This window comes from Rhamphochromis sp. 'chilingali', assembly GCF_963969265.1.
Source record: "Rhamphochromis sp. 'chilingali' genome assembly, chromosome: 4".
NCBI classification, from domain to species: domain Eukaryota; kingdom Metazoa; phylum Chordata; class Actinopteri; order Cichliformes; family Cichlidae; genus Rhamphochromis; species Rhamphochromis sp. 'chilingali'.
Genome location: NC_137948.1, coordinates 44,722,527 through 44,866,705, shown reverse-complemented (window position 1 = coordinate 44,866,705; position 144,179 = coordinate 44,722,527). Strand labels below are relative to the sequence as shown.

Sequence of the window (144,179 nt, the reverse complement as noted above, 5' to 3'; positions counted from 1 at the left end):
AACGCTCTCACACGCACTACTGAAACGCTCTCACGCGCACTACTGTAACGCTCTCACGCGCACTACTGTAACGCTCTCACACGCACTACTGAAACGCTCTCACGCGCACTACTGTAACGCTCTCACGCGCACTACTGAAACGCTCTCACGCGCACTACTGAAACGCTCTCACTCGCACTACTGAAACGCTCTCACGCGCACTACTGTAACGCTCTGACACGCACTACTGTAACGCTCTCACGCACACTACTGAAACGCTCTCACGCGCACTACTGAAACGCTCTCACCCGCACTACTGAAAAGCTATCACGCGCACTACTGAAACGCTCTCACGCGCACTACTGAAACGCTCTCACACGCACTACTGTAACGCTCTCACGCGCACTACTGAAACGCTTTCACACGCACTACTGAAACGCTCTCACGCGCACTACTGAAACGCTCTCACGCGCACTACTGTAACGCTCTCACGCGCACTACTGAAACGCTTTCACACGGACTCCTGAAACGCTCTCACACACACAACTGAAACGCTCTCACACGCACTCCTGAAACGCTCTCACACGCACTACTGAAACGCTCTCACGCGCACTACTGAAACGCTCTCACCCGCACTACTGAAAAGCTCTCACCCGCACTACTGAAAAGCTCTCACGCGCACTACTGTAACGCTCTCACGCGCACTACTGAAACGCTCTCACGCGCACTACTGAAACGCTCTCACACGCACTACTGTAACGCTCTCACGCGCACTACTGAAACGCTTTCACACGCACTACTGAAACGCTCTCACGCGCACTACTGTAACGCTCTCACACGCACTACTGAAACGCTCTCACACGCACAACTGAAACGCTTTCACACGCACAACTGAAACGCTTTCACACACTACTGAAACGCTCTCACACGCACAACTGAAACGCTTTCACACGCACTACTGAAACGCTTTCACACACACTACTGAAACGCTCTCACACGCACAACTGAAACGCTTTCACACAGACTACTGAAACGCTTTCACACGCACTACTGAAACGCTCTGACACGCACTACTGTAACGCTCTCACACGCACAACTGAAACGCTCTCACACACACAACTGAAACGCTCTCACACACACTACTGAAACGCTCTGACATGCACTACTGAAACGCTCTCACACACACAACTGAAACGCTCTCACACGCACTCCTGAAACGCTCTCACACGCACAACTGAAACGCTTTCACACACACTACTGAAACGCTCTCACACACACAACTGAAACGCTCTCACACACACAACTGAAACGCTCTCACACAAACAACTGAAACGCTTTCACACGCACTACTGAAACGCTTTCACACGCACTACTGAAAAGCTTTCACACACACTACTGAAACGCTTTCACACACACAACTGAAACGCTCTCACACGCACTACTGAAACGCTCTCACACACACAACTGAAACGCTCTCACACAAACAACTGAAACGCTTTCACACTCACTACTGAAACGCTTTCACACGCACTACTGAAACGCTTTCACACGCACTACTGAAAAGCTTTCACACACACTACGCCCCAGAAAGGCAGCAGGCCCAGAAAAGGTGTGTCCTAGGATGCTAAAGGCGTGTGCTGCTGAACTTGGGGAGCCGCTACAACGAGTCTTCAACCTCAGTCTGCGACTGGGGAGAGTGCCCGCCCTATGGAAGACATCCTGCATCGTCCCGGTCCCCAAAAAGAACCGGCCCAATGAGCTGAATGACTTCCGACCGGTGGCACTGACGTCACATCTTATGAAGACTCTAGAGCGGCTCTTCCTCAACCTCCTCCGACCACAGGTACAACATGCCCAGGACCCACTACAGTTTGCATACAAGGCGGGTGTCGGAGTGGAGGATGCCATCCTGTACCTCCTACACAGAGCCCACTCACACCTGGATGGGGGAAAAGGCACGGTCAGGATCCTGTTTCTTGACTTTTCCAGTGCCTTTAATACCATCCGGCCCTGTATGCTTCAAGAAAAACTGAACAGGATGGAGGTGGACCCCTGCCTGGTGGCTTGGATCTCCGACTACCTCACCGACAGACCACAGTACGTCAGGCTGAAGGACATCACGTCTGACACAGTGGTCAGCAGCACAGGAGCACCACAGGGAACTGTGCTGTCCCCTCTTCTCTTCACCCTGTACACCTCTGACTTCTGCTACAACTCTGAATTATGCCACATTCAGAAGTTTGCAGACGACACAGCCATCATGGGGTGTATCTGGGATGATCAGGAAGAGGAGTACAGAAGTCTGGTGAGGAACTTTGTCGCATGGAGTCACACAAACCACCTGCAACTCAACACCTCAAAGACTAAGGAACTGGTTGTGGACTTCGGGAGGTCTAGAGCAGGTCCACTGCCGGTTCAGATAGAGGGGGAGGAGGTGGAGGTGGTCAACAAGTACAAGTACCTCGGGCTGTGGGTGGACAATAAACTGGACTGGTCATGCAACACAGAGCACCTGTATAAAAAAGCCCAAAGCCGACTGTACTTCCTCAGGAGGCTGAGGTCTTTTAACATCTGCAGGAAGCTCCTGAGGATGTTTTACCAGTCGGTGGTTGCTGGAGTACTTTTCTATGCTGTGGTGTGCTGGGGGAGCAGCACAGCAAAGAAGGACTCATCCAGGCTGGAGAAACTGATCAGGAGGGCTAGCTCTGTGGTCGGCATGAAGCTGGACACTCTGGTGACAGTGGCAGAGAAAAGGACATTAAAGAAACTGATGGACATTATGGACAATGCCAGGCATCCTCTGCACACGGCCATTAACAACCAGAAGAGTCTGTTCAGTGACAGGTTGCTTCTCCCAAAGACAAGAACTAACAGACTTAAAAACTCCTTTGTCCCACACGCCATCAGACTGTTTAACTCCTCTCTGGAGGGGAGAGGGAGGGGAAACAGGAGGACAAAGGAGGGAACAACTAAGCTGTAGTGCCTCTTCACCTCACTGTGCAATACCTTTTGTGCAATACTTTTGTAAATAGTCAACGGTGCAATAGACTCAATACTTGAAATGTGCAATTCACTTGTATTTTTATTTTTATTCCTATTTATTCTATTTATCCCCTTCGTATATTTTATTTATATTGTCTCTGTATTTATATATATGTGTGTGTGTATAACTCTAACTTCTGTCGGTGCTGTGCTTTTTTGGAAATCGAATTTCCCAGAGGAACCCACCCGAGGGATTAATAAAGTTCTATCTTATCTTATCTTATCTTACTGAAATGCTTTCACACACACTACTGAAACGCTTTCACACATACTACTGAAACGCTTTCACACACACTACTGAAACGCTCTCACACGCACTACTGAAACGCTCTCACACGCACTACTGAAAAGCTTTCACACACACTACTGAAACGCTTTCACACGCACTACTGAAACGCTCTCACATGCACTACTGAAACGCTCTCACACGCACTACTGAAACGCTCTCACACACACTACTGAAACGCTTTCACACACACTACTGAAACGCTCTCACACACACTACTGAAACGCTCTCACACACACTACTGAAACGCTCTCACACACACTACTGAAACGCTTTCACACACACTACTGAAACGCTCTCACACACACTACTGAAACGCTTTCACACACACTACTGAAACGCTCTCACACACACTACTGAAACGCTTTCACACACACCGCTCTGACATGCACTACTGAAACGCTCTCACACGCACTACTGAAACGCTCTCACGCGCACTACTGAAACGCTCTCACGCGCACTACTGAAACGCTCTCACACGCACAACTGAAATGCTTTCACCGCACAACTGAAATGCTCTCACACGCACTACTGAAACGCTCTCACACGCACTACTGTAACGCTCTCACACGCACTACTGAAACGCTCTCACACGCACTACTGAAACGCTTTCACACGGACTCCTGAAACGCTCTCACACGCACTCCTGAAACGCTCTCAAACGCACTACTGAAACGCTCTGACACGCACTACTGAAACGCTCTCAAACACACAACTGAAACGCTTTCACACGCACAACTGAAACGCTCTCACACGCACTACTGAAACGCTCTCACACGCACAACTGAAACGCTCTCACATGCACTACTGAAACGCTCTGACACGCACTACTGTAACGCTCTCACGCGCACTACTGTAACGCTCTCACACGCGCTACTGAAACGCTCTCACGCGCACTACTGTAACGCTCTCACGCGCACTACTGAAACGCTCTCACGCGCACTACTGTAACGCTCTCACTCGCACTACTGAAACGCTCTCACGCGCACTACTGTAACGCTCTGATACGCACTACTGTAACGCTCTCACGCACACTACTGAAACGCTCTCACGCGCACTACTGAAACGCTCTCACCCGCACTACTGAAAAGCTATCACGCGCACTACTGAAACGCTCTCACGCGTACTACTGAAACGCTCTCACGCGCACTACTGAAACGCTCTCACGCGCACTACTGTAACGCTCTCACGCGCACTACTGAAACGCTTTCACACGCACTACTGAAACGCTCTCACGCGCACTACTGTAACGCTCTCACACGCACTACTGAAACGCTCTCACGCGCAATACTGTAACGCTCTCACGCGCACTACTGTAACGCTCTCACACGCACTACTGAAACGCTCTCACGCGCACTACTGTAACGCTCTCACGCGCACTACTGAAACGCTCTCACGCGCACTACTGAAACGCTCTCACTCGCACTACTGAAACGCTCTCACGCGCACTACTGTAACGCTCTGACACGCACTACTGTAACGCTCTCACGCACACTACTGAAACGCTCTCACGCGCACTACTGAAACGCTCTCACCCGCACTACTGAAAAGCTATCACGCGCACTACTGAAACGCTCTCACGCGCACTACTGAAACGCTCTCACACGCACTACTGTAACGCTCTCACGCGCACTACTGAAACGCTTTCACACGCACTACTGAAACGCTCTCACGCGCACTACTGAAACGCTCTCACGCGCACTACTGTAACGCTCTCACGCGCACTACTGTAACGCTCTCACGCGCACTACTGAAACGCTTTCACACGGACTCCTGAAACGCTCTCACACACACAACTGAAACGCTCTCACACGCACTCCTGAAACGCTCTCACACGCACTACTGAAACGCTCTCACGCGCACTACTGAAACGCTCTCACCCGCACTACTGAAAAGCTCTCACCCGCACTACTGAAAAGCTCTCACGCGCACTACTGTAACGCTCTCACGCGCACTACTGAAACGCTCTCACGCGCACTACTGAAACGCTCTCACACGCACTACTGTAACGCTCTCACGCGCACTACTGAAACGCTTTCACACGCACTACTGAAACGCTCTCACGCGCACTACTGTAACGCTCTCACACGCACTACTGAAACGCTCTCACACGCACAACTGAAACGCTTTCACACGCACAACTGAAACGCTTTCACACACTACTGAAACGCTTTCACACGCACAACTGAAACGCTTTCACACACTACTGAAACGCTCTCACACGCACAACTGAAACGCTTTCACACGCACTACTGAAACGCTTTCACACACACTACTGAAACGCTCTCACACGCACAACTGAAACGCTTTCACACAGACTACTGAAACGCTTTCACACGCACTACTGAAACGCTCTGACACGCACTACTGTAACGCTCTCACACGCACAACTGAAACGCTCTCACACACACAACTGAAACGCTCTCACACACACTACTGAAACGCTCTGACATGCACTACTGAAACGCTCTCACACACACAACTGAAACGCTCTCACACGCACTCCTGAAACGCTCTCACACGCACAACTGAAACGCTTTCACACAGACTACTGAAACGCTTTCACACGCACTACTGAAACGCTCTGACACGCACTACTGTAACGCTCTCACACGCACAACTGAAACGCTCTCACACACACAACTGAAACGCTCTCACACACACTACTGAAACGCTCTGACATGCACTACTGAAACGCTCTCACACACACAACTGAAACGCTCTCACACGCACTCCTGAAACGCTCTCACACGCACAACTGAAACGCTTTCACACACACTACTGAAACGCTCTCACACACACAACTGAAACGCTCTCACACACACAACTGAAACGCTCTCACACAAACAACTGAAACGCTTTCACACGCACTACTGAAACGCTTTCACACGCACTACTGAAACGCTTTCACACACACTACTGAAACGCTTTCACACGCACTACTGTAACGCTCTCACACGCACTACTGTAACGCTCTCACACGCACTACTGAAACGCTCTCACACGCACAACTGAAATGCTTTCACCGCACTACTGAAACGCTCTCACGCGCACTATGAAACGCTCTCACCCGCACTACTGAAAAGCTCTCACCCGCGCTACTGAAACGCTCTCACGCGCACTACTGTAACGCTCTCACGCGCACTACTGAAACGCTTTCACACGCACTACTGAAACGCTCTCACGCGCACTACTGTAACGCTCTCACACGCACTACTGAAACGCTCTCACACGCACAACTGAAACGCTTTCACACGCACAACTGAAACGCTTTCACACGCACTACTGAAACGCTCTCACACGCACTACTGAAACGCTCTCACACGCACAACTGAAATGCTTTCACCGCACTACTGAAACGCTCTCACACGCACAACTGAAATGCTTTCACCGCACTACTGAAACGCTCTCACGCGCACTACTGAAACGCTTTCACACGCACTACTGAAACGCTCTCACGCGCACTACTGTAACGCTCTCACACGCACTACTGAAACGCTCTCACACGCACAACTGAAACGCTTTCACACGCACAACTGAAACGCTTTCACACACGCACTACTGAAACGCTTTCACACACACTACTGAAACGCTCTGACACGCACTACTGTAACGCTCTCACACGCACAACTGAAACGCTCTCACACACACAACTGAAACGCTCTCACACACACTACTGAAACGCTCTGACATGCACTACTGAAACGCTCTCACACACACAACTGAAACGCTCTCACACGCACTCCTGAAACGCTCTCACACGCACAACTGAAACGCTTTCACACACACTACTGAAACGCTTTCACACACACAACTGAAACGCTCTCACACGCACTACTGAAACGCTCTCACACACACAACTGAAACGCTCTCACACGCACTACTGAAACGCTCTCACACGCACAACTGAAACGCTCTCACATGCACTACTGAAACGCTCTCACACGCAGTCCTGAAACGCTCTGACACGCACTACTGTAACGCTCTCACGCGCACTACTGTAACGCTCTCACACGCGCTACTGAAACGCTTTCACACGCACTACTGTAACGCTCTCACACGCACTACTGAAACGCTCTCACACGCACAACTGAAACGCTCTCACACGCACTCCTGAAACGCTCTCACACGCACTACTGAAACGCTCTGACACGCACTACTGTAACGCTCTCACACGCACAACTGAAACGCTCTCACACAAACAACTGAAACGCTTTCACACGCACTACTGAAACGCTTTCACACGCACTACTGAAAAGCTTTCACACACACTACTGAAACGCTTTCACACGCACAACTGAAACGCTCTCACACACACAACTGAAACGCTCTCACACACACAACTGAAACGCTCTCACACAAACAACTGAAACGCTTTCACACGCACTACTGAAACGCTTTCACACGCACTACTGAAAAGCTTTCACACACACTACTGAAACGCTTTCAAACACACTACTGAAACGCTCTCACACGCACTACTGAAACGCTCTCACACACACTACTGAAACGCTTTCACACACACTACTGAAACGCGCTGACACGTACTACTGAAACGCTCTCACAAGCACTACTGAAACGCTTTCACACACACTACTGAAACGCTCTCACAAACACTACTGAAACGCTTTCACACACACTACTGAAACGCTTTCACACACACTACTGAAACGCTTTCACACACACTACTGAAACGCTTTCACACACACCGCTCTGACATGCACTACTGAAACGCTCTGACACGCACTACTGAAACGCTCTGACACGCACTACTGAAACGCTCTGACACGCACTACTGAAACGCTCTGACACGGACTACTGAAACGCTTTCACACGCACTACTGAAACGCTCTCAGACACACTACTGAAACGCTCTCACACGCACAACTGAAACGCTCTCACACGCACAACTGAAACGCTTTCACACGCACTACTGAAACGCTTTCACACACACTACTGAAACGCTCTCACACGCACAACTGAAACGCTTTCACACACACTACTGAAACGCTTTCACACGCACTACTGTAACGCTCTCACACGCACTACTGTAACGCTCTCACACGCACTACTGAAACGCTTTCACACACACTACTGAAACGCTTTCACACGCACTACTGTAACGCTCTCACACGCACTACTGTAACGCTCTCACACGCACTACTGAAACGCTCTCACACGCACAACTGAAATGCTTTCACCGCACTACTGAAACGCTCTCACGCGCACTATGAAACGCTCTCACCCGCACTACTGAAAAGCTCTCACCCGCGCTACTGAAACGCTCTCACGCGCACTACTGTAACGCTCTCACGCGCACTACTGAAACGCTTTCACACGCACTACTGAAACGCTCTCACGCGCACTACTGTAACGCTCTCACACGCACTACTGAAACGCTCTCACACGCACAACTGAAACGCTTTCACACGCACAACTGAAACGCTTTCACACGCACTACTGAAACGCTCTCACACGCACTACTGAAACGCTCTCACACGCACAACTGAAATGCTTTCACCGCACTACTGAAACGCTCTCACACGCACAACTGAAATGCTTTCACCGCACTACTGAAACGCTCTCACGCGCACTACTGAAACGCTTTCACACGCACTACTGAAACGCTCTCACGCGCACTACTGTAACGCTCTCACACGCACTACTGAAACGCTCTCACACGCACAACTGAAACGCTTTCACACGCACAACTGAAACGCTTTCACACACTACTGAAACGCTCTCACACGCACAACTGAAACGCTTTCACACGCACTACTGAAACGCTTTCACACACACTACTGAAACGCTCTCACACGCACAACTGAAACGCTTTCACACAGACTACTGAAACGCTTTCACACGCACTACTGAAACGCTCTGACACGCACTACTGTAACGCTCTCACACGCACAACTGAAACGCTCTCACACACACAACTGAAACGCTCTCACACACACTACTGAAACGCTCTGACATGCACTACTGAAACGCTCTCACACACACAACTGAAACGCTCTCACACGCACTCCTGAAACGCTCTCACACGCACAACTGAAACGCTTTCACACACACTACTGAAACGCTCTCACACACACAACTGAAACGCTCTCACACACACAACTGAAACGCTCTCACACAAACAACTGAAACGCTTTCACACGCACTACTGAAACGCTTTCACACGCACTACTGAAAAGCTTTCACACACACTACTGAAACGCTTTCACACACACAACTGAAACGCTCTCACACGCACTACTGAAACGCTCTCACACACACAACTGAAACGCTCTCACACAAACAACTGAAACGCTTTCACACTCACTACTGAAACGCTTTCACACGCACTACTGAAACGCTTTCACACGCACTACTGAAAAGCTTTCACACACACTACGCCCCAGAAAGGCAGCAGGCCCAGAAAAGGTGTGTCCTAGGATGCTAAAGGCGTGTGCTGCTGAACTTGGGGAGCCGCTACAACGAGTCTTCAACCTCAGTCTGCGACTGGGGAGAGTGCCCGCCCTATGGAAGACATCCTGCATCGTCCCGGTCCCCAAAAAGAACCGGCCCAATGAGCTGAATGACTTCCGACCGGTGGCACTGACGTCACATCTTATGAAGACTCTAGAGCGGCTCTTCCTCAACCTCCTCCGACCACAGGTACAACATGCCCAGGACCCACTACAGTTTGCATACAAGGCGGGTGTCGGAGTGGAGGATGCCATCCTGTACCTCCTACACAGAGCCCACTCACACCTGGATGGGGGAAAAGGCACGGTCAGGATCCTGTTTCTTGACTTTTCCAGTGCCTTTAATACCATCCGGCCCTGTATGCTTCAAGAAAAACTGAACAGGATGGAGGTGGACCCCTGCCTGGTGGCTTGGATCTCCGACTACCTCACCGACAGACCACAGTACGTCAGGCTGAAGGACATCACGTCTGACACAGTGGTCAGCAGCACAGGAGCACCACAGGGAACTGTGCTGTCCCCTCTTCTCTTCACCCTGTACACCTCTGACTTCTGCTACAACTCTGAATTATGCCACATTCAGAAGTTTGCAGACGACACAGCCATCATGGGGTGTATCTGGGATGATCAGGAAGAGGAGTACAGAAGTCTGGTGAGGAACTTTGTCGCATGGAGTCACACAAACCACCTGCAACTCAACACCTCAAAGACTAAGGAACTGGTTGTGGACTTCGGGAGGTCTAGAGCAGGTCCACTGCCGGTTCAGATAGAGGGGGAGGAGGTGGAGGTGGTCAACAAGTACAAGTACCTCGGGCTGTGGGTGGACAATAAACTGGACTGGTCATGCAACACAGAGCACCTGTATAAAAAAGCCCAAAGCCGACTGTACTTCCTCAGGAGGCTGAGGTCTTTTAACATCTGCAGGAAGCTCCTGAGGATGTTTTACCAGTCGGTGGTTGCTGGAGTACTTTTCTATGCTGTGGTGTGCTGGGGGAGCAGCACAGCAAAGAAGGACTCATCCAGGCTGGAGAAACTGATCAGGAGGGCTAGCTCTGTGGTCGGCATGAAGCTGGACACTCTGGTGACAGTGGCAGAGAAAAGGACATTAAAGAAACTGATGGACATTATGGACAATGCCAGGCATCCTCTGCACACGGCCATTAACAACCAGAAGAGTCTGTTCAGTGACAGGTTGCTTCTCCCAAAGACAAGAACTAACAGACTTAAAAACTCCTTTGTCCCACACGCCATCAGACTGTTTAACTCCTCTCTGGAGGGGAGAGGGAGGGGAAACAGGAGGACAAAGGAGGGAACAACTAAGCTGTAGTGCCTCTTCACCTCACTGTGCAATACCTTTTGTGCAATACTTTTGTAAATAGTCAACGGTGCAATAGACTCAATACTTGAAATGTGCAATTCACTTGTATTTTTATTTTTATTCCTATTTATTCTATTTATCCCCTTCGTATATTTTATTTATATTGTCTCTGTATTTATATATATGTGTGTGTGTATAACTCTAACTTCTGTCGGTGCTGTGCTTTTTTGGAAATCGAATTTCCCAGAGGAACCCACCCGAGGGATTAATAAAGTTCTATCTTATCTTATCTTATCTTACTGAAATGCTTTCACACACACTACTGAAACGCTTTCACACATACTACTGAAACGCTTTCACACACACTACTGAAACGCTCTCACACGCACTACTGAAACGCTCTCACACGCACTACTGAAAAGCTTTCACACACACTACTGAAACGCTTTCACACGCACTACTGAAACGCTCTCACATGCACTACTGAAACGCTCTCACACGCACTACTGAAACGCTCTCACACACACTACTGAAACGCTTTCACACACACTACTGAAACGCTCTCACACACACTACTGAAACGCTCTCACACACACTACTGAAACGCTCTCACACACACTACTGAAACGCTTTCACACACACTACTGAAACGCTCTCACACACACTACTGAAACGCTTTCACACACACTACTGAAACGCTCTCACACACACTACTGAAACGCTTTCACACACACCGCTCTGACATGCACTACTGAAACGCTCTCACACGCACTACTGAAACGCTCTCACGCGCACTACTGAAACGCTCTCACGCGCACTACTGAAACGCTCTCACACGCACAACTGAAATGCTTTCACCGCACAACTGAAATGCTCTCACACGCACTACTGAAACGCTCTCACACGCACTACTGTAACGCTCTCACACGCACTACTGAAACGCTCTCACACGCACTACTGAAACGCTTTCACACGGACTCCTGAAACGCTCTCACACGCACTCCTGAAACGCTCTCAAACGCACTACTGAAACGCTCTGACACGCACTACTGAAACGCTCTCAAACACACAACTGAAACGCTTTCACACGCACAACTGAAACGCTCTCACACGCACTACTGAAACGCTCTCACACGCACAACTGAAACGCTCTCACATGCACTACTGAAACGCTCTGACACGCACTACTGTAACGCTCTCACGCGCACTACTGTAACGCTCTCACACGCGCTACTGAAACGCTCTCACGCGCACTACTGTAACGCTCTCACGCGCACTACTGAAACGCTCTCACGCGCACTACTGTAACGCTCTCACTCGCACTACTGAAACGCTCTCACGCGCACTACTGTAACGCTCTGATACGCACTACTGTAACGCTCTCACGCACACTACTGAAACGCTCTCACGCGCACTACTGAAACGCTCTCACCCGCACTACTGAAAAGCTATCACGCGCACTACTGAAACGCTCTCACGCGTACTACTGAAACGCTCTCACGCGCACTACTGAAACGCTCTCACGCGCACTACTGTAACGCTCTCACGCGCACTACTGAAACGCTTTCACACGCACTACTGAAACGCTCTCACGCGCACTACTGTAACGCTCTCACACGCACTACTGAAACGCTCTCACGCGCACTACTGTAACGCTCTCACGCGCACTACTGTAACGCTCTCACACGCACTACTGAAACGCTCTCACGCGCACTACTGTAACGCTCTCACGCGCACTACTGAAACGCTCTCACGCGCACTACTGAAACGCTTTCACACGCACTACTGAAACGCTTTCACACACACTACTGAAACGCTCTCACACGCACAACTGAAACGCTTTCACACACACTACTGAAACGCTCTCACACGCACTACTGTAACGCTCTCACACGCACTACTGAAACGCTCTCACACGCACTACTGAAACGCTTTCACACGGACTCCTGAAACGCTCTCACACGCACTCCTGAAACGCTCTCAAACGCACTACTGAAACGCTCTGACACGCACTACTGAAACGCTCTCAAACACACAACTGAAACGCTTTCACACGCACAACTGAAACGCTCTCACACGCACTACTGAAACGCTCTCACACGCACAACTGAAACGCTCTCACATGCACTACTGAAACGCTCTGACACGCACTACTGTAACGCTCTCACGCGCACTACTGTAACGCTCTCACACGCGCTACTGAAACGCTCTCACGCGCACTACTGTAACGCTCTCACGCGCACTACTGAAACGCTCTCACGCGCACTACTGTAACGCTCTCACTCGCACTACTGAAACGCTCTCACGCGCACTACTGTAACGCTCTGATACGCACTACTGTAACGCTCTCACGCACACTACTGAAACGCTCTCACGCGCACTACTGAAACGCTCTCACCCGCACTACTGAAAAGCTATCACGCGCACTACTGAAACGCTCTCACGCGTACTACTGAAACGCTCTCACGCGCACTACTGAAACGCTCTCACGCGCACTACTGTAACGCTCTCACGCGCACTACTGAAACGCTTTCACACGCACTACTGAAACGCTCTCACGCGCACTACTGTAACGCTCTCACACGCACTACTGAAACGCTCTCACGCGCACTACTGTAACGCTCTCACGCGCACTACTGTAACGCTCTCACACGCACTACTGAAACGCTCTCACGCGCACTACTGTAACGCTCTCACGCGCACTACTGAAACGCTCTCACGCGCACTACTGAAACGCTCTCACTCGCACTACTGAAACGCTCTCACGCGCACTACTGTAACGCTCTGACACGCACTACTGTAACGCTCTCACGCACACTACTGAAACGCTCTCACGCGCACTACTGAAACGCTCTCACCCGCACTACTGAAAAGCTATCACGCGCACTACTGAAACGCTCTCACGCGCACTACTGAAACGCTCTCACACGCACTACTGTAACGCTCTCACGCGCACTACTGAAACGCTTTCACACGCACTACTGAAACGCTCTCACGCGCACTACTGAAACGCTCTCACGCGCACTACTGTAACGCTCTCACGCGCACTACTGTAACGCTCTCACGCGCACTACTGTAACGCTCTCACGCGCACTACTGAAACGCTTTCACACGGACTCCTGAAACGCTCTCACACACACAACTGAAACGCTCTCACACGCACTCCTGAAACGCTCTCACACGCACTACTGAAACGCTCTCACGCGCACTACTGAAACGCTCTCACCCGCACTACTGAAAAGCTCTCACCCGCACTACTGAAAAGCTCTCACGCGCACTACTGTAACGCTCTCACGCGCACTACTGAAACGCTCTCACGCGCACTACTGAAACGCTCTCACACGCACTACTGTAACGCTCTCACGCGCACTACTGAAACGCTTTCACACGCACTACTGAAACGCTCTCACGCGCACTACTGTAACGCTCTCACACGCACTACTGAAACGCTCTCACACGCACAACTGAAACGCTTTCACACGCACAACTGAAACGCTTTCACACACTACTGAAACGCTCTCACACGCACAACTGAAACGCTTTCACACGCACTACTGAAACGCTTTCACACACACTACTGAAACACTCTCACACGCACAACTGAAACGCTTTCACACAGACTACTGAAACGCTTTCACACGCACTACTGAAACGCTCTGACACGCACTACTGTAACGCTCTCACACGCACAACTGAAACGCTCTCACACACACAACTGAAACGCTCTCACACACACTACTGAAACGCTCTGACATGCACTACTGAAACGCTCTCACACACACAACTGAAACGCTCTCACACGCACTCCTGAAACGCTCTCACACGCACAACTGAAACGCTTTCACACACACTACTGAAACGCTCTCACACGCACAACTGAAACGCTCTCACACACACAACTGAAACGCTCTCACACAAACAACTGAAACGCTTTCACACGCACTACTGAAACGCTTTCACACGCACTACTGAAAATCTTTCACACACACTACTGAAACGCTTTCACACACACAACTGAAACGCTCTCACACGCACTACTGAAACGCTCTCACACACACAACTGAAACGCTCTCACACAAACAACTGAAACGCTTTCACACTCACTACTGAAACGCTTTCACACGCACTACTGAAACGCTTTCACACGCACTACTGAAAAGCTTTCACACACACTACGCCCCAGAAAGGCAGCAGGCCCAGACAAGGTGTGTCCTAGGATGCTAAAGGCGTGTGCTGCTGAACTTGGGGAGCCGCTACAACGAGTCTTCAACCTCAGTCTGCGATTGGGGAGAGTGCCCGCCCTATGGAAGACATCCTGCATCGTCCCGGTCCCCAAAAAGAACCGGCCCAATGAGCTGAATGACTTCCGACCGGTGGCACTGACGTCACATCTTATGAAGACTCTAGAGCGGCTCTTCCTCAACCTCCTCCGACCACAGGTACAACATGCCCAGGACCCACTACAGTTTGCATACAAGGCGGGTGTCGGAGTGGAGGATGCCATCCTGTACCTCCTACACAGAGCCCACTCACACCTGGATGGGGGAAAAGGCACGGTCAGGATCCTGTTTCTTGACTTTTCCAGTGCCTTTAATACCATCCGGCCCTGTATGCTTCAAGAAAAACTGAACAGGATGGAGGTGGACCCCTGCCTGGTGGCTTGGATCTCCGACTACCTCACCGACAGACCACAGTACGTCAGGCTGAAGGACATCACGTCTGACACAGTGGTCAGCAGCACAGGAGCACCACAGGGAACTGTGCTGTCCCCTCTTCTCTTCACCCTGTACACCTCTGACTTCTGCTACAACTCTGAATTATGCCACATTCAGAAGTTTGCAGACGACACAGCCATCATGGGGTGTATCTGGGATGATCAGGAAGAGGAGTACAGAAGTCTGGTGAGGAACTTTGTCGCATGGAGTCACACAAACCACCTGCAACTCAACACCTCAAAGACTAAGGAACTGGTTGTGGACTTCGGGAGGTCTAGAGCAGGTCCACTGCCGGTTCAGATAGAGGGGGAGGAGGTGGAGGTGGTCAACAAGTACAAGTACCTCGGGCTGTGGGTGGACAATAAACTGGACTGGTCATGCAACACAGAGCACCTGTATAAAAAAGCCCAAAGCCGACTGTACTTCCTCAGGAGGCTGAGGTCTTTTAACATCTGCAGGAAGCTCCTGAGGATGTTTTACCAGTCGGTGGTTGCTGGAGTACTTTTCTATGCTGTGGTGTGCTGGGGGAGCAGCACAGCAAAGAAGGACTCATCCAGGCTGGAGAAACTGATCAGGAGGGCTAGCTCTGTGGTCGGCATGAAGCTGGACACTCTGGTGACAGTGGCAGAGAAAAGGACATTAAAGAAACTGATGGACATTATGGACAATGCCAGGCATCCTCTGCACACGGCCATTAACAACCAGAAGAGTCTGTTCAGTGACAGGTTGCTTCTCCCAAAGACAAGAACTAACAGACTTAAAAACTCCTTTGTCCCACACGCCATCAGACTGTTTAACTCCTCTCTGGAGGGGAGAGGGAGGGGAAACAGGAGGACAAAGGAGGGAACAACTAAGCTGTAGTGCCTCTTCACCTCACTGTGCAATACCTTTTGTGCAATACTTTTGTAAATAGTCAACGGTGCAATAGACTCAATACTTGAAATGTGCAATTCACTTGTATTTTTATTTTTATTCCTATTTATTCTATTTATCCCCTTCGTATATTTTATTTATATTGTCTCTGTATTTATATATATGTGTGTGTGTATAACTCTAACTTCTGTCGGTGCTGTGCTTTTTTGGAAATCGAATTTCCCAGAGGAACCCACCCGAGGGATTAATAAAGTTCTATCTTATCTTATCTTATCTTACTGAAATGCTTTCACACACACTACTGAAACGCTTTCACACATACTACTGAAACGCTTTCACACACACTACTGAAACGCTCTCACACGCACTACTGAAACGCTCTCACACGCACTACTGAAAAGCTTTCACACACACTACTGAAACGCTTTCACACACACTACTGAAACGCTCTCACATGCACTACTGAAACGCTCTCACACGCACTACTGAAACGCTCTCACACACACTACTGAAACGCTTTCACACACACTACTGAAACGCTCTCACACACACTACTGAAACGCTCTCACACACACTACTGAAACGCTTTCACACACACTACTGAAACGCTCTCACACACACTACTGAAACGCTTTCACACACACTACTGAAACGCTCTCACACACACTACTGAAACGCTTTCACACACACCGCTCTGACATGCACTACTGAAACGCTCTCACACGCACTACTGAAACGCTGTGACACACACAACTGAAACGCTCTGACACGGACTACTGAAACGCTCTCACACGCACAACTGAAACGCTCTCACACGCACTACTGAAACGCTCTCAGACACACTACTGAAACGCTCTCACACGCACAACTGAAACGCTTTCACTAACACTACTGAAACGCTTTCACACACACTACTGAAACGCTTTCACACACACTACTGAAACGCTCTCACACGCACAACTGAAACGCTTTCACACGCACAACTGAAACGCTTTCACACACACTACTGAAACGCTTTCACACACACTACTGAAACGCTCTCACACGCACAACTGAAACGCTTTCACACGCACTACTGAAACGCTCTCACACGCACTACTGAAACGCTTTCACACACAGTACTGAAACGCTTTCACACGCACTACTGAAACGCTTTCACACACACTACTGAAACGCTCTCACACGCACAACTGAAACGCTTTCACACGCACTACTGAAACGCTCTCACACACACAACTGAAACGCTTTCACACGCACTACTGAAACGCTTTCACACGTACTACTGAAACGCTCTCACACGCACAACTGAAACGCTCTCACACGCACTACTGAAACGCTTTCACACACACTACTGAAACGCTCTCACACGCACAACTGAAACGCTTTCACACACACACTACTGAAACGCTCTCACACAAACAACTGAAACGCTTTCACACGCACTACTGAAACGCTTTCACACGTACTACTGAAATGCTCTCACACGCACAACTGAAACGCTCTCACACGCACTACTGAAACGCTCTCACACACACTACTGAAACGCTCTCACACGCACTACTGAAACGCTCTCACACGCACTACTGAAACGCTTTCACACACACTACTGAAATTTTAGCACTCACATACACAACTGAAACGCTCTCACACACACTACTGAAACGCTCTCACACGTACTACTGAAACGCTCTCACACGCACTACTGAAACGCTTTCACACACACTACTGAAACGCTCTCACACGCACAACTGAAACGCTCTCACACACACTACTGAAACGCTCTCACACACACTACTGAAACGCTCTCACACGCACAACTGAAACGCTCTCACACGCACAATTGAAACGCTTTCACACACACTACTGAAACGCTCTCACACAAACAACTGAAACGCTTTCACACGCACTACTGAAACGCTTTCACACGTACTACTGAAATGCTCTCACACGCACAATTGAAACGCTTTCACACACACTACTGAAACGCTCTCACACAAACAACTGAAACGCTTTCACATGCACTACTGAAACGCTTTCACACGTACTACTGAAATGCTCTCACACGCACAATTGAAACGCTTTCACACACACTACTGAAACGCTCTCACACAAACAACTGAAACGCTCTCACACGCACAACTGAAACGCTTTCACACGCACTACTGAAAGGCTTTCACAAGTACTACTGAAACGCTCTGACACGCACAACTGAAACGCTCTCACACGCACTACTGAAACGCTTTCACACACACTACTGAAACGCTCTCACACGCACAATTGAAACGCTTTCACACACACTACTGAAACGCTCTCACACAAACAACTGAAACGCTTTCACACGCACTACTGAAATGCTCTCACACGCACAATTGAAACGCTTTCACACACACTACTGAAACGCTCTCACACAAACAACTGAAACGCTTTCACACGCACTACTGAAACGCTTTCACACGCACTACTGAAACGCTCTCACACACACTACTGAAACGCTCTCACACACACTACTGAAACGCTCTCACACGCACAACTGAAACGCTCTCACACGCACTACTGAAACGCTTTCACACACACTACTGAAATTTTAGCACTCACATACACAACTGAAACGCTCTCACACACACTACTGAAACGCTCTCACACGTACTACTGAAACGCTCTCACACGCACTACTGAAATGCTTTCACACACACTACTGAAACGCTCTCACACACACTACTGAAATTTTAGCTCTCACACACACTACTGAAACGCTCTCACACACACTACTGAAACGCTCTCACACACACTACTGAAATTTTAGCTCTCACACACACTACTGAAACGCTCTCACACACACAACTGAAACACTCTCACACACACTACTGAAACGCTTTCACACACACTACTGAAACGCTTTCACACACACTACTGAAACGCTCTCACACACACTACTGAAATTTTAGCTCTCACACACACTACTGAAACGCTTTCACACACACTACTGAAACGCTCTCACACACACAGCTGAAACACTCTCACACACACTACTGAAACGCTTTCACACACACTACTGAAACGCTCTCACACACACTACTGAAATTTTAGCTCTCACACACACTACTGAAACGCTCTCACACACACTACTGAAACGATCTCACACACACTACTGAAATTTTAGCTCTCACACACACTACTGAAACGCTCTCACACACACACAACTGAAACGCTCTCACACGCACAACTGAAACGCTTTCACACACACTACTGAAACGCTCTCACACGCACTACTGAAACGCTTTCACACACACTACTGAAACGCTTTCACACGCACTACTGAAACGCTTTCACATGCACTACTGAAACGCTCTCACACGCACTACTGAAACGCTTTCACACACACTACTGAAACGCTCTCACACGCACTACTGAAACGCTTTCACATGCACTACTGAAACGCTTTCACACACACTACTGAAACGCTCTCACACGCACTACTGAAACGCTTTCACACACACTACTGAAACGCTTTCACACGCACTACTGAAACGCTTTCACACACACTACTGAAACGCTCTCACACGCACAACTGAAACGCTTTCACACGCACTACTGAAACGCTCTCACACACACAACTGAAACGCTTTCACACGCACTACTGAAACGCTTTCACACGTACTACTGAAAAGCTCTCACACGCACAACTGAAACGCTCTCACACGCACTACTGAAACGCTTTCACACACACTACTGAAACGCTCTCACACGCACAATTGAAACGCTTTCACACACACTACTGAAACGCTCTCACACAAACAACTGAAACGCTTTCACACGCACTACTGAAACGCTTTCACACGTACTACTGAAATGCTCTCACACGCACAACTGAAACGCTCTCACACGCACTACTGAAACGCTCTCACACACACTACTGAAACGTTCTCACACACACTACTGAAACGCTCTCACACGCACAACTGAAACGCTCTCACACGCACTACTGAAACGCTTTCACACACACTACTGAAATTTTAGCACTCACATACACAACTGAAACGCTCTCACACACACTACTGAAACGCTCTCACACGTACTACTGAAACGCTCTCACACGCACTACTGAAACGCTTTCACACACACTACTGAAACGCTCTCACACACACTACTGAAATTTTAGCTCTCACACACACTACTGAAACGCTCTCACACACACAACTGAAACACTCTCACACACACTACTGAAACGCTTTCACACATACTACTGAAACGCTTTCACAAACACTACTGAAACGCTCTCACACGTACTACTGAAACGCTCTCACACACACTACTGAAATTTTAGCTCTCACACACACTACTGAAACGCTTTCACACACACTACTGAAACGCTCTCACACACACAGCTGAAACACTCTCACACACACTACTGAAACGCTTTCACACACACTACTGAAACGCTCTCACACACACTACTGAAATTTTAGCTCTCACACACACTACTGAAACGCTCTCACACACACTACTGAAACGCTCTCACACACACTACTGAAATTTTAGCTCTCACACACACAACTGAAACGCTCTCACACGCACAACTGAAACGCTTTCACACACACTACTGAAACGCTCTCACACGCACTACTGAAACGCTTTCACACACACTACTGAAACGCTTTCACATGCACTACTGAAACGCTTTCACACACACTACTGAAACGCTCTCACACGCACAACTGAAACGCTTTCACACGCACTACTGAAACGCTCTCACACACACAACTGAAACGCTTTCACACGCACTACTGAAACGCTTTCACACGTACTACTGAAACACTCTCACACGCACAACTGAAACGCTCTCACACGCACTACTGAAACGCTTTCACACACACTACTGAAACGCTCTCACACGCACAATTGAAACGCTTTCACACGCACTACTGAAACGCTTTCACACGTACTACTGAAATGCTCTCACACGCACAACTGAAACGCTCTCACACGCACTACTGAAACGCTCTCACACACACTACTGAAACGCTCTCACATGCACAACTGAAACGCTCTCACACGCACTACTGAAACGCTTTCACACACACTACTGAAATTTTAGCACTCACATACACAACTGAAACGCTCTCACACACACTACTGAAACGCTCTCACACGTACTACTGAAACGCTCTCACACGCACTACTGAAACGCTTTCACACACACTACTGAAACGCTCTCACACGCACTACTGAAATTTTAGCTCTCACACACACTACTGAAACGCTCTCACACACACTACTGAAACGCTCTCACACACACTACTGAAATTTTAGCGCTCACACACACTACTGAAACGCTCTCACACACACAACTGAAACACTCTCACACACACTACTGAAACGCTTTCACACACACTACTGAAACGCTTTCACACACACTACTGAAACGCTCTCACACACACTACTGAAATGTTAGCTCTCACACACACTACTGAAACGCTTTCACAAACACTACTGAAACGCTCTCACACACACAGCTGAAACGCTCTCACACACACTACTGAAACGCTTTCACACACACTACTGAAACGCTCTCACACACACTACTGAAATTTTAGCTCTCACACACACTACTGAAACGCTCTCACACACACTACTGAAACGCTCTCACACACACTACTGAAATTTTAGCTCTCACACACACTACTGAAACGCTCTCACACACACACAACTGAAACGCTCTCACACGCACAACTGAAACGCTTTCACACACACTACTGAAACGCTCTCACACGCACTACTGAAACGCTTTCACACACACTACTGAAACGCTTTCACACATGCACTACTGAAACGCTTTCACACACACTACTGAAACGCTCTCACACGCACAACTGAAACGCTTTCACACACACTACTGAAACGCTCTCACACGCACTACTGAAACGCTTTCACACACACTACTGAAACGCTTTCACACGCACTACTGAAACGCTTTCACACACACTACTGAAACGCTCTCACACGCACAACTGAAACGCTTTCACACGCACTACTGAAACGCTCTCACACACACAACTGAAACGCTTTCACACGCACTACTGAAACGCTTTCACACGTACTACTGAAAAGCTCTCACACGCACAACTGAAACGCTCTCACACGCACTACTGAAACGCTTTCACACACACTACTGAAACGCTCTCACACGCACAATTGAAACGCTTTCACACACACTACTGAAACGCTCTCACACAAACAACTGAAACGCTTTCACACGCACTACTGAAACGCTTTCACACGTACTACTGAAATGCTCTCACACGCACAACTGAAACGCTCTCACACGCACTACTGAAACGCTCTCACACACACTACTGAAACGTTCTCACACACACTACTGAAACGCTCTCACACGCACAACTGAAACGCTCTCACACACACTACTGAAACGCTCTCACACACACTACTGAAATTTTAGCTCTCACACACACTACTGAAACGCTCTCACACACACTACTGAAACGCTCTCACACACACTACTGAAATTTTAGCTCTCACACACACTACTGAAACGCTCTCACACACACACAACTGAAACGCTCTCACACGCACAACTGAAACGCTTTCACACACACTACTGAAACGCTCTCACACGCACAACTGAAACGCTTTCACACGTACTACTGAAAAGCTCTCACACGCACAACTGAAACGCTCTCACACGCACTACTGAAACGCTTTCACACACACTACTGAAACGCTCTCACACGCACAATTGAAACGCTTTCACACACACTACTGAAACGCTCTCACACAAACAACTGAAACGCTTTCACACGCACTACTGAAACGCTTTCACACGTACTACTGAAATGCTCTCACACGCACAACTGAAACGCTCTCACACGCACTACTGAAACGCTCTCACACACACTACTGAAACGTTCTCACACACACTACTGAAACGCTCTCACACGCACAACTGAAACGCTCTCACACGCACTACTGAAACGCTTTCACACACACTACTGAAATTTTAGCACTCACATACACAACTGAAACGCTCTCACACACACTACTGAAACGCTCTCACACGTACTACTGAAACGCTCTCACACGCACTACTGAAACGCTTTCACACACACTACTGAAACGCTCTCACACACACTACTGAAATTTTAGCTCTCACACACACTACTGAAACGCTCTCACACACACTACTGAAATTTTAGCTCTCACACACACTACTGAAACGCTCTCACACACACAACTGAAACACTCTCACACACACTACTGAAACGCTTTCACACACACTACTGAAACGCTTTCACACACACTACTGAAACGCTCTCACACGTACTACTGAAACGCTCTCACACACACTACTGAAATTTTAGCTCTCACACACACTACTGAAACGCTCTCACACGCACAAGTGAAACGCTCTCACACGCACTACTGAAACGCTTTCACACACACTACTGAAATTTTAGCACTCACATACACAACTGAAACGCTCTCACACACACTACTGAAACGCTCTCACACGTACTACTGAAACGCTCTCACACGCACTACTGAAACGCTTTCACACACACTACTGAAACGCTCTCACACACACTACTGAAATTTTAGCTCTCACACACACTACTGAAACGCTCTCACACACACTACTGAAACGCTCTCACACACACTACTGAAATTTTAGCTCTCACACACACTACTGAAACGCTCTCACACACACAACTGAAACACTCTCACACACACTACTGAAACGCTTTCACACACACTACTGAAACGCTCTCACACACACACTACTGAAACGCTCTCACACACACTACTGAAATTTTAGCTCTCACACACACTACTGAAACGCTTTCACACACACTACTGAAACGCTCTCACACACACAGCTGAAACACTCTCACACACTCTACTGAAACGCTTTCACACACACTACTGAAACGCTCTCACACACACTACTGAAATTTTAGCTCTCACACACACTACTGAAACGCTCTCACACACACTACTGAAACGCTCTCACACACACTACTGAAATTTTAGCTCTCACACACACTACTGAAACGCTCTCACACACACACAACTGAAACGCTCTCACACGCACAACTGAAACGCTTTCACACACACTACTGAAACGCTCTCACACGCACTACTGAAACGCTTTCACACACACTACTGAAACGCTTTCACATGCACTACTGAAACGCTTTCACACACACTACTGAAACGCTCTCACACGCACAACTGAAACGCTTTCACACACACTACTGAAACGCTTTCACACACACTACTGAAACGCTCTCACACGCACAACTGAAACGCTTTCACACGCACTACTGAAACGCTCTCACACACACAACTGAAACGCTTTCACACGCACTACTGAAACGCTTTCACACGTACTACTGAAAAGCTCTCACACGCACAACTGAAACGCTCTCACACGCACTACTGAAACGCTTTCACACACACTACTGAAACGCTCTCACACGCACAATTGAAACGCTTTCACACACACTACTGAAACGCTCTCACACAAACAACTGAAACGCTTTCACACGCACTACTGAAACGCTTTCACACGTACTACTGAAATGCTCTCACACGCACAACTGAAACGCTCTCACACGCACTACTGAAACGCTCTCACACACACTACTGAAACGTTCTCACACACACTACTGAAACGCTCTCACACGCACAACTGAAACGCTCTCACACGCACTACTGAAACGCTTTCACACACACTACTGAAATTTTAGCACTCACACACACTACTGAAACGCTCTCACACAAACAACTGAAACGCTTTCACATGCACTACTGAAACGCTTTCACACGTACTACTGAAATGCTCTCACACGCACAATTGAAACGCTTTCACACACACTACTGAAACGCTCTCACACAAACAACTGAAACGCTCTCACACGCACAACTGAAACGCTTTCACACGCACTACTGAAAGGCTTTCACAAGTACTACTGAAACGCTCTCACACGCACTACTGAAACGCTCTCACACACACTACTGAAACGTTCTCACACACACTACTGAAACGCTCTGACACACTACTGAAACGCTCTCACACGCACAACTGAAACGCTCTGACACACTCCACTGAAACCAGAGGCATTTCCGCTGAACAGGAAGTTATTTCCTGACAAGGAAACTGATGGAAAAAGTGGTATATTTCAAAACACTACAAGGATGTCTACTCAGCAACCTGCCAGTACAGCGGTCCCCAACCTTTTTTTCGCCACGTAAACGACATAAAAATAAAAAAACGATAAATACCCTGAAAACCATACATTTCAAACTCAAGCCTCAACTCTTGCGACCTGGTACCAAACGACTCACAGACCAGTACTGGTCCAGGACCTGGGGGCTGGGGACTGCTGTACTTGTAGCCTAAGTGAAGCAGCCGCATTACTTAACAATATTTAACTTCTTTGAATCAAGGAATGGATTCAAGGTGAAACAGGGAATTCGGCAAGTATGTCCTGTTTCCCCTAAGCTTTTTATATTGGCAACTCAGTTGTTAACACATCAAAAATTCTAACGACATACAAGGAATATCAATTTTTAAGAAAGACTTCAAAATAAGTCAATGTCTAAACTGTTCTCAAAGAGAATATAACATATTTTGTGAACTGGTCCCACTGCCTCTGCTTCATTTGATTAATATTTTTATGATATACAATAATTTCTCATCAGTGCTCCCAAATTTATTGCTAGGGCAATGTCAGCTTTTTACTTTTGAGTAAATATCATATCCATTGTGCTAAATGGAGGAACGCTAAGCCTTCTCTCCCTGGTTTTATTGATGATTTTAAGATATTTTTTTCTTTGCTAAAAAAGACAAAAAGCACATATGCCAAAAAAATAACCATAGAAACCATATTCTAAATTTTGACTTATGCTGAGGCTAACATATTGTTAAGTAATGCAGCTGTCTCACTAAGGTCCAGAATCGATTCGATTCAATTTGATTTGATTCAATTCGATTTGATTCTGGGAAATTTTGACAGTCAGAAATATTATAATTCAGATCAGTACATTTACATATTTTTGTATCTATAAAAAGGAAGCTGACACACGCAAGACTTTATCAAAGGTGTGAGCATCACAGCAGAGGCCTTTGTGTCAAAGTAGCTGAAGATAAAACAGAAAAACATGAAGGAGATTTTCCTGTTCTGGGATTTTATAAAAATATTCTGCAGTACATCACAAATGAAAGAAAACCATTAATCAACATATGAACATTACCTCTGAAGTTACAGAGGTTTTAGAGACACAGCGTTTTGCAATTTTGCATAATTTTAAAAAGTTTAAATTTGTTCAGTATTGAATGGCAGAAATTAGGTTTTCTTTTCGGAAGTAAGTAAAAGGAAAAAAACAGCGTCCGACAGGCTGTAAACAACGGTAGACTTGTGCGTAACAAGCAAGCGAATAATGCAGAAAACAGATTTTTAGACGGGAAACTGTTGTTGGAGAGAGAGAGAGAGAGAGAGAGCTGTGCATCGTGGTGGAAGCAAAACAGCAAAAGTCAGAGTGAATTCATGACGATGTTTATGTGAAGCGCAGTTTGGATCTTCTTTTGCTGCTGGTTCGGTCAATAATGTTTGGAGAGAGATCAAACTAACAGCTTCAGAATCAGCGCAAAAAGGGCGTGAACACAAAGCTCGACCCACCGACGGATCAGAATCAGCGAGCTGTCGGCTTTCAGCCCCGACCGTGTCCGTGCCGTCGGTGAGAAAGGCGACATCTCACTGATCCTGATCCGTCGGCGGGTCGAGCTTTGTGTTTACGTCTTTGTGCACAATCTCCTGCTCTCATTTACTGTCTTAGCTGTTTGGTGGTTGTTGAAATTTTGTGAGGTTTAACCAGAGATTTTGGCATTTCGGGCAAAATAAATTTAAATAAAAAAATTGATTCAGGATTTTAATGAATCAATTTCACGTTATCCAAGCCAGAATCGATTTTAATTGATAAATCGATTATAAAAACCCACCCCTAACTAGCAGGTTGCTGAGTAGACATCTGTGTAGTGGTTTGTTTGAAATCTACCACTTTTTCCTTCAGTTTCCTTGTCAAGAATTAACTTCCTGTTCAACTGAAACGCCTTGGTTTTTCAGTAGTGTGTGTGAGAGCATTTCAGTAGTAATGTCCCTTACGGCACCTCATACAAATAACACTACTTGCTGAGTGCTGCAGTCTGTCCACAAAGCTTAAAATCCTTCTACCTACATGGTTTGTAAAAAAACATACCGGTGCTGTGGAGAGCATCCTCACACAGAACATGACATCGTGGTTTGGGAACAGCTGTGTGAAGGACCAAAAAGCTCTCCAGAGAGTGATCCGTACAGCAGAACGCTGCTGCAGGATTGCTCTCCCCCCGCTTCAGGACACCTACACCAGGAGATGCCGGACTAGAGCTGCGCAGATACTGAAGGACCCGTCCCATCCTGGCAACAAACTGTTCCAACTTCTGCAATCTGGTAGAAGGTTCCGCATCTTCCGGGCAAGGACAGAGAGACTCAAGAGGAGCTTCTATCCCCAAGCCATCCGTGCCCTAAACACACACACCCGCCCTCTCACATCATCTATAATTGACTGAGACAGGACTCTTCCAGACACTAAACCAAGGCACAATGTACATTTCAATTCCTTTTATTTCAAATATGTTTATATTGTCTATCCTGTAAAATAGTCAGATGTCTATTCATATTAATGTACAGAATTCACCTGCTTGCTGCTACTACTGCACATTCACCCAGTGTATATACTATATGTGTATATATATATATATAATGTTCTTCCTCTACCCCCCCCCCATTTTTGTACATGTCGAGGAGCGTGTCAGGTTACATTTCACTGTGTGTTATACTTGTATAACTATGCATGTGACAAATAAAATTTGAATTTGAATTTGCAGGATTGCTCTCCCCCCGCTTCAGGACACCTACACCAGGAGATGCCGGACTAGAGCAGCGCAGATACTGAAGGACCCGTCCCATCCTGGCAACAAACTGTTCCAACTTCTGCAATCTGGTAGAAGGTTCCGCATCTTCCGGGCAAGGACAGAGAGACTCAAGAGGAGCTTCTATCCCCAAGCCATCCGTGCCCTAAACACACACACCCGCCCTCTCACATCATCTATAATTGACTGAGACAGGACTCTTCCAGACACTAAACCAAGGCACAATGTACATTTCAATTCCTTTAACTTTAAATATGTTTATATTGTCTATCCTGTAAAATAGTCAGATGTCTATTCATATTAATGTACAGAATTCACCTGCTTGCTGCTACTACTGCACATTCACCCAGTGTATATACTACATATATATATATATATATATAATGTTCTTCCTCTACCCCCCCCCCCCCCCCCCCCCCCCCCCCCATTTTTGCACATGTCGAGGAGCGTGTCAGGTTACATTTCACTGTGTGTTATACTTGTATAACTATGCATGTGACAAATAAAGAACCTTGAAACCTTGAACCTTGAAAACAGAAATGAGTCCAGAAAACAATAAGCAACAGCTGTTACTTCCACCCTTTATATACAGGCTTTGTAAGGAAAATTAATCTGTTGAAGGATTAAAAAATATTTTGCAGCTGATTGGATGTTGCCTGCATCACACCTCACACCAGATTCAAATCTGTGACCTTTTTCAAAAAAGGTTCCTGTGACGATGCTCCTGTGTAAACTGGCCTTTTCATGGGGTCCAACAACTCAGACCAAATGTCTTCATTTATATCAGTCAGAGACCCTATGCCAGTGATGAAAGCAGCACGCTGTAGTGACGTCATCACAAGCTTCATTCCCTCACAGGCCCCGGAACACCTCAGGTAGCTGCACACCTGACCCCCCGCTGACCCCAGCAGCACAAATCAGCTCATCATCTTCTCGGGTTTCCGAACAAGTCCGATTGTGGTTGTATGAAGTTACAGACTGCGCTCGGTAGATGGCAGTGATGCATGGGACCAACGGAGCACTGTGTGACAAACTTATATTTTACAGACACAAGTTCAACTTAGACAACACGTCACGTGTAAAGGCTAAAAGCAAAAAAGGATGGCGCGCATTTCTAAAGCTGTCCCTCACTCAGTTTTTTATCTTTTAAAAAGTTCTAACTTCTAGCTTTACTTCACGTTATTTTGAAAAAGTCTCCGGAAGTTGTGCGGTCGTCACTCCCATCGCTCTCCATCCATCCATCCGTGCGCCCGTCCTCCCGCCGGTGTCACTCCGCCGCTGCGCTCAGCTCGTAGGTCGGTGGGAATCCTCAGGTGAAGATGGAGATGAAGGCCGTGTCCCGACTCTGCTGGTGGCTCTGCTGGTACTTGGCGGGTCTGGGTGCTGTGACTCGGGCTCTGAAGCTGGAGGAGCTGTTTGAGTTTGGAGAAGCAGCCGGAGACCTGCAGCTGCCACCCGGCTCCGACTCCACGGCAAAGCTGCCTCTGAAAGGGTCACTGGTGTACTTGGAGGAAGAATACGACACAGTTTATGTGAGTGTCATATCTAGAGGATGATGATGATGTGTTAAAGTTTCTTCGTAAAAAGAGGAGTACGCAGAAAAAAAAAATCCAGAATCAGCTTTTTGTCACCTTTCAAAGCATCAAAAACCAAAGTGAAGTGAAGCTGGTAAAGACTGAGAGTCTCAGTGGGAGAAATCATTTCTGATTTATTAGAATTTCTAAGGACAAAGCTGAGGGCTGTGCGGTTTTGTGTCCTGTAGGATCTGCTCATGGTCAGGTTCAGTGCGCTGCGTGCGCATGTTGAACGCTGAAGTTTAGCGCAACATTTCTGGGAACTGCTTTCAGAGGTGTGTGGTCAGAGAGGTGAGGATGTCCTCCATCTTTCTTGGCGCTGATCACATGTTTAAGTGACTTTTTCAGTAAAGTCTCACAGCTCCTCATCCTTTCGTTCAGCTCCAGGACACTCAGCTCTGTCTTTCGCTCACTCTTCATGATTCAAACTTAGTTCACTTTGCAAATGCAGCTCTGCCTTCGTTTCAGGCTCCTCGCACCTACCTGAGGAGTGAATTCCTTTCTCAGTGCAGTCGTTGTCTGTTTGTCACCTGATGAGCTTTTTTATTGGCGCTATACCTTTGTCCATCCTCCTGCTGCTTTCTGACTTTCGTTGTTTGATTTGTGGGTTTGTGTGACATGTGTGAACAGACAGGTGTGCGATTGGATTGGCTCAGTCTGACACAGGTGCTCGACTCTTTGTGAATATGTGAATTTAAATGTGAGCTGTTACTGACACAGTTAAAGTCCGGAGCAAAGCCAGGCTGCTCCCAGCTCGCTCGTGTCCAAAGCTCCACATTATTTCACTCTATAACAGGTAAAATGAACTGTGACAGAAACTATAGTATTATAGTAACAAAGTAAGTATTAAATATTTAATACCAATTATTATCATTAGCTCAGTGCAGAGTACATACACGTCATAGACTGTGTCAGCCTCAATATCGTTTGTGGCTTTTTTGGGGGGCGGGGCAAAATAGCTCAGAAAGCGGGATGGTCAGAGTTGCTGACTGTAGCTTACTGTAAACATGTTACTGCAGTCGTCTCCACAGAGAGACGTCCAGTGTGGATGACACACAGAGCTCGGTCACACACTTTTAGACTGATGTGCTCAGATTTGCACACCTGCTGAACACTCTCCTCACGCATCCATGTCCACTGCTCTTCTGTCCCACAACTGTTTGCTTTCCATCCCCCAAAACAAAAACAAAAAGACCACACACATCTCCCTGGCTCAACAGGAAGTTGATGAGACACAGTCAAGGTCCAGCTCCAGTAAACTCCTGTCTTTTCACATTATTTCAGACACAGAGCTGTTACTGGGGGTAGAACGAGTTATTTGCATATAGGACAGGAAATCTATGAATGTTGGTTTCCTGTTGAACCCACAGGTAAAGCTAACAGTCAAAGAGCTTTAAGGAGCTGTGGTTTGAGCCCCGGCCACGCCGGTCTGCACATCAGTGTGTCACTGGGTGAGATAGTGAACCCTGATGTGTTCATCATTACGTCGAGTCCGAGTGGGTGGGTGGGTGGGTGACATGAGGCTCGAGTGGAAAAGCTTCAAGGTGCTGGTGGAGATTGAAAGTCGGGGTGTGCTTTCCAAACTATATTCCTTTTTTAAATGTGCTGTGTTAGGACGTGTTTTCTCACTTCCAGAGAAAAGTCTCTGATTTTGTGGTTGTTCCATTTTCATGCAGATGATAGAATATCAAGCAAAGGTTGTGTGTTGTGTGTCATTTAAACATTATGAATTTGTATTAACAGAGTTTCAGGGTGAAAGCATGAAACTAAAAGCTGCTCTCAGCCTCTGCTGCTGGGTTTCACTCAGTGTGAAGATCTAATAGTAAGTGTGTAGTCGGCCCCCACCAGCTCTTTTTCAAGCATCTCCATCTATCCATCACCAGTCCCACCCCGTAGCGCGTCAGAGCGAGTAATATCCTGCTGCTTTGTGCTTCACCAGTGTTTATGAGTCCTTTACATTTAATATGATGCCCGGGTTGAAAACCACAAGATGCAGTCTCCTGGCTCAGCTCCAGGGTTTGCTGCTGAGGAGGTTATCTGGGTTGTAGTTTGATCCTTGACAGTAAATGGAGGCTCTTTGGAGAGCCGGCACATCTGGAACATGGAAGAATGACACATTTGTCCTCCCAAACCAGATGTCACGTCTCAGGGTGTTTCCTCCCTGTGTTGTTCTCACACTGATAATGATGATCTCAGGGGTCAGACATGTGTGATGTCAGCAACGTCCTGGCAAGTTTGCCCGGGGTACTGCTACAGCTCCTTAAACAGTACATGCAGTACTGCATGTTGAGCCAGGCTTTTAACAGCTCCACACAGTGTCATCCAACATATCGTGTTTTTCAGACCATAAGGCACACTGTTGATGAACGGGTCTGTTTTCATACATAAGGCACACCGGATTATAAGGCGCATTAAGCGAAACAAAATTGGATAAAACTTTACTCAACTCATTCTTCTTGCTTCCTCCACTTCTGTACCATTGATTCATTAATGCTGAATCCTCTCACAGCTGCTCTATTCCCATGTTGTTGCAGTACATTAATGACTAACCTCGTATTGTAAATGGACTGGTTCTTATATAGCGCTTTTTTACACAACTTGTGCATTCACCCATTCTGTCACGGTGCGGCATGGCACACCGTGGAAGGAGTGGGGAAGGAGGACCCAGGCGCGGTACTCTGTGTATAAACAGTGCGTTTATTTACAGTGATGGAAACAATAACAGTAAATCCCCGTGCTCTCCCGTGACTCCCGTGTCGTGTCTTCCCAAAAAGTCCGTGCTCCGTGTTCTCCACTCTCGTGTGTCCACACACACCCCGTGCCTGCTGCCCTCCGATGTTCCACGCTCCTCCTGAGGGGAAAATGACAGAGGCAGCCGTCAAGACACTTAATTCCAGTAGGCATACACTCAGACTTTAACTAAGCAGAAGACTAACGTGGAGTCTCATGGAATGATCCCGCGTCGGTGGGAGCTCCAAGACTCTCTTAAGTAGCTCCCCCGACGAGGCCTGATCAGCAGCAGGTGTGTGGCTTCGGGTGTGGCCAGTCCCCTTGCAGGACCACACCCTCCAGGCCTGACGCCGCCTATAAACAGGTGCTCAGCCACACACACACATATATATATACACACACACAAGCACAGAGAAGGGAAGCAACACCAAAATACATATAATAATACAATTCATAACTGCGCAGGGATCCTGGGTCGCTCAGACCCAGGACCCTGACACATTCGCACATTTTTCTAAGTGCTTTATAGCTAACATTCACACACACATACTCCGATGGATGCATCGGAGAGCAATTTGGGGTTAGTATCTTGCCCAAGGATATTTGGCATGCAGACTAGGGGAAGCCAGGAATCGAACCACCAACCTTCCGATCAGTAGATGACCTGCTCTACCACCTGAGCTACAGCCACCGTATTGTGGCTGAATAATCTCAGTTGTTCTCCTGACTGAAGTTTGGTCCGTTTACAGCATCCTGCCATGCGATTGCATTTGTCTCTAACCATCAGGAACCTTCACGTTAACTTTTATCGAGTGGAAGAAAGTTAGCGTTCATCCTCCAGCTTCACTGTGTTTACCTAACATAGCTGTGTCGCTAGCGATCACATAGCACATCATTATATACCAGCTAGCCCAACTTCAGTAACCCTACAAACGTCACTGCTGTTTAGTTTTCTGTCTTCATTTATGCTGGAAGTGATAACAGAGCTGTACGTTTGAATTTGTTCAGAAATCTCTCAGTCAGAACATGCTATATCATGCTTAGGTGGAAGCTAGCGAGAAGGAAAAACAATCCCAGCGTTTTATTTTTCCTCTTTGCTGGCACCACGTACGAAACCCCGGGAGACGACCACACATGAACACATCATTACACACAAGCATGGATGCTGACAGCGGCATTGGACAGTTAGCTAGGTTACATCGTAGGCTCTACAAAGGCTGCAGCAGCCGGGTCACGTGTTTTGGCCCAACATTGACCGCTTGTTACGATGATGAGACCCAGGCAGCTGCCGGTTTAATCCCTTGCTCGCCTTGTCTTTATGTAACAAATGGTTTATTAGTGAGATGCAAATTATAAATGCAGCATTTTATCAGTGACAGTTTGAAGAGCCATTTTCACCCTTGATTTTCCATCGCTGGGCTTTGCCTCAGTGTAACACACATTGAAAACAGTCTTGTCCTGTGGTTCGGGTGATGCAGATGTCTTGGTATAGCCTGGAAGAGGCGGTGTGCTCACTACAGGTAGCATTTTGTGTACACTGATACAATATGGCATATGATTTTAGCTAATACACTAATGATTACATACATACATACACTCATCATCTGCGTGATTGTCAGTTTCTTTGAACTGTTCATTTTCTACGGTGGAGTGATTGTACAGCATCATTAATTACTTTGAAATGCTTGAGTTGGATTAAAATTTGGAGTTTCGCTAATCCAAACCGGGTCAAAAGTGTATATACGGCTCAAATAGATGCATACACCCCCACTAATATTGGGTTAAACATCTCTTAGCACGTTGCACATGTAGCCATCAACAAGCTTCTGCATATTTCAGCCCAGATATGTGATGAGTCTTCTGGGCAGAAGACCCGAGTTTGGGGGCGTCCAGAGGGACATTCCAGAACCTTAATGCTAGCTTGCTTTATCCATTCCAAAAACAGTGTTGTGTGCTTGGGATCGTTGTTCTGTTGGAACTCCCGTCTGTGTCCAAGTTTCAGTCGTCTAACTGTTGATTTGAGGTGAAGTTGGTGAATTTGAAGATAGTGCTCCTTCATTATTCTGTTACTGCACAGTGTACCAGTGGCAGCAAACCAGTCCCAGAGCACAGTGCTACCACCAACATGCTTGACACTGGCAAGTCCATGACATGCTTTTAAATAGCATAGTGTTAAAGTCAGGAGAGGTGTCTTCTCAAAGTTCATTAGTAGATTCAGGAAATCACCACACATCAGGACGTTACTAGCTGTGAGGCTTTCTATTCTACCCGGGCTGTAGATCATCTGGGCACATGTCAGGCCCCATAAGTACTTTTGCACCAGCATCACCAGTGTCCAGTAAAAACACTACCTCCACCATCATCCTGTACACTACACGTAAGAAAGGGAAACTGCATAAAATATCTCAATTCTCAATGTTTTTGTGAGCAGAATTTTAATATTCTGATAAAGAGGCCTTACAAGTACCTATGAAGCGCCTTCAGGCGACTTTTGTTGTGATTTGGCGCTATATAAATAAAATTGAATTGAACATATGATAATCTTTAAATAAAAAATTACCAGTATTTTCCTTAATGCTCCACTAGTAGAAATGAAATCAGAATTATTAAGAGAGTTGCTGTCCAGGCGCTGTGCTTTTAAAAACATTAAATCGTGTACTGCTCATATTAAAGTGGGCATGAAAAAACTACATGTATGAAGCCCCCGCGGAAAAACTGATGCAGGTCTAACACCTAAAACATTGCTTTTAGTTACAGTGTTTACATCAGAATAAAGTCAGGAATATGACATCAGTGGGTTGGTTGATTGCTGCTAACACTAAGTCCTGTTAGCTAACCAGTGAGCATGAAGCACATTTCATTGAACTGGACACACAGCTGTTGGTAGAGTTTCTCATCAGCCGTGTTCCTTTGCAGTGTGTTGCTGTCTGCTCTGTGATGAAGGTGGAGCTTCTTCAGCTCTGCAGTGTCAGATACCGGCTGGGAGAGCAGCCATTCGAGCCGCTCGTGCATTTCTCTGAAGGAAGCCTGTCTCTGGGAGGAGGGTGTGATGGGGGAGGGTGGGGGAAAGCTCCCCTGAAGACATGACTTTGCTGAGACCCTCTTTACAGAGGCACTCGAGCAATGTGGCTTTCCTCTTTGTCTCATGTTTCCTCTCCTCTTCCTGTCTCATCTCAAGGTTGCAGATATGTTTTCAACATTTTTGATGCTGGCTGCTTGTAAAGATATCAGACGTGCCTGCTCAGTATGTGTTTTGTCTCTGCTGTGCTTTGATGATTATGTGACCTTCAAAGCTAAGAATGTCTTTGCTCACAAACACACGTTTAGGTTCGACTCAGCTCCAGTTATCTCAATCCCAGAGGTCACAAAGCAGTAGAGAAATGGATAGTTTCCATTCTTAGTTTTTGGATTGTTTCTGCATAAAGATGCAGAAAAACTACCTGCAGCCCAAAATGTTCCAGTTAAAATAAATCACTCTTTACTGGGAATGTGACAGTACGAGACCATGTCACTGCCATGAGTAAACTCCACACTGACAGGTCAGAGGGGGGAGTCGAACTTGGGACCTTTATCTGTGCAGATGATCAGTTAGCTGTTTGACAGCTACTCTTTTATGATTTATGGAAATATAAGGACGTTGGTGATGGGCCTATGATTAGCTAAGACGGCCGGGTGATGGCTTTTTAAGTAATCATTTAACTATTTAAGGGCCTGTGTTTCGGTAGCAATCATATTTAATATTGAAGCATTAATCAATGGTGTGTTACTTTCAGAGTAGGGCTGCTCAATTAATCGAATTTTAATCACGATTACGATCTGGGCTTTCAACGATCATTAAAAATGACTGAGCCGATTATTAGCCCCTCCCTCGTGCTTTACTCTCGCGCTGCTCCGTGTGGCAAATCGAGCGCACCTCTCTGCATTTCGAACATACGTCACAACAATTAAGAGGACCCGAGGGAAGTTCGGAAAGCTCGGAAAGCTAAGCAGAAGTTATTTGGAGAGGAGAGTGACTGCCGTTGGTTGAAAAGACAGGTAAAAAAAGAAAAAAAACTTCAGTGGTGTGGAAACATTGTGGGTTCAGTCAGACGTGGATCAAGTAGACACAGTGTGTAAACTTTGCTACGGTGTCGTAGCTGCACCACAGAGCAACACTGCAAAGCTCACTAAACATAGATGTTTACATTTTTCATTTATTTTTTATATTGCAAACATTTGCACTGTTATCAGTATTTGCACTATTTTATATTATTTTTTAAAGTCATTATTCAATACATTGTTATTGTTAACCCTTTAAATCCCTGTAGAACTGGAACCGTGTAAGCTAGCGCAATAATTTGTTTTGCATATGAAACCGGAGGAGTTGTACTTACATCTGATGCCATCAGCTTGTCACGGTTTCCTTCCACATAAAGCTTTCATTTCATTTCCTGTCCGAAACCGGAAGTGACGGCATTTTCGCGGAAAATGTAGTTTTTTACTTGTAGGCCTTAAAAGCCTATACTGGTGTTTTTATAAGTCATGTTTGACTTTTCTGAATAGTTGCTGGGATGCTTAGGACTCGAATTGCACTGCTGGAAATAGTTTATTTTGATGCACCTGCTGTTTTCTTTGCAAATTTGCATCATAGGATTGTTTTTTTGTTTTTCCTGCAGTATATAAAAATTGGTGTATCTCCAAAATAAAACTATGAAGACACTCAAAATAAATTTCCTGTTGCTGTAAACTATTTTTTTGCAACTTTTTTGTATTTAAAGTTTTGAGGGATAAACCTCTTAAATTTCTCCAAGTAGAAATATATGTAAAAAACAAAACAAAAACGATTTTCAATTTTTTTGTAGTTTATTGCACTTTTTTGCAATTAATGTAGTTACTATGGACTTAATGAATACATATTATTAAAATATGGGCTATAACAGTTGTATTGATATATAGCAACTTGAAATGCTCCCAAAAATGGCTCCACAGCATGTAAAAAAAAATAATATAAGCTCTGGCGGACTTGGTTCTATAGTAGGTCTTAAAGGGTTAAATAAATATCGTCAAATAATCGATCTCAATTTCAGTGAAAATAATCGTGATTATCATTTTTGCCATAATCGAGCAGCCCTATTTCAGAGTATAGAAAGCACAGGTAGGATTTATTATAGTTGGGGACATATTTGCTGTACACCTCTGAGATTTCTACAAATTTAGTGTCAGCTTTAGCTCAAATGTTAAAGATGAAAGCAGGACATGAAGATGACATTAGGAGTGTGAGTGTGTGTGTGTGTGTGGTACACATGGAGGTATGATGAGCGACTCGTACAGTTTATTTCTGGTGCAGTGAGTGTGTAAAAACAGACAAGATCAGTGTGTTTTTGAGGGATTTTTACTGTCAGCTTGTTGATTAAACATTAAAATAATCCATAACATCAGAAACAAGACTAATACCATGAATGAAAATCATCATGATTTAGTTTCATTTAATATAATTACCCAAATGTTCAGCAGTCTTTTCCCTCTCATGTCTGATAAAGTTCTGGATTGCTTAGTTTTGCTGCTGAGTGTTTCCCATGATGCACTCAGTGCTTCTTCTGTTCAGACGGCTCTCTGCACTAAGTGAGGCTCTTGTCTGGCTCTTCCACAGTCTGCCTTCGTCCTCCACTCATACCCAGCCAGTTATTGCCGCCCCTCCCTGAGCCTGGCTCTGCCGGAGGTTTCTTCCTCTCCACTGTCGCCATGTGTTTGCTCATAGGGAGTCATATGATTGTTGGGTTTTCTCTGTATTACTGTAGGGTCTTTACCTCACAGTATAAAGCGCCCTGAGGCGACTGTTGTTGTGATTTGGTGCTGTATAAATTAAACTGAATTGAACTGAATTAGTTTGCTTTTGGGTCGCACATCATCAGCTGTGAGCATCTCAGAATCAGAATACTTTATCAGTGCCAAGGCAATGATGTGGTCAAAGTTCCTCCCGGACAGTAAGAACAGTAACTAACACTGAAACAGGCTGCATGCTGGCTGACACATGAAAGATGCATGTTTGTAAAGCCTTTGATAAACAGCTGACAGATCTGGTTTGTCTCATTGTTGTATGCAACGGTGAATGTAAACCTGTGTCGTGGCACAGCTACGGTGAAATTCTGCTTTGCTTTGTTAAAAATGCTAAAGGTGACGGTGGTTTAGTGACTGATCATCAGGTTTGGGAAAGAATCTGAATCTGTGACACTAAACAGATGATGAACAGCCTGTGAGACACGAGGTTGGGAAGGTTTAACTGTGAGAATGAGATAAAATCACAGAGCAACAGGACAACTTTATATGAAGCGCGCAGTGTGTACTGGATGTTTGACAAGTGAATATTACCAAATAACTTAGAGCACAAACTGCTTTGCATACCTCTCTCTGTCTATGTTTTGTCATATAATATGCAGAAGGCATACGATGCGTATTAAAGCTCAGTCACAGCGGGGCATGTCTAGGTTTATCTCCTGTTGTAGAAATCCTGCGTCAGTCACCACCATTGCTCATATTTTGAAACCTAAACAAATGAATGATTGTCTCATTATCTGAACTGAAGAAGTTGATTATTATGACATATTTTTGCTATTTTGTCTGCATTTACTGCCTTGTCCTTGAAAGGAGACTGCACTCAGTTCATGGTGGTGTGGCTTCACACGGTCACGATTCGAATCAGGCTTAAGCTGGGCTAATGATGGGCTAAAGCTGGGCTAATGATGGGCTAATGCTGGGCTAATGATGGGCTAATGCTGGGCTAAAGCTGGGCTAATGCTGGGCTTAAACTGGGCTATTGCTGGGCTAATGCTGGGCTTAAGCTGGGCTAATGATGGGCTAATGCTGGGCTAAAGATGGGCTAATAATGGGCTAATGCTGGGCTAATGATGGGCTAATGCTGGGCTTAACCTGGGCTAATGCTGGGCTAATGCTGGGCTAATGCTGGGCTAATGCTGGACTAAATCTGGGCTAATGATGGGCTAATGCTGCGATAATGCTGCGATAATGCTGGGCTAATGCTGGGCTAAAGATGGGCTAATGATGGGCTAATGCTGGGCTTAAACTGGGCTAATGATGGGCTAATGCTGGGCTTAAACTGGGCTAATGATGGGCTAATGCTGGGCTTAAACTGGGCTAATGCTGGGCTAAAGCTGGGCTAATGATGGGCTAATGCTGGGCTTAACCTGGGCTAATTCTGGGCTAATGCTGGGCTAATGCTGGGCTTAAGCTGGGCTAATGCTGGGCTAAAGATGGGCTAATGATGGGCTAATGCTGGGCTAATGATGGGCTAATGCTGGGCTTAACCTGGGCTAATGCTGGGCTAATGCTGGGCTTAAGCTGGGCTAATGCTGGACTAAAGCTGGGCTAATGATGGGCTAATGCTGGGCTAATGCTGCGATAATGCTGGGCTAATGCTGGGCTAATGCTGGGCTTAAGCTGGGCTAATGCTGGGCTAAAGATGGGCTAATGATGGGCTAATGCTGGGCTTAACCTGGGCTAATGCTGGGCTAATGCTGGGCTTAAGCTGGGCTAATGCTGGACTAAAGCTGGGCTAATGATGGGCTAATGCTGGGCTTACACTCTGTGATTTTTGGCCCATTTTGAGCCGATTTTTCAGTCGTGCGACCGTTTTGGTGATCGGCCCGAATTTGGCCTTCATCGTGCGTCGTGCATCGTGTAGTATACGTGGGGTAACGAGAAGCGATTAACACCTCACGACCAGCTCCAGATCATCAATCGCTTGGTCGTGAGGACCGTCGTGAGGTTATCACCGCAGCTTCTCACACTGCACACGCGCAAACACATAAAGGTTGTTGAAAAAGACGGAGCAGCAGTGCAGCGTGTGATCCGGACACAAGCGATGGAGGCACAACTTGTAGAGAGCTCATCCGAGCCTTTTCGATGTGGCCTCACAAAATCATCACGACCACAACAACCGTGAATAGTTGGATCTACACTGCTGCTCAATCACAGCTGCCTGATCATGTTTTTCATTAGCAATTTAGCAAAGTTGATGGTGGTGGTGTGTCTGTGTGAGTGAGAGACAGAGAGGGAGAGAGCGACAGATTTTCTGTTATAACCTTCATGTTATGGACGCACAGTGTGACTCAGGTCGCATCAGAGCATCGGCCGTATAGTGTGTGACCTGCATCGTGACCTATGAACTTCTCACCCCTGCGAGTCAATCGTACAGTTTGAGCAGCAGCTGAATCGCACAACTGAAAAAATCGCCCAGTGTCTGCCCAGCTTAAAGAGATCTTTCTTTTCTGAGTGAATTATTTGTGTGGAATTCCTGGAGCTGACAGAGCACAGAATAGCAGCAAGAGAACTTTGTGCACTCTGCTTACACTTTGTGCTGAATAAGCAAATCATTTATTTAAATAATAAGTTATCATTCTGAGAATAACTGTAGTGCAGGGTTTGTTTGTCCTAGCTTTGAGAAACTTATGATAATGACGGAGCATCAACAGTCCTCACTTTATCTCACGTCAGTTACTGGCTCATGAAATTTAATCAGACAGTACTGGACCACATTTATAGTTCAGACCTCAGGATTGTGGGAAATGTCCAGATTGGTCATCAGTAAAAACATTTAACCTTAAAATAAAATGATACATTCTCACAATTACTAAAATCTGAGGTGCATAAATGCACTGTGTGATTTCACATGAAATATGAGGTGTCTGTTCATTAACCAAAGAACCTGATCCTCCTGTTTCAGATCAACACCAATGGGTTTGTGGCTGTTGCCGAGCCTCCCGCTGAGGAGAAATACCTGGGGAAGACGCCCAGTGAGTTTAAAATGATTGCAGTCCTTCTGGGAGACCTGGACAACAGTGACGGACAAGGCAAGGTGTACTTCAGGCACGACAGCACCCCCAATATCCTGGGTCGAGCCGCTGACCACATCAGGCAGGGTTTCCCAGATGGTAAGGTAGAGAAGCCCACCAACACCTTCATTGTTACCTGGGAGAACATGGCTGCCCAGGGGACATCTGGACGAGGAGACCAACTGGACACTAAGGTGAGGATTTCAATTTCTCTCAATTAGATAGTATGTATTTATTTTTTATATATATTATATACTTTTATTTACTAATTTATTCTGAGTGTATTTTCCTTAGTGCAGAAAAACGGATTATTTTTTAGTTCTACGGCATAAACACTCATTCTACCCTGTCTCCGTCTAAGTCAGTTTTATTAGCGCCAAATCACAACAACAGTCGCCTCAGGGCGCTTTATATTGTAAGGTAGACCCTACAGTAATACATACAGAGAAAACCCAACAATCATATGACCCCCTATGAGCAGCACTTTGGCCACAGTGGGAAGGAAAAACTCCCTTTTAACAGGAAGAAACCTCCATGCTCAGGGAGGGGCGGGGCCATGATGGGAGAGACAGGACATGGTGTGGAATATCAGTGATGATTAAATGTAGAGTGGTGTATAAACACACAGTGAGCAAAAACACACACAAACCCACCCAGAATGAAAAATAAGCAGTGGTGTGGATATAAACATGTTATCTTGCACTTTCAGAGAATCACCTTCCAGCTGGTTGTAGCCTACACAGCATCATCTGCCTGGGCCATCCTCTTGTACCCCAGGAACGGCCTGCAGTTTCTCTACACATCAATAGGAGGAGAAAGAAAGCTGCTCGAGTCAGGCTTCAACGAAGGCCTGGTGGGCTGGTTCTGGAAAAAACAGGGGCTGTACTTCAACATTACCTCTGATGACGAGGCCTCCATCAGCCAACTTACCAAGTATGACTGCTGCTGATGCTTTTGCTATAGTGGAACTGAAAATATGAAGTCTGTGTTTGTACGTGGTGCTGTGATAAAGTGCCCGCTCCCTTCCTGGTGTATTTGTCACTTTAATGTTTCAGAACAAACAAGTTTTAATGTTTGACACAGAAAACCTGAGTAAATCCGAAGTCCTGTTAAAGAAGCTGTCCAAACCTACTGTGTGTGAAAAAGGAGTCATGGCTGTGGCGCCTTAATCAAATGTCTGAAACATCGTTAGTCCCACTCTTTGCAGGATTGTTTGACTTGAGGCACAATGGAGGGTTTCTCAGCATGGTCTTAAGGTCATAGCACAGCAAGTCCAGACGTTCATCAGGCCTCTTCAAAACCTTCATTTTGAGGTTTTTTGTTTGGAGCCATTCACGGGTGGACTTGCTGCTGTGTTTTGCATCATTGTTGCGAAACCCAAATGTGCTCGAGCTTCGGTAAACGATGATCGGATGTTTTCCGTCAGGACTTTCTGGCAGAGAGCAGAATTCATCAATGACAGCAGGTCCTGAAGCAGCAGGCAGCCCCAGACCAACCATATAAACAGGACATCTGCACAATGACTGAAACCAGCACCACTGAAGGAACAATGTGCTGAGAGTGACGTGAACAGAATCCATTTGACTGATGACTGAGCGTGCATCCACACAAGACAGGAAACGCCTTTTCACAGAGCTGTAGACTTTATTTAAGCAAAATCAAAGTTCCAGTAGTCCTTGTAATTAAGTTCTGAAATACACTTACTTTACTTTATTGATTTGTATAGCACTCTTCACAGGATAAAGTGCTTCACAATAATATAAAACAGTACAGTCAAACATACAGCACAAATCGGATTAAAAGCCAGTCTCAATAAATGAGTCTTAAGATGATGTTTAAAAGAACAAATACAATCCAGGCAACGTCGAGATGGAGGGAGAGCGTTCCACAACCTGGGGCCGCCGCTCTGAAAGATCACCTCTGGTTTTAAAACGTGTTCGGGGAACTACCAGCAGCCTTAGATTAGACGATCTCAGGCTGCGAGAGGGAGCGTGGCGTTCTAAGAGCTCAGAAATATGGGCAGGAGCGTCATGATTCAGAGCTTTAAAAGTCAGTACCAAGATTTTAAAATGAATTCTGAGATGTACTGGAAGCCAGTGTAATGAGCTGGTGCTCTCTTTTCATGTCTTTGTTAAAAGCCTTGCTGCAGCATTCTGGACTGACTGGAGACGCTCACGATTCTTTTTGCTACAACACATCTTAGAAATGCTGTCTGTCATTTCTAGTTTCCACTTCATTAGTTTGATTTTCACTGTCGTCCACTTTGGAAACATTTCATGTTATTCTTTATCCAACCAGAAAGACCAACGCAGCACGCAGTGGAGTTTGGGTGTACAAGATTGGATCCTCCCCGTTCTTCGTTGAGATCCAACCGGGGAAAGTGACTAGCTCTCCTGAGAATGAGGGTGTTACTGAGCCTCCTGTGACCATGTTACCAACACAGACTGCTGATCATGTGGGGGTGGACTTCTTGACCTATACAACCCAGGGGATAAAGACAGCTGGAACAGTACCGGAGGAAAAGCATGAGCAGCCATCTGAGACCCCCAGCAGCTTCCAAACCGGTTATCCAGAAACCGTCACACCAGGAAACGCAACGCTGAAAACTCAGGAGCCACACTTTGTGGAATCAGACACTATTGCACCAGCACCCACCAGCACTGGGACAATTCAACGAATACATCCAACCGAGCAACATGAGACTGAAACCAGATACACCACCTCTGAGACTTTGCAACCAAGACACACCACTCCCACGCCCAGTGAACCCAGATACACTTCAGAGAAGCCGGGGCTGCAACAGCGGCACGTACCAGCACCACCACGTTCAGCTCCACAGCATCCTCAGATCGTTGTGGTCGATGAAGATTTGGATGTGAACGGTAGATTTCAATAACAGGACGTTTGTGTTTTATTTTTCTTTGGGTGAGATTGTCATAGTTTCATTCTGAAGCTACCGGCCTGCCTTCTTTTGTTCCTTTCACAGTGTTTGCATACAACCTGGAGACGTGTGCCCACAACAGGCACAAATGCTCAGCTTTTGCTGACTGCCGAGATCACAGCAGGGGGTACTGCTGCCACTGCAGGCCTGGTTATTATGGGAATGGGAAGGACTGTGTTGCAGAAGGTAAGAAGAACTGAGTTCCTTATCAGTGAAGCTGTGGATTATTTTAATAACAGGAAAGCAGCTTTGGTCATTTCTTATTGTGTAAGACAGTGTAGTCAAAACTATCCAAACTTTTCTTCTATTAAAGCTTCTTTAAAAGCATTCAAACTTGGTAAATGTCATGTAAATATTATTCCCTTTGTCTATATTTATCAGGAGTTTTCGTAGGAAAAAAGATGACTGAAGATAAAAGAAACAATAAAATGATTTAATGGAGAAGTTGTTTTTCAGGCAAACCCCAGAGGATGAACGGAAAAGTGAACGGCCAAGTGTTTGTGGGAAACTTACCTTCACCGATAAGGCTCACTAACAATGATTTGCACTCGTACGTGGTAGCCAATGATGGACGGGCCTATGTGGCCATCAGCAACATCCCCGACAGCGTGGGGCCCTCCCTGCAGCTTCTGTCCTCACTGGGGGGCGTCATCGGCTGGGCCTTTGCCTTGGAACAGCCCGGCTACGAGAATGGATTCAGTCTCATTGGTAAGGCTGCAGGTTGATGATGATTGTTGTGTAAAGCTGCATCAATTTGTCCCTCGTGTGCTCACAAAACTGCTCAGAACTGCAAAGACTCTGGGCCTCTAGAGCCTGGGAACAGTTAAATACTGTAACTGTAATGTTTATCATGTTTGTATGCAGAAAGTCCAAAACAGATTCAGAAATGATTCCATTCATGCTGAGCTCACTGTGAGCTGGAAGCAGCAAACCTCAGTGATGGCTATGTGGGAAAATGCCTGCAGATCAGCAGCTTCCAAACACTCAGACCAGCCTGTCTGGCACCAACAACCACACATCAGACAGTCTTCTTCATTCTGACGCTCAGTTTGCACTTAATGCACATTGCACTCAGTAGGTTGTCTTTGCCTAAATGCATTGAAAACGTGTGTTTTCACATTCCTGTAGGCGGCGTGTTTTCCCGACAGGCCGAGGTGGTCTTCCAGCCGGGCAACGAGCATCTGACCATCAAGCAAGAGTTTAAAGGCATCGATGAACACGACCACCTGGTGATGAGCACAGACCTGGATGGACGTCTGCCGGCTGTCCCGTTAGGCTCCACTGTCCAGATCAAGCCATACAAGGAGATTCACCAGTACAGCAGAAACTGTAAGGCCAGCAGCTCTGACACTAAGCTCGTCACGCAGTCAGGGCCTAACAGTCCGTTTTTCTGTTTTCAATCTTTCTGTGTAAATATTTCAGCCAAATCAATGTTTTAGGACATTAAAAGATTCACTTCCCACTGAAGGTAGCTCAATGCTAACGTATTTCTCCTCCTCTTTCTAGTCATCATCTCCTCCTCCAGCTGCAACTACACCATCACCTCCCCTGATGGAGACGTCCAGACTAGAAGCTACCAGTGGCGTCAGTCCATCATCTTTCAGACCTGCCCGTATGATGAGGCTGGGTGGGCGGGGGCAACGCTGACCACCCAGCAGCTCAGTGTAGACCAAATCTTTGTGATGTTTGACGCTAACAACCACCTTATCCGCTACGCCATGAGCAACAAAATTGGTCCCATCCACAGTATGTTACACGTCCACATATGTATCCGTGTGTGTGTCTGTGAGTGTGTATGTTGGCGCGCCACCACTAATTGCATTGATTTTTGAGTCACTAGTGACTCTACTGGTGACCTGTCCATTGTGTACCCTGCCTCCACCAGAAGTGGGTGGATGGGTGGATTTGGTTAAGAAGTTACTCAGTAAGATGTACAGGTGCCATGAGTTAGTGCTACATAACAGACAAACAAAACTAGAATCTGACTGAGCGAAATGAAACAAACGTCTTCAAAGGCCTGTAGTGAGGTGAGGTGAGGTCCCATTAAAATACTGGAAATGAACCAAAAGCACAAACAGTAGAAAAAAGGTGGCCGTCGCACTGTTGTTGTATTTAACAAACCAGAATAAGTCTTTCATGTTTGAAAGTGTGTAATAGCAATCAGAGACACAGGTGACACGAATCTTTCCAGCTGAAATGGGCTGTAAAAATATCGCTGATGTAACCTGGAAGGACGAGGCCACAGTCTTTGTCAAATGTGTTAAACCTGCCACAGAGTTTGTTTTATTTTACAGCCGACCTGACGTCTCGTTTGTGGATGGACCCTACAGGAGGCTCCAAGTTTAGCCTCCACATATTTAACCGAACAGCATTTGGAGGCTGTGATTATTAGTACTTGAGTTCTTGGCACAAACAGCAGTGATGTAAAAATCTGCCTCTGTGAATGTGTGGTGTATTTATTTTAGTTCCACATGTGTCACAGATGCAGACGGCACAGGTCAGGGAGCAGACTCATGCTGAAGGTCACAGAAGGTTTCCCACATTGTCAGGGACAGTCACAGCGAAGCGGTGCGTGTTGTTACTCCGAGGAATGTTCGGAAACACATATCCAATAGTTTAAACCCTCAGCGGTGTTGCAGTGGGACATCGGAGGAAGGTAAACAGTAATCTGAGCCTGGCTCTGTTTCCTCAGCTGCAATCAGAGTGAGAGTGCTGCAGGCAGGGGGCGAAGATCAGCGGCTGATGTCAACAAGATACCAGCCCGGGCTGGGGGTGGGGGTTGGGGGAGGGGCAGGATTTGAGGTAAATATGCAGGTGAGGTTGGTTGGAGAAGCTCGGGGGGTTTAGAGTTATACAAGCAAACAACACTGAGCTGGGCTTTGTTGGCAAACAGCAGAGCATCTGGGACATGTTTCCTGCCAGGAGCTCCGCCCAGCTGCACGAGCAGAAAGCAGTCAGTGAGTGAACCACAGATTCGCTTTTATCCATTAATCCTTTTATCATGAAGAAGGAGCAGCAGTCGCCTACAACATGCATGTCTCGATATTCCACCAAAATATCCCCAAATATTTAAATTCTCATTTCTGCAAACTCGACAGACAAACGCAGATTTTCCTTAAATACTTGAATAACAGAGCAGCTCTGATGTTACACAGCAGCTGTACTTCGTGTATTCACATCAAATATCAAGAACCATGGTGGCTTTGGAAGAAGCACTCAGGAAGTCACTAATGAGTGGTGACGTCGCGGTGGTTAGGTCCATCTTTTCTATACAGTCTATAGATGTTTGTGTTGCTGACGATGGAAACTAAGCGTGTCTCCAGGCGAACAACAACTGTGACAAAGTGAAACTGTAACAGCTGAAGAGCTGGATGGGAGAGCTTTCTAACACCAACACATGTAACATATGTGTGCATATGTGTGTTTGCACATTTACATGATGCTTGTTGTTCTTCACGGTTAGATTTTATTGGTAAACAACGTGCAGGTGACACAGCTCACTGTTCTCTCTCGCTGCCTCGCTTCTTGCTGTGCTGGTGGTTTACCGTGAGCGCTACTTTCTGGAGACACTGGATCTATTTTCAGGGTTATCATTATCTGGTTGACCTTCAGGGTTTGTTGCCAAACTGCACAATCTTTTCTGCTCGGTGTGCGCGGTTCTGCCTTTGTGTGCTGTGAAGAGTCACATTGTTTCTGACTGGAGGTGTGTCTAATTTTCTGACAGGCAGTCTTCTGGAGCAGAATCCGTGCTTCAGCGGCCGACACGGCTGCGACATTAACGCTGTCTGTACACCTGGCGAGGGCGTCCGGTTCAGCTGTGAATGCACAGCTGGTTTCGCTGGAGATGGACGATATTGCCACGGTAACAAACCCACACTTGGTCACATGGGCAGTGCTGAAAATGGGAAAGAACAGATGAGAGAATAATTTCAAAAATGTGACAGTCACGTGGAAACGCTCCATAGTAGTAAAATGATGATCTGAACCTGGATTACATTTAATCTGAGCGTCTACAAGCAGCACATGGAGCAGAGATCATGTAATGTGCAGTAACATTACATGTATGTTGTTGGCAGATATTGACGAGTGCAGGGAGACTCCTTCAGTGTGTGGACCCAACGCCGTCTGCAGTAATCAGCCTGGAAGTTTGCGCTGCGAGTGCTCCGCCGGCTTTGTGTTCGCCAGTGATGGAAAGACGTGTGTCGGTGGGTTGTGTGTGTGTGTGTGTGTGTGTGTGTGTGTGTGTGTGTGTGTGTGTGTGTGTGTGTGTGTGTGTGTGTGTGTGTGTGTGTGTGTTGACAGCTGGGGGGTATCTGGTTCCTGTGGGTGAGTATGACTTTGTTGCACCTAAAGCTGACAGCGGACATAAACAATAACGATCTGTGCAGCACAGACGAGATGTTTCCTGCCTGGTCTGTAGTGACGAGATGTGACTGCTTCAACCTAAAATGAAGATGCTGTCGGGTTCGTTGGTTGGACCTCGTCCCTCTGATGGGATGTTGTAATGTAGGATGTGTTTAAATATAATAGTTTGGATGGTTAATGAGTACTGTGGAATTTTAGCTTCATAAGTCAAATACTCTTCAAGATTAATCTTTTTTTCAAAACGACCTGTCCACCCACCTACAGCAGGGCACTTTGAGGTGATCTCAAAAACTAAAGGCCTGGAAGTTTCACCGGGGCAGTACATTCCTGCCCCGAGTGGAGGATTTGAAATGTCTCTGGGTCTTGTTCACGAGTGACGGGAGATCGACAGACGGATCGGTGCTGCAGCTGCAGTAATGCGGACGCTGCGCCGGTCCGTCGTGGTGAAGAGGGAGCTGAGTGTAAAAGCAAAGCTCTCAATTTACCGGTCCATCTACGTCCCTACCCTCACCTGTGATCACGAGCTGTGGGTAGTGACCGAAAGAACGAGCTCGCGGATACAACCAGCAGAAATGGGCTTCCTCTGAAGGGTGGCTGGCCTCTCCCTTGGAGACTGGGTGAGGAGTTTGGCCATCCGGGAGGGGCTCAGAGTAGAGCCGCTGCTCCTCCACATTGAAAAGAGGTGAGGTGGGTCGGGCATCTGATAAGGATGCCTCCTGTTCGCCTCCTGGGTGAGACGTCCCACCGGGAGGAGGCCCCGGGGCAGACCCAGGACAGCGTGTCCTGGGAATGCCTTGGAGGAAATGGAGGTGGTGGTGGAGGAGGTGGCCAGAAAGAGGGAGGTCTGGGCTTCTCTGCGTAGGCTGCTGCCCCCACGACCGGCCCAGGATAAGGGGGAAGAAGATGGATGGCTAGATAGACACCACTGGTCTTTATTATCATACTAATGAATGGGGACGTGTAGTTTGGGACAGGTTCATCAAAACATGTTTCTCTCTGGTCCTGCAGAGGAGAACCGTCCAGTAGATCACTGCCAGAGAGGCTCTCATGACTGCGATGTTCCACAGAGAGCACTGTGCCGCTACACCGGAGGTTCAGCCTACACCTGCTCCTGTCTGCCGGGGTTTGAGGGTAACGGCCGGGGCTGTCGGGGTGAGTTCACGGTGCTCGCTGATGTCTCATCCTTAATAAACAGATGCATTGTAAATGTAAGAGACACTGCTGCATGAATACAACAAATGTTTGGGATCGTATGCCTGACAGGTATGTTCACCTGTCACAGAATGAAGAGTCACTCCACAGCTTTACAGGCTCGTATCAGTGTGTGCTGCACAGCAGTCAGTCCTTTACCACAGACCTCTGTCTGTCCACAGTCACAGCTACTGAGTGGTAACTGCAGGTCGAGCTTTTACAAGTGAGGCTCAGCACAGCCTCATGCAATCCACAGTTCTGCACCTCTCTCCAGCTACATGACAGAAACCTTTCAAAGGCTCTGTGTGTGAAATGTTCAACACAGCCAGGACCTGTGTGTCATCAGTTTACTCAGATTACAGGTGTTTGGGGGTGAAAGGTCACCACGGGGCTCAGGCCCATCTCAACGCTCTCTTACAGCCTGTTTGAAGAGCTGGATCTTTATGGGTTTGATGGATTAACACGCTGACACTCGTGGCTCGAGTAATAATGCGTTCTAGTTTGCTGTTAGGTTTCAGAGTCATTTTCAGCACATTGCTCTAAATATCTGTAAGCTGATTGGATGTCTGTCGTCCTCCATGTAAAACTGTGTGTCCTTGAGTCTGGAGATGTTTGTCGTGCTCGCAGACAGCATGTAACGTACACCATGCTCCAGTGCTAATGGTACAGACTGTAAAGTGCTTCAGAATCAGTGTACTTACAGTTACAAACATCACGATGTTCGGGTCTGACACCTTTAGCTCCTGTTATCTAACCGTTGATCGACGTGCTGAAACATGCAGCCACGCCTCACAGCGCTGTGGGCTGATAGTGCTCAGCCCTGTCTCAGACTGGCTGCTTCGATCAGGGCTCTGTGTGGCAGGACTCTTTGTTCTTGTGGCTGGAGATGGCTCGTGATGACCGGCTGGATGTTTGGGCTACAGAATGCAATGAAGATGCTTTCCTCTCATAGCGTTTATGCTACCTGTCACTAACTCAGCCGTCGAGCCACTAGACTTATGACCGCTGGCTGGATCTGAGCCTCTGTGGACAGAGGGCTGCAAGACAGGAGGACAAAACTATTGCTGCTATAAATACACCGTCTGGTTAAAGAGACGGGTCTGTCAGCATGCTTTGTCGATTCAACGTTGGCTGAAGAAGAGTCTACTCAGAGCCCGTAATTAGCAGCTGCAAAAAGGGACTATGTTAAAACCTGTACCTCACCCAGCCACCAGGGGGTCATTTGGGTGACTTGGTGTCGTTGATTTATCTTTAAATTCAGTCTGTGATGCACATAGTCATCTAAATTCTGCCCACAGACGTACGACTGTTCAGTGTCCATCGGCTGTTTGTGTTCGGGTCCATATTCGCAAGCAGTGATAACACAGCTGCTCTCAAAGACACGACCAAACAGGTTTAGGAGGATTTTGCTGCTGCGGGAGCCTGCCAGGCTGTCGCGCCCGGGAACTCTGGCGTTATGGCTTCATTACAATAGACCCTGTGCACGGGAAAATGCTAACTTCCTGTTTTAAGACTGGATGTAAAGTAGCTTTATTTTGCGGTCAATCGCTACTGCTGTGTCAAAAAAGTCAAATGATCAGTTTTGACGTTTGAAGCGTGCAGATCGATTGTTTGTTTACATCACTCAACACAAGCAGAACTGCATCACTGCAGCAGAAGACACATCTCTGTATAGTGACAGTTATTATGATTTAAACAGGCAAATGTTCAGCATTCAAGCCACAGGTGAACAGGGATAGCTCAGTAGGTAGAGTGGTGGCCCTGACACCCCATGACCGGAAGGTCGGGGGTTCGACTCCACTGAACGGCCACCCTGAGGTACCCCTGAGCAAGGTACCGTCCCTACACACTGCTCCCCGGGTGCTGCATTGGTGGCTGCCCACTGCTTGATTGCTGGTTAGGGTCTGTATACATGAGTATTTACAACGAGTATGTTGTGACGTACCTTCAAAATTACAGCGGTCCCTCTCTATGACGCGGCTCACTTTCCTGCGTCCTGGTTGCTGCAGACGATCTCCTCTGTGCCGTCTCTCCTGTGATCTACTGGACGGTTCTCCATCGATCACCGGCAGTATGACTCTGCAGTGCTGTACTGTATGTTCGTTTCCCCCAACAAACACAACGTCGACAAAACGTTCTGCACCGTCAAAGGCACCTGCGGTAGCACCCAGAAGGCAGAGGAAGATGCTGACCATCACACTAAAACTTGGACTTCTGATTCATTAATGTTGAATTCTCTTGCAGCTGAAAACAGGGTTTGATCTTTGGTTTATACTCGACTTATTCTTCTACAAAGGTTTGAACTTTGAGAGTTTAAACAAGAGAGAAAAGTGTGAAAATGTTCATGCCTGCCTGAGAAAAGAGTATAAAGTGTGCAGTGAGGGGTTTTACAGCCTTAAAACATGCAAAAAATAAAGGTGGCTACATTGTGGATTTCACTTATCGTGGGATATTTTTAGAACATAACACCCGCGATAAACGAGGGACCGCTGTATACAGATACTGAGAAATATAAAATTAGAATCCTTCCTCTCTTTTGCTCTGAGGCGCGGAGGAAGAAATATCGACAAGTTGACGAACATCTACAGATATATTCGGTAAATGCCCAAGACACCTTGAGAAATGTAAATCGTCAATTTGGTTGACTTGTTTTAGAAAACCCGAGCATAAACAAGGCACGAATATCACACCGGAAACTAAGCGCTCTGCAGGAGTGCCGGAAGTAGCACATGCTAAGGCGCACATAGTCTATTTGCAGCATTCAACTAAAGATCTACCTTCAAACTTTTCACCATCTGGTGGCCATTACTGGTACTGCAAGATCCAGAATGTGAGGAGCCTCTGTTTTTTCTGCCTGTTCAGATGTGGATGAGTGCCAGCAGCAGGATCGATGCCACGCCGAGGCCTCCTGCTCCAACACACAGGGCTCCTTTACCTGTCAGTGTCGTCCTGGTTTCCACGGAGATGGCTTCCACTGCAGTCCCACGTTCTCAGGTGGGTAACCAGCACATTCACAGGTTTACAGACAGAGGGTTGCTGGTTCCAGAGTGACTGCCCCCATTCATTGTTTTAATCGTGAAACAGGTCATCCTGGAGGAGTCTGTTTAAACACCCCAGCCATGCATGTATCACTGTAAACGGAGACACTGAGACCCATGAGAGTGTTTTGATTTGTGCGTTCCAGTAAGAGTGTCGTCCTGCAGCTCCAGCTGCATGGTTCTGATGCTGCTCGGAGCACAGCAGCACATTCTCTGTCTGATCTAACTCAACATGTGACGCATTCAAGTACAGTTAGTGTTGAGGAAACAGCAGCGTTTTTTGTTCCTGATTCATGTTTTCTTTCTTTTTCTGAAAGTGTGTGTGTTACTAAAAGAAGACAAACAGAAGCGCAGCCAGCAGTCAGAGTAATACTGATTCCAGCTGTCAGCAGCTGGAGGCGCACAGCTAATTACAGCTTTACTCCTCTGCACCACAGTTTTGTCATATTTCCATCCTTTATTATGACCTGTCTTGCCTCTGAAGGCATCATTTAGTGTCCCGTGTCAAAACATGTCCGTGACTCTTAATGTCAGCAGCATCTTTTAGATGCCTCTAGTGTCGACAGCGGGGCTTTGATCGTCTCCGCCGCCATCAGGGATCCTTTGTCCCGTTGGACTGTTGGGGGCAGATGTGGCGCTGTGAGGACAGCCTGCTGTCGTGTGCGATGACACTGTTGTGGCTGGCTTGTGGTTTGTCTTTGAGGACACTCGCTGTGGGACCACAGAGATGAAGAGCCTGCTGCTTTAATCACTCAGTCTTTGTATCTGCAGCTGCCACGTGCTGAAGTCTGCTCAGGAGCACGGACCTTTGAAATAAGCCACGTGTCACATGTGTTTTGTTTTTCCAAATGACCCAGTCATTAAAGTTTGATGCATTTGAAAATGACGAATCCTTTGTTTCTAATAGTGATTCATTCCAGACTCACAGTCCATACAAACAAATGCACCCTGATCAGGACACCATACGTCTTCCTCCTGATTCAATGCTAACACTGCAGCATCGTTTCAGTTCCTGATCACCTGCTGATCAGGTTTTTTAGCCTCCAGTTTCCTCAGACGTCCTACAGACACCGTGTCACGTCGTTGTCTTTGGGAATCATGCTGTTGGTGCAAAAATCATTTGTATGGAGTGTTTTTCGACATCAATCAATCACTCAAAGCTTTATTTGTCACAAGCAGGTTGCCCTGCAGTGCAACATGCTGCTTTTAACAAAGATACACTTGTATGTGTTCTTTGGTTGTCTGTTATGTGCTGACTGGTTCGTCCCTTTAGTAAACAGCTCCTTTGGGTCATTTGACCCGGCGTTCTTTGTTTCCTTGCGTTTCTGTATCATCTTACGTTCATTTGTTGTTCTTGGAGTTATTCTCAGTCCTAAGTTGTTCAGATTAGTTTACTGGGTTTCCCCCTCGTGTTTTATTCCATGTCTCTGCAGCTCGTCGTGTCTGTGCTCGCCCTCGTGCATTTCCTGTTTTATAGTGAAGGTCTGTGTCTCATGTCAGTGTATTGAGTTTTGCGTCCCCATGGTCTCGTCATGTCTTACTCCCAGCTGTGTCTCATTCCCTCGTTGTCCCTCTGTGTATTTAAGCCTTGTGTCTGCCTCTGTTAGTTGCTGGTTCGTCTGTGTATCGTCTCCTGTTGGACGTTTCAGGTTTCGCAGGTTTTTGTTCCTCTGTGTTATTGTTTTGTAGCTGCTTCCAGTTTAGCCTTTGTTTGGTTTAGTTCCCTGCGATGCTCTGCTTTTGTTTGTGCTTCACCTTTCCCTGAAAAGAAAACTCATTCATTTACTCAGTTGTCAGCGCTTGCACTTGGGTCCACACTTCTCATCTCCTGACGATCTGCCTCGCAGATCTTGACCCTTTTATGCTTTAGTGATTCAGAGGTCAAAGTGATGTGGTTTAAGTAACAAACACATAAAAAATTATCTGAAAGTCATCTGGTACATGGATAAAAGCAGCCAGCGTCCAAAGAAAGGCCTGGGGAGGTATTGCAGAAGTCTGACTGCTTCGATGCTAAATAGAAAGAAAGGGGCGGGGCTAGTGATGTCAATAACAGATCAAGAGCAGGTTTAACTTGACAGGTGTTGGAGCCTCATGTTTTCTTCCTGTTCCCTGTGACCCTGTGGATGCATTAATGCTAATGTCATCAGATGCTACTACTGTGTGACTGTGAACATGTGACTCTCTAAGGAGCGGGACACTGGTACGTCTCCGTAGGCGCGACCATCACTCTGTGAACGTGTTTCGTTCTCGTGTGTCCTCAGAGCGTGAGAAGACCCGGTGTGAGCAGCAGAGAGCGAGTGCCGTAGCCGACTCTGACGTTCCCTTCTCATTCCGTCCTCGTCCGACTGTCGGTCGGTACGTTCCCCGGTGTGACGAGCGCGGAGCTTACGAGCCCACGCAGTGCCACCAAAGCATTGGGCAGTGCTGGTGTGTGGACGCCAACGGGCAGGAGGTCCCCAACACCCGCACAGGACCTCACAGTAGCCCTCCTCTTTGTGAGTCTCTGTTTCTGCTTATTGATGTTGTGCTATCGGAAAACAAACATTTTATCGTGTCATTCTATCGATATATTAAACTTTTTACTCATATGAGGTTCATTTCAATTTAAATATGATTTCTTTTCTGCCTGAAGCTGCACATGATAAATGTACTGTCGAGCATTATATAACTGAAAACCCTCTCCTGTCTGATCATTTCCTGATAACATTTACATTTACAATAATTGATTACACAGCAGTGGAGAGTAGACTTTATCACAGATGTCTTTCTGAAAGCGCTGTAACTAAGTTTAAGAATATAATCCACCCACTGTTATCATCTTCAATGCCCTGTATCAACACAGAGCAGAGCAGCTATCTGAACGCTGCTCCAACAGAGGTCGATTATCTTGTTAATAATTTCACCTCCTCACTACGTACGACTCTGGATACTGTAGCTCCTGTGAAAACTAAGGTCTCTAATCAGAAGTATTTGACTCCGTGGTATAATTCTCAAACACGTACCCTAAAGCAGATGACTCGTAAGCTGGAGAGGAAATGGCGTGTCACAAATTTAGAGGATCATCATTTAGCCTGGAGAAATAGTTTGCTGCTTTATAAGAAAGCCCTCCACAAAGCCAGAACATCTTACTGTTCATCACTGATTGAAGGAAATAAGAACAACCCCAGGTTTCTCTTCAGCTCTGTAGCCAGGCTGCAATGTTCCCTCTAAGCTGCTGGCACGTCTCTGCACACAAAAAAAAACCTGAATTGAAATTAAAATTAATACTTTAACGATTCTGTTCTGCAGTGTGAGTCAGTGACTGGCTGCTCCCGTATGGGATCAGAACGATGCCACATTATCCCACAGTCCAGCCAATCACGCGATTCACATTCGTATATACGCAGCTAATCAACGTGGTTGACAGGCTATGACAGCGTCCTTATCTGCGACACCGGTGTTTTAGCAAAGCGGCTGATGTGGATGAAGCCACGTTAATGACAACGTGTACAACCATTGGAGATGTGAGCAGGACAGACGGAACAACTGACGGACAAAGTGTGGACTTTATACCAGTTTTTAAATTGTGTTGATCGGCCACGTAAAACCAGAGTTATGATAAAATATCTGCAGTGTTTGTTTTCTTCCTGAATACTGTCGTTGTTTATATTTACTGCAGGAAGAAACGGTAAAAAGTAAGAAATATACCCATACCACTGCTTGGTAATAATAAATTCATACATTAAACTCATAGCACAGCACTGCAAACAGCTGGGAGTCAGTGCTGTGTGTGACCTGTAATGGGTTTACAGGGGAAGTGGCACAAACAAACAGGTTGGTCCGTCTTTACAAGGCTCCTCCCAGTTGTTCATGGCGTACACAGCTGAGCAGAGTAACTAAAGCCCAACTACAAAAACATCAAAGGGAAAAGGGACGGCACAGCTGCACACCACACACAGGTAAAAGGTTACACACAATAAAAACATCCATTTGATTGAAGCACTGAAAATAATTATAGATAAGATAACCTTTATTAGGCGCACACGTGGGAAATTTGTTTTTGATACAGCAAAAGTGCAAAGTTATGTAGCAGAAATTAGAAGACACTGGAATAGAATAAAAATACTACATACAATCGAGTAAAATAGAATAATATATACAATAGAATACAAATAGATCTAGAAACACCCAATAAACCCACGATGCTGATCAGTTTCCCAGGCGCAGTCCATCCACTCAAACTTGTGGCCACATGAAAATCATACCCACTCACACCAGAGTGACCCCACCTGACACTCCCACTACCTTAATAGAAAAATAAATGGCAGCATTCAAATATCTAAATACCCAAAAGATGAAATCAGTCCGTGATTAGAAACATAATCACAGCATACCGTGGCCATATATAGTTTTAATCTGTGCAGAGCATCGCAGAGTCCAGCTGGTGTATGCGTGTCATGTAATGCTGTACATGTACCTTTATATAAACTTGGATGTGTCAGACATGTCAGGTGATGTCTTAGAGAGGCCAGTATCATCTTGGTGAACTGAAGGTTGTAGGCTAATTGTTACATCTCCACACAAAGCCCACTGCCAGCATGACTCTTCTCCCACACAGGCATCGATCAGGCAGTTACTCCCGCTCCGATCGGTCCCACGCCGCGGCCTGATGTCCAGCCCATCGCTCCTGGAGCATACCTGCTGTTCGCTCAAAGCGGGAAGATCGAACATGTGCCGCTCGATGGATACATCATGAGGAGGGAGGAGGCCAAACCTCTGCTGCACGTCCCTGTAAGAACAATGACACTGCTGCTGCTGACAGCCTCCACAGATACTGACGTGTTTTTGTCTGGACTTTATCAGCCCGTCCTGCTGCCTGACATGCTTTAGTGTTACCTTACAGTGTAAAGCACCCTGAGACAGCTGCTGCTGTGATCTGGTGCTGAATTGAATGTGTTGTGGCCATAATGATATTCTCTTCAGAGAGATGCCACTTGGTTGTTTGACTTGGTGTTTCAGTGATATTTTACTCACCAGTTTAATTATCTGCGAGTGGTACCATAGTGACATCACTGCAATGCTCTCTGTGTCTAGACTCGGATGAGGGTCTTTTGAAAAGATGTCTGTAAGAGCCTGAATGTGTTCATGGATTATGATTTTTGTGTCCTCACACATTCACGTTGTTCTTTAGCTGTTTTCAGCTGCAGAGCTCTTCGTCTCTGTCATGAAGTCTAGAAATCATCTGGCACATCTGCATTAATGTGTTGCAGCTGAACACACAGCTGTCTGTTAAAATAATGAAAGGTTGATCTTTTTCTTCTTTCATGACCAGGATCGAGTGGTGATCGCTGTGGCCTACGACTGTGTGGAGAAGATGGTTTACTGGACCGACATCACTGGACCAGCTATCAGCAAGGCCAGCCTCACTGGAGGAGACATCGTTCCAGTTGTTACTAAAGGTACAGCACGTGTCGCGACTGAGCAGAAGCAGCTTTATATGTGGCTCCACTTTGTGCTGAACTTGTACGAGAGACTGGAGCTTGTGTGGTTCTTTGTTTGATTACTCGGGTGCAGGAGAAGTTATGCCCAGGACTTCTTTGTTCTAGCAGTGGGATGGTTTCATTGCAGCTGCTGTCACAAGAGCTAAACTATATTCTCAAAACCAAAGATCAAACTGTCCCAGTATTAGGGATTGAACATCCGACTCCTGGAACCTTCTGGTAGATCCCGTGGATGCTTCATCAAAAATCTTTTGAAAAGGCTGGTCAGTATTTTTCAGGTGTTGCTGAGCAGCTCGTGTGGCCACAGGAATGTTCTTGGTCTGTACTTCTTAGCTGTATGCTAGTGACTTGTAGTTTAAGGGTTTTTTTTTTCGATGTTCCTGCCAGGCCCCTGATGAAGTTGAGCTCTTCGGCCTTTGGCAGTTAAGTGCAGTGGTGCCATCAGTCCCTGTATTCAGTGTTAAGTATGTCTGCTCCTCCTCAGAGCTGCAGAGTCCTGAAGGCATCGCCATTGACCACGTGGCCCGCCTTCTATTCTGGACTGACTCCACGCGAGACACCATAGAGGTCTCAAAGCTGGACGGCAGTCACCGGAGAGTCCTTTTTGACACTGACCTGGTGAACCCTCGACCCATCGTCACCAACCCAGCATACGGGTAATAGTATTTGTATTGGTATTAGTAGAGATGGACCGATCCGATATTACGTATCGGTATCGGTCCGATACTGACCTAAATTACTGGATCGGATATCGGAGAAAAATAAAAAATGTAATCCGATCCATTAAATATCACGAAAGCACCTCACAAAACTTGCAACACGCCGTAACTCACCTCAGAACGTTAGCACGTCGGAGCAGTATGCATCACGTGATAGAGCAGCTGTGGCATGCGGGACCTGTCGGTGGTCTGGATAGCATGTGGAGCTTCGCTAGCAACCCGGCATTTCATCTCCGACAAAGTTATCCCCGAGAGAAGTAAAGCAAGTGTGTAAGTCCATCTCTGAATGTTTGTAAAGCATTCCTGCATTAAGCTTAACAAACGACTGCCTCTCGCTCTCCGGCTGCTACTTCAATCATGAAACTGCTTAACGATCAGCTGATCGGCTTTTCTGTCGCGAGTCCGTGTCTCTAGTTTGCTTTTGGCCCACTTTGCACCAGAAAGAGGAAACCAGCGGCTGAACAACAGCAGCACGTTTAAGCTTGATCAGCTGTTGTTAGAATGTATTTAATATTACTTTCTATTCGAGGATCTTTTTCTACGTAGCTGACGTAACTGTGCAGGGGCGGATCTAGCAAAGTTTAGCCAGGGGGGCCGATAGGCCATTAACTGGGAAAAGGGGGCACAAAGACATACTTTTCTTTCTTATTCTCATTTAAAATGTCGAGCTTTTAATAAATAATTATCTGACACCCAAAGTTTTAATTTGATGTAAAAGGAATAGAAGTCCATTACTGTATATAGTGACTATTAAGTCTAATATATATACCCTAGTAAGCTATAGTACTTTTTCCTTTGGGAAGGTACCATCTGTACAGTCTGCAATTTTGTTGAAGAAAGATGTTGAATCTATTTAATATTTCTTGAAAAATAATTGATTTCTGTGCATTTTTTTTCACACTGCATCAAATTAAGGTTGATTACGTCGATTAAGCATCATGAGGTGGAGCGTGAGGGGTGGTTCCCTATTTTTTATTTATTTATTTTTGTTGTTGCTGGGAGTTGGAACCCTATTAGTTAGGTTGCTTAATATTTATGCTAAGTACTCTTTAAAATACCAGAATAGGGAGGATGGTGTAGGTTTAAGTTTATTAGATTGATCAGTATTGCTGAACTATGAAATATTTTTTTTTGCATACAGGTATAACAGAATAGCTTTAGTGTAGTTGTTGTTTTAAACTTGAGTATGAACTTATACAAAATGCAGCAAGATATTTAAAAAACAGTTTTGTTGATTAAAAAAACACTATATCGGATTCATATCGGTATCGGCAGATATCCAAATTTATGATATCGGTATCGGTATCGGACATAAAAAAGTGGTATCGTGCCATCTCTAGGTATTAGCAGTAATACTATGTAATCGTATAACGAGGAGTAGCACTGACCCTGTGTGTACTACATCTTTTGGTTGCTTCCTTTAGAAGGTTCCTTTATCTCACAATGCCTCTATCATCCTCCTCATCCTCCCAGCATCTTCCTCTGTCACTCCAACCCTCTGCATGTCCTCCTTCACTATGAATCAGCATCCTTTGTCCAATATATCCATTACTACATGCCATATATTCTAATTACTAGCAATAACTTCAGGACTCTTGGTGAAAGCTAATGTGCTTGAGTCTGCTAGCAGTGAAATTAATATCAGAGCAGAAGTTGTATCATGAACCCAGCAGTAGCAGTTTCTTGTAACTGGTTTTTGTGATGTTGGTCTCAGGCGGCTGTACTGGGCAGACTGGAATAGAGACGGGCCTAAAATTGAGATGTCCAACATGGATGGGACTGGGCGAGTTGTCCTGGTCAAAGACAATCTAGCACTTCCCAACGGTCTCACCTTTGACTATGAAAACCAACAGCTATGCTGGGCAGATGCAGGTAGGAAAAAGCCTTCCTCAGATCCACACACAGCACTCAGAGCTCCTACTGGTAATGTGTTCCTGGATTACTTATCCCAATGACTCTGCAGGGACTCGGAAGGTGGAGTGTATGGATCCTCACCGCCAACTGAGGCGGAATATCGTCGAAGGGATCCAGTATCCGTTTGCCCTGGTTTCCTTTGGAAGAAACCTGTATTACACTGACTGGAGGAGGTACCAACTAAGACATTTACTTTGCATTTTTCTTTATTTAGAGCTCTGCTGATCTAAATCCAGAAAGTCCTGGCTCAAAACTGTCAAATGGTACATGGACTGAGTCTTATATCCGGTCTTTAAGTGATGACATATGAACCCTGCTTCCGGGTCCAAACTGCTCTGAGTTTATTAAGGCTGTTGTGTTTTTAACATGTTTTAATGTTTTGTATCTTGTTCTATTTAATCTGAACAAGCCAGATTACATAGTGTTTAGTGATCACTAAAACAGTCAGTGATCGCTGTCGGCCTCTCTCGGTTTTTATTGCCACTGTTCATTTTAAAGCTCAGTTTTTAAAACCTTAGGATGTAACTACAGCCCAGCCCATGCAGCAGTATATGAATGACTAACCTGTATTGTGGATGGATTATCTCAGTTGTTCTCCTGGCTGAAGTTTGGTCCGTTTACAGCATCCTGCATGTTAACATCCTGCATGTTAATTCAATTCAATTAAATTCAATTCACTTTTATTTATATAGCGCCAAATCACAACAAAAGTCGCCTCAAGGCGCCTCATAGATACAGAGAAAAACCCAACAATCATATGACCCCCTATGAGCAAGCACTTTGGCAACAGTGGGAAGGAAAAACTCCCTTTGAACAGGAAGAAACCTCCGGCAGAACCAGGCTCAGGGAGGGGCGGGGCCATCTGCTGCGACCGGTTGTTAAACTTCATAGTTACACCTGGTAAAGCAGCAACACTGATCATTTTATTAAAGATGAAAGAATTTAGACAGTTTGTAACTCTCAGTGATGTCGCAGTGTTCGTTTGACTTTGGGACCTGAAGCGGAGTTTGGACCTGGAAGTGGCTAATGACGTCAGCTACTCTCACGGAGAAGTCAAAACATTTTATACAACATGCCTCATTCACCTATTTACACAAGCCCTTTTCCTATGTTTAAGTGCTTTGTATCTTACATTCACTACATTGTGACTAATGGCAGTGTTAATGTGACATATCTGACACATCACTATGTGGCCTCTGAGATATTTAAAAGGTTGTGGGTGTTTTACAGGGAGGCCGTGGTGGCTGTGGATCGTCACTTGGGGAAAGAGACAGAAGAGTTTCTGCCACAGAAACGCTCTCGCCTGTACGGCATCACCACAACAGCAACACAGTGTCCACAGGGTATGACTTCTATCAGCCAGAGCAGTGACTGAAACCAGAGAGACAAATGTAGGGACTAAGGACGATGAGAAATTGTAGAGTACAGTCTGTGGGAGGAAGGTTTACAAAGGTTTTTTAAAAAGGGGGCAAAGCTCATCTGAGTGTAATTAGCTTAGCTTAGCTATTACAATTAAGTGTTGATAAAATAAAGTACAGCTCTGCAGTGTCCATCAATGGAACACTTTTAGTACAACCTGAAAAAAGGAATTTACTCATCTAAATAAGTGCTTATGAGACTCAACCAAAATGTCAAACATTCTCATATCAGAGATTTTACATGTGTAGTGTTTTCTCAGTGTTTATTTTTCAATTTCCAGATTTTTGTGCAGGAATACAAGCTGATCGACATGGTCAGCTCTCAGGACACTTCTCTGTGCATTTACTATGTCTCCTGCAGAGGAGAAAACTCTCTCTGCAGAGACACTTGTTCCAGGAATGCATAGGAAACTCCTTGCTACTTTGGATAGCTGAGGCAAGTCTAGCCGCGAGAGCCATGTTTGGTGCATTATCGGTAACAACAACAAGGTCCTTTGCGTTCAATCCCCATTCAGCCACAGCGTCAGTTAGTAACGCTGCAATGTGCTCACCTGTGTGACTGTCATGCATGGCTCGGGTTTGTAGTACATGAGACTGAAGGTCCCACTGGTCCGTTATGTGATGTGCTGTAACGGTTACGTACGATTCAGTGGCTCTCGAAGTCCAAGCGTCGCATGTCAGAGCAACTGTCTCAGCTGAGCTGAGAGAGTCCAGCACTGTCGCTTTGACTTCTTGGTACAACTTTGGCAGAGCGATGTCCGTGATGTGTTGTCGAGAAGGAACGGTGTAACGGGGCTCCAGCGTTTTAATCATATTACGAAATCCTTTATTCTCCACAACACTCAGAGGGCGCATGTCTTTGCAAATAAAAACAAGTACTGACCGCGTTATTTTTGTTGCACGAGTTGAAGTTGCTGGTAGTTTCGAAAAGTTAACTTCTTCAATTGTCCGTTGAGAGGGATCACCTCGTTTCGTTTTAAAATTAGCATTTGACGCTACGTCGCTATGGTGTCTAGACACGTGTGTTCGTAAATTTGTTGTGTTACCGGAATATTTGACTCTGGCGGTGCAGATTCTACAGACTGCATAGCTCTTGTCATAGTCTTTACTGCCTTCTTTTGTCCTAAATCCAAAATAAGTCCACACATCATCTTTGAAAGCTGCGGGGGCCGGCTGTATCCTCTCCTCTTCAGTCATCAGTTAGCTAGCATCACACACGTCCACTGACTGTTCTACTTCGTTCTTTTGGCAAACTAGACGCTTCTACAGTTATCGCGAGACCTCGTTTTTACGTCATAGTAAAGGCGGTGAAAACTGCAAACCAGTGGCCGGAGTTTGAATTCCAACATACAAAAGAAATAAACAGTAAATGCATGTCATTTTTCAATTAAAAAAATCGATAACAGTGATTTTAAATATCGATTCAGTATCATTGCGCGAAATATCGCGATATTTGGTTGTATCGATATTTTCTTACATCCCTAAAGGTGGTGGTGATTTTCCCATGTTGTCTTTTTGTAAGCAGAGAAGTTTCCCGTTCGTTGGAACTTTGTGGGCTGAGAGTTTCGAGCTCTGTGGAGTTTGTTTCACAGCAGTTTAATGCAGTGGGAATAGTGGGAATAATTGATTCCAGATTCCATAGCATGTGAAGCATGGGAATTTCAGGCTGACATGACCTCAGAGAAGCCAGCTGTGGATATGGAGACTGGCTCAGAGCCCAGAACTGTACAACAGGCCACGATGAGAAACTGCTTCACCTGCTGGTTTCGGTGCAACACAAACGGATGATGAAGTGTTCAGGCACTTCCTGAGGCTGCAGATCCTCTAGTCATATAGTCATGTTTATGCACTCGTCCCGCCAGCTGGCCCTTCTGTTAACACACACATGAGAACTCTGAGGTATTTTCACTTTTGGCTGTTTCAGTCCACATGAAAACATTATGGGTTCTTCCCAGTATAAAAGACGGGCACGCTAACTCTGATGTGAAATCTTTATTTCAAACACGTACGTAACACAGATCTCTTTTTGCTACTGCTGGCCTTCACACACAAACTCGATGAAAGAGCAGCCAATCAGAACTCTGCTCTGTTGCCCATTACTGTTTTTGTTTTTACACTGTTGTGCTGCTCTAAGCTCTCTTTGCATTTAGTTTGAGAACACATGTGAATACAATGTAACTAAAATGACATTTGACAGCAACAGTGGTGCACATGGGTGACATCATCAGTCCTCTGCCACCATGGCCTTTCAGACATCCTGTACGGTCAAAGTAAGAGCCTTTCTGTAAAGACCTTTGTGACATTGTTGCATTGTCTTCCCTTTGATGCTTTAGTGTATAACTACTGCGCTGACAACGGCGGATGTTCTCACCTGTGCCTGCCACGGCTTGGAGGGCTCTCCTGTCGCTGCCCGGACGCGACTGACGGTCAGTGCGAGGAGAAGGTCCTGTGAGCTGAAGACGACGGGACGATTTCAACTTTTCTTACTTGAACTTTAACATTTCTGTAGTCATTTTAGAGTCTTATGAGCTTTTGAAAGCTGTTCAAACCTCACTGTGTCTGTCCTCACTGGTTCTCACATCTGCTGATTGTTGCAGTCCAAAGTGAAAAACACAGATTTACCTGATTGGGTGATGAATATGTGACAAGGTACCGTTGTTTATAGTTTATATTGTGTACTTTCAGTCTGCTTGTTGCTTTCTGATAGATGTGCTCTAAAAGGTTTTTGTGTCAAATATTCTTCTGGAGTTAGTGATGACCACAGTGCCTCCGAGTTTTGTGAACAGTGTTTCCCTGCTTTGACGGGTTTGTCTCAGGTTTGACTCCTGGATTTTCACACTAGTGAGTTAGTGCTTCTGCTTCATTTACAGGAAACAAATGGAATAACTGTTAGTTTCATACAGCATTTCTTCAGTTCAACTGTACCAATGTGACATGATTATATAGCTCAGCAACCTTACATGATGAAATGTGACTTTTCGGCAGGACTAACATACTCAGTGATTCTGCAGGTGGACCTCTAACAGGGAGCCTGTGACAAACATTTATTCTGTTTGTTCTAAACCCCGCAGTGTATTTTTATATGAATGTAAATATTTACCCAATATGCCAACAGTATTCTGTCTTGTTTAAATGGTGCTGATGTAAGCCTGAGATCTACCTGATGATGGTGATTGCTGTGACGGTGTGTGAAACAGTGCTCCTGTTGAACTCTACCTCCAGTCTGTGCTCCATTTTTCAGTGATGATTAAAGATAAACAACTGGTGTAACTGAAGTTCTCGCTTATTTGAAGCCATTTTCCTCAGGTACGGAAGACCTAACAGCCAACATGTTCATCAAACCATTTAATCAAATCACAATCAGGATTTTTTTTCTCTCCGAAACTCGATAAATTCAGGACATTCAGCTGAATTTCCATGTTTAAAATGGCCTGTATTTATATAGCGCTTTACTAGTCCCTAAGGACCCCAAAGCGCTTTACATATCCAGTCATCCACCCATTCACACACACATTCACACACTGGTGATGGCAAGCTACATTGTAGCCACAGCCACCATGTTTAGGATGTGGTCCATGTAATGTCTAAATACAGTGTAAAACTTTATTGGCATAGATCATTATTTCATTTGAATATTACCATCCACAGACCTGGTGTGACATGCTATTGTTCTCCAGTATGAAAACAAAAAAAACCCAAACCCCAAACTGCACTGTGTGTACAATAAAGTGTTGTACTGCTATCTTTGTATTGAACAGTAGAGTGGTGACCTGGTCCACTCCTCTCCAGGATGTACCCCTCTGTAAATAAATGTGTGGGACAGCCTCCTTTCATTTGATCAGTGTTGCATAAATAAGAGCCACTCTAAGTACAGTGGTCCCTCGCTATAACGCAGTTCACCTTTCGCAGACTCGCTGTTTTGCGGATTTTTTTGCATGCTTTTTTTATGTTTTATTTTTTAACAGCGCATTGTGTTCTGCGTCCTGATTGGCTGTAGACGATTGTCAATCAATCTCATGCCGTGTCTCCTGTACAGTACAGAGTGTGTTCAGATTGTCAAATTTACATAAATCTTCGATCGCTAGCAGTGTGACTCTGAAGTGCTGCACTGTATGTTTGTAAGTTTCCTCCCCAACAAACAACAATGTTGACGAAACGTCGTCACCTGCGGATGCCTTTGGTACCGTGTACATTTTAGGACATCGTCAGGTCTCAAGAAAAAATTTGTCAGGTATCAGACAAAAAAATGTCAGGTCTCAGTTCTCAAGAAAAAACATTGGACATTTGAAAGCCCAGTGCAGCAGCAAATCGCTCGTGCTTCACAAGCTGGACCCACAGAGTCTGCTAAGGTTTGTCACTGCCATAGTAGATATGAGATTTATATAAACCCATTTAGAGTGAGGTCCATGTAAATTTACCATTCTCCATTTGTTTATCTTCTGACAGCGTAAGATTACAAGTGTGCTCCAAAGCTTCCTTTCCCTGTTAGACGTGGGAGCAGAAGTTTTTGGCACTGCATTTTAAAATGAAAACATATTGCATTTATTTACAATTAAAGACACACAGAGCAGGAGGTGTGTTACTGTTTTACATCCACAGACACACAAGCAGGCAACATGAGGTCAAGTTATGGCAATTTTATTTGTGTGTTTCAGTACATGTATTTAGATTAGAGTTTTTAAAAAACAAACAAACGTCCCAAGAAGAAGGATGGGGAGAAAGAAAGGTGGAGAGAGGAGGAAGAAACTATTGATGTCCTCAAACTGGATGCTGCTGGGTCAGTTCTTCCTCAGCAGGCTGCTCCAGAATCCCCTCCTGTCCTCGGCTTGCTTTTCTTTTGCCTTCAGTTCTTTTAAGGTTTTGTTGAGCTGCTCCTCGGCATCTTTAAATGTTTCTTTCAGCTGCTGTTTGGCCAGTTTCACTTTGTGTTTGAGGAGCTCTTTAGCTTCCTTTTTGAGCTTTCCTATTTCTTTAAGTGCGTCTTAATAGGTAGATAGGCTTGTTAGAGCCTGCCAGGACCCTATCACTCCAGATAAAACCCTGATAACTCATAACCTACATGGTAATTTCAAGTGTGGGGCATGCATTAATTGCCAATATACCAAAAATGTTAAATCATTCAAAGACGCTATAGGTGACAAAACCATTGCCATAAAGGGCTTTATCACATGCAGAACTAACAATGTAATCTACATGATACAGTGCCCATGCAATAAAATATATATAGGAGAAACATCCCGCCCTCTTAAAGATCGAATTAATGAACACAGAAGTTCAATCAAGAGGAATGATTTAACCAGCCCTGTTGCAAGACACTTCAATGATAAACATCCAAATTCACCATTATTTTTCCGAGGCATAGAAGCCATTAAACTAAACCAAAGAGGTGGCAACATAAATTTTATCTGGAAAAAAAGAGAAGCATCTTGGATATTCCGTTTTAAGAGTCTGCACCCCAGAGGTATGAATGAGGATTTTTCTATCAAAGAGTTTTTATGAGCTACATCTCCCTTTTTTTTAACCAGTTAAATTACTCTCACGTGAGTAATATTTATTTAATTAATCTTATTATTTTAGCCAAAGAAGAAGTAGCGCTTCAGACATCTCATCTTAAGTCTACAATTCAAGTCTAAATTTTAGATATTTTACATTTTAGAGACATAAATAAGGATCTTTTAACAAATGTGTTCCCATGTGATGATGTAATCTTGTTTTCTAATTCAAACGTGCTTTTACCATTCAACCCCCCCCCCCCCCTTTTTTTTTAAACCTGTGTGTATATTTATAGCATCCTCCTTATGCATTTCATGCATGTGTTATTTTCAGACGTATGGGGGTTATGTCACCCCCCCTCCTCCTCATCAGTAATGATCTAGTCCGGTATTTTCTTGGGCGTGACTTAGCCAATTAACCAATACCTACCTATTATATGTCAGCTGACCTATCTATGAAGTTTTGACTGGTTAATTTGGAATTTTTTTCTGTTTCCTGTCTTGTATTTAAGCAATTTTAAAATGTTCTACTATGACCCTGATGAAGGCCACAAGCCGAAACGCGTTGGTCTATTATTAAAGTTGTTCATCTTCCCTCAAGTGTTGCTGGAGTTCCTGCTTTGTGATTTCTTTTCTTTTGCCTTCAGTTCTTTTAAGGTTTTGCTGAGCTGCTCCTCGGCATCTTTAAATTTTTAACTGCAAAATGAACTGATGAAAACGGTACAAAGGTTAAAGTACCACATGTGCTGTAGTGAAAGCTGCAGCTGTTTTATTGATAAAGTTAAGGACAAAAAACAAAAGGATTAATCACCCCTGTAACTGTGTCACTATACATCAGCATTAACAGGACCTCAGTTTGTATCTCAGACCTGCACAGCTTCCGTTTTAAACACTTGATGTACTCAGCTGCATGAAGAGCGTGTTTGAGTTTCTCTAACACAATTAAATAAAACCTGATGAAGGTCAAAGGTCACAGTTTTCACAGTTTTTTACAGATAGTGTGTTATTTACCATAAAGTGATTCAGAGTTATTCATACCAGAGTAACCAGAGAGGATCATATCTTTTTAAATATATAACTTTCTACAGGACTGAATATAATATCTTTATGTAAAAGTCCGGAGCCTCTGGGGAGTATCCGAGTATTTATAACATTACACAAAGCAAAGGTCTCATCACAGTGTTCATGAAATGCTGGGTTTATCCATCTCCTGGGGCGGGCCTACAGAGGAGCTCTGAAGATTTCCCTGTGAGGGAGCTGCTGGTGAAGATCATGAGTCCTGCTTGATCAATGCGATGAGCTTCAGTCTTCCTGGTGTTTCTTAAATGAAGCCTCTTTCAGTGGGTCAACAGAACTTCTGGCACAGGACAGCTGTGATGAAAGAACGGGAAGAAGTTTCTCCAAACCTCTGGACCCAGAAACCCAGCTTGGTCCTGATGGTCTCCCTCACTAGTTTCTCTCCAGGGTGAATGTAGCTGTTATAGATAATATAGACTATTATTAAATAAAAAGAACAACTCACACTACACTACTGAAACCTTCTGCTGATGTTTTTAAAGTTTCCATGTTACCAGGCTGTAGAGATTTAAACAGTTTTAGATCCATCACACTCACAGTCTTATGTTAAAATCTCAAAGGACAGCGTTATATTTTTGATATTAACAGTAACTCTGGGCCTCTGTGGAGTGTGCAGCTGATCTCATCGCTGTCTAAAAATGGATTAAAAAACCCAAAAGAAGTGCTGAATCCTTCAATAACACAGACTATTAGAGTAGCAGCTGTCTGTGTGAAGCACTTGCTGCAGGGTTGCACCATGAATGTATTCAGTTGCCAACAAAAAGCAGGACTCAGTGCGGGCAACTGCCATGAGTCTGACGATGTTGGGGTGAGACAGTCTCCTAATAAAACAGAAACATCACGTGGCTCAGATTGAATCTGAATTGTAACTTGAATAAATGCTTTTGAAAACTGAATTTGAATTAGTCTAATTTGAAATTCAATTTATGGTTCGGAAACTCCAGGTCCAGCTCAAGATTGCCACTTTCGGTCCGCTGGTAAAACGAAGTTCGATTACTCTCCGCTTGATTAGTCTTGAACCGGAACCGGATGTAAGTTCCAAATAACTGAATTTTGGAACTGAAACTGAATGGTGAGAAGTGAAACTGAAATTATTCGAGAGCTACATTTTTAAAGGATATAATACAGTTTCAAAGCAATTGAATTCAATTTCAATTTAGTGACGATCATTCAGAAACCATAAGTTGAATTCAGTTGAATTGAATTGAGTTCAATCTGAGCAATTCAAATGTAACTATTCAAATTCAGTTTCTGATGGCACAGATTTCTGCCCATACTGTAGTTCTAATCATAAAGGTGTAAAATCCTATTGTTCAGGGGCAGATCTACAAGCAGTGTTGGAAAGGTTACTTTTAAAATGTATTCCACTACAGATTACAGAATAGATTTCGTTACGTTACTGAATGAGAGTAACGTATTCAATTCAATTCAATTTTATTTATACAGCGCCAAATCACAACAACAGTCGCCTCAAGGCGCTTTATATTGTACAGTAGATCGTACAATAATAGATACAGAGAAAAACCCAACAATCATGCGACAGTGGGAAGGAAAAACTCCTTTTTAACAGGAAGAAACCTCTGGCAGAACCAGGCTCAGAGAGGGGCGGGGCCATCTGCTGTGATTGGTTGGGGTGAGAGAAGGAAGACAGGATAAAAGACATGCTGTGGAAGAGAGACAGAGATTAATAACAGATATGATTCAATGCAGAGAGGTCTGTTAACACATAGTGAGTGAGAAAGGTGACTGGAAAGGAAAAACTCAATGCATCATGGGAATCCCCGGCAGCCTACGTCTATTGCAGCATAACTAAGGGAGGATTCAGGGTCACCTGGTCCAGCCCTAACTATATGCTTTAGCAAAAAGGAAAGTTTGAAGCCTAATCTTGAAAGTAGAGATAGTGTCTGTCTCCTGAATCCAAACTGGAAGCTGGTTCCACAGAAGAGGGGCCTGAAAACTGAAGGCTCTGCCTCCCATTCTACTTTTAAATACTCTAGGAACAACAAGTAGGCCTGCAGAGCGAGAGCGAAGTGCTCTAATAGGCTGATATGGTACTACAAGGTCATTAAGATAAGATGGGGCCTGATTATTTAAGACCTTGTAGTGAGGAGCAGGATTTTGAATTCTGGATTTAACAGGAAGCCAAAACAGGAGAAATCTGCTCTCTCTTTCTAGTCCCTGTCAGGACTCTTGCTGCAGCATTTTGGATCAGCTGAAGGCTTTTCAGGGAGTTTTCAGGACTTCCTGATAATAATGAATTACAGTCGTCCAGCCTGGAAGTAATAAATGCATGAACTAATTTTTCAGCGTCACTCTGAGACAGGATATTTCTAATTTTAGAGATGTTGCGCTAATGGAAGAAAGCAGTCTTACATATTTGTTTAATATGTGCGTTGAAGGTCATGTCCTGGTCAAAAATGACTCCGATCATTAGAGATAGGTTGATCATATTTAAGATCGAAGAATTAATTAATGGCAGGACTTCTTTGAGCAGTTTTGTAGGAATGGGGTCTAAAAGACACGTTGATGGTTTGGAGGAAGTAATTATTGAAGTTAACTCAGAAAGATCAATTGGAGAAAAAGAGTCTAACTTAACATCAATGGTACTAAGAGTAGCTGTAGATAATATTACATCTGTGGGATGATTACTGGTAATTTTTTCTCTAATGATAAAAATTTTATTTGTGAAGAAGTTCATGAAGTCATTACTAGTTAACGTTAAAGGGATGGTTGGCTCAACAGAGCTCTGACTGTTTGTCAGCCTGGCTACAGTGCTGAAGAGAAACCTGGGGTTGTTCTTATTTCCTTCAATCAGTGATGAATAGTAAGATGTTCTGGCTTTGTGGAGGGCTTTCTTATAAAGCAGCAAACTATTTCTCCAGGCTAAATGATGATCCTCTAAATTTGTGACACGCCATTTCCTCTCCAGCTTACGAGTCATCTGCTTTAGGGTACGAATAGGTAGTTATTTATATATTTTCATTATGTTCTGTATTTCAAACTGTAAACTGTAAATTAAGCTTGTTTGGTCATATTTTTTTTGATTGCATTCTTATAATTTTACATGCTTGTACTTTTAATACATTTTTGATAACATAAAAATAAATTCTGAAAGAAACCTGCATTTTTCAATACAAAATTCAGATATTTTCGAAATTGATTTGGCATGCAGTGTTACATTAGTAAAGTATAATATATTGCATTAGAAACTTTCACAGGATCAGTACTGGACTATATCAAGTTCTGTATTGCAAATGTGACTGTGGACAAAAGCATTCAGGTTTTCCCAAACCAAAAACCCTGGATGACCAGCGAGGTCTGCACACTCCTCAAAGCCCACAATGCCAACTTTAGGTCAGGTGAGCTGCTCGAGCTGACCTGAAAAGGGGTCCCACCTGTCCAGCAACAACACACGAGAGGTGTGGCATGGAATAATAGACAACATAAACCACAGAGGCAGAACTGTGAAAACAGAAAACCTGAGTGTGCAGCTAGCAGAGGACATAAACAGCTTCTTCGCCCGCTTTGAAACACCACAACAGCAGCACTCATCTGCCTCAGCCCTGCTCCCATCCTCAGCCTCACCTGGTTCCTGCACCGCTCCATTCACTGTAACGGAGCACGATGTCAGATGTGTGTTCCTAGCAGTGAACCCCAGGAAGGCGGCCGGTCCAGATGGAGTACGTGGTAAAGTGCTAAGAGCATGTGCCCACCAGCTCACCCTCATCTCCACCAGAATCTTCAACCTCTCACTGGATCAAGCAGCCATCCCATCCTGTCTAAAGGATGGGATGGCTGCTTTGAGAGACTAGTCCTTCAGCACACCGAGGATTACCTCCCCCCAGAATTCGCCCCCCCCCCCCCCCACCAGTTTGCATACCGCACAAACAGATCCACAGAAGACGCCACGACCCTCCACTCGGTGCTGAGTCACCTAGAACAGTGGCAGAATGCTCTTCGTGGATTACAGCTCAGCCTTTAATACAATCATCCCAGACATCCACTGCTGACCTTCCACCACTCACCCATTGAGAGCCTGCTAACTTACTGCATTACAGTATGGTACGGCAGCTGCACTAAGGCGGATAGAGCCCCTACAGCCCCTATAAACAGAAGAACCCAAACTGCTGAAAAATGGCGAATTTTTTTTCCAAATGACTATTTTTAGTGGATGTTTGATATAGAAGCAGAATGACAGAATGTTAAAAGAAGTTACTTTTAGTCGTTCTAAGCTGGGCATTGCGTTCTCTGGCTGTTCAAAGCCATGGAACTTTAGACTTTCCAAGCAAATAATGATGGCCATACTGATGTTCTTTTCAGTACATTTTACTTTATGTTCATTTTCATTTTTATGATGTTTCTATTTTTACATAATTCATCCCACATAGCAAAATTGGTATGGCCTGGATCTGTCCCACACAATGTGCTTACACATGGCCTGCGTACCGCAAAGAATGACGGCCCTTTGGCGGCCCAGATCTGGTTTACCAGAGGTGGCCCACACATGGGCCAGCACAAGGCCAGTTGCAGACACACTGCTGGCCCCAGATGTCAGCCTAATGTGTACCTTAATCAAGCCATGTAATAACAACATGTGCCGGAACATAATAGTGCAAAAGTAACATGACAAAACTGTTCAGACAGTGAATGGGCTGATTCTTACATAGCGCTTTCCTACTCTCCCAGATTACTCAAAGTGCTTTGTGCAACATGTCACATTCACCCAATCACACACTTTCTCTAAACTGACTGCTTCCTAACTACATTCACACTCTTGACACGCAGACTGGAGGATCCAGGGATAAAACCACTAGCCTTCCGACCAGTAGGTGACCTGCTCTACCTCCTGAGCTACAGCCACCCAGTGATAAACATGAGTCACTAGGTTTTGGATAAAGTGTACACTCACAAACCTGTCAAAGCTGCATGTGAAACGTTGGCTACCATAGCAGTATAGTATTGCAACATGGCATTTGGGTCTTCTAACTAAAGTAGGAAAATAGGAACATAAATAGTGCCATCATTGCCGGACCTGGCCCAGATCTGGTTGACATACACCCTGCCATGACACCAGTCAGTCAGAAAAAGTGCCAGCTTGATGCTGGATCCGGCCCAGACCTGTTTTCTATGAGCCTGGGCCACATAAACCAAACCACAATCAGGCCAGATGTGGCATGCCATCACATAAACAGTGCCATCTATGCCAGACCTGGCCCATATCTGGATGATATACCACTTACCACACCAGAAGTCAGCCAGCAGTGCTGGCTTGATACCAGATCCGGGCCAGACCCGTCTGCTATGTGGGATGACTTGTTCTTTTGGCGTTTTAGTTGTGGATTATGTTTGGGCTGTGTCTCTTGCCCTTTCAGTATAATATTGTTTTCTTGTGCTTCTAAGTGTCCCTTTGCTTCCACTATGTTTCTTTTTAGGTTATGTAGTATGGGTTAGGGATATTTTGTATGTTGCTTTTGTTTAATAAAACCGCCTTTTGGATTATTCCCTGAGTTCTGTTATTTAGTGTCACAGAGCCAGCCTTGACATATAATTGTTCTTTCAATTTTTGCTAAAGATTACAACGAATTGAGATGTAACGCGTCCCAGAGGTACAGTAGGTGGCCCAGAGTAAGACGGTGTTGAAAATTAGACATCAACTATTAATGATGAATTTTAATGAATTTTTGAATACGATGCAATATTTAAGTAATCGTATAGAATTGAATATAAATGTCCTTTAATTTCTGAGGAATATTACAGTAAATCTGGATGAAACTTGGCACAGAGGTATGTGGTGAAAGCTGGACATCAACTATCAAGAATGATTTTTAATGAATTTTTGAATATGCAACCAGACTGTCCCGGTGGCTGTATTGGGCTGTCCCATTGCAATTTGTGTGTCACGTGTACGTGTGACTGTTCGGGTCTAGGCTAATTATACAACTGTAGCTGTATAATTATGTATTAACACAGCAAACTGTCCATCGTAAACACATTTAAAGGATGTGACCATATGACACACCTGCACAGAGCCGCACATCAGTGCAATCAAACACATCTGCCTCCAGTTAATCCAAACCAGCAACTGTGACACACAAACAAACCAGTCCACAGCAAAAATGGGGATGAGTCAGTATATTAGTCCACCATGTTACATCTGTCCACAAGGAATAATGTCAGTTATGTGGTTTTTCTAAGTTTAACAGTCGTGAAGGACGTACGCAAACAGATTCAGTGAATTTAAAAAAGTTCCCAACAGTGTTTTTGAGTTAAGAATATTAATAAAAGGAGCATCCTGCTGATCTGTGTATAATTAAGAGGAAGTTTATGTTTGCCAAATCCTCACAGGTCCATTTAGGAGCAGAGGTTTACTGACTGAACATAAAAAACTATCATCATAAATGAATGCATGAAGAAAAATCCCTGTTTAGATCAAAAAGGTCTGTATAACTTTAGTTTCATTCATTAATGGTTGCTCATACTAATGCGTGTGTGAAGTCACAATATCACTGAGTTTATTTATTGTTTCATCCTAAGATACAAACTCTGTGCACATCAGCGATCTAACCTTTTATCATCAATGTCTTTAAATGAGAAAAGGGAAGCTGACTTGGGTTGGTTAGTGGGGTTAGCTAACTGCCCACAGCTGTGACTGTGGGTGTGGATGGGTGTCTGTGTGTTAGCCCTGTGACAGACTGGGACCTGTCCAGGCTGTAGCCTCCTCTCACACTGAGACAGCTGGGAGAGGCTGCTTTCATCGATATTTCTGCTTGAGTTCATCTACGATTAAAGAATATTTATCCCTCAGATGTGTCTGTGCTGGGGTTCTCAAAAAGTCCTTAACATTTTAGTGTTATTATTTTTAAGAGAATCTGAACTTATTCTGTTAACATAGTTATATAAAAAAACACCCAGCACGCCCCTGCGGGCGGTTTATCCTTCAAGCTCGGGTCCTCTACCAGAGGCCTGGGAGCTTTAGGGTCCTGCGCAGTATCTTAGCTGTTCCCAGGACTGCGCTCTTCTGGACAGAGATCTCCGATGTTGTTCCCGGGATCTGCTGGAGCCACTCGCCTAGCTTGGGAGTCACCGCACCTAGTGCTCCGATTACCACGGGGACCACCGTTACCTTCACCCTCCACATCCTCTCAAGCTCTTCTCTGAGCCCTTGGTATTTCTCCAGCTTCTCGTGTTCCTTCTTCCTGATGTTGCTGTCATTCGGAACCGCTACATCGATCACTACGGCCGTCTTCTTCTGTTTGTCTACCACCACTATGTCCGGTTGGTTAGCCACCACCATTTTGTCCGTCTGTATCTGGAAGTCCCACAGGATCTTAGCTCGGTCATTCTCCACCACCCTTGGGGGCATCTCCCATTTTGACCTCGGGACTTCCAGGTTATACTCGGCACAGATGTTCCTGTACACTATGCCGGCCACTTGGTTATGGCGTTCCATGTATGCCTTGCCTGCTAGCATCTTGCACCCTGCTGTTATGTGCTGGATTGTCTCTGGGGCATCTTTACACAGCCTGCACCTGGGGTCTTGCCTGGTGTGATAGACCCCAGCCTCTATGGATCTTGTACTCAGAGCTTGTTCTTGTGCTGCCATGATTAGTGCCTCTGTGCTGTCTTTCAGTCCAGCTTTGTCCAGCCACTGGTAGGATTTCTGGATATCAGCCACCTCCTCTATCTGCCGGTGGTACATACCGTGCAGGGGCCTGTCCTTCCATGATGGTTCCTCGTCTCCCTCCTCTTTCTTGGGTTTCTGCTGCCTGAGGTATTCACTGAGCACTCGGTCAGTTGGGGCCATCTTCCCAATGTATTCTTGGATGTTCGTTGTCTCATCCTGGACTGTGGTGCTGACACTCACCAGTCCCCGGCCCCCTTCCTTCCGCTTAGCGTACAGCCTCAGGGTGCTGGACTTGGGGTGAAACCCTCCATGCATGCACAGCAAAAATGCCAGTGTTGATTTTTCAGTGTTAGTAGATTTCAACAGAGTTCCGAGTTAGTTCAACACTTAATCGAGTTAAAATAACACATCGGGAGTTGATTCCTGAAAAGTGTAAGTGTGGATTTTAGTCGTTACTGCATTTTAACACTGTGGGTGTTAAATTAGACCACGCCTTCATTTCCTGTGGAGCTTCGCATTTCAGAATCTTCGGTCGCCATTTTTTCTTGCTGCTGCGGTAAGTTTTATTCGGTCAAATATTAAGTTTTAGATTGATGTTAGAACAAGTAACATGATAACTAGTAAAAACAATAGTATTTGTATCAAAATACATTATCTTTAAGTGTCATATTTGAATTTTAACTGTTTTTTGTTAAGCTGGGCTACTGCTAGCTAAAACTGCAAAGTACCAGTTACTTTCCTAGCATTCATTTAGCATAATCTGGCTGTTGGCAGACTATAACGAATATTACTTGTTAATATATGTCACAGTTTTTACTAAACGCCTTTTATTTATTTTCAAATTAAACTTGCTAAATCCTTAGTTCAGGGGTCTCAAACCCGCGGCCCCGTGTGGGACTCCCCCCTCCCTCCCGGTTTGAGTGCGAGGGAGGGAGAAAGTATGAGTTGCTACCCGCGAGAAACGGAAGATGAAAGCATGTAGATATAATAACCACTGCAGCCAAAAAGACTGGCTGACGAGCCCAGTTGTAAGTAAGCTGTTTATACTCGAGTGTACACTGTGTTCGCTGACAGTAAAGCTAGTTAGCGGCCACGAGCCCGACGCGGGACCCGACGTATTAGCCAGGTTTTTTTTTTTTTTTTTTTAACCACGGTTCAGAGCCGCGGAGCTAGGCTTCGGTTAGTTTGGAGTGAGAAAAATGCGTTCAAGTTTGCGGTTTTGCCTTCTTATACAATATTTGAAATTTTAAAAACTAACGAGGAACTGCATTTTGGGAAATATTTGTGGGTGGTTTCTTTGTATTTTTTTTTTTGTACTACTTGAACACTAAAGTGGCCCTCCAATGAGATGGCAGTGGCCCATAGCTCATTGAAGTTTGAGACACTGGCTTAGGTGAACTAGGATGCTTAAGGCTACCCTGAGAGTATGTATAGATGGAAAGATTTTTACACTAGAGTATGCCCCCTACATCTTGTTAATTATGGTAATTTCATATGTTATGCATTTCTGTGACAATAAGGCATTTTTCTTTTTTTAGATTGTTTTTTTTCATGGTAAAATGAGCATTTTTCTGCCTCTTTATATTAGGGTTTGTTAGAGTGCAGGGAGAGTTTTTATGGCTTAAAGTATATAAAAATAATAAAAAAGAAATATGGTTTCTACTAACCCCCGCGATAATCAAGAGACTACTGTATTGCAGTGCAGTTATGCAGTTTTGTTCTACTCTTGGAAGGTGGCGATATGCTGGTTCCTGTCGAGTTTAAGGGAATGAGCAAATGGGTCAGGGTACCAAAGACAGACGATGCCTACAATTACTCCGAATTTTTGCAAGGAGGTAATTTGAGTGTAGTGATTAAAAGTAACTAAGTAAATTTATTCATATACTATTCATGTAAGTATTGTTTTGATTTACTTGTACTTTACTCAAAGCCTTCACTGCAGACCAAGGGCAAATACTGTAAGTTTACTTCACTACATTGATTGCTAATTTAAATGAATTCTTTTAGTAATTGAATGAATAAAGAATTTATAAATATTGTCAAAGTAAAACTGTGATTCACGGATTTATGAATTATAAATTCATATAGAACTTTATTGATTGTTTCTTTTTTAGTGCTGGTGAAATTCAGTTTGCCAGGTTCTACCAATTTGGTCCTGATGGATTCTGCGGGAGTGGAAGTGGATTCGGACATATTTGATGAACTTTTGAAGTCATCTCAGGTGTCTTTCAGTGTCTTCACTGAAGAATGCAGTGGTAAGAAGTTTAAGCCGTATGTTTCATTTAAAAATGCGTTGTTAAATTTACTAATTTATAGTTGGTGTAATCATGTTTAAATCTATGAGGCTGTCTGTATTGTTAGACAACAGTGTTGCAGGGTCTTCTTCAGATCACACATCTTCATTAGAGTTGTCACCGTCACCTGCATCAGGAGGATCATCATCAGGTTCAGACACAACAATAATACTCGAATCTACCAAAGCTCGGAAAAGACAGTTAATTGAAGGACCTCCTGACAGCAACACTGCAAGAAATGTAAGTAATCTTCAGGATATGATATGTTGTAACTTAAGATTGCCAATTACCTGTTCATTTGTACCAATACTCAATATCTTTAAAAATATTATTAAAAAAATTATAAAAACAAAACAATGGTCCCTCTCATGATTAAATAAGATGTAGTGATTAATGCAAAGGCTATAGCAGTTGATGCTGATAATTTTTATACCCACCTGGTAGGTGCTTTCTATGAATTTCTTGCAATTGTTATTTCAGATCATCAGAGCAGCCTTGTATTCAAAGCCAGATGGTGATCAAGTATTTAAGGAATATGAGAAAACAAACTGCCTCTCTGATACTACAAGAAGAAGGATGGTGAACATCCTTGTGGCAGACATGGTAGAGAGTCATGGGTAAGTGATGTAAACATTAAGAAAAATCTTTGTTTTGTTTTTTTTGTCTGCAATTTTAGTTGTTTACCATTATTGCACCACTTAAATAGATTCTTCTATATGTCATGAAGTCATTGTTAAGTTAAATCAAATCAATCATAGTTTTCATTAGTTGCTAACCCCATATTGATAATGTTTCAAAAGAAAGTCACAATTTGTTATGGAGTGATGTTATTTTCCATTGTCATTATTGTAGTTTCTGAATATAGTGCTTCTTAACAGGGATGGTTGACAACAGCAAAACATTAGGAAAATGTCTGCATCAAATTGTCATAGTCCATGTGGAGCATAATCCAAGTCTTCATTTTCATTATTCTTAAAGACCTGTCAGGTGTGTGATGTGGTCAGTCATGATTTACAGATGATAGGTAGTTTGGGTAGTTCAAATCATACACCTGGATACATGTTGTTCTTGTTGCTGACATTTTATAATTGAACTTGAATCTGTGTTGGGGTAAATAATTGATAGTTTTCGTGTTCTCTGTATCTGCCTTTTAGGAGGATCCCACCAGTAAGTGTCCGCATTATGTATGCACTTGGGATTACAACCTTGTTCCCAAACTTGAAGGACCCAGATTCAAAGAATGGTTATGTAAGTTATGATGTTATGATGCATACATGCTGTCAGTGTCATAGTCCTGGGTCTGTGACCCAGTTTTTATGCAATTAAGACTTTTTTGATTGTGGTTTACGTGATAAATGCCTACACCTGCAGATATGACAGTCAGTGGTCTGTGAAAGTATTTTGTTGTTGGCTTTTCTGATGGAGTGGTTAAAGAAATCATATGATAAGACTAATTCAGGTCAGTCTGTCATTCAGGCAGTTTATCAAGTTATTCCCTAATGGACCCAAAATAAATAAATGTAAAAAAATGTCATTGTGTAACAATTGATTTAAATAGACCTCTAATGCATGATGCCATATCTGGCTTTTTGACATGTAGCACTGAACAATCCCACCAGTCAGGAGTTTTCTTCACTTGCTACAAACAGAGTAGCAGGTAATCAATATTGAATAAATATCTCTCTTGCTCTTAATTCGGCAGGAACATTTCTATGATCACCAGAGTGGTTCTGGTTACCTGGCATGGAGATTGAAAACTGTGCAGCGCAACTCTACTGAAGAGATGAAGAAATCAAAGTCAGCTTTTCAAGACAGCCCCAAGACTCTTCGCAACTTCGCAACAAATGCGAGACAGTTGTCGGGTGATGAATGCAAGGAAGCTATGTCAGTGATGAGGCACTCGACTGATATGAAAGTTGTCAAAGAGAAAATGAAGGTGACATTTCAACATAGGCAAAAAGTGATTCAAGATCCAGCCACAGCTTCTTCTGTCCTGGACCTTTTCCCAAGATTTCTGGATACACCTGGCTTGGTAAGGCATAAACTGATTGACTGACAGCTGTGTGGTTCCTTTGTTTGTTTGCTCGTTAATGCGTTCTTTCTATTGTCACATTTTGTGTTTCAGATTGACCAAGACTTCACAATGCTGTTTGGGGAGGAAGTGTCTGGTAAATTCCTTGCAAAGTGGCCAACATTCTTCAAGCCAAGAATCATCAAAGATTGCAAAAATCTGTCTCAGAGTACAGAATTGGATGACCTGCTTGTCTCTGCACAGGGGGACTCTGATGAGGGTGGTAAGTTGGAGATGGTAGACTTCACATGTTTTTACAGCATTTTCACAATTCCCACAGCACAATATATTAGGTGGACCATACTATTAAATCAAAACATGTTTTGGCACCTTTACAACAAATTGGAATACAGCTGTCGATTTTATAAATTACGTTGAGTTTCTGTTCATTTCAGTATGGTATGAAAAGGAATTTACAAACAAACTTTAATGGCATTTAAAGTTTGACAAAAAAAAGTTACTTAATGTTAGTATTGTTATGACTCAATATTTACGTCACTTGGTGGCCAGAAGATTTTAAGTGTCTTGAAATGAATTTTCATACCATACTGAAGACATTGGAAAACTGCTTTATTTGAAAAATTATCAGTTATCCAAAACTGAATAACATTGACAAAATGACTGCTGTGGACCTTAAAATGACAGTAATTGCGATTATCCTAATTCCTATTCTGTAGTTTGGGACTGCGAGTTGGCTGCCATTCTTTTGCTGCTTCACTTGTTACCTCCAACATCTAAGGGAAGGAAGTCTTCAAAGATTAGCACATCAGATGCTGCTCACCACCTAATGAAATTCATGAAGTTATGATTTTTTAGAAATGTGTTAAAGTAGCTTTCTCTTTTGATGAGAAAAGATTATCAGATGTTTTAAGAGGGCAAGGAGTTCCACTGTGCAGCAGATATATCTATGCCAGATAGGCTTGGTGTTGCAACGCCGGCACATTATTGTTACCATTAAACCTAAAATTACACATTGGAACAAAAATAACTGTGGGCCCGAAGTAAAACATTTTAATATTTATATAATAATATAATTAATATATTTAATATTGTCTTAATTTTAGGCAGCACTGCCACTCAACATCCGATTACCAATTTTGTTTAATGTGAATCATTTGGTTTCTTTCACTCCCTCAGGTGGGAGGTAGCATGGAGACTTTTCTTAAGGCTGGCCCCACTCAGCCATTCCTCCTGTGTGTTGGAGAAAGAAAGAACATCATCCAGACTTTCTACATTGTCCTAGATCAAAAGGTCATTCCCTGTGTGACGCAGACGGGAGTTGCAGCTTTTGACGAGCTTTTCAAGGCACATTTTGTATTTGCCGTGTCCTATGACGAAGCATTGCACAACTTCTACACATTCATCCAGACCACCGTGTATGGCATTGATGTTGGCAGCGTGAAGGAGAGTCCTCGGGTCAGGGAAATCAGAGCAAGAATTCTTCACAGTACAGTCTAAAGACATCGACTATACAGTACTTTGACTGTTCTTGTGTTACTTTTGCAAGATACACCACACAAGTTGCTCAGTGTTATTTAGACATGTCAAGTTCCAGCAACGTTTTTACTTTTGAGCTTTGGACAGCCTAGATATTAATTTATCTTTTACAAGCAACACCTCTTCAAAGCACGTGGAGACTTTGTTGACTCAGAGGTCATCAGTAATTTTTATTTTGAGCCTGCACCTTATGATAGAACCTTTGTTTCACAGCCTGTAAATGTGGCTCATCTTGTGACAGGACATGTATAGGACTGTTATTTCTCAACTACAATCCTCAGGAGTTCTGAAAGTACTGTGCAGTGTTTAGTTGGTTCATTGGAGGAAAGTGTTAATGACATGCGTCATTGCACATGCAAAACAATCTGTTGTTGAATGTTTGTCATCAAGAGAAACCTCGGAAAAGTTGAATGTTTTGATCAGCTTGAAAACCCATTCTCATATCTTAACAGAATCTAAAAGGATGAGACATTTTGAGCAAAAATGGAAAATAGTTGAACCTGTAGAGCAGGGCTGCCCAATCCCAGTCCTCGAGAGCTACTATCCTGCAGCTTTTAGATGCATCCCTACTCCAACACAGCTGAATCAAATGAATGGCTTGTTATCAGGCCTTTGCCAAACACGATGGCATGCTGAAGAGGTAATCAAACCATTTGATTCAGCTGTGTTGGAGTAGGGATGCATCTAAAAGCTGCAGGACGGTAGCTCTCGAGGACCGGGATTGGGCACCCCTGCTGTAGAGCATGTTTTCCTGTGTGTGTTTTGATGTACTTAAAGCTGCTTGTGCATGCTCTAAGTAATATGGAGACCGAAGAAATGATCAATGGTCACTTAAATGCATTTGTTATTGAGGATAAACTGGATGCTGTTGCACTGATCTGTGTAGATAATGTGGTGTATTATAGACCTTACAATGGGCTATTTTCAAATGACACTAATGACAAAATGTAGATTGTCCAATATTCTAGTTTTGTATATATTTATGCGCTGTTTATTTGTGGTGTATCTGCTGTTTGAATACAGAGTATTTTGAACACTGTCCTGTTGTTTCTTTTAATGGGTAGAGTGTCTGTAGCTGTGAATACATTTTAATTAATTGTAGCAGTAGAGATATCAGAGATTAATGGGAGTTTATTGTAATCTGGCTAGTATTGATGATTTGCCTGACACTAGTGTTAGTGTTAGACAATCAACACTATTCAGTGTTAAATTTTTAAACACCAGGGCTAGTGTAAAGTACTACCAACACTATTTGGTGTTACTTTTTAACACTTAACACCAGTGTAGAATATTGTTGACACTGGTCAGTGTTAGTCAGTGTTAATCTTTAACTCTGTACAGTGTTAGAATAACACTAGGTCATTGTTAAAAATATAACACTTTGAAAAGTGTTAATTTAACACTCAAAAGAGTGGACACATATAGACACTTTTCTAGTGTTAAATTTAACACTCACGGTGTCAATTTAACACTGGCGATTTTGCTGTGTGGTAAGGAGCTTTCTTGTCTTTATGTCAGTGGCTTCTATCTCCTCCTTTGGCCAGCCTATTACCCCAGCAGGGTACCTGATCACGGGCAGGGCGTACGTGTTGATGGCCCGGATCTTGTTCTTACCATTCAGCTGACTCCTCAGGACTTGCCTGACCCTCTGCAGGTACTTGGTGGTTGCAGCTTTTCTAGCGGCCTCTTCATGGTTCCCATTCGCCTCCGGGATCCCCAAGTACTTGTAACTGTCCTCTATGTCTGCAATGTTGCCTTCTGGTAGTTCAATCCCCTCAGTTCTGACTACCTTCCCTCTCTTTGTTACCATCCGGCTACACTTCTCCAGTCCGAACGACATTCCAATGTCATTGCTGCATAGCCTGGTAGTGTGGATCAGTGAATCGATGTCTCGTTCACTCTTGGCATACAGCTTGATGTCATCCATGTACAGGAGGTGGCTGACAACTGCGCCGTTCCGTAGTCGGTATCCGTAGCCAGTCTTGTTAATGATCTCACTGAGGGGGTTCAGGCCTATGCAGAACAGCAGTGGGGACAGAGCATCTCCTTGGTAGATCCCGCACTTGATGGTGACTTGTGCTATGGGCTTGGAGTTGGCCTCTAGTGTTGTACGCCACATCCCCATTGAGTTCCTGATGAAGGCTCTTAGGGTCCCATTGATCTTGTACAATTCTAGGCATTCCAGTATCCAGCTGTGGGGCATTGAGTCATAGGCCTTCTTGTAATCAATCCAGGCAGTGCACAGGTTGGTCAGTCTGGTCTTGCAGTCTCGGCTGACTGTTCTGTCTACCAGTAGCTGGTGTTTTGCGCCTCTGGTATTCTTACCAATTCCTTTCTGTGTCCCGCTCATGTATTGACCCATGTGCCTGTTCATCTTAGCCGATATGATGCCTGACAGGAGCTTCCATGTAGTACTGAGGCAGGTTATTGGTCGGTAGTTGGAGGGGACCGGTCCCTTCTTGGGGTCCTTGGGGATCAGGACCGTCCGGCCTTCGGTTAGCCATTCCGGGTGTCTCTCGTTAACTAGCAGCTGGTTCATTTGTGCTATATATACATACATATATATATATATATATATATATATATATATATATATATATATATATATATATATAATTGTCTATCCTGTAAAATAGTCAGATGTCTATTCATATTAATGTACAGGATTAACCTGCTTGCTGCTACTACTGCACATTCACCCAATGTATGTACTACATATATATATATATATATATATATATATATATATATATATATATATATATATAGATATATAGATATATATATATATATATAGATATAGATATAGAGATATAGAGATATAGAGATATAGAGATAGAGATATAGAGATATAGAGATATAGAGATATAGATATATCTATAGATATATAGATAGATAGATATAGATATATATGATGTTCTTCCTCTACACCCCCTCCCCCCCAATTTTTTTGCACATGTCGAGGAGCGTGTCAGGCTACATTTCACTGTGTGTTATACTTGTATAATTATGCATGTGACAAATAAAGAACCTTGAACTTGAACATGTCAACAACCAAACCTTTGGTGTGAACTGAAACACAGAGAGTGTGTGCAGGACTGTTGAATGCTGAAGTTCACAGGTGGAAAGTAGCTGAATATGTCTCTGTGTGTGTGAGACAGAGAAAGGGCAGAACTGGCATCATACGAACAGTAAAATAGATAGGGCTTTGATAACATGTGGGAGGATCCACTACAGACGGGTGTCAGCTCTGATCATCCAATCAGAGAAGATGAATCTAAAAGTCATCAGCTGACTCCAGCAGCACCCACCCGTCTGCTGAAGATGAATCCAGGGTTTTAGAGGCTGAGTGCTGTCTGTAGGTGAATGTATGTGGAACCAGTAGAAGTGAAGAGTCTCCCCGCTTAGATACATTATACATTTATGCTGAATAAAGTAGAATATTTAAAAAACCTCTAAGTTAGAAATGCCAAAAACACAAGCACATTTTTAGAAAATATAACATTTGTTCATTCATATGCTGATGGCATTCAGATCTATCTTCAGCTGAAGGGAAACAGTGCGGCCTCACTAGAACCCTTACTTCAGTGTCTCGGTGAAGTTACATTCCGGATGGCCTCTAACTTCCTTAACTTCAGTGAGAACAAAACTGAAGTGATCTTTTTGGACCGAGCGGCAATCCCAGCACCTCCCATTTTAACCTGCACAGTCTTGAGCCTTTTATCAAAAATTTGGGGGCTATATTTGACAGCAAGTTCACCTTTGAAAAACAGATTAGCTCAGTCGTACAGCGGTCTTTCCTCAAACTGAGGCTTTTATCCAAGGTGACATCATTTTTATCTTTTAAAAACTTTGAACGGGCGATTGATGCTTTCATTATATCCCAGCTGGACTATTGTAACTCCTTATATGCTGGAGTTAGCCAGACCCAAGGCTGCAGTTGGTCCAGAATGCTGCAGCTCGTCTTCTGACACGTACCAAAAGATGTGAACACATTTCCCCAGTGCTCGCTTCTCTTCATTGGCTTTATGTCCACTTCAGAATTTACTTTAAAATGTTACTGTTGACTTACAAAGCCCTGAATGGACAGGCTCCCGGCTGTTTGTCTGACCCCCCTTAGATCTCTTAGATCAAGTGATCTTTTGCTTTTAGCCGTACCAAGGTCGAGGCTGGTTCACAGAGGCGATCGAGCATTTGCAGTCGTAGCGCCTAAGCTGTGGAATAATTTGCCCCTACACATCAGACAGGCTCCTACTGTCAGTCGTTTTAAATCTTATCTTAAAACACATTTTTATTTGCTGGCTTTTAATACAGCATGAGAGTTATTTGTTAATTCATATTTGGTGTTTGCTATCAATAGTATAAGTTACCTTGGTATGTTGTATTCTTGCACAGCGCTTTGGTCGAAGTTCCTGTTGTAATTAAATGTGCTATATAAATAAATAAACTATAAACACGTCCCACAGAGGAGGATGAACGGTGCTGAGAGAGAGCAGAATAAAAACAGAGTCTCAGTGCTGTCAATGTTTAATCAGCATTCACACTAATAACGATCTGCACCATGGTGGTTTATTACCAGCTGACACTGAGCCTGACTGAAACACTCCACTCAGTGTTTTTCCTCTGATTTCTCAGCATCGCTTTGCTGTTTCCATTTACAGACCAGACACTAACACTTCATGGTTCAGTCTGCATCTCTGCCTGTAATGCTCACCTCCTCTGAGGACGATGCAGCGTCAGAGGAACCACAACAAAAATAAAACGTGTCTGCCATGTTTGAAATGAGGCATCAACAAATCCAGTGGCGTGCAGCTGTGCACAGAAGCAGCTCATGTGAGTCTCCATCTCATTTCAACAGGTCTCTCCTCTGTTCCTCCTGTGGGTCTTCAAGACCTGGACTGGGTCAGGACCAGCGCACCAGCACCTGGTCTCCATCCTCTATGGAGTAAAACTGCAGTGTTTTCAGGTCACTGTCGATCTCGAACTCTGTCCCCACCATCTATAAGAGCAAGAACATTTTACTGTCCCACAGTGGCATGTTCAGACTGAACGTGTGTGCTGCTCTCTGTGAAGGCCACGGGGCTCCTGCCTTTACTGAGTGTGCTACCTTGGGGCTGGTGTAGGTGAGCCTCAGATCTGCTGCAGGGACCTTGAGCAGCCTGTACAGCAGGCCCTTCACCTTCTGCACAACCATGGAGGCTACAGTACAGAAACACATGCCACTGTTTATGTGCAGAGCTCCACAGACAGATGAGAGCGCTGATAATCTAATGAGAGTCGAGGCTTTGAGCTCGTACCTGGAAGTTTCTTCTCCAGTGGTTTGCGGTTAGCATCGTCCGGAAACACAAAGGTAATCTCTGATGAAGGAAGGACAATGAAAATGTCTTTGATTCACGTTCATTCGTGGAGCCACTCAGACAGCAGAAAGGGGCGGGACTTACTTAACAGCTGATTTTTCAGGGCAAAAGGCTCCGGCTTCCTCAGCTCGCCTTCCTCAGGAGCACCATACTCTGAGGAACAGGAACATGGAGTTAGTGACTGAGACCATGTCAGTAATAATAAAGCTGGAGCTGTCTCAGGTCATCTGACCCCACAGCCTGACTTACTGCTGATGAGGGCCTGATAACGAGGGTGTTCACAGATGAACTGAGGGCTGGGCTGACTCCGCCCACCCGCCTTTAGCCACTCCTCTCCAAACATCTTGATATAGTCGAGCTCCGCTCCCCTCCTGTCGTCAGCGTGAATCTGAAGGAAAGCCCAGCAGCTTGAGCACAGGACAGCACCGACATGATGCCCAGAACTCATACACAAGAGGCGGGGCTCTGCGGCGCTCTAATCTGTCACACAGCAATCTGAAGACGTGTCAGGACACAGCGTCCGCACGTTTCCAAAGCATCGGCAGAGTCCTCACAATCGAGCTCACCTCGCAGCTGTTCAGCACAACCAGCTGTCCCAGTTTAGCGATCAGCATCTGATTGGCTGTTTTCGGGTTTCCATCCCTGCTCACCAGCTTGTTGCCACGGCAAGAAAGCCGGACCAAACTGGGAAGTTTGGCCAGCTCGTTCGCCACAAACCACTAAGTGAGAAAGAGAGAAACACTTCCTTTAAACTGGCGTAGAGTTTATTTTAAATAACGTCCAATCACGAAGCTGGACAGAAGAACAAAAATGACACGACCGAGCCGGCGTAACGTGGAGACAGCCTCAGCACCCACGCTGGATGTAACAGTGACTGCATGAAACACGCAGTCTGGAGCTGCTGCTGTGTGTCACAGTGCAGCCTTCGCCCACAGCACTGCAGTGTTAGACAGCTTCCAGACTGGCTTCACTCCAGTCTACAGAAGTACACTTACACCAGTGTAACAACAGTTACAACAACACAAACAGACACAGTCGCAGCTGTTGACCGTTTCTATGGCAACACGTTTCACTAAACTGAAGCTAAAGTTATTTCTGGCATGTTTGATGTTTGTTAGTTTTGTAACCACAGAACAATGTTGCAGATGTTTGTGTTCCAGTGAAACGTCGGTCACAGTTCTGGTTAACCACCCGCAGCCGTGTGCTGGTGCAGGAACACACTGACCTCAGTGATGCTGTTGTGGTCCAGGTTGAGGTTCTTCAGTGCTGCATACGCGGCTGTGTGAGACCCTGCAGAGCAGAGACTGTCACCGACACGTTTGCAGTCGCACAGAAAGCTGTTCTACACGCACAAAAGGACAACAGATGCTGTTAGGCTGGAAACTGTGTCGTTACCGGGGGCAGCATCTTCAAACTGAATGACAGACAGTCCGGTCTTGGATAAATTCAGCTGCTCCAGCCTGCCACGAGAAACACACCAGACTCACTCCAGCTGCTTTTATTAAACAACAAACAGAAAACTGTGACTATGGTGCAAACGCCGTAAAAATCCCTCCTAAAATCAGATCAAGTACTGGTTTTTGGGGTGTGTGGGATCACCACTTCCACCTAGAGCTGCAGGAGGCGGGGTAAAATCCCTGCTGTGGCCGCTGGGTTGCCTAGCAACACAGCTGTTTCCATATATTTTGACAAGATGCTGCTCTAACATGAGCTAGAGCTAGCTAGCTAAATATACAGAGGACTGCAGTTCAACAGAAGGGCTGAGGATGGCAGTCTAGAAACAGAGCAGCCGGACAGGGTTCACAGCTGAGCGCAGCACACATGTACAGACATGACCCGACTCAGTGAGAGAACCTGAAACATTTTCTATGATATTTAAATGTTACAGAAAATAAATGGCATGTTTCCCACTCGTGCTGCTGCAGGACGGAGCAGTCCTCACACGCAGTCAGAGAAACGCACGCATGCTGCTCAGCATCAGGTTAACTGACAGTGGAGCTGCAAACGTGTCTGCATGGATGAACTCACACTGGACACAAGCACGTGCAGCACGTTACATCGACACGTGGCTGACACTTTGTACTGTACCTGGGCAGAGCAGATAAACTGAGCACGCTGTCCTGCACCAAAGGATTACTGGACAAGCTCAGACTCTTCAGCGACTGCAGCAGTCCCTCAGGCCTGTAAACAGACACAGCACAGCTGGTTTCAGGCAGCTTTGAGTGAAAACACACACATCTAAAGGCAGGGCACACAGAAGATGATGATGATGATAAAGTGTTACCTCTGCAGCTCTGTGATGCTGTTTTCTTCCACACACAGGTCCTCCAGCTGTGGCCACATGGGAGCGCATTCCAGAATCTGAGAGGAAAGCAAGATCAGAGGCGGAAAAGAGATTTCATTTAAACAGAAGCAGTTCATCATCTCAAGACCCAACACTGTCCATGATGAGAACGGACGACCCACGAGAATCTGGCCTCAGCGGGGAGGAAGAACTCCCTTTGAAGAGGAAGAGACTCGAGCCAGAAGCAGGTTCAGCGGGAAGAGGAGAAGAAACATGACAGAAAGAAAATGACTGAACGCAGCAATGTGAGTGGTAGAGAACAGAAAAAGAGGGAACGCTTTAAATTCTCCTTTCTTTAGACTTTAAGTTAGTTTGATGTTTGATGTGAATGTTACCCCGGAGCTGAAACACAAAAGTAAATATAAGTGCCACAGCGCTGCGTACCTGTGGCCAGGTGAGCTGGCAGCCGTTGAGCACGACGACTTTGAGGGCTGAGAAAGCGTGGCGTAGAGCCGAGGGGTCAGGGGGCAAACGGAGTCTGTTGTAACTGAAGACAGAAACACAACACAATGTTGAGTGGAAGGAAAGCGAGGCCAAACAAAGCGTCCCACACACCCACACCTGAGCTGCAGTCCTTCCAGTCTGTCCAGCTGCTGGCTGATGGTGGCCACATCCTCCCAGCACGACATCAGAGTCCCAGTCAGGTCCAGCCACTCCACATCTGATCAGCATGGTTAAGGTGTCGCATCCACACTGCTCGCAATCACAACCTGACAGACTCTGAGAAATGGGAACGCTTTGTGAAGCTCACACATCCTGAGTGCCAGTAAAGCATCCAGCACCGTCTGTAGAAGGATACTGGGAGTTGTGGTCCTGATTTCCCCATCAGCACCAGACCAGCTCACGTCAGAGCGGCTCAGCAGCACTGAGGGAAGGCTCTCAAAACTGCACACACACAGACACACAATACAAAGTGTGCAGGTTTATAACAGGAGTGAAAACTGTGAACACAAAGGCTGTGACTGTTTCTGAGTGGACACACATGTAACTGATGTCTTGGATCTGACTGTGGGAACAGCTCACAGACTGTGACGAAACACATCCTGAGACACAGACCAAACGAACCCCAGAGGCTGGATTCACACAGTAATGACTCGGTGCTGCTGTTCATCTCAGGCTGTGTTTACTTAGTTATGAGACCTGATGATTTTATGATGTCTGACTATATAAAACCTTAGACGTGTGAGCTGTGTCTCAGGTGACTTTCATCTTCCTCCTCGCTTCATCAGCACTGACTCTGCAGCTCAGCTGATCGTCATAACACATGCATTACTGCAGGTGGATGCTACCAACAACTACCAGGCGACAGAACTGAAGCTGATAACATCCTTATGATATTTTGCTCTAATAGCACAGCTGTGTGACGCTCTTCTCCTGACCACACAGCATCGTACCCACGCTCCTTGATGTTCCCCCACTTGAGCTTCTTCTTGGAGATGGAGATCTCCTCACTCAGCACCTCCTCTGAGTCGATCTTGTACTCCTGTCGCACGGCGGTCAGATAGTCCACTCCAAAGCTCACCTTTGCCGGACGGACGAAGGAGCCTCCTGTGGGGTGTCTGAGAACAAAGGGAACGTATCAGGACATTTTCACAGAAGACTTTATAAAGTAATTATCTCACAGGAGGCGTGCAGGCAAAGCACGCTTGAGCACTTTACCTGCACGTGAAATACTGCACTCCCTCGTGGCTGCCGTCATGTTTGCCTCTGTCGGGGTTGTCCCACTCCACACCCAGCCACAGACCTACAAACCACAAAACAAACACACAGCTATACTAATGGCAATGCAGTGATGCAAGCATGTGGTTAAATCTGCTTCATTGGTGTGATTTCATCCGTGTACTCGGACTGGACATGTATCGAGAGAGGGGGACAGGAAAAAGCCCCGCCCCCTCCCAGCTTTCCTCCCTCTCTGCGTCCAGTCTGTTGGCTTTGAAATGACACAGGCTTTGTCTCGGTACACTGTTGCTAAAAGTCAATCATATTTATTCTTAATCAAAATATAAGTTTGATCAATATGTTAAATGACAAATGTGAGGCAGCTGGGCCCTATGACCCCTATGAGCAAGCACTTGGCGACATTTGGAAGAAAAACTCCCTTTTAACAGGAAGAAACCTCCGACACAACCAGGCTGTAATCTGCTGCAACTGGTGGTGGTGAAGAAAAGACTATTGGAGACAGACCTACAGTGATATAATCGTGTAATAATTACTAACGATTAACTGGAGGAGTGACCTGATAACATGGGAATCCCCGGCAGCCTACGTCTATCGCAGCATAACTAAGGGAGGATCCAGGGTCACCTGGTCCAGCCCTAACTATATGCTTTAGCAAAAAGGAAAGTTTGAAGCCTAATCTTGAAAGTAGAGATAGTGTCTGTCTCCTGAATCCAAACTGGAAGCTGGTTCCACAGAAGAGGGGCCTGAAAACTGAAGGCTCTGCCTCCCATTCTACTTTTAAATACTCTAGGAACAACAATAGGCCTGCAGTCAGTATGATGCTCGTAGCAAACATTTCATGATCAAAGTCTTTCTGTCATACTGACTGGCTCTATGTGTTCGCGGTTTATGATGTTCATCCATGCGTGATGAGGTAAGAGGTACAACCCGGGTCCTACCTGCTGTGGGGGGTACAGGTCCAAAGTAGCGCACTGTGGCCCGCTCCCCGCCGCAGGACACCCGCTTACCCACCGCATCCACCGGCACCTCCGCCTCGTCTACTCCCATGGAAGCTACGAAGAAAAAAACTAGAGCCACTCTGTAGTTCTTCTCCAACAGGAAGCAGCTTACGCTACATTTAAGTGTAATAAGTAAATACTGCACATTTCCGGAATGTCACTGTTTGGATAGCTTATTGTGTCTTTCTGAAAAATTAGAAACATGTAATGTTTGAAAAATGCAAACTTAATGTAAAATCATACACACCTTTGATCGCGTTTGCTGCGGAACAGTCACTCAGCCTGCCCCCACCAAAACATCCTGCAGCTGCGTCACCGGATGGGACCTATTTCAACGTCGCACCGGTTTCCCACAAACCTTTTTCTAAAAGGAAGTTATACCACGAAGGAAATATACTCACTGACACGTTACGTGTGTCTGGTCCTTTCCTATAAATCACCCCAGTTTAGTTATACGGTACCAAATCAGCCTAAAGCTAGAAAAAGCATAGGAACCTTTGTGGGGCTTTGCCGTGTTCCTATGGGGAATATTTCGAAGTAGGACAGCGGTCCACTCGGATAGAAAACGTGTGGATGTGTTGTAAGGTTTACTGGAGTTTAGGCCATTCAGTAAACATTTATTCCAGATAAAAAAGAAGAGGGGAAGCCATGAAGAAGAAAGCCCACAACAGGTTTGTTTACACACACTTTAATAACACGAGTGAAAATATCACGACGATTAGTGAGATAACGTTCAGAACGCAGACTTGAGCCTTCGATCTGGGGGGACCGGTGCTCCCAAAGAAACAAAGCCAGCATCAGCAGTAGACCCCCGCAGGGTCCAGGTTTTTCACTCGGTTGTTTGTCTGCTGGAGGAGCCATGAGCTCCAACTGAGCAGGAACCCAGATCCACTCCAGAAGTTCGGCGATGGACTTCTGTGTCCTGGATTCTTTGGATTTCTCCGAATCCAACAGTTACAAAGGGCAGCGTAGGAGGGTCTCTGTAGCTGAAGGAGTGACCCAAGACTTCCCTGCTTCTTTGTGTACAGATATGAACGAGCACACAGCTGTGCCAGCTCAACTAAATATGGCACAAAAAGCGTTATCGCCTGTTAACTTCAGTGTTTCTGTCCTCTGCAGAGAGGTGTCGCCAGGACAACAGTCAGCTGACTACACAGTGGGTCAGGTGTCAGGAAGCTTATTCCAGAAGAACTCTGCAGCCTCTGGATCCCTGTCGGCTTTATTCAGCACAGCAGCAGCATCCACAGCGCTGCTGTTCAAGCCTGCGCCTCTGGTGAGCGCAGCACACAACCAGCCCGTCTGTGACTGCGTGTTTGACCACCAGTCGAAACCAAATCTGTAAAAACCAAGAAAACCTGTCTTCTTCTATTGTGTGTCATGACTTATTTATTGTAAGGTGTCTTTAAGACACGCAGAGGTGCATTAACCTTCGCTGAGCTTGATGAAGTGTTTTTCTTTATTAGAGTTTGTGCGTTTTATTTTCAAACTTTTAGTGAGCGCCTCTAATGCTAATGGATTATTTAAGAGGGAGGAAATGACTGAAGTGTCTTTTTGTGTTATGATGGCAGCCGGTTCAAAAAAGCACAGAAACCAAAGAGCAGAAGCAGAAAAGCCCACAGGTCAAAGGTCAGCCACGCCAGGAGAAGAAGCAGCAGCCAGCTAAGGAGAAATCAGCAGCCAATCAGGAGCTGGAAAAAAGGTGAGTGTTAATTTCTTTTTCCCCAGTTTTTTCTTGATTCAAGTCTCTTCTCAAACCCGTTTGTTTGAAGTGTTCATTTGAATTTGCTGGTTTCAGAGAGAGTGGTTTACAAAAGGCAGACGAGGATGAGGACGGGCCAGAAAAACCCAACAGGAAGAGGAAGAGACAAACCTCCGAGTCGGGCAGAGAGAACGACACAGAGTACTGGGTGATGAAGAGACAGAGGCTGAAGGCCAGCAAGGCGCAGGAGACCTTGAAGAAGAAAAGGACTGTGTTTGTCGGCAACCTTCCCATCAGCTGCACCAAGAAGGTTTATTTAGTTTCTTTGTTTTACCCACCTGTATCCATAGTGACCGCCTGACTGTATCTGACACCAGCAGTCTGCATCCATAAACTACATGGACGTAACATGCAGTGTAGTTTAGTGCTGAGGTGCAGACTAACACAGTACTGGAGTTTCTCTTTAGTGTCAGTTTCCCTGCGTGTTAGCTTCAGCAGCCAGGCGCCACTCCTTCCTCTGTGAGCCACCTCGCTGTTTCTCCTTATGTGGAGAATGGAGAAGACGAGACACAGCCGTGTTTGTTTTAAATGACCCTCGTTCAGTCACGTAGGCGCAGTAACAGGAGCAAATATGGTCATGAGTCAGATGGCACTTTAGATGCACTGAGACGCTGTACACAGTCAGTATTGAGCCTCAACGGTCTGACCTCAGACTGAGGCTTGTGGATGAAGCTGTGGGACGATAACAAGGAGAAACTGGCTAAGCTGAGGCAGCCGGTCTGATCTGCAACCTCTGGAAACGCTTGTTGGACGTTTTAGCTTCTAGCAGGTGTTTATCTGACAGAGTGAAAACACAACTGTACTGTGGCTCTTTCCAAGATCTTTCAGGAGACGTGCAAATTGCTTGTTGTGCAATAATTGCAGTATTTATAGGACAATAATAATGTGGAAGTTCAAAGACTGGCAACCTTTTTTGTTCCTTCTCAGACCCTGCGGAGCCTCTTCAGGGATAAAGGATCCATCGAATCTATTCGCTTTCGCTCTGTGGTAAAAACACCTCTGAAAGAAAGAGAGTCGCCAGGTTGCTGCAGCTTCTCGTCTTCAGTAACATTGTGTTTCATTCCAACAGGTCAGAGAGGACCCCTCCATGTCTCGTAAAGTAGCTGCTATCAAGTGAGTTTCTAAAAGTTGTTTATTTTTTAATCCTGAGCTTTCACTAGGTTCCACCAACAAACTAATAGTATGGTTTCAGTTGACTCCTTTCCATTTGTACCAAACAGCTTCTTTTCACTTCGCAGGCGCAAAGTCCACCCAAAGAAGCAGAGCATCAATGCCTACGTAGTGTTTAAAGATGAAGATGGCATCACCAAAGCTTTGGAGAGGTCAGACGCTCCTCCTGAAACCTGCTAATGCTGTAAGACCCAAACATACACGTGCTGATAGAGCTCTGTCTGTCTGCCCTCACAGGAATGGCATGGAGATAGAGAAAGACTTTCACATCCGAGTGGACAGAGTGGCCGACAGCTCATCTGTGAGTCAGCAGACGTCCCAGAATGCTCTGCTGTATCTGTCTCCTGGGAGTTAAACTGAAATCCTGTTGTTCTCTTTCAGCACGACCACAAGCGTTCTGTTTTCGTGGGGAATCTCTCATTTGGTGAGTTCGTCTGTAGAGTTCCAGACAGTGGTAAAGGTGTAGTTGTCCATGAGTGAGTAGTTTGAAGCTCAAGCCAACCTGCTGTGTCTGCAGACATCAACGAGCTGACTTTTCGAAGGCATTTCGAAGAGTGTGGGACAGTGGAGGCGGTGCGACTGGTGCGAGACAAGAACTCGGGCTTGGGGAAAGGATTTGGTTACGTCCTGTTTGAGGTACAAGAGCTCGGAGACGATCGTGGTTCTGGAGTAACAAATAATAATATTGGATTGCATTTAGAGCTGGGCGATAGAACGATAACGATATGTATCGCGATATAACTTTTTCTCGATAGAAAAATTAAACTATCGCGATAGACCTCGCCGCTCTTGTCCTCTTAAAAAACAAAACAAAACAAAACAAAAAAAAACAGCCAATCCAAATTAAGTAGCGCAGAGCCGAACCAATCACAGCCGCAGCGTCATGTCACGTGACTTGTTACGTACAGCACAAGTGCCAAGCCGCCGTACAGCCCGGGTAATGGAGGAAATGAGTGTGCCGACTAGAAAAATCAACCGAGCGTGACCGAAGAGAAAACAGATGATGGTTCCAACGCCGGAGAGATTGTCGAACGGAAGAGCCATAGAAGTTCCGTAGTGTGAAGGTATTTCGGCTATTTCAAGTCTGACAAAAAACAGAGTAGCGTGCACTGTAAATGTGCCGAAAGCAAGTCTGGAAATACAATAAACTGGTGCATGCGCTACGTCCACACGTACCCGGGTATTTTTGAAAACGCAGATTTTTCTATGCGTTTGCACCTTTCGTCCACACGTAAACGGCGTTTTTGGTCACTGAAAACGAAGATTTTTAAAAACTCCGGCCAGGGTGGAGATTTTTGAAAACTCAGTTTTTGCGTTTACGTGTGGACGAGAAAAACGGAGAAAACGCAGCGTCAAAGGTGCGCGCATTTTGTGACGTCACACTGTGCGCCACGTTATTGTTTCGGTGAAATGAATTTCTACAATACTGTTACTGTTAATTCTACTCTCTGCAGTGTTTAAATGCTTACATATACACACAGTTACTGTCCCTCCACACATACGACTCGGTTCTGCTTCTATGCCCCAGCTTTGCTTACTTTTTCCCACCGAGGCTTCTAGACTTCTGATTGGCCAACATTTCTGCACGGTTAGGAATCTAGCGCCACCTGCTGCTTTGGCATGTTCATAGCAGCGTTTTCCTTCATTTCTGCCTTTATGTGTGGACGGGATTATTTTTTAAAACGAAAACGGAAAATCTCTGTTTTCAAAAATACCCGTGTACGTGTGGACGTAGCCTCAGTCTCTGACTGGAAGCGCTAATTCGTCATTCGGCTTTTGTCAGACTAAAGTAACTGTTAAAACTGTTTGAAAAGCTCAGCTATACAACAAGGAGAGATTGAGAATTTCCTTTTAGTTCTCAGTTTATTTGATATTGACAAAAGTTAGTCAGTTTTGTCTGTTCTTCTGTAAAACAAACTAAGATTTATTTTTAGAATTAATATTTTGTTTCTAAGTGGAATTGACAATTTAGTCTGTTTCGTTTGTTCTATTTTGAAACTTAAACGCTTTAGCGGCTGCCTTTTGTGTAGTTTGCAATATTTGCCTTTATTTATCTGAAAAAGTCTCATGTTCCTTAAGTACATCTACCCTGTTGAACTTATGGGAAATAAATATTTAAATAAAAACAAGCTGCTGATTATTTCACATTTTACTTGTGAGCAACGGCACATTTAAATCTTACAAATATAGTTATTTGGCTGATATCGTGATAGATATCGTTATCGCCTGAAATGAAAAAAACATATCGTGATATGAAAAAATCATATATCGCCCAGCTCTAGTTGCATTTATATTTTGCTTTTTGAGACGCCTGTGGCGAGGCTTGGGATTTCTAACTGAATACGCATCACTGCAGGGTTGTCCTCTGATGGCTGGTGACAAAAGTCAGTCCATGTTTAAACAGTACAGCTTTGGCTATGAACCCCCCCCCCCCCCCCCCACACACACACACACACAGTCATGACAGATGGCCGCCCCTCTCTGAGCCTGGATGTGCAGGAACTGTCTTCCTGTTAAAAGGGAGTTTTTCCTTCCCACTGTCATATTGTTGGGGTTTCTCTTGCATTGCTCTACTAATTGGTGCCTTATGTTGTGTTTAGTTTCGGGGGTGTCACTGCATGAGCTTATTAGCAGCTGCCGTAAACTTCCACACCAGCAGTCAGGAAATATTAAATCAAATGGCGCTCTTTGATTTATGCTCCTGAACGGTGTATATGACAGATGGTGGCCGTATCACCTACACCAGCGGTCTCCAACCTTTTTCGCGCCACGGACCGGTTTATGCCCGACAATATTTCCACAGACCGGCCTTTAAGGTGTCGCGGATAAATACAACAAAATAAAACTAGTACCGGTACCGAAAAAAATAAGATTTATTCATAACACACGTGAAAAGACCCAGGAAAACCGAGTTAACGATAAAACGATAACAAAATAACACTGAAAACCGATAAAAACCCTGAAAACCAGACATTTCACACCTGAGCCTCAACTCTCGCGGCCCGGTACCAAACGACTCACGGACCGTTTGGGGACCGCTGACCCATACTGTGTACTCATACTTTGGGAACTTTAAGGTCTAAAAGCACAGAATTAGAATAAATTAGAATCCACAATAGACTGTGTGCCATTGATGGGCGTAGCCAGTGTGACATCAGCCAGTGGTTTTTCCATTCTACAGTTTTTAAGCGTCAGTATTGGTACTTTGGTCAAAGTAGGCCATGTGTTTCTACACTTCATTTTGTCTTCCTTGTGCAGAGTACCGATTCTGTGCAGCTGGCGTTGAAACTGGACGGCTCAAAGCTGGAGGGCAGATCCATCCGGGTGAAGAGGTCACTGAAGAAGGAGAAGCAGAAGAGTAACGGTGATGGCAAAGCAACAACAAGGAAGACCGGCAAGACTCTGAAGACGGGTTCTGGACGGGAGAGGGCGGCTGGTCGAGGAGCTTTCAAGTCCCCAAGGAAGGTGATGGGAAACCAGCGCAAGTTGAGCAGAAGCTCCGCTTCTTTCAAAGGAGAGATGGCAGATCCAGACAAAAAGACTAAAAAGAAAGCACTGAAGAAAAAGAGAGTGAAGCCAGAAAAGTCTGTTCATATTTAAACTGAGGACAGAAAAAGCATGTGGTCGCTGTGATCAGAGTCGTTTGGAAGAGCAGCAGGTTCAGAGCCCGACTCCAACACAGCTGACATCCAGGCAGCTAAACGAGAACTTCCTCTGCCCAGCATAAAGTCACAGGTCCTTCCCACAGGGCTGTGTTGGACTTGATCTGTAACCGTTTCACTTATTTGGTTAAAATACGTCATTTCTTTTATTCTGTGTCTGAATTTATTGTCACTGTTTTCTTTCTTCCTTGCAAATCACCAGCAAAACCTCTAAATCGGGTTATTATTGAAAGCAAATGATCCACACTAATAATTTTTGAAGGCAGATGAGTCAGTGAAGTTTAGATGCTGTCGTGACCTCTGACCTCTGTCACAGAGCCCGGTGGCGTCCTCTCTCCAAAAGAAAGCAGAGACATTTCTCACCACCAGTGTGTTGGTTGCTGTGCAGCATCGTTCTCTCGTGTCACTGTTGCTAACGTGCCACAGTTCATAGCAGCCTCCTGCTCTCCTCCCTGTACCTCCACCAGCCTGTAGATGAGGACCATTAGAACAGAGTAGCTGCACCTCCAGCACTCAGGGCGCTTTGGCACAGAGGTTCAGCTGCTCGGTTTAATAAAGACCTCAAACTGTTCTGAGGCGCAGTGCCAGGGTGACCAGGACTGAACACTCAACACAGCTGCGGTTTGTTCAGATGGTTTATTCTTGCTAAAGAGGGCCGTCCTCTTCAAACAGAACAAAACATATCGTCACTCTAAAAAGCGTTTCCAAGTCTAGAATGGAAAGACAGACGAGACGTAACAAAACAATAAATACTCATCCGAGCACATTCTGGTTTATACTACTGACGTTGTCATGGAGACGGCAGGTACAACCACATCAGGCAGCGTAAACCTTGTACATAATCCTGTCAGATGTGTGTTGCACCACCTTGGAGGAAGGAGCGGATTCATCTTTGAATCCAGCCCAGTTGGTTATTACATACATGAGGATTTGGGAGCGGGGACAGGCCGGATTGCATTTCTCTACATTTTTTTGTGGCCTCATGATTTAGATATCCTAATACCCCAAAACGGGTAATACAAGTTCAAAAAGAAAACCTTTCAATGGACAAAGGAAGAGAAACTGAACCCCTTTAGGGAGGCTGGATGGGGTGAAAGTGACAGGAGGCAGAGGTGTGGGCAGGTCGTGTTGAACAAACGGGGAGCAGGGGTGGCTTCTTCTGGGCTCTCATTCTATATCATCCTCACTCAGACTCTGTGCGCTCACGATACGCTGCAAGACAGGAAACAAAGGTCCTCGGCTTTATGGTTTGACGTGTGCATGACTGATGAACACTTTAGAGATGATTCAAAGACTCCAGAGTTAAAACTGCTCGACTCCATGTCCTGCATGCTGTCATAATAACTGATCCTAGAGCAATTCACAAACCTGGCTGATACTGGGCAGCTTGGTGAGCAGCATCTGGAAGACGGGTGGAGGCAGAGTCTGCTGCAGCACCTGTAGTAGCTGCTGAGGCTGACCACACACAGCGATGGCGTTGGTCAGGTGATCCACACCTTTCTCGTAGTCTCCTGTAGTCAAAGCAAAAGGAAACAAAAGCTTATAAGCTCCACATGCAGGCGTCTGTACCCATACTGGGTGTCCCAACAGCAGGGAAGGAGCCATTTTAGCGCCGCAGCAAGGTCACCACTGGCTGTACTGCAGTAAACCGTTTGACCAGTTCAGTGGTACGAGTTTCAATAAAGAGTAAATTACCCTGAGCCAGCAGCTCCTCTCCCAACTGGATTTCCTCCAGGAAGAACTTCTGCACGGCTTCAGCATCCTTCAGATCTGGAAGCTGCACAACAGTCACAGTAAGCAGTCACAGCTGATTTCTGTCACGTTTGTGTGAAGTAGCTTGCAGTTGTACAGCAGAGTCAGTATCAGTGCTTTGGTTTGAAGTTGTCCTTTAATGTGGTGGGTGTCAGCTTTAATACAGAAACACGGTCAGCTCCGTGCACGCGTGTGCACATGTAAAGGTGCAGGCGTGTAGAGACTGCTCACCTTTGCCAGGCCTGCCCTCTCTTTGGCAGCCTTCTGCTTTCTTCTCCCTGTGACAAGAACAGGACAAACTGCTCATGTTGCTCCAGCCCTCAAAACATGTCCATCTTGGTTTTAACAAGAAAGTAGTCTTAGACAGTAGCTGCTACACTCACAAAGTTACGAGTATAAGACAGACACAGAAATAGGCTTAAAGCTAAACTAGCTCCAAGTTCAGCTTCTGCTCCCTCAAATCAACTATTTACTGGAAATTTAGGCCTGATTTTTGTAGGCCAGTGATTATTTGTCACCTTGTCGTCCAGCTGACCATGTTCAGGTGACTGGTAACAATTACAAACTGCCTGCAATACAAAAACTGGAATGTGTTTATTTCTGTTTATACACAGTTTGCTGCTTCGGCCGTATTCCCTGAAGCAAATTTAACAAACTCCAATTTCAAACTTTTAGTGTCCCCCAGAACACCTGAGTGCACCATGGCAATGGGTAAATAAACAGTAAAGCCTTGATTATAACCCAGAGGACTGAGGAATATGAATGTGTGCCAGCGTGGGTCATATTTCTCTCAAAAACCACGCAGGACAGAGTTATTTTAATCAGCTTGGTCCACTGTGTCGTTACCATAGACAGAATATGATGCTCACACAAGTCAGGCAGCATTACTGTGGATAGAGTCAGAGTTACAAAGCTACAAATACACAATACAGATCTTTTTCTGCGCATGTTACCAATCTGTGGTGTAACTGCCGTCTCTCTTCTGCGCTTGTGTGAGAACACAAAATGGCAAACATACAAGCTGGGTCGTTGTTTGTAAGAAACTCTATGAACGAGCAAACATCAGTGTCAGTCAGCTGGTCCAGGAGCAGCAGAGGAGTCGGAAAGAAACTCAGAGCTGTGGTTTTGCTCACAGAGTCTGTTACCATGTACGTGAAAACCTGGAGCTTCCTCATGTTTGGATTAACTAACTGGAACAAGGCCCAATCTTCCTGGAATAACACGATAATCTCCAGCAGGCTGGAAGCCCAGCTAACAAGACATCATGCTAAATATGTTTGTTGTGTAATTACTTGAAATGGAAATAGCTTTGTGAATGAGTGTGTGCTGCAGGTCACATCACAGGATAGTAAAGCCTTTCTCTCACAGTGTTTGGAGTTTTGCTGGCAGGACAAATCTGGATGAGCACCTGGACGTATATAAATACTACCTGGTAATGTGGCCTTGGAGACAACTGAGGTTCTCTGAATCCAGCCTCCATAAGCTGCCCAGCGGCTCAAGTTTGAGGTAGCACACTTTAGACCGGCACTGGTATATTCAGTATATTTATGTGTGTACAGCCATATAAAAGCCTTTTATTTTGTGCCTCGAAATAGGGTTAGGCAACACCAAAATAATGGTTTGTTTTGAAGCACAGCCACTAATCGTATGCTCCCCTTTACAAATCATGTCACCAGTTATTTCTACAGATCCTTTTAGAGGATGGAAGAGCTCAGGATCCAGGGAGGGCGCAAAGAATGTGATTACTGTCACATCGTGGCGTGTCAGCTACAAACCCACCTAACGATGTGAGAACATGAATGAAGTCCCAGCTATGCTTTGCTTAATTTACTGAATTGATTGTAGCGCTCCTCCACAGCCTCTGGACAAGCTAACTGGACCGAACGAAACCGCCTGGTGTCCGAACCAGCGAACCCGGCGAAGGTGAGAAAAAGAGCAGCGAGGAGGTCAACACTCACGTTCTCGTAGCCTGTTCTTGAAGTTCGGGTCATTCCGTCGTTTCCTGTCGAAATAAATACAGTAACCGACAAACAGAGCTCCGCATACACCCGCCGCTATGGCACTCGTCCTTCCGCCCATCATAACTCGAAAGACCCGCTCGGCTTTTGGAGGATTTCGGGCTAATCTGGATTTTTTACCTCCGGTTGTCGTTTTCTGTCAGGCGGCTGATGGAGCGGCTCAAGGAAGGAAGGAAGGACCGTAAGGACCCCACCTTTGACAGCTAGTAACCGCCTGAAAACGCCTGACTGAAAATGAGACAAACGAGCCATTTTCTCAGGCAGTTTGCCTGTAAATGATCAAAAGGTTGTAGTCAAGTGAAAATAAAAGTCTGTTCCAAATATGTGTGGTTTACACAGATTATCAGGTACATATGATAAAACAGCGAATTTGAGAATATAACGGCAGTTTCAGCTACATTATATTTTGTGTTAGTTTCTTTGTAAATATGATACACCTCTGTTATCATTTGGTTTTATGTTGAAGAGCTCATTTCTAAAACCTGCACAACGTTTTTTTCTGGTCCTCGTTAAAGAGTACACGCCAACTGGTTTATTTATTTGTTCTTTTTTTTTTTTTAGAAAGTTTGTTTTCAAAATAAATGAGCGCCAGTGACGTCATCCTAAGCCACATAAACCTGTGTTTAGTTTTCGTTGATGTTTTTTTTTTAATTGTACAAACTAACAATTACAGCGCATATCTTACAAGTCAAAAAGATGTGTACAAGTACAGGTGGTTAAGAACAAAGCAGCCATCGAACAAAGAACAAAAGAACAGTATAGGTCAGAGATAACATAAAGCAACACACAAGTACATTAAGTGACCTTACATATAAAAGTAAAAAAGTTAAAAACAAAAAAACAAAAGTACGCACACACAGTCTAGCTACATCAGTTGAAAAGCTGCATCAAAAATTACCTTTATTTAAGTTACACTTGTCTAATGAAGCCATCGGTTGTTCAGTCTGACGTCACTAGCCGTGTCTGGGTCTAAACTCCGCTGCAGGTCCATATATCAAACGATCACTATGGCATTACTGAGAGTTGAAAAACTGTCTAAAGTCTTTCATCTTTAATAAAATGATCAGCGTTCTGCTCTACCAGGTGTAACAATTGAGTTTAACATCCAGGCATCCATGAAAACGGAATTTATGACATTTAACGGAGTTAGAAGTTAGCAGGGAGTTAGCTCGCTAGCTTCTATCTAAATACAAAATAGCATGTCCTGACTGCGGGGTTTTGGAAACAAATTCAAACGTACAGCTCTGCTATCACTTCCAGCATAAATGAAGACAGAAAACTAAACAGCAGTGACGTTTGTAGGGTTACTGAAGTTGGGCTAGCTGCTATATAATGATGTGCTACGTGACCGCTAGCGACACAGCTATGTTAGCATAATATAAACAAGCTAACTTTTTTCCACTCGATAAAAGTTAATGTGAGTGTTCTCGGTGGTCAGGAACAAATGTAATCGCATGGCAGGATGCTGTAAAAGGACCAAACTTCAGCCAGGAGAACAACTGAGATAATCCATCCACAATACGAGGTTAGTCATTCATATACTGCTGCATGGGCTGGGCTGTAGTTACATCCTAAGGTTTTAAAAACTGAGCTTAAATAAATGATTAGCGGTAATAAAAGCCGAGGGAGGTCAACAGTGGTCGCTGACTGTTTTAGGAGCTTTTTGAGATCAAATAGAAGAAAATACATAACATTAAACATGTTAACAACACAAAAGCCATATTAAACGCAGACTACTTTAGACCCGGAAGTAGGATTCGTCGCGTCATCACTGAACAACCGGATAGGAGGACTACGTGGCGACCGTGGCTCAGGGGGTTGGGAAGCGTATCTGTAACCGGAAGGTCGCTGGTTCGATCCCCGGGCTCTCTGTCCTGGTCGTTGTGTCCTTGGGCAAGACACTTTACCCTACTGGTGTTGGCCAGAGGGGCCAATGGCGTGATATGGCAGCCTCGCTTCTGTCAGGTTGTGGCTACAACCGTAGCTGCCTCCACCAGTGTATGAATGTGAGAGTGAATGAATAGTGGTATTGTAAAGCGCTTTGGGTGCCTTGAAAAGCGCTTTTTGTAGGGGCAGGGATAGCTCAGTAGGTAAAGTGGTCGCCCCATGATCGGAAGGTCGGCGGTTCGAATCCACTTAACGGCTACCCTGAGGTACCCCTGAGCAAGGTACCGTCCCTACACACTGCTCCCCGGGCGCCTGCTTAGTGGGCTGCCCACTGCTTCACTGAGTGAATGGGTCAAATGCAGAGAAAAACAAGTAATTTCCCCATGGGGATCAATAAAGTATCCATTATTATTATTATTATTATTATTATTATAAATCCAATCCATTATTATTATTACTACATTATTTTTTATTTTATTTTATTTTATTTTTTAAATGACATCAGAAACAGCAGTATGCGACATTACGTGATGGCAGAGCTTCAGTTCATCCTGTCTTTTTTTTTTTTTTTTTTTTTTTTTTTAAATTACTACATTATTAAATACCAGAAAAAATCGGAATAATTTTCAAGAAGCGACATTTGTGAATGAAAAATTTTGCAACTATAAATAAGTTGTTAATCCCAAATTCTATTTTTTTTATTTTCTGTTTGTAGGCCAAATATAATTTCTTGAAAGGTTAGAGAAGGGCAGTATTTTTTAGAGGTTAACCAGTACTGAAAATCATCCCCAAAAGATCTGGAACTTTCACATGAATAAAAAAGGTGCTCTGTAGTCTCAATATCAGTATTGCAAAAAGTGCATTCGTTCGTATCTATATTGAATTTCTTGTGAAGATAGTCATTGGATGGATATATGGCATTTAAGATTTTAAAGTGATTTTCTTTTGCTTTAGGTGGAATTGGAAAAGAAAGATACTCAGTCAAAAACCTCGAGTTATAATCTTTAAACAAATATTTTCTTTTTAATTGAGAAGGAAAAAGTTGTTTGGTTAGAATTGTCCTTAAAAATGTATTATTGCATGCCTTTCCTTTAAATTCACGAATTATAGAGGAAGAACATGTTAAACTGGCTTTAGCCATCGGAATCATTGCAGGGGGAATGGCTTTCACAACTTTAATGAATTTACTTTGAGTATGAAGCTAAAATTTTATGGCACTCGTTATAAAAGTGTCACAGTTGTGGCTCATTTTGACCCAGCATTTTCAGTTTCTTGTATTTTGGTATTTTTCTGTACAAAACCGTGACAAAAAGCTAACAAAAGCCGGTACTGAAACACACCAACCTAATTACAGCAAACAAAATATCACGTAAGGAAATGTAGGAAAAGATTTTAGGGAACCAAGTTACATAACACTGGTGTGACCATCAGTCTTTGATTCTTCTAAACCAGGGGTGGGCAACTCCAGGCCTCGAGGGCCGGTGTCCTGCAGGTTTTAGATGTGTCCTTGAGCCAACACAGCTGATTCAAATGGCTAATTTACCTCCTCAACATTTCCTGAACTCCAGAGACTTGGTAACGAACTAATCGTGTGCTTCATGTGTGCTGACCAGTGTTGGTCAAGTTACTTGAAAAAAGTAATCAGTAACTAATTACTGATTATTTGCCCAAAAAAGTAATCCCGTTACTAAATAAAATATTTTTTGTGTTTACACTCAGTCTTTCAAATTTCAAGTAAAACACAGCAGAAAATAAATAAAGTCAAAGACTCAGCGGTCCTGTTGCTCTATTTTCACCTGTAAAGCAGGAGTGAGGCAGGCGGAGGTTTACCCTGGTGCAGGTGTGCCGCGGTCAGTGGAAGAATCCGTGAGTTTCTCTGCGAGTTTCCCATTACGTCGTAGCTACTCGGAGCTTGCTTGGAAGTTTAGGGGTTTTTTTTCGCTGTAAAAAGAAGTTTTCTTCCCACGCACAGCGGACACTAATGTTTTTGTCACTTTTTATGGAATCAAACTCAAAGTAAGGTCAGTACTTCCACGCTTTAAACGCTGCACGCTCATACTCTCTCCGTACTCGATATATGATCCACTGTTGATCTGCACACAGCTGTTGTCACTAACGTCGCACTCGCTCACGTCACTGTCATGAGACATTCTCGCAAAAAATCACGGTTTTAGTAACGCAGTAACGCAGCGTTCCTAGGGGAAAGTAACGGTAATCTAATTACCGTTTTTGCAATAGTAATCCCTTACTTTACTCGTTACTCGAAAAAAGTAATCGGATTACAGTAACGCATTACAAGTAACGCATTACTGCCCATCTCTGGTGCTGACCAAGGGTGATATCTAAAACTTGCAGGACACCGGCCCTCGAGGCCTGGAGATGCCCACTCCTGTTCTAAACAGTGTCATTTTGATGACTTCATCATCTGACATATATAATATCAGACAACTTTAAGTAAATCTCTTCATACTTTTAGCTAAACGATAAAACAGAGTCCGTTGGGGTTAGCGTAGTGATTGACTAGTTAAATGTAAAAATAGGCATCAAAGTATTTGAAGTAATTTCATTGTTTATTTGTTCTTTTTGTTTTTTTGCTTTGGTAAAGGAATGTTTCTAAAAAATACTCCCTTTTGTTTTCTGAAAGTATAAAATAATATAATATGAACACATTTATTTAACTGAATGATAAAATGATCTTGGTGTTATGCATACAGCAGGCAGCTACAGTTAATCCTTCTGGCCACCAGGGGTAGCTGTTGTTCCAGCTCAGCAACCACAAGACACACACACACTTGCTCCACATGTGTAAAAAGTCTGCATGCTCTCAGACTATGATATTAAAGAGGCAGTTAACAACATGAATGAGTACGTATGTGTATGCAGCAGCCTGACTAGTCTGATCTTACCTATCCTGTGGCATCATGGGAAGTCATCCAGGAACATGCCAGCAAAACTGTTCATACAGTCAGCGTGAACAGATGAAGCAACTGTGTTTGAGCTGGTGTTTAGCTTAGATGTTACTCCTCTCGAAGGACTCTTACAGATCAAACTAGTTACTACTAGTTAGTAGTTTCTACTAATAACCTTAGGCTCGCCTCATGTTCTTTTCTTTAGGGAGGACATATTATGAATCTGTAACGTTACAGTGTTTCTAATCCATTTTTAGATATTCAGGTGTGAAAGTTATCCAGACCTTCAGGCAGTGGCGGTCCTAGCCTGTTTGGCGCCCTGGGCGAGCACTCCCTCTGCCCCCCCCCACAAAACATAATAAGGATTGTACATTAACATAAAACTGTTGTCGGAACCATACTGAATTTCACCACAGAAACACACACACACACACACATATGAAGAGAGAGAGAGTATGCGTTGTATGCAGACGGCTACCAAACAGCCATCATAATTCGTCATACAATGAGAACAGGACAAATCAACAACTGACAACGACTCATTAATATTCAAATCTGTAACATAATGTATTGTTTGGAGTTTAGTCTGTTACTGTTACTATTTTTACCATTTCTTCTTGGAGCAACTGTAACACACATTATTTCTTTAGGGATTAATAAAGTATTCTGACTCTGATTGGTTCAGGATGAGCTGCCATTATCCAATCACACATCTGCTTACCTGCATCTTTTGCTCGTTTCTCCTCCTCTTCTTTTCTCTTTTTTTCTAAACTGAGCACCTGATGGCTTTGAACTTTTCTTGTCCATCTTACGTTGGTTTTAATTTTGCACTCCAGTATGAACACAAATCCCCCAACATGAGGATCACCACAACATAACCTAACACACCTACACCTTAGTTCACAGATTCACTTTGTCTAGGGTTTATTCCTGGGATTTCACACAACCCAGGATTCAAATCATGAATACATGATGGGCTTGGATTTACATCATTATAAATGAAATGTGCTCTATTTGGAAGCAGCAGGGCCCCTCCCCTTTCGATGGGTTGTGTGTGAGACTTTAAATCATCAAACTATAAATTATAAATGTTAAATTGTTATTGATCCTTTACCTCTAGTCCTAAAGTGTATATTTATTTTCTTACTCTTCTTATATTTATTGTTTGTTTACTTTCACTGCTGTAACTGGAGCCTCGTCGTCTCGTCTCTCTATATACTGGACTGTATGTAGCGGACAGTGTTGGTCAAGTTACTTGAAAAAAGTAATCAGTAACTAATTATTGATTACTTCCCCAAAAATGTAATCCCGTTACTTTATTGATTACTTATTTTCAAAAGTAATTAATTACTTAGTTACTTAGTTACTTTTTAAAAACACGATTTACAACCTGAAGAGGTGATAAAGCGATAGATCTTTCAGCCCAATTCTACTTTTTCTACATAATCCATCATACAAAATGTAATCAAATGGAAAAGTGTCTTTTTAAAACTTGTTTTATTAGTTTTAATCTTTTAACTTTATGCATCAAGCAAAAATTTAATTATATGCAACATTCTCTGACTGGAAGAAATTAGTTTAACATTTAAACCTATTTTCTGCACATTCCAGCACATAAAATAAAATATTTTTTGTGTTTACACTCAGTCTTTCAAATAGATGCAAGTAAAACACAGCAGAAAATAAATAAAGTCAAGGACTCAGCGGTCCTGTTGCTCTATTTTCACCTGTAAAGCAGGAGTGGGGTAGGCGGAGGTTTACCCTGGTGCAGGTGTGCCGCGGTCAGTGGAAGAATCCGCGAGTTTCTCTGTGAGTTTCCCATTACGTCGTAGCTACTCGGTGCTTGTTGGAAGTTTAGGGTTTTTTTCGCTGTAAAAAGAAGTTTTCTTCCCACGCACAGTGGACACTAATGTTTTTGTCACTTTTTATGGAATCAAACTCAAAGTAAGGTCAGTACTTCCACGCTTTAAACGCTGCACACTCATACTCTCTCCTGCACTCGATATATGATCCACTGTTGATCTGCACACAGCTGTTGTCACGAACGTCGCACTCGCTTACGTCACTGTCATGAGACATTCTCGCAAAAAATCCCGGTTTTAGTAACGCAGTAACGCAGCGTTCCTACGGGAAAGTAACGGTAATCTAATTACTGTTTTTGCAATAGTAATCCCTTACTTTACTCGTTACTCGAAAAAAGTAATCAGATTACAGTAACGCGTTACAAGTAACGCGTTACTGCCCATCTCTGGTAGCGGAGATGACAATAAAGTTTACTTTGACTTCAGCAGCGAGCAGGCGCACCGAGGGCTCTTGCGCTCACTTTTCGCGTATAGAATTTCGAAAAAACATCGGTGCAAATTAGTCTGTATCATGGTGTCGGGTGTTTTCGTGTTTGTTGGGTTGTTTTTATTTTGTTTTATTTTGCGAGTTGGTTATTAGACGCTGCTCCAGCCAGTCAGTGAATCCCCTGCCGCCGCCCTCTCCTCCCTGTGCCGCAAGCAGCAGGCACACCTGGCAAACGGAGGGCGCCCTTACTCCCAGCAAATGGGCGACAGAAAACCGATCGGTGCCTGTGACATTCCCAATATGCGCTGGCTGATGTCGGGGCAGCATGAGTACGAGCAATTTTTTTTTTTGCCGATGCCGCCCCCACCACGATGCCGCCCCGGGCAACCGCCCGTGTCGCCCGTATCAAAAACCGCTACTGCCTTCAGGTTTCACGTGGCTCTGAATAGTTTCTGAGGCCTTTTTCCTACTTTCAGGATGTCTCTGATTTTCTTATCGACTTGTGACAGCACTCTGCAATACAGCCTTGAGTAGTATTATAGGTGTCTAATGTAACATACTGTAACACACACATACAAAAAGATTCTAGGTCTGACCAACCATCTCAGCCATGGGCAAAAAGATAACAGTCAATAAAATTCTAAAAGAGAATTTATTGACAAATAATCAAGAGATTCAATTCAATTTTATATATATAGCGCCAAATCACAACAAAAGTTGCCTCAAGGCGCTTCATAGATAGAGAAAAACCCAACAATCATATGACCCCCTATGAGCAGCACTTTGGCGACAGTGGGAAGGAAAAACTCCCTTTTAACAGGAAGAAACCTCCAGCAGAACCAGGCTCAGGGAGGGGCGGGGCCATCTGCTGTGATTGGTTGGGGTGAGAGAAGGAAGACAGGATAAAGACATGCTGTGGAAGAGAGACAGAGGTTAATAACAGATATGATTCAATGCAGAGAGGTCTGTTAATACATAGTGAGTGAGAAAGGTGACTGGAAAGGAAAAACTCAATGCATCATGGGAATCCCCTGGCAGCCTACGTCTATTGCAGCATAACTAAGGGAGGATTCAGGGTCGGGGATGGGCGTCCAGGTACACGCCGGCTCACTCCTGGTGGCTGCTTATCGGGGCCTGGAGCCTGGGGCTCGCTCGGGCTCCTTCGGGGGTGGGGTGCCCTCGGCCTCTCGGCCTGGGGCTCGGTCACTCAGGCACGGCTGGCTGCCGGCGGAGCTCACGGGCGCGTCACTGCAACTCCCCCTGGCTTCTGCTCCGCGGCTGCTGAGTGAGCCCTCATCTGGGACTCTCCTCAGCTCTTTCTGGGACAGAGTTTTGATCTCCTCCATACCTGCTTCATGCCCTGGAGGACGGGGCTGTGGCCCCCCCACACCCTCTAGCAGATCATTACATGAAGGAACCTTTTAAAAACAAGCGCGTCCATGCTCACAGGTGTACACACGGGTGCTCACACCCACAAACTACACCCTTTTTGGCTCCTACCTTAAAGCACACTGTGTGCTGTCGATCTTACGTGCTGCACAATAATGTTTAATATTTAGTATTTACTGTTATATTCACATAGATCATCGTGATGTTGTTTATTATGTTGCTCTCGTTTTCTTCTGCTTGTTTTCTTTTTTCTTTCTCAACAGGTGATCCAGGTGATTGATATTTGTATTTTTTGTCTGCTTATTTTGTTAGTTTTTGTTTTTTTGCCCTTTACCCAAGTCCCTCTTCTCTGCTGTTTTTCTTTCCCTCTTTCTTTCTCCCTTTTCTTTTCCCCAGTCAATGTGTCCCGTATTTAACAAGTAAAAATAAAATAAAATAAACAATAAAAGGTGAATCAAATGGACCATTACGGCAAGACTGGGATGATCCATTCGGTAAAGTAAATCCGTTGGGCATCTTTCTTTGCCTTTAGACAATAATTCTGGTGGCAAAAGAGCCAAACGGGACAGGCAAACAAAAAAAAAAGAAACTCCCACCATGCTGTCAGAGAAGAGCTGATGTTGACGCTTTTGAAGCATTCATGTCATTGGATATTTGAGCTGATAAATGGTAGATCTGAAATCTCTAGATTGTTGCAAAGTGCTTGTTCAAAGTGCTTGAGTTGGGGAATGGCTGCAATCACAGCATTGTAAGATGGCGAAAGATGTACCCTTACCCCCTCCTCGATTCAGAGATGGTCTTTCCCTTTTCCCGTAAATGGCCTCCTTGACTCCGCCCTCAAACCAGCGTTCCTCCCTGTCCAGGATGTGAACATCCTCATCATTGAAAGAGTGTCCACTGGCCTGTAGGTGTAATTGAATTTTGCTGACACATTGAGACAAATCCCGCTAGTGGAGCCATTCAGGTGGAGCTGGAGGACCTGTACAACTTGAATGGACAATTTATACCATCTCATGGTACCAGTAGTGCCAAAGACATCAGTAAAGAGCAAAATTTGCCAAGAAATCAGTCAATGCAATGATCTTTGGCCACTGTTTCACTGTGTTTCACTGTGAACCTGAACTGTACCTGTTGTCAGCAAAACCTGGACTGAAGCATAACTTTGCTGTCTACGAGTATCTGCAGCCAGTGTTGGGGAGTAACGGAATACATGTTACGTATTTAAAATACAAAATATGAGTAACTGTATTCCGTTACAGTTACCGTTTAAAAAGGTGGTATTCAGAATACAGTTACTTTGTTGAAATAAATGGATTACACTGCGGTACTTTCCTGTTTCATTTTGTCGCGGGTCAGGACTGTTTGGGTTTTGTTTGACAGCTACGTTCTGTTGTTCCAGGCAGCAGCGTTACGGTTGCCATGGTTACAGGGCGACGCTCTCTCTCTCTCTCTGCGACTGTGTGTTTCCTGGGTGAGAGAGCGCCTTTTCGTTGTTGTTGTGCTAAGCTAACAGGCAGAATGCTACAAGCATAGCTCTAAAGAATGTTGCATCATGGGCAGTGTAGTCCGTGCTGCAGGGAGAATGCACTGCCATACACGTTATGTGTCTGTGAGCGCGAGGAGGGAGAAAAAGGGGAGTGGAAAGGTACGAGTTGTCATCGAGGAAAAACGGGAGCTGGAAGCATGTAAATATAATAATAACCACTTCAGCCAAGAAGAGAGCCTGACGAGCCCAGTTGTAAGTAAGCTATTAAGACTCGACTGTACACCGTGTTCCTGTTTTCCTCTGAAACAATAAGTTCTGTTGGAGCAGCCTTTCAACGCCTCTCTCTGTCTCTCGCAAGAAAAGTTGACCCACACAACAAAGTAAAGCTATTTTTCGGCTACGAGCCGACAGGGACCCCGCCGTATTAGTCAGAGGTCCCTTTACTACAGTTCGGAGTCGCGGACCTTCAGTAATAGTAATAAATCACACAGCAATAGTACATTCACGTTGTTGTAAAAAGCATGATAATATATTAAGTAATCCAAAGTATTCAGAATTGAGTAACGTAACAGAATACGTTACAGAATACATTTTGGGGCATGTATTCTGTAATCTGTCGTGGAATACATTTTAAAAGTAACCTTCCCAACACTGTCTGCAGCACCAGGTGGACTGTAAGTCTGTGTACCTTTGGTTTAATTGCTATATGTTTTAAATTTTACTTCCAAATTTCCATTTGTGTAATAAATTGCTAGAAATCTGTAAGTTTTGTCATCAACAATGTTGAAAGAGGGGCAGTTGTTTTCTGTTGTGTTAAGAGAATTAAAAGCTGACACAGGAAGTTGGTGTGTCAATAACACATTTTGTCAGTCTTGACTAAAGTCTCTCTGTCTCGTGTCACCTCTCTTGCTGATGGATACAAATTTAAACTCATCCATCCGTGCACACACCACATAACTACTTTGCCATTCTATAAATAAACAAGTAAGTACTGTAACTCACAATGCACTTGTGTGGACTCTTTTTCTGTTGTAAGTTTGAGTTATTTGTCAGAGTAAACTCTTTAATATGAAACCAACTATACTTATAGTAAGAGGGTCAGAGTTTCAGAGCTCACAGCGACTATGAGTATCCTCTATGTGTGAATGACATGTCAGGTTAAATGCATGTGATATGGACCATGTACAAATAGCATGTTAGCAGTGGGACAGTTAGCATTTTAGCCTGCTGATGTTAGCATTTAGCCATCATGGCTGTCCCAGCTGCTTGTTGCTGTTTTCAGTGGGGTTGTTTGTATATTTAAAATATGAGTCAGATTCATTTTTCTCATAAAAAACTAACTAATACTGTTGCTTAACAAGTAAGACGTTAAAGCAGTTTTAAAGTTACAGTATATTCATGGTTTCTGAATAAGTTTTCAAAGATCACTAAATCCAGTTTACACTCCAACAGTCAATATTTCAGGGGTCAGCAACCTTTCTGATGGCGAGTGCCATCAAAAATTCCTCAGAGGTCAGTGTGCCATATGATTGCATTAGCAATAAATGTAATAATCCTCTATATTAACAGTTACACACTATATAGAACCACTTTATATAATTATATTTGTTCGCAGATGTTGGCAGCTATCAGCGAATAGTTATCAGCTATTTTGAAACAATAAAAAAGACTTTTTATCCATAAGAGCCAATGAACTGTACAACAGAAAATGCAAATGCTATTTATGGTCTCCTCACAACAATGATAAGAAAAATAAACTGGGCCAATATGGCATGTCTGTTAATACAGAGATACACATGTTAATGTGATTTTAGATTAACTCACTGCGTGTCGTGTCCAGGGCTGGACTGGGACAAAAAAATCGGCCCGGGCATTTTGACTAGAGACCGGCCCCCCAGGTATTAAAGCCATAAAGCCTTTGAATGAAAACAGATGCTGTGGTGACAGTGATGTACAGTCTTGTTGGTATATGTATGATTTCTATACATTTTACATCAGATAAAAACTCTGGTTGTAAGATTCAGATAATTATTTAATAAAAGCGAGACATTTTAAATGAGAATAATAAAGTAAAGTATTTCTTTGTGCCCCCCTCTCCCTGTTAATGCCCTACCTGCCCCCCTGGCAACACTTTGCTAGACCCGCCCCTGCACAGTTACCAGCTGTCAGCTACTTAGAAAAGGATCCTGGTGTTATTTGTGTCTCAGAAACAGTTCATAACTTCAACTCATTCATGTCACCTAAAAGGTAAACCTGTTTCTCCATCACTGTTCAGCTCTGATGATTCAGTAAGGACATCTCCTGGTTTCATCCTCATGTTTCCCTCTCACCACATAACCAAACCGACATCATGACCAGCAGCTTTACAGCTGTGGCTCCAGCAAACATCAGCTGATACTAGAAATTAATACTAAATAAATTCTAACAACAGCTGATCAAGCTTAAACGTGCTGCTGTTGTTTAGCGCGACATCGCTGGTTTCCTCTTTCTGGCACAAAGTGGGCGATAAACAAACAAGAGAGAAAAGCCGATCAGCTGATCATTGATCAGTTTCATGATTGAAGTAGCAACAGGAGAGGCAGGGGGAGAGAATGAGAGAAGAAGAGGCAGCTGTGCAGCGTAACGACAGAATAAATCCAGCTTTGTGTCTTTTTCATTCTAGCTGAAGTCCGGGACAAACTGTTCCTTTTCAGCTCAACACGAAACGCGTAATATTTTCTCTGAATACGAGACGATTCCGTTTTTCACGGGACGGTTGGCAACTCTGCTAACTAACCTTATGAATAAAGTTCACTATCAGTAACATCATAGCACCCACCCAGCTGTATAGAAACTCTGTCATGCTTTTTTTTTTTTTTTTTTTTTTTAACTCTGTCATGCTAGCTAGTAGCAGTACGAGTTATTGTAACTGACTGTAAAAAGTCAGCACAGCTAAAATAAACTCCACCTGAACTTGGTTTATATCGACTAAAGTTAACTGGCCCAGACACACACATAGATTATACAAAGGATAACTATACATTCTTCTCTGACTCCCCAGGTGCACGCTGTAATGAGACATGGCTAGCTGTCTCTGTGGCTGAAGTTTTATCATATCTGGAGGAACACACACACAGTTCAAGTTCGAGCGGAGACTCGATCATTGTTCCCCCAGAAGGTGTATTAAATGATACTGACTGGGGGGAGTTAGTTAAATCACACATGGTCACGCGTCTAACTAGAGCAATCCCTAACGCTTATTGGATGTGCAATAATACCCTTAGATTAGCTTTACCTGTTAATTGGACCGGTACCTGTGGTCTAGTAACCGTTGATGTATGCTGTACTTTCATTCCCAATAACACCGCCCCTAACGGTTCATTCACACAAGCTATGAATAGACTTGAAGCATTGAAGATAGAACTAATTGCCAATACAGGCCACGGTCAGTGGCTAGATAAGTGGCTACAGGACACGTTTGGAAAATGGAAGGAACTAATTGTAGCCTTTGTAACCGTTGCAGCATGTATTATTTGTTTTTGATGATTATTGTCTGTTGTGTGATACCATGTATACGCTCTCAGAATTTTTGATATTAAGCTTGCTCGAAGGACCAGTTACATTTATGATTTGTTTCACATTTATGATTTGTCTTTATATTATGTTATTACATTCTGTCTTTATACTATGTTATCATTTCATGATAAAAGGGGGGAACTGTTGTGATATTTTGATACCATGGTAGCATTTACAGGATATTGTTTTATAGTGATATTATACATGAAACTGTTACTCAATAAGGCCCATTTACTAGTTGTTTTTCTCTTTCTCTCTGACCCATGTATTAATGTGTAAGAATCACAGGATGGTACCTCAAGGTTGAAAACACCACAGAGATCACTCCCTTACTCCCATCCTCCCTTCTTTATCTTAGAAAAAGGCTTGTTAAAGGCCAGGTGGTTTGTTTCAGAATTCACTAATGAAAGAACTCTGTATTCTATGTCTAGGAGTGTATTTTGCTGGGATGATCATAAATTGTAGCTGAACTGATAAACTACACAAAGGATACTTCTTTGCTCACAAGGAAGGAAGACGTTTCCTTATTTGGTCTGTACCGGTTTGAACTGAGAATCTGCTGACACACGAACCTTTTTTTCTCTATATAAGCTGTTATGTACTAAATAAACCTTTGAGTTGATTTGGGAAGGCAACCTGAAGCAGTCTGTGTTTCCTTGTTCTCCCAAGCTGCTCCCGACATCGTAACTAACCCAGCTGAGCGGCATACCTGAGTGTTACTTTGAATAATTAGGAGTCTTATAAGGAAAGGACAAAACTCTGCTTATCGGTGCTCACGCCTTGGAGGGAAACCGGGACGGAGATTTTCTCTTCAAGCAACATAATAAAAACAACACCATCACAATAAACTAACTAACAGTAGATACTAAATATTACATGTTATTGTTTTTTTATTTTTTTTATTTCACCTGTTGAGAATGAAAAAAGAAAACAAGCAGAAGAAAACGAGAGCAACATAATAAACAACATCACGATGATCTGTGGGAATATAACAGTAAATACTAAATATTAAACATTATTGTGCAGCACGTAAGATCGACAGCACACAGTGTGCTTTGAGGTAGGAGCCAAAAAGGGTGTAGTTTGTGTGTGTGATCACCCGTGTGTACACCTGTGAGCATGGACGCGCTTGTTTTTAAAAGGTTCCTTCATGTAATGATCTGCTAGAGGGTGTGGGGGGGGCCACTGCCCCGTCCTCCAGGGCATGAAGCAGATATGGAGGAGATCAAAACAACTGTCACGGTCCGCGGAGGCAGACCGTGCGGAAATGTGTGTGGTGGACCCAGGAGCGAACACAAGCGAGGATGCAGGAGTGGAGTTAAACAAAAGCGAGCCTTTTATTCTGGCTGATGAAAGGAACAAAACAGAGTGAGGGCAGCATAAGAGTAATAGTTCAAACAGAAACCTAAACTGGACATAAACTAAGGAAAAGCTATGGCTGGAGATACGGAACACAGGGGGTGGTAACACAGACGACGCGACACAGACTACATGAAACACAGAGACTAAATACACAAGAGGGATGATCAGGGGAAGTGGCCACACATGGGAACACAGCTGACACAGATAAACATAACAAGACAAGCTCGGAATGTTGCCTTCAGAGATGGAGACGAGGCGAGCCTGAGGACAGCTAGGGCCAACCTTTCCCGTGGCATCAGAGAGGCTAAGAGACAGTACTCCAGGAAAATATCGCATCACTTCAAAGACAGCAGAGACTCACGGAGCCTGTGGCGGGGCATTCAGACCATCACAGATTACAAGCCCCCACCACAGACCTGTGATAGCACTATCCCCCTGCTGAACGAGCTGAATACTTTCTTTGCTCGCTTTGAAGTCCAAAACAACACCACTGCACAGAAGACCCCACCCCCTCCTGGTGACCAGGTGATGACTCTGTCCCCGGACAGCGTGAGGAGATCCCTCAGCAGGATCAATGCACGAAAAGCTCCGGGTCCTGACAACATTCCTGGTCGTGTACTGAGAGACTGTGCAGTGGAACTCACTGATGTCTTCACAGACATCTTCAACATATCACTCATCCAGGCTGTCGTCCCCACATGTTTTAAAGCCACCACAATCATTCCGGTTCCAAAAAAGTCATCTCCCTCCTGCTTTAATGACTACCGTCCTGTTGCACTTACTCCCATCCTGATGAAGTGCTTCGAACGACTAGTCATGCAGCACATCAAGACTGTCCTGCCCCCCTCCCTGGATCCCTTCCAGTTTGCGTATCGGCCAAACCGCTCAACCGATGATGCCATCTCCACTGCACTCCACTCAGCACTCACACACCTGGACAAAAAAGACTCATATGTTCGAATGCTGTTCATAGATTTCAGTTCAGCATTCAACACTATAATCCCCCAACAGCTCACACAAAAACTGGTCCAGCTGGGGCTCAACACCTCACTGTGCAACTGGCTGTTGGATTTCCTCACCGGAAGACCTCAAGCAGTACGGGTCGGCAGTAATACATCCAGCACCATCATTTTAAACACGGGGGCCCCGCAGGGATGTGTGCTGAGCCCCCTCCTCTTCACTCTGCTGACCCATGACTGCACTCCATCATACAGCTCCAACCTCTTCATCAAGTTTGCGGACGACACAACGGTGGTGGGTCTCATTAGCAACAGGGATGAGACCGACTACAGAAGTGAGGTGAGACGCCTGGCCACGTGGTGTGCTGACAACAATCTCTCTCTGAATGTGGAGAAGACGAAGGAGATTGTTGTGGACTTCAGGAGAGTGCACACCCAACATGCTCCTCTGACCATTGATGGAGCGTCTGTGGAGAGAGTGAGCAGCACCAAGTTCTTGGGTGTGCACATCACAGAGGATCTCTCCTGGACGTACAACACCACAGCACTGGCCAAGAAATCACAGCAGCGTCTCTTCTTTCTCCGCAAACTAAGAAGAGCAGGAGCACCAGCCCCCATCATGTACACTTTCTACAGAGGCACCATCGAGAGCATCCTGCCGAGCTGCATCACTGTGTGGTTTGGAGCCTGCAATGCGTCCTGTCATAGAACCCTCCAACGCATAGTGAGGGCTGCAGAGAGGATCATTGGTGTCTCTCTCCCCTCCCTCCAGGACATTTACAGCACCCGTCTCACTAAAAAAGCCCTTTGCATAGCGGCTGATCCCACGCACCCAATGCAAAGCTTCTTCAAGCTGCTGCCGTCAGGGAGGAGACTGCGGAGTCTCCAGGCCAGGACCAGCAGACTGAAGGACAGCTTCATCCATCAGGCTGTCAGGAAGCTTAACTCCCTCCCGATTCTGCCCCCTCTCCCCTCCACAGTCTCACTGAACTCTGTCACACACACACACACACACACACACACACACACACACACACACACACACACACACACACACACACACACACACACACACTCTCTGACTCACTCACTGGCCTGCACCAGTTACCAGTCACTTTGTGGAGCATTGGACTGCCATTACCTCATAAGACTTTGTTGTTACACTATCTCTTACCGCATACTACTAAATCTCCATTTGCACTATTTGCCTATTTGCACTACTATGCCTCCTTACTTGAATATTGTATATTGTATATTGCATAGCTTTTTTTTTGTTATACGTAAAATTGTATTGTATTTATTTACATTTTTACTTTTTAATTATTTTATTTGCATTTTTTAATCACTAGGGTTTGAGAGTAACGAAATTTCTATTCTCTGTATGTCCTGTACATGTGGCAGAATTGACAAATAAAGTTGACTTGACTTGACTTGAAGACATGGCAGGAGTAAACAACACTGACGGGAGACTGTCAAAGTAAAACAGGAAGTACACAGGTGCAAACAGGAGGAGAGAGAGAGCACGGGCATAGTGGGCTGGGGAAACATGGAATGAAACACAAGGAGGGGAGATGAGGGCTCACAGATACATAGAGGGGCACACAGGGGATAAAAGTCACAAGGGGAAGTCAAATAAGGAACAACACAACAGGACAACTCAGGAAACATGGCCTAAATAAGGAACGAAATACAAAAATACAAGAAACTAAGAATACTGGGCCCACATGGCCCAGGGCCATGACATCACCCCCCCTTAAGGGCTGGCTCCAGACAGCCCAAACACAGGAAAACAAAAACCAAACAGAAAACGACCCAGGGCGGGCGGCGGGGGCCCAGGACGGAGGGCTCGGAATAGAAAACAAAAAGGAAAGCACAGCTCAGTTCAGGGGGCCGGCCGCGCGGAAGGCAGCGGCGGCGGCGAAGGAGATGACGGAGCAGTTCAGGAGGCCGGCTGCGCGGAAGGCAGCGGCGGCGGCGAAGGAGATGAAGGAGCAGTTCAGGAGGCCGGCCGCGCGGAAGGCAGCGGCGGCGGCGAAGGAGATGACGGAGCAGTTCAGGGGGCCGGCCGCGCGGAAGGCAGCGGCGGCGGCGAAGGAGATGACGGAGCAGTTCAGGGGGCCGGCCGCGCGGAAGGCAGCGGCGGCGGCGAAGGAGATGACGGAGCAGTTCAGGGGGCCGGCCGCGCGGAAGGCAGCGGCGGCGGCGAAGGAGATGACGGAGCAGTTCAGGTGGCCGGCCGCGCGGAAGGCAGCGGCGGCGGCGAAGGAGATGACGGAGCAGTTCAGGTGGCCGGCCGCGCGGAAGGCAGCGGCGGCGGCGAAGGAGATGACGGAGCAGTTCAGGAGGCCGGCCGCGCGGAAGGCAGCGGCGGCGGCGAAGGAGATGACGGAGCAGTTCAGGAGGCCGGCCGCGCGGAAGGCAGCGGCGGCGGCGAAGGAGATGACGGAGCAGTTCAGGTGGCCGGCCGCGCGGAAGGCAGCGGCGGCGGCGAAGGAGATGACGGAGCAGTTCAGGTGGCCGGCCGCGCGGAAGGCAGCGGCGGCGGCGAAGGAAACGGAGCAGTTCAGGAGGCCGGCCGCGCGGAAGGCAGCGGCGGCGGCGAAGGAGATGAAGGAGCAGTTCAGGAGGCCGGCCGCACGGAAGGCAGCGGCGGCGGCGAAGGAGACGGAGCAGTTCAGGGGGCCGGCCGCGCGGAAGGCAGCGGCGGCTCTCCAGTGTTAGGCGTGCTGGCCATGGCCCGGTGGGCACAGGACCAGACGAGGCAGGACCAGACGAGGCACAGGCTGAAGCTGGACCAGGAGGAGCAGAAGCCAAAGTCGAAGCTGGGCCAGACGAGGACGAAGACTCTGAGGCTGGGCCAGACGAGGACGAAGACTCTGAGGCTGGGCCAGACGAGGACGAAGACTCTGAGACTGGGCCAGACGAGGAGGAAGACTCTGAGGCTGGGCCAGATGAGGACGAAGACTCTGAGGCTGGGCCAGGCGAAGATGAGGCTGAAGCCGGAGTCGAAGCTGGACCAGGCGACGGTGAAGCAGGAGCTGAGACTGAGGCCGGACCAGGCGAAGCACAGGCTGGAGCTGGACCAGGCGTGGCAGAGGCGGAGGCTGGACCAGACGGCGATGTGGACGGAGACACGGAGGCCGCAGCTAGCGTGGATGAAGACACGGCCACTGCAAACGTGGACGAGGCTGCCGGTGGAGCAGCTGGTGGCTGAACGGGCCCCTCGGACCCTCCAGCGGAGACGGGTGGCTGAACGGGCCCCTCGGACCCTCCAGCTGACGAGGCATGAGGCTGGACGGGCTCCTCGGGCCCTCCAGCGGAGACGGGTGGCTGAACGGGCTCCTCGGGCCCTCCAGCGGAGACGGGTGGCTGAACGGGCCCCTCGGACCCTCCAGCGGAGACGGGTGGCTGAACGGGCCCCTCGGACCCTCCAGCGGAGACAGGAGGCTGAACGGGCCCCTCGGACCCTCCAGCGGAGACGGGAGGCTGAACGGGTTCACCTGACATCTTACAGTTAACAGTCCAGAAGCAAACAGGTGTCAGATGTCCTGAGGCAAAGACCAGCTCATTCACTTCAAGACTCATGTAGGCTGACATAACAGGCTCTAAAACAGAAAGTCCTGCTTCTATATTCCTCCCTTCAGTCTCGAGCAATGACAGAGCTTGACGGCCCAGATAAGCCGGGTCAGCCACAGGGAAAACAAGGACTACAACATTCCCCAGAAAAACACGACTTAGGCCTTCACGGATAGGCTCCTGGGCAAACATGAAATGTTCAGGAATGAATCTGGGCGATGAGAACTGACCAGCATGATGGCGGTAAGTGTTATATTGACTAGGAACCATGCGTGAGGTGGACTGTAACTCAAGGGTGTTATGTAGTGTGTATGGTGAAATGGGTACGGCTAATGCTGTGCTAGCATTCCTAGCTGAGACGGGTGATGTTACACAGTTCATGTTACCCTGATTTGACTCCATGTCGTCATCTTTAAGTTCCAACGTGAGTTCATGATCAGCGTTCTCAGTTTTAAGTTCATTGGGAATAGGAGCAGCATGCAAAACAGGATTACACATCATCTCACACTCAGTAAACTATTCTGTAAATTCTTGGAAAGTGGTCTTTTTTGGGGGGGACCTCTGCTACTACCAGAGGTTGTCTGCACCACACCAGGGCCTGTGCTGCTAGCATAAACCAACTGAGCCTCAACCAGGGCCTGTGCTGTTTTCTGAGGCCATCTCACTGCACCGGGGCCTGTGCTGCCAGCTGGATCCATCGGCACCATCCCAGGACCTGTGCTGCTGGCTGAGGCCATCTGCACCGCACCAGGGCCTAGCTGGACCCATAGGCACCACACCAGGGCCTGTTCTGCTAGCATAAACCAACTGAGCCTCACCAGGGCCTGCACTGCCGGCTGGACCCATAGGCACCACATCAGGGCCTGTGCTGCTAAACCAACTGAGCCTCACCAGGGCCTGTGCTGCCAGCTGGACCCATAGGCACCACATCAGGGCCTGTGCTGCTAGCATAAACCAACTGAGCCTCACCAGGGCCTGTACTGCTGGCTGGGGCCATCTGCACCACCCCAGGGCCTTTGCTGCCGGCTGAACAAACTGCATCTGTGTTGCTAGTGCAAGACATCAGCACCACACCAAGGCCTGTGCTGCTCGAAAAGCTTATCTGCAATACATCGGGCGCTGTGCTGTTGATTGAAGCCTTCTACACCACATTGGTGAATGTGCTAGCAGAAGCCCTCTGCTAGCAAGCCACCAGGACCCGAACTTTTGGCTGGAGCCTTACTTGCCATCCTAGGTTTGTGCAGCCTATTTAATTCAGCATCAACAATCATTGTGTTTTGGATAATGGCTTTTTTAATAACTTTACTTTGCTTATTGGCCGTGGGGGACTTTTGGACACTCAATTTTTCTAAGATGAGAACATTTAACAGTGACCCCATTCTGCGTGACATGGTTCCCAGATCTACATGCGTCACTGCTGCTATACATCCTGTACAATTTCCAATGTATTTGGAACAGGACATTAATCATTTTGAACTACAGAAAGATTTACCTCATCTTCAAAACCTTCTTGCTTTGTACAATTACAAAATTAGTTACGAAAAATCCTGCTTTGTGTCAACATTTCACACGTCAAAATCAATAAGTACAAAGCAGAGACTTCTGATCGTCTTACTACTGCTCTTATCTGGTAATGTGCAACCTAACCCAGGCCCTGAGCTGCAATGTAGCCAGACACTATCTGAATTTAAATCCTCACCTGGGCTGAAGATAGTTCATCTTAATGTGCGCAGTTTGTTACCCAAGATGGATATGATCAAGATCTGGGTTCAATCAACAGATGCAGATATTGTCCTCATTTCTGAAACTTGGTTGTCTAAATATATATCTGATGAACATGTTAGCATGGCTGGCTACAATATCTATCGCACCGATAGGTTTAAGAAAGGTGGTGGTGTTGCTGCTTATGTTAAGTCAAAATTTGATGCTACAATAGTTCTATCAGAATCAATTTGCAAACAATTGGAATTTTTGGCTCTGAATGTGAATGTTGCAAAGGGTCTTTGCATAACAGTTGCTTGTTGCTATCGACCCCCTTCTGCCTCCACAGAAGCTCTGCGTTCTTTAAACCTTTTGCTGTCCAGACTAAATTATGGGGAGCTTGTTCTAGCTGGTGACTTTAACTGGGATTGGCTCAAAACTGTTTCAGATGATTTTAAATCTTTTTGTGATTCTATCAGTCTTACCCAGCTGGTCAATTTACCCACTCGGCCGAATCTCAAAAGCCCCGAAAAGTCTACCTTGATTGACTTGATTTTGACAAATGTTCCTCATAAATTTTCATCTTTGGGTGTCTTTTGTAACGACTTAAGTGACCACTGTGTTGTTGCTGCTATTAGAAATACTAAAGTGGCCAAGTCACAACATCGTATTATTTTTAAAAGAACTCTTAAACATTTTAATGAGCAAGCATTTTATCATGATTTGTCAAATTATGACTGGAAGAAAATAGGATTGATCCCTGATGTAGAATTAGCGTGGGCATTCTTTAAGGATGGGTTTATGCAAATTGTGAATAAACATGCTCCATTAAGAAGATATAGGATAAAAGGTCGTGAAAACCCCTGGTTCTCCCAAGAGCTGGCAGATATCATTCATGAGCGTAACCTGGCTTGGGCCAAAGCGAGGAAAACAGGCTACCCCAGTGATTGGCTTCTTTTCAGACAACTAAGAAACAGATGTACTTCCTCTATTAAGAAAGCTAAAACAGAATATTATCTGTCTGTCACCACTGAGAACCTAAATAATCCACAGAAGTTCTGGAAAATCATTAAGTCTCTTTCAGTGAGTAAAAGCTCCCACGCTCTACCCACCTATGTTTTTAAGGATTCTGTTCCTGTTTATGATAGGAAGGAGATTATGAATTGTTTTAACAAGCACTTTATATCTTCTGGCTCTTTGTTTGACTCTCTGAACCCAGTCTCTGTAAAATCTGGCACAAACCTTCCGGTGTACACTGGTCAGCCATTTAACTTTGTTCCTTTCTCTGTGCAGGAGGTCTGTAAAGCTCTTAAACTGTTAGATCCTAGAAAATCTCCAGGGCCAGACTTACTAGATCCTTACTTCTTAAAACTGGCAGCTGATTTTGTAGCAGAGCCTCTCACAACACTTTTCAACCTCACACTGGACACGAATAAAATTCCCTCAGTATGGAAATCAGCTTTTGTTGTTCCTCTATTAAAAGGGGGCGACCCAGCAGTGTTAACTAATTACAGACCAATATCTAATCTATCTGTGCTGGCCAAAGTTCTTGAAGCTCTTGTGTGTGAGCAGTTAAAGGAGTTTTTGCACATCAATGCCATTTTATCTGAATATCAATCAGGCTTTAGGAAGAATCACAGTACTATCACAGCTGCAATTAGAGTGGTAAATGATATTACTATTGCACTTGATAAAAAACAACACTGTGCATCCCTTTTTATTGATTTGTCAAAAGCATTTGACACTGTTGATCATTGTATTTTAAAACTTAGACTCTTCCAGTCAGGACTCTCTGAGAGAGCAGTGGCATGGTTCTCAAACTACCTCAGTAACAGGACTCAGTGCATTAAATCTGACGGTCTATGTTCTGACTTTGTTACAGTGCACAGCGGAGTGCCACAGGGTTCTGTATTAGGTCCCCTTCTATTTATCATTTACGTAAACAATCTTAGTCTACATGTGCCAGATGCAAACTTGCACTTCTATGCTGATGATACAGTTATTTACAGCTGTGGTTCAACTCTTGTCCAAGCCATCGACTCCTTGCAGAAAGCCTTTTCTGCTGTCCAGCACTCATTACATCAGCTTAAACTTGTTCTCAACGCAGACAAAACAAAGCTCATGTTGTTTTCTAAATCAGAATCAGAATCAGAATCAGAATACTTTATTGATCCCTGGGGGAAATTATTTTTTGTTACAGTGCTCCATTTTAAACCAACATTAAGACAAGACAGACAATACGCTAACTAAGAATAGTACAATATATACATATATATACATACATACATACATAAGTCACTTATAAATAAATATTTGGAAAAGAAACATGTGTAGCTGTAGCAGCAAACAGTGTGTTAAGTGGATGCGTTGTACAGGGAGATGGCCACAGGCAGGAATGATTTCCTGTGTCGTTCAGTGGTGCTTTTCGGTAATCTCAGTCTCTCACTGAACGAGCTCCTGTGACTGACCAACATGTCATGGAGTGGGTGGGAGGTGTTATCCAACATTGTCTTTATCTTGGACAGCATCCGCCTCTCCGACACCACCTTGAGGGAGTCCAGCTCCATCCCCACAACATTGGTGGCCTTACGGATCAGTTTATTAAGTCTGTTGGCATCTGCGACCCTCAGCCTGCTCCCCCAGCATGCAACAGCATAGAGGATCGCACTGGCCACCACAGACTCATAGAAAATCCTCAGCATTTTCTGGCAGATGTTGAAGGACCTCAGTTGCCTCAAAAAATAGAGACGACTCTGGCCCTTCCTGTAAAGTGCTGTGGTGTTTTTAGCCCAGTCCAGTTTATTGTCAATGTGTACTCCAAGGTATTTATAGTCCTCCACAATGTCAACACTGACCCCCTGGATTGAAACAGGGGTCAAGTGTTTCCTGGTCTTCCTGAAGTCCACGATCAGTTCCTTGGTCTTTGCCACGTTGAGCTGCAGATGATTCTGCTCACACCACGTGACAAAGGAGTCGACCACAGCCCGGTACTCTGTCTCATCATCCCTGCTGATGCATCCAACCACCGCAGAGTCATCAGAAAACTTCTGAAGATGGCAGGTCTCTGTGCAGTGGCTGAGGTCTGTGGTGTAGAGGGTGAAGAGGAAGGGGGAGAGGACAGTCCCCTGTGGTGCCCCTGTGTTGCTAATCACCTTGTCAGACACACACTGTGGGAGACGTACATATTGTGGTCTTCCTGTCAGGTAATCAACAATCCAGGACACCAGAGAAGCATCCACCTGCATCGCTGCTAACTTATCACCCAGGAGGGTCGGCCTGATGGTGTTGAAAGCACTGGAAAAGTCAAAAAACATGACCCTCACAGTGCTCGCCGGCTGGTCCAGATGGGTGTAGACACGATTGAGCAGGTAGATGATGGCGTCCTCTGTTCCGAGACGAGGCTGATAAGCGAACTGAAGGGGATCCAGATGTGGTCTTACTATGGGTCGCAGCTGGTCCAGGATGAGCCTTTCCAGGGTCTTCATGATGTGGGAGGTCAGTGCCACGGGCCTGTAATCCTGGGGGCCACTGGGACGAGGCGTCTTTGGTACAGGGACGAGGCATGATGTCTTCCACATCACCGGGACCCTCTGCAGACTCAGACTCAGCATAAACAGTTTATGAAAGACTCCACACAGCTGGGGGGCACAGGCCTTGAGGACAAGGGGACTCACTCCGTCTGGTCCAGCAGACTTGCCTGAGTGAAGTCTCCTCATTTGCATCTCAACCTGGTATTGAGTGAAGGTGATGGGTGGGGGAGGGGTGTCAGGAATCTCACAGGAGGCAACATGTGAAGAGAGAGGCTGGCACAGTGGTGTGGCTCTGGGTTCCAGGCTGACTACAGGTGAGGTTGTGGGGGTGGGAGCAGACACTGTGGTGTCGAATCTATTGAAAAACAGATTCAACTCGTCGGCTCTATTCTCACCTCCCTCAGCTCCCCTGCTGTTGGTTGGCCTGAATCCAGTGATGGTCTTCATGCCCCTCCACACCTCTCTCATGCTGTTCTGCTGGAGTTTCCACTCCAGCTTCCTCCTGTAATTGTCCTTAGCCTCTCTGATCTTGTCCTTTAGTAACACCTGGACCTTCCTCACCTCCTCTTTGTTGCCCCCTCTGAAAGCCCTCTTCTTGTTGTTGAGGAGGGCTTTGATGTCCTTAGTCACCCACGGCTTGTTATTTGGGTAACAATGAACAGTCTGAGCTGGAACAATGGAGTCGGTGCAGAAAGTTATGTAGTCTGTGATACACTCAGTAAGCCCATTGATGTCCTCGGCGTGAGGCTCACAGAGTGTTTCCCAGTCGGTCACCTCGAAACAGCCCTGTAGTTCCGCTATTGCCTCCTCTGACCACCTCCTAACAGTCCTGGTGGTCACAGGTTCCCTCCTCACAATTGGCACATAGCGGGGGGTGAGGTGAATCAGGTTATGATCTGACCTACCAAGTGGGGGGAGGGAGGAGGAGCTGTATGCATCCTTGACGTTAGCATACAGTAAGTCTAAAGTTTTCTCTCCCCTGGTGGGACAGTCCACATATTGTTTGAATGTTGGTAGTGTATTGTCCAGTGATACATGGTTGAAGTCACCCGAGATCACAATAAAGGCACTCGGGTGCTGAGTCTGTAGCCGAGCTATGGCAGAGTGGATAGTGTCACATGCAGCTGTGGGGTTAGCAGAGGGGGGAACATAAACAGCCACCAAGATGACGTGAGAGAATTCCCTGGGTAAATAATACGGCCTGAGTCCAACAGCACACAGTTCAGTGTCCGGGCAACAAATCCTTTCTTTGATTGTTATGTTGGCAGGGTTACACCACCGGTTGTTAACTAAAACAGCAAGCCCACCTCCTTTACGCTTACCGCTAGCGATGCTGTCCCTGTCCGCCCGAACAGTGTGGAAGCCTTCCACGGAAGCATTCTCATCGGGAATGACCTGGTGCAGCCATGATTCGGTGAAACACATCAGGCTACACTCTCGGTATTCCCTCTGACTCCGTACCAGTGCTGAGAGCTCGTCGATTTTACTTGCCAACGATCGCACATTTCCCATCACGATAGACGGCAGACACGGTTTAAACCTCCTCCTCGCTTCGAGCCTCCGCTGTCTCACCGTCACCTTTTTTCTTCTCTTCTGTCCTTGACCTCTGCATCCCCGATGTGTTTTCCTCCAAATTTCAGCTGGTACTTCTGCGGGCACTTCTGCGGGCCTGGCCAGCGAGCCGGCCGGCATCAGGGCGATCAGCTGATCTCTGGAGTAAACAGTCCGTGCGTGTAGGAGATGTGCCGCGGTCCCGTTCCATGATAAAAGTAACAGTTCCACGGCCACCAGAAGAACAAAAACTCTCTCAATCCACATGATTGAGTAAGAGATAGAAAACGGAGGAAAATACAAGTCAGAAAAAAAAAAGAATACGTAAGAAAAAAGAGCTAAACTAAGAGAAAAGCAGGAGCGACTGTAACAGGCTGCACGCTGGTTGGCGCATGCGCACTTATCAAGGAGACGAGCCCAAACAATCCCATCAGTAACCACTCTTGAAGGTAATAAAATAGAGTTGGTTCACACCTATAAATATCTGGGAATCTTAATTGATGACTCGCTTACCTTCAAACCACATGTAGAGAATCTTGTGAAAAACCTGAAGTTAAAACTGAGATTTTATTTTCAAAATAAGTTGTGTTTCTCTTTTAATACAAAGAAGCGGCTTGTTGCTGCAACATTCTTGCCTGTGCTGGATTATGGTGATATTCTATATATGAATGCTTCTGCTCAATGTCTTCGAATGGTTGATTCTGTGTATCATGCTTCTCTGAGGTTCATCACTAACTGTAAATTTCAGACTCACCACTGTGAGTTATACTCTCAGGTAGGATGGCCTGCTTTGGTAAGTCGGAGGAACTCTCATTTATACAGTTTTATATATAAGGCGATACTTGGGTTGCTGCCTTCTTATCTATGTTCCCTGCTTGTAATGAAACATGCTGGTCGGTATTCTCTTCGTCCGCATGGTTACTTGTTGCTTTCTGTTCCATTTGCCCGAACTGAACTTGGTAAAAGAGCTTTTGTCCATTTAGCACCCTCGGCCTGGAACAAACTGCAGAAGGAATGGAAAATGACTGAATTCATTTCATTAAGTGATTTTAAATCTAAACTACGAATCCTTGAGGCCAAGTCCATAACATGCAACTGTTTCAATTAGATTGATTGTCATTTTAACTGACTTTTTATTTTATTTGAATTTTATTGAATTTTATTTTTATTTTATTTGTATTCTTTCACTTATTGTTGCATGTGTGTTGTTGCTGCCTGTGTTTGAGTAATTTCTGTAACTGTGAGACATCTGCTGCTGCCTATCTTGGCCAGGTCTCCCTTGAAAAAGAGGTTTTTAATCTCAATGGGATCTTCCTGGTTAAATAAAGGTTAATAAATAATAAATAAATAAATAAGTACTCTTATACTTTACGTCATGACCCTCCTTTAAATAATCCTTATGTGCTAAGGAAGCACAGGGGCCTACTTTAAGTAGCTCGTTGGTGAGCGGAGCGGGCTTGGGAAGGGAGGCATTAGCCACAGGTAACTCAGTCTTTGATGGAACCCCAGGCACATTAAATGACACAGAAGAAAACACTTCCACCCCACTCCCCACACAAGCAACATCACATCCTGTGGAACTCTCTTTCAATCCAAGTGTAGTGTCAGAGGTCCCTACACGATCACTAGGCCTGTCCAAGATCCTCTCTGAAACAAATTCACTTGGCTGTGGCTTGGTTAGCAGAGCATTACTCAGTCTGAAGTTAGCACTGGCTAATTCCGAAACAGTGACTTTATTTTCACAAACAGAAACACACGAAACAGGGGATTCCCCGGTCAGCTTAGAGGCTGGACAGTCAAACACCTGTTCGGGTGGCGGTGACAAGTACACCGGCTGAAACTCCCCAGTGTTGGAATTCACAGTCTGAGTGGGTCTTACTCCCTGTTCGTGGAAGCCAGACGAACAGACCACACCTTTCACAGTACCAGAGTCAGCCATTTCCACACTATGTGTCTCTGTTAACTTTGACCCGTGGCTCTGTAATTCTGAGTCTAGTTCATCTTCTACGGCTTCAATGGAGGCTGGTGATGACAGGTTGCATTCACTCACCTCCGGTCGTCACGCAGCGCGACGGGCACGCGAACGCCGTTTCTTCCTGATCGCAGCGTCCGATGAACCAGGCAGGGGCGCCTCATGCGCGCCGGGGGGCGTCGCGGAGGCTGGGGAACTGGGCGCTGATGGAGCGGTAGGTGAGAGTTCTTGGAAGCTCAGGGGACCCCCGAGAGCCAGGCGAGTTCCCCGGAAGACCTCGTCATAGTCAGGAGCAAGCCACGGGTTCCGCCGGAGCTCTTCCTCCAGTCGAGCGCATGCCGCGCGCTGCCGCTCCCCGAGGTCGAAATCCACTGCCTCCACAGCATCCTCGCGTCGCACCGTGGAGGGCGAGACATGCCGTAGCGACGAGCGACGGCGACGTGAACGCCGCTTCCTTTTTGAAGTGGTGGTGGGCGAAACGTGGATCTCTGTGGCGACCGGCTCCTCGTCTTCCGACCACATCCGCGCCAGATGATAAGCGGGAGAAAAGTAGTCCGACCAAGGCGGCGAGGGCGGGCGGCCGGTCCAAGGCGGGGCGGCTGGCGGGAGCTCCTCCTCGGAGATAAGCCAGGGCTTCCAGCGTAGCTCGTCCTCCCGATACGCCCGCAACACCTGCTGCCGCTCCTCCTCACCGAAGTCAACAGCCTCGGGCATCTCCGTGCAGTCAGGCGGTGGCGAAGATGCGGAAGCCGATGAAGCGGGAGCCAACGGTGTGTCGGTGGTGAGCCTCACCGTTCCGACTCTGACTGCCACTGGCTCATGAGGCAGCGGGGTAACATCGCAACAGCATGGCTCTGGCGAAGGCGCACGCACACCGGGCCGCTGCGGCTGCGGATGGAGTTGGAGAGTGGTGACGAGAAAGTCAACGATCAGTGGGTGTAGTGCCTCCCATAACCAGGGAAATACAGACGCGCATACTCCCACTTGCCGGGCCAACTCCTCCCGTTCCTCCACTCCGGAACACTGCAGCCATTTAGTACATAGCGACTCCACCGTCTGGATGATCCTTCTCTCGTGTGTCGCTGGGTCCGACATGGTCGCGTCGTACTGTCACGGTCTGCGGAGGCAGACCGTGCGGAAATGTGTGTGGTGGACCCAGGAGCGAACACAAGCGAGGATGCAGGAGTGGAGTTAAACAAAAGCGAGCCTTTTATTCTGGCTGATGAAAGGAACAAAACAGAGTGAGGGCAGCATAAGAGTAATAGTTCAAACAGAAACCTAAACTGGACATAAACTAAGGAAAAGCTATGGCTGGAGATACGGAACACAGGGGGTGGTAACACAGACGACGCGACACAGACTACATGAAACACAGAATAAACATATTCTGTTTATACAAGAGTAGAGAGAGAAGTGAGACTGAGCAAAGATGAGATCCTGAGACCACCCAAGTGAAAGCCTTCCGCCAATTGGCTATGCCTAGAAATTCTGTCCATAAAAATTATGCAAAGAATTGGTGACAAAGAGCAACCCTATCCCCAGAAAGAGACACCCAGAACATGTGTCGAGAGGTCATTTTAAAATGGCTAAACTTTCAATTTGAAAGATGTCATTTACAGCCTCTAATATGCATGTTTAACTTTTTAGCTGGTTTTATTTTGAAAGTATATTACATTTCCTGTATTACCTGTCAATCATCTCAACTATGAATTATAGTTATAATAATGTATGGGCTGGAACACAAGGAGTGTTATTCATGTGATGAATAACAGCTGTGCTCATTTGCTTTTGCTGTTTGAATGGTGCTAATAAACAGAGGACACACTGACCCTCGTGCACAATTAAGACTGAGAAAGCGTGAAATCACAGTGGTGGGAACTGGTTGCTATGGTAACTAAAGTAAGCGATTCGAGGGAGAGGTAAAGAAATTGGGCTCCAAAGTGATCTGGGCTGGTGTTTTTGAGACAGGCTCCCTTAAAAGGAATTTTAAATTCAGTTCAATTTTATTTATATATAGCGCAGAGTCACAACAACAGTCGCCTCAAAGCACTTTATATTGTAAGGTACAAGAAAAAAGTAAACGTTCTTTGCAAAATTTGTAAAATCGCTGATCCAGTTGTAGCCCGATGTTTTAATGTAACTTTTGTGGGAGCATTTGAAAGCTCCGAGACAAGCAGTGCTTTGAAATTTTATGCAGAAGAAAAAGAAATAATAATAAAAGAATAACATGACGACAAATAAAGTCTTAGTGTTAAAGTCAGTGTTATTATACCAGCACACTCAATAATAAATCTGCCCAATACTATACAGTATGGCTCAGTGCTATTGCACACTTAATAAGAATAATAAATGTGATGAGTAGTAAATAATACTAACTATTAAGAATAATAAATCTCTCACAGAATATATATTGTGTGTTATTGCATTGGCACACACTTTGCTGAATTAGCATTCACAGTGATAATAAATCTGACAAATAAAAACAAGAACTGCTGGAGAAAAACAATACTGTAATAATAGTGCTACTACTAGTAATACTGCTGAGGTCACCAGTGTCCGTGCTTTGGTGGTTAATCCACCAGAGACGACAGCTTTTGTAGCTCTCAGGGTTCTTCCTGGCGCACGTTTTTATGTGACCTGTAGATGTTTCATGTAAAGTCACAGTACATCAAGAGGTGTGTTCGGTGTGTGTATGCTGCTCTGTAAATTAATCATAATTTATTTAACCAAAATCTTGAACTTAACTTATTAACTAATTTCTTTGCTTTAAAAGTTTCAAGATCTGTTTAAATTACACATTTTGACAGTAAATTCAAATGAGCTGATCTATAACATTTCTTTAGATAGAAATTATGTTAAAGTTTATGATGATGTTTCTACACAAAGAGACATGAAACAAAGAAAAATCAATGGCACTCCCCTGTGGACTACATACACAGACACCTGTGCCCCACGACTCAGGACACAACTGGCTGTCTTCACCCTCCACCCCTCCTTTTCTCCACCACCACTCACACTTGCCATCATCTGTCCAAATCTTGCTGCCAATGGATTACCCCTCCTCTGTCCTTCAGCAGTCCTCACGTTTGAGTTGCTTTGCTGCTGGCTAGCCCCTAGCCCCAGCAACTGTCACCATGGCTACAGGCTAGGATTACACCCAATCATGAGATGGGTACAGCGCCCACTCGGTGGGGGAGAGTACAGGCTGAGCAATGTAGGAGGAGGAGGGTGGGGCTTGTTCAGAGGCTTGGTGGTCACAATGCCAACTCAGCACTGGAGCAGTGTCTCAGCTGGTGATGAAGCTGTAGGTGATTCAATTCAATTAATAGGATATTATGGTCGACAGTATCGAACGCTGCACTGAGGTCTAGCAGGACAAGCACAGAGATGAGTCCACTGTCAGAGGCCATAAGAAGATCATTTGTAACCTTCACTAAAGCTGTTTCTGTGCTGTGCTGAGCTCTGAAACCTGACTGAAACTCTTCAAATAAGCCATTCCTCTGCAGATGATCTGTTAGCTGTTTGACAACTACTCTTTCAAGGATGTTCGATATAAAGGAAGGTTGGAGATTGGCCTATAATTAGCTAAGACTGCTGGGTCTAGAGATGCTTTTTGAGTAAAGGTTTAACTACAGCCAGCTTGAAGGCCTGTGGTACATAGCTGATCATTAGAGATAGGTTGATCATATTTAAGATTGAAGCATTAATTAATGGCAGGACTTCTTTAAGCAGTTTTGTAGGAATGGGGTCTAAAAGACACGTTGATGGTTTGGAGGAAGTAATTATTGAAGTTAACTCAGAAAGATCAATTAGAGAAAAAGAGTCTAACTTAACATCAATGGTACTAAGAGTAGCTGTAGATAATATTACATCTGTGGGATGATTATTTGTCATGGTCCTGGGTCGTTGACCCAGCGTTTTGTGTTTTGTGATTATTTCCCTCTGTTCTAGTTATTCTGTGTCCCCCCCCCTTGTGTCCGGTTCGGGTTCTAGATTTCCTGTTTTGTTCTGAAAGTCTGTGTCTGTTGTCATTGTGTTCAGCTTGTGTCCTCCAGTCATCATGTGTATTCAGATCAGCTGTTCTTCCCTCCTGTGTGCGATTACCCGATTACCTTGTGTGTGTATATATAGTGGGTGTCGGTCTGTGTTCGTTGTCGGCTCGTTTGCGTTCATCCATGTATCACTGCGTTAATCTACATTCATCTGCGTTCTATGGTGCTCCTGTCTCTGCGTCTCTCTGCCCCGCACCCCTTTGTATGGTCCCAGGTTTGTCACTTAGTTTCTCCCAGTTTAGGTTTCCGTTTGTAATTACTCATGCTTCATTGCCTGTTTTTGCCACTACCACCTTGTAAATAAACGTCACTCGTATCATCAGTTTGCTGCATTTTGGGTCCTCCTTTTCCTCCACTCCACACGGCTCACTCCGCCAGCCGTGACAGTACGAGCCGACCAACATGGACCCAGCAGCATTCGCACCTACCCGGGAGTTTCGGGAGGAGGTAACCGACACAGTCGCAAGGTTGGTAAACCTGTGGCTCGAGCAGGAGGGAGAAGAGTTCCACCGCGCTGTAGAAGCCAGGCTACAGCAGCTACTCTCTGCACACTCCTGGCTGCTAGACTCGCTTCACCCGCTGGCACGGGACTTCCTCCTTCATGAGCTGCACCTCCACCCTCGAGCCGCTACCGCTTCCCAACCCAGCCCGGCGGTGAAGGTTTTTCCCGGCCCGCCGGAGGTTTTTCCCGGCCCGCCGGAGGTTTTGCCCGGCCCGCCGGAGGTTTTGCCCGGCCCGCCGGAGGTTTTGCCCGGCCGGCAGGAGGTTTTGCCGGCTGTGGTGAGTGGAAAAGACACTCCGTCTGTTTCGCCAGCTCGCATGACTGTTTATTCCGGGGCTGTGTTTGTTGAGCCAGCTGCCCAGCCGGTAGCTCGGTTAGCTGCCCTGCAGCCGCTACCTCAGTTAGCCACTCAACCGTCACCCCCATTACAGTCACAGCCAGACCTATTAGACACTTGGTTACAATCCATAGCTCAGTCAATAGCTCAGTTGGCAAGAGACTCATCCGCCTTATTATCACCTATTCAGCCACCATCTTCACCAGCTCCGCCTGTACTACAAGTCCAGTCCATCCAACCGGAAAAGCACTGTTTTTCACCTGTTCATGTCAAGCAGAGAGACACACCACATAACGCAGTAGTCAGTCCGCAACAGCTGGCCAGCCCAGAGACTGTGACGCACTCCAGGGCCTCCCCAGAGGCTGGGTCCCAGCCCCCGACCGACTCTGGACCCCTGGAGGTTAAGAGGCCAGCTGAGGACTGCATCCGGCTGTCGCTGCCTGAGCTGAGTCGATGCTCTGTGCAGCTGCAGTCTGCTTTGTGTTTGCCAGAGGCCCGTGCGCCTGCTGGCTCTGAACTGTGCCTGCCAGAGGCCCGTGCGCCTACTGGCTCTGTTCTGTGCCTGCCAGAGGCCCGTGCGCCTGCTGGCTCTGAACTGTGCCTGCCAGAGGCCCGTGCGCCTACTGGCTCTGTTCTGTGCCTGCCAGAGGCCCGTGCGCCTGCTGGCTCTGAACTGTGCCTGCCAGAGGCCCGTGCGCCTGCTGGCTCTGACCCGTACCTGCCAGAGGCCCGTGCGCCTACTGGCTCTGTTCTGTGCCTGCCAGAGGCCCGTGCGCCTACTGGCTCTGTTCTGTGCCTGCCAGAGGCCCGTGCGCCTGCTGGCTCTGAACTGTGCCTGCCAGAGGCCCGTGTGCCTACTGGTTCTGAACTGTGCCCACCAGAGGTCCCCGCGCCTGCTGGTTTTGTCCTGTGTGTTCCAGGGGCCCCTGTGCCCACTGGTCCTGAGCCTGCCTCGTCAGCTGGGGGGCCCGAGGAGCCCGACCAGCTTCCTGCCTCGTCAGCTGGGGGGCCCGAGGAGCCCGCCCAGCTTCCTGTCTCGCCAGCTGGAGGGCCCGAGGAGCCCGTCCAGCCTCAAGACTCGTCAGCTGGAGTTTCAGGAGAACCTAGCCAGCCTCCTGCCTCGTCAGCTGGGGGGCCCGAGGAGCCCCACCAGCTTTCTGCCTCGTCAGCTGGGGGGCCCGAGGAGCCCGTCCAGCCCCAAGACCCATCATCGCCACCAGCTGCAGCCTCTGTGTCTCCATCCTCGCCAGCTGCAGCCTCTGTGTCTTCACCCACGCCGTCGCCTGGTCCAGCTACGGCTTCACCCACGCCGTCGCCTGGTCCAGCTACGGCTTCACCCACGCCGTCGCCTGGTCCAGCTACTGCTTCACCCACGCCGTCGCCTGGTCCAGCTACTGCTCCAGCCTCCTCGTCAGCTTCGCCTGGTCCAGCCTCCTCGTCGGCCTCGTCTGGTCCAGCCTCCTCGTCGGCCTCGTCTGGTCCAGCCTCCGCTTCGGCCTCGTCTGGTCCAGCCTCAGCTTCGGCCTCGTCTGGTCCAGCCTCTGCTTCGGTCTCGTCTGGTGCTGCGAAGGCCACGCCACCTTCGGGTCCCAAACTGCCGCCTCGACATCGACGGTCATCTGCCAGGCCGCTGGTGGAGCGTCATCGTCAACATGGATGACCTCCTAGACGCCGCCGCTGCCTTCTGCGCGGTCGGCCGCCTGACTTGTGTCATCGCCGCCGTTGCTGTCCGCACGGTCGGCCCCCTGAACGGTTTCCCTGTTGCCGCCGCTGCCGTGTGCACGGTCGGCCCCCTGAACTGCCTCCACTCCGCCACCGCTGCCTTCCGCTCGGTCGGCTTATGGATCTGCGTCGCCGACGTGGCCGGCCTCAGAAGATGAACTGTCCTGGACTTCTGAGTTGTCAGCCTCCGGGCCGGCCTCCTGACCTGTGTTTTGTTCTCGTACTCCAGCATGTGTTTTTGTTTTGGACAATTCCCTCGGTTCGCTGGAGCTTGTTTTGTTCAGTGTTGGTCCCTCCGTCCTGGGCCCCCGCCGCCCGCCCTGGGTTGGTCGTCTGTTTTTGTCGGCTGTCTGGAGCCAGCCCTTGGAGGGGGGGTACTGTCATGGTCCTGGGTCGTTGACCCAGCATTTTGTGTTTTGTGATTATTTCCCTCTGTTCTAGTTATTCTGTGTGTCCCCCCCTTGTGTCCGGTTCGGGTTCTAGATTTCCTGTTTTGTTCTGAAAGTCTGTGTCTGTTGTCATTGTGTTCAGCTTGTGTCCTCCAGTCATCATGTGTATTCAGATCAGCTGTTCTTCCCTCCTGTGTGCGATTACCCGATTACCTTGTGTGTGTATATATAGTGGGTGTCGGTCTGTGTTCGTTGTCGGCTCGTCTGCGTTCATCCATGTATCACTGCGTTAATCTACATTCATCTGCGTTCTATGGTGCTCCTGTCTCTGCGTCTCTCTGCCCCGCACCCCTTTGTATGGTCCCAGGTTTGTCACTTAGTTTCTCCCAGTTTAGGTTTCCGTTTGTAATTACTCATGCTTCATTGCCTGTTTTTGCCACTACCACCTTGTAAATAAACGTCACTCGTATCATCAGTTTGCTGCATTTTGGGTCCTCCTTTTCCTCCACTCCACATGGCTCACTCCGCCAGCCGTGACATTATTGGTAATTTTTTCTCTAATGATTAAAATGTTATTTGTGAAGAAGTTCATGAAGTCATTACTAGTTAACGTTAAAGGGATGGTTGGCTCAACAGAGCTCTGACTGTTTGTCAGCCTGGCTACAGAGCTGAAGAGAAACCTGGGGTTGTTCTTATTTTCTTCAATCAGTGACGAATAATAAGATGTTCTGGCTTTGCGGAGGGCTTTCTTATAAAGCAACAAACTATTTCTCCAGCCTACCTATCAGCCTACCTTTCTGACATGTCTCCCCAATGTGATGTTTGTGTAAAGTTGGTCAGTAGGTTCCTTTGTAAGTGCGCATGCGCCATTAGCGTGCTGCCTGCTGTGACCCTAATTTCCTTCGGGATTAATAAAGTATTCTGATTCTGATTCTGAATGATGATCTTCTAAATTTGTGACACGCCATTTCCTCTCCAGCTTACGAGTTATCTGCTTTAGGCTACGTGCTTGAGAATTATACCACGGAGTAAGGTACTTCTGATTTATTTTTTGATAGGTGATGATGTCTTTCATATGTTAGAATTTGACCCCATTAACACGCTGACCGCTGAGTATGTCTACATCGTTTGCACCAATGAAAATGAGGTGTTATAATCTGTGAGAAAATGTCTGCTTCTCGTCACGTGTTTAATGTTTTAAAAACTATTTTTGTTTAAAATGGGGAAAATAGTCAACATGTGTTGAATGTGGATGAGAACTGCAGAGAGGAAAATGCTGCTGTTTTGGATGATGAATGGATGAAGATCAATTTGAGAAAAAGAGTCTAAATGAATATCAATGGTACTAAAAGTAGCTGTAGATAATATTACATCTGTGGGATGATTATTGGTAATTTTTCTCTAATGATTAAAAATTTTATTCAATTAAATTTTATTTATATAGTGGCAAATGACAACAACAGTCGCCTCAAGGTGCTTTATATTGTAAGGTAGACCCTACAGTAACACATACAGAGAAAAACCCAACAATCATATGACCCCCTATGAGCAAGACCTTTGGCGACAGTGGGAAGGAAAAACTCCCTTTTAACAGGTAGAAACCTCCGCCAGAACCAGGCTCAGGGAGGGGCGGGGCCATCTGCTGTGATTGGTTGGGGTGAGAGAAGGAAGACAGGATAAAGACATGCTGTGGAAGAGAGACAGAGGTTAATAACAGATATGATTCAATGCAGAGAGGTCTGTTAACACATAGTGAGTGAGAAAGGTGACTGGAAAGGAAAAACTCAATGCATCATGGGAATCCCCCGGCAGCCTACGTCTATTGCAGCATCACTAAGGGGGGAGTCAGGGTCACCTGGTCCAGCCCTAACTATATGCTTTAGCAAAAAGGAAAGTTTGAAGCCTAATCTTAAAAGTAGAGATAGTGTCTGTCTCCTGAATCCAAACTGGAAGCTGGTTCCACAGAAGAGGGGCCTGAAAACTGAAGGCTCTGCCTCCCATTCTACTTTTAAATACTCTAGGAAGAAGTTCTTGTGGACTTCTTCCTAGACTTTTATTTGTGAAGAAGTTCATGAAGTCATTACTAGTTAACGTTAAAGGGATGGTTGGCTCAACAGAGCTCTGACTGTTTGTCAGCCTGGCTACAGAGCTGAAGAGAAACCTGGGGTTGTTCTTATTTTCTTCAATCAGTGATGAATAGTAAGATGTTCTGGCTTATCCAGGTACTAAACTGCAGTTAACTCATCACCTGAAGTTGTTTTGGGTTTTATTTTAAAAATTTCCATGTAATTATTAATTTGCATTATTCATTGAATAATATATGAAATAACTGTTAAATCTATTATACTACTTGTTCCCCTGAACTTACATGAATGGGAAGTGGTAGCACACCAGATATGCCAGCATTAACACCTCCTTAATGCTGGTTAAAACACATTGGTTATATAAAAGACTTTGAAGGCTCATCAATATCATATTTTTGTTATTGAGGACAAGTTACTGGTGTTCCAATATTAACATATTGGGAGAGCAGGATAAGAGCTAGCGCTAGCTATTTCTAGAAAACACTAGACTTCCTGGCAGATTGAACCACATCATTATTTGTGGAGAGGTCCAGTGCAGTCAGTCCAAATACAGGTGAGAACCTTTGTAACACAGTAACAACATTATTTGAACTACAATGTGAATTTACCGGTTCCAGGTCGCTGCTCGTGTGGTCGACCGGCCAATCAGCTGAGCAGTTTTGCGTTCTTTTTCTAACTGCTCTTTTCATTGTTGTATTTTGCTGTCTACTCTGTATATTTGTATTCTTTTCCTTTTCTTAATTTCTGTGATTTTTCGGACTTTTTTCCGACACTTCAACATGACCCCAAGGCTCACCTACACCAGGGACTCCCTCATCCAGCTGCGGCAGCAGCTGCAGCCCGGCATCCAGCTTTTCCGCTCCGCTTCCACGGACTACTTTCCCGGGGCAATACTCAGTGGACACGGAAATCGAAAAACTCACAATAAAAAGGTAACTAGGAGCGGGATTAAAGAAGAGTGGGGTGAGAGCCAGACTAAAGAGGGAGACACACAAACAACGAGCACTCCCGTCCATTATCCTTGCTAATGTGCGGTCTCTCCACTCCAAGCTGGATGAGCTGCAAGCCTGCATCAACCACCTGCATGAGTACAGAACTGCCTCCATTCTGGCATTCACCGAATTGTGGTTAAACAACAGCAACGACAGCGCGCTGGACATTGATGGCCCTTTCACCACCTCTTCGTCTGGACAGAGACCGCAAACGCATCAGGAAGCAACTTGGCAGTGGCGTGTGTCTGTATGTAAACAACAGCTGGTGCTCTACAGTCACTTTGAGGGAGAAGCTGTGCACGACAGACATCGAGCTCCTGGCTGTTTCCCTGCGCCCCTACTACCTCCCAGAGACTTTCCACAGCTTTTCATCATCTTGGTTTACATCCACCCCAGAGCTGATGCAGCTAAAGCCACAGAGTACACAGAGTAAGGGGCGATCGTGGCTCAAGAGTTGGGAGTTCGCTTTGTAATCGGAAGGTTGCCGGTTCGAGCCCCGGCTTGGACAGTCCCGGTCGTTGTGTCCTTGGGCAAGACACTTCACCTTGCCTACTGGTGGTGGTCAGAGGGCCCGGTGGCACCAGTGTCCAGCAGCCTCGCCTCTGTCAGTGTGCCCCAGGGCAGCTGTGGCTACAATGTAGGTGCCAGCACCAGTGTGTGAATGTGTGGATGACTGAATGTGTAAAGCGCTTTTGGGCCCTTAGGGACTAGAAAAGCCATTTACCATTTACTTCACCAACACTCTGTACAAACTGGAACAACTATCACCGGACTCTCCCAAGTTCATCCTGGGTGATTTCAACCACTGTTCCCCTGACAAGTCGCTTAAAGGATACCAACAGTATGTTACATGCAGCACACATCAGGGGAAGACTCTGGATAAATGCTACGGCTCTGTACCAGATGCATTTAAAGCCCCACTCCTCCGCCCTCTCGGCTCAGCAGACCACCACACCGTGCTGCTGGCCCCTGCTTACACCCCAGTCATCAAGAGGATTAAAAAGGTCACCAAAAACATCAAGCAGTGGACAGCGGAAAGTATCCTCATCCTACAAGGATGTTTCGAAGCCACTGACTGGGACAGCCTTCTTTCTCCCTCTGATGACATCAACGAACAAGTCATGGAGTACAAAAACACTGTTGAAAAACAAATTCCCCACATGGGACCTCTGCTCAGCCTGGCAGGGCCTCAAAACCATGGCCTCTGTGGATACTGTGGTCACCACCCCCAGAACCATCCAGGTGGAGGGCAGCAACCCCTCCTCCCTCCCTGATGACCTCAACGCTTTCTACACCAGGTTTGAGATGGACAATATCACCGAGCTTGAGGAGTCCAGATCCTCAGTCAAACCTGGCAGCTCTGCACTCACCTTCAGCACTGAGGACGTGGTGAGAGCCCTCAGAAGGACCAGGGAGAGGAGCTCACCCGGCCCTGACAACATCAGCAGTCGAGCTCTGAGCCACTGTGCAGGGCACCTAGGAAGTGTGTTCTGGACTCTATTTCAACCCTCAGTCGACAGTCACACCGTCCCCCAGCTGTGGAAACACTCCACAGTCATCCTCATCCCCAAAAGAAACAACACAAAGTCTCTGAATGATCTTCGTCCCGTGGCCCTCACCTCCCTGGTGATGAAGGCCATGGAGAAGATCATAAAACAGCACATCGTAAGAGCAACTGACCCCCTGATGGACCCACTCCAGTTTGCTTACCGTGCACGCAGAGGTGTCGATGATGCAAAAATCTTCATCTTGGACTCCATCCACAAACATCTGGAGCTCCCTGATCGCTCCGCCAGACTTCTGTTTGCTGATTTCTCATCAGCGTGCATCACTCTGCAGCCTTATATCCTGCCCACTAAACTTTCCTCCCGATTTCACCTGATGATCAGCTAATCCTGTGGATATTGGACTTTTTGACCAACAGGACTCCGGGTGAACAACTCTCTTTCCGGTCTCCGTTCCACCTCCACTGGCTCCCCCCAGGGCTGTATGCTCTCCCCCCTGCTCTTCTTCTCAGGAGGCGTCACCAACGGCTATACCTCCTTAGGAAACTCATCTCCTTTGGAGTCAGCACACCCACCATGATGAGTTTTTACTACGCCTTCATGGAAAGCATCAGGACCTTCTCCATCACCTGCTGGTTCCACTCCCTCAGCCTTCATACAGGAACAGACAGCAGCACACTGCATCAGTGTGCTCTAAGATCATTGGCCTGTCAGAACTCTGACAGGTTTTCAGCCAACAGGCCCTCAGACAGGCAGCCGAAATCA

General features: G+C 45.5%; 5 protein-coding genes across 7 annotated transcripts; 3 read left to right on the top strand and 2 right to left on the bottom strand.

The window, feature by feature from the left end:
* The first annotated feature begins 29,768 nt into the window (after positions 1 to 29,768).
* Positions 29,769 to 66,695, top strand: LOC308396355 (nidogen-1-like). Of its 3 annotated transcripts, XM_080881580.1 has the most exons (21): positions 29,774 to 30,204; positions 41,696 to 41,998; positions 42,514 to 42,737; positions 44,103 to 44,686; positions 44,791 to 44,931; positions 45,202 to 45,453; positions 45,874 to 46,074; positions 46,252 to 46,491; positions 48,470 to 48,607; positions 48,822 to 48,950; positions 50,119 to 50,262; positions 53,164 to 53,295; positions 55,601 to 55,834; positions 57,937 to 58,109; positions 58,651 to 58,777; positions 59,304 to 59,475; positions 61,253 to 61,410; positions 61,502 to 61,625; positions 62,683 to 62,795; positions 63,152 to 63,306; positions 65,204 to 66,695. In XM_080881580.1, exons 1-21 carry the CDS (start codon positions 29,992 to 29,994, stop codon positions 65,366 to 65,368), a joined length of 4,122 nt encoding a protein of 1,373 aa, XP_080737706.1. In that variant the 5' UTR covers positions 29,774 to 29,991; the 3' UTR covers positions 65,369 to 66,695. The 3 variants fall into 3 exon arrangements, with proteins under 3 accessions (XP_080737707.1, XP_080737706.1, XP_080737708.1); XM_080881581.1 differs by lacking the exon at positions 50,119 to 50,262 and having other exon boundaries at positions 29,769 to 30,204; XM_080881582.1 differs by lacking the exon at positions 63,152 to 63,306 and having other exon boundaries at positions 29,779 to 30,204.
* A 10,767-nt stretch (positions 66,696 to 77,462) lies between these two features.
* Positions 77,463 to 84,045, top strand: LOC308396032 (uncharacterized protein). The gene is made up of 9 exons (XM_080881091.1): positions 77,463 to 77,619; positions 78,797 to 78,898; positions 79,178 to 79,318; positions 79,425 to 79,597; positions 79,838 to 79,974; positions 80,512 to 80,605; positions 81,060 to 81,389; positions 81,483 to 81,651; positions 82,566 to 84,045. Exons 2-9 carry the CDS (start codon positions 78,805 to 78,807, stop codon positions 82,574 to 82,576), a joined length of 1,149 nt encoding a protein of 382 aa, XP_080737217.1. The 5' UTR covers positions 77,463 to 77,619; positions 78,797 to 78,804; the 3' UTR covers positions 82,577 to 84,045.
* Positions 84,046 to 87,289: 3,244 nt separating this feature from the next.
* tbce (tubulin folding cofactor E) lies at positions 87,290 to 93,587 on the bottom strand. The gene is made up of 17 exons (XM_080879472.1): positions 93,552 to 93,587; positions 93,245 to 93,358; positions 92,286 to 92,370; positions 92,021 to 92,185; positions 91,426 to 91,511; positions 91,188 to 91,287; positions 91,011 to 91,113; positions 90,567 to 90,643; positions 90,371 to 90,463; positions 89,678 to 89,742; positions 89,508 to 89,572; positions 88,849 to 89,001; positions 88,532 to 88,670; positions 88,367 to 88,435; positions 88,223 to 88,282; positions 88,033 to 88,124; positions 87,290 to 87,924 (listed from the first exon to the last, which is right to left on the bottom strand). Exons 2-17 carry the CDS (start codon positions 93,351 to 93,353, stop codon positions 87,829 to 87,831), a joined length of 1,557 nt encoding a protein of 518 aa, XP_080735598.1. The 5' UTR covers positions 93,354 to 93,358; positions 93,552 to 93,587; the 3' UTR covers positions 87,290 to 87,828.
* A 99-nt stretch (positions 93,588 to 93,686) lies between these two features.
* On the top strand, positions 93,687 to 100,044 carry rbm34 (RNA binding motif protein 34). The gene is made up of 11 exons (XM_080879471.1): positions 93,687 to 93,975; positions 94,424 to 94,577; positions 94,873 to 95,003; positions 95,100 to 95,313; positions 95,991 to 96,050; positions 96,133 to 96,176; positions 96,302 to 96,385; positions 96,471 to 96,534; positions 96,615 to 96,657; positions 96,751 to 96,869; positions 99,492 to 100,044. Exons 1-11 carry the CDS (start codon positions 93,953 to 93,955, stop codon positions 99,831 to 99,833), a joined length of 1,278 nt encoding a protein of 425 aa, XP_080735597.1. The 5' UTR covers positions 93,687 to 93,952; the 3' UTR covers positions 99,834 to 100,044.
* A 472-nt stretch (positions 100,045 to 100,516) lies between these two features.
* On the bottom strand, positions 100,517 to 103,848 carry tomm20b (translocase of outer mitochondrial membrane 20b). The gene is made up of 5 exons (XM_080879473.1): positions 103,606 to 103,848; positions 101,879 to 101,925; positions 101,591 to 101,672; positions 101,264 to 101,406; positions 100,517 to 101,107 (listed from the first exon to the last, which is right to left on the bottom strand). The coding sequence occupies exons 1-5, from the start codon at positions 103,727 to 103,729 to the stop codon at positions 101,063 to 101,065; spliced, it is 441 nt and encodes a 146-aa protein (XP_080735599.1). The 5' UTR covers positions 103,730 to 103,848; the 3' UTR covers positions 100,517 to 101,062.
* Between the last annotated feature and the right edge of the window lie 40,331 nt (positions 103,849 to 144,179).

What these genes read in the sequence shown, in the direction of transcription:
- LOC308396355 (XM_080881580.1), top strand. Translation starts at nt 29,992, where the DNA reads ATGGAGATGAAGGCCGTGTCCCGACTCTGCTGGTGGCTCTGCTGGTAC. An exon ending in TGATGGAAAGACGTGTGTCG is followed by an intron (nt 48,951 to 50,118) that starts GTGGGTTGTGTG and finishes CTGGTCCTGCAG; the next exon opens with AGGAGAACCGTCCAGTAGAT. An exon ending in CGTTCCAGTTGTTACTAAAG is followed by an intron (nt 58,778 to 59,303) that starts GTACAGCACGTG and finishes GCTCCTCCTCAG; the next exon opens with AGCTGCAGAGTCCTGAAGGC.
- LOC308396032 (XM_080881091.1), top strand. Translation starts at nt 78,805, where the DNA reads ATGCTGGTTCCTGTCGAGTTTAAGGGAATGAGCAAATGGGTCAGGGTA. An exon ending in CTCCGAATTTTTGCAAGGAG is followed by an intron (nt 78,899 to 79,177) that starts GTAATTTGAGTG and finishes TTTCTTTTTTAG; the next exon opens with TGCTGGTGAAATTCAGTTTG. An exon ending in GACATGGTAGAGAGTCATGG is followed by an intron (nt 79,975 to 80,511) that starts GTAAGTGATGTA and finishes TCTGCCTTTTAG; the next exon opens with GAGGATCCCACCAGTAAGTG.
- tbce (XM_080879472.1), bottom strand. Translation starts at nt 93,353, where the DNA reads ATGGGAGTAGACGAGGCGGAGGTGCCGGTGGATGCGGTGGGTAAGCGG. An exon ending in GGGAACATCAAGGAGCGTGG is followed by an intron (nt 91,512 to 92,020) that starts GTACGATGCTGT and finishes GTGTGTGTGCAG; the next exon opens with TTTTGAGAGCCTTCCCTCAG. An exon ending in AGCATCACAGAGCTGCAGAG is followed by an intron (nt 90,464 to 90,566) that starts GTAACACTTTAT and finishes GTCTGTTTACAG; the next exon opens with GCCTGAGGGACTGCTGCAGT.
- rbm34 (XM_080879471.1), top strand. Translation starts at nt 93,953, where the DNA reads ATGAAGAAGAAAGCCCACAACAG. An exon ending in AAGAAGAAAGCCCACAACAG is followed by an intron (nt 93,976 to 94,423) that starts GTTTGTTTACAC and finishes TGTCCTCTGCAG; the next exon opens with AGAGGTGTCGCCAGGACAAC. An exon ending in ATCACCAAAGCTTTGGAGAG is followed by an intron (nt 96,386 to 96,470) that starts GTCAGACGCTCC and finishes CTGCCCTCACAG; the next exon opens with GAATGGCATGGAGATAGAGA.
- tomm20b (XM_080879473.1), bottom strand. Translation starts at nt 103,729, where the DNA reads ATGATGGGCGGAAGGACGAGTGCCATAGCGGCGGGTGTATGCGGAGCT. An exon ending in AGAGGGCAGGCCTGGCAAAG is followed by an intron (nt 101,673 to 101,878) that starts GTGAGCAGTCTC and finishes ACTGTTGTGCAG; the next exon opens with CTTCCAGATCTGAAGGATGC. An exon ending in AGCTGCCCAGTATCAGCCAG is followed by an intron (nt 101,108 to 101,263) that starts GTTTGTGAATTG and finishes CCTGTCTTGCAG; the next exon opens with CGTATCGTGAGCGCACAGAG.